The 114176-nt window shown below is 50.0% G+C and overlaps 3 protein-coding genes across 8 annotated transcripts; 1 reads left to right on the top strand and 2 right to left on the bottom strand.

Moving 5' to 3' along the window:
* The first annotated feature begins 1522 nt into the window (after nt 1–1522).
* On the top strand, nt 1523–6179 carry AIFM2 (AIF family member 2). The gene is made up of 8 exons (XM_084289711.1): nt 1523–1732; nt 2302–2417; nt 3115–3234; nt 3553–3645; nt 3937–4045; nt 4134–4286; nt 4960–5160; nt 5779–6179. Exons 1-8 carry the CDS (start codon nt 1558–1560, stop codon nt 5931–5933), a joined length of 1122 nt encoding a protein of 373 aa, XP_084145837.1. The 5' UTR covers nt 1523–1557; the 3' UTR covers nt 5934–6179.
* Nucleotides 6180–6751: 572 nt separating this feature from the next.
* Nucleotides 6752–31157, bottom strand: MACROH2A2 (macroH2A.2 histone). The gene is made up of 9 exons (XM_084290021.1): nt 31104–31157; nt 25698–25930; nt 17566–17672; nt 16036–16233; nt 14472–14582; nt 12722–12821; nt 11791–11880; nt 9622–9796; nt 6752–7318 (listed from the first exon to the last, which is right to left on the bottom strand). Exons 2-9 carry the CDS (start codon nt 25867–25869, stop codon nt 7153–7155), a joined length of 1119 nt encoding a protein of 372 aa, XP_084146147.1. The 5' UTR covers nt 25870–25930; nt 31104–31157; the 3' UTR covers nt 6752–7152.
* A 5687-nt stretch (nt 31158–36844) lies between these two features.
* COL13A1 (collagen type XIII alpha 1 chain) lies at nt 36845–101044 on the bottom strand. Of its 6 annotated transcripts, XM_084290528.1 has the most exons (41): nt 98789–101044; nt 96367–96402; nt 95913–95939; nt 93279–93329; nt 89482–89517; nt 88034–88060; nt 87527–87553; nt 86489–86515; nt 86360–86386; nt 86066–86092; nt 82360–82425; nt 79336–79452; nt 78846–78887; nt 77980–78006; nt 77213–77248; nt 75947–76009; nt 75364–75390; nt 71002–71046; nt 69367–69399; nt 68533–68559; nt 67943–68005; nt 66099–66152; nt 65480–65566; nt 65192–65236; nt 64840–64884; nt 64181–64249; nt 63673–63696; nt 62720–62773; nt 62169–62213; nt 61691–61843; nt 61049–61147; nt 60557–60610; nt 59706–59747; nt 59162–59188; nt 57804–57884; nt 53762–53815; nt 53421–53474; nt 52599–52634; nt 49059–49136; nt 46252–46290; nt 36845–42563 (listed from the first exon to the last, which is right to left on the bottom strand). In XM_084290528.1, exons 2-41 carry the CDS (start codon nt 96385–96387, stop codon nt 42531–42533), a joined length of 1989 nt encoding a protein of 662 aa, XP_084146654.1. In that variant the 5' UTR covers nt 96388–96402; nt 98789–101044; the 3' UTR covers nt 36845–42530. The 6 variants fall into 6 exon arrangements, with proteins under 6 accessions (XP_084146654.1, XP_084146656.1, XP_084146653.1 ...); XM_084290530.1 differs by lacking the exon at nt 95913–95939; XM_084290527.1 differs by lacking the exon at nt 98789–101044 and having other exon boundaries at nt 96367–96477.
* Between the last annotated feature and the right edge of the window lie 13132 nt (nt 101045–114176).

The raw sequence follows: 114176 nt of genomic DNA, 5'->3' as shown, positions 1-114176 counted from the left end.
GAGGCAGCCCCGGGGCACCTCCGAGGTGGGACGAGCACCCTGCAGAGCCCCTTCCCTATCAATATTCCCCCTACAAACCCTCTTTGAAGCCAGTCAGCTCTTTCTGCAGCCACCTGCCCGCAGACAGCCGGATAAACGCCATCCAACACCGCGTTTGCCAACGCCGGGCACACTCCTGCCTGCAGTGAGCTCCCCGTGCCCACGCTGCCTTGAGCATGGATTTTTTTATCCCCATTTGCCTGGGGCTCGAGGTGAGGCTTCCTGAGCTGGTCACAAAGGCCCCTTTTAGCTGGGCTGTTTGCTCTGGGCCCTGTCTGTGCCGCCGGCCTTGTCCTTCTTGTTGGTGCATCTCCGGCTCACCGGCTTGGAGGATTTTCCCCGTGTTTTTCAGCGGTGGCCCTGACCTTCTGGTGTGAAACCAGATTCTCCTGAGCACCCCCTCTGCCCGCCAGCAGAAACCTCACGGGGGTGTGGAGCTGCCCCTGCCACTGGCTTTGGCTCGACTTGAAGGCACTCAGAGGAAAAACAAACCCACCCGGGGCCATGCCCGCGGATGTTTTCCCTTTGTCTTGGAGGCAGGTTTAGGGGATTTGCGTTGTGGCCAGCAGATATAGGGCAGGAACAGCGCCCGCTTTGTGGCAGCCGCGGTGCAAATAGCCCTATTTAAGGATTTTTTGGCACCCTCCATGCTTGCAGGGCCTTTGTCAGCCTCCCTGCAACCAGGACACCCAGCACGTCCCCGTCCCACGCCGAGCTGCCTGCACCCTCTGGCGGCCACGCCGCCTCCCTCGCAGCATCCCACCAGGACGCCCTGAAAACGCTGCTCCCACCCCAAAGCCTGGGCACGATTTGGGGTTTTCTGCCTCCCGGCTACCTCCAGCCGACGGGCAGGACGAGCCCTTGGGGAGCGAGCTCAGCTCGGGGCCCACCTCCTTGTTTTTCCTCAAAAAATACAAATTCCTTCCTCCATCCCCTGCGGGTGAGGGCTGGGGGGAGTGCTCCAGCCCTCGATGCGGGGCTGGTGGGCGCTGCAGGAGGAACGAGGAGCAGAGGCGGCCTTCAAACCCTCCCGTGGAGCACAGGGCAGCGCTGCCAGCAGCGTGCCCGGGAGCTATAATTACCACGGGGCTGGCCGCCTATATTTATCCGCAGTGCCACAGGAGCCAGAAGACTTTGGGGCGGTGATTTCTGAGCTCTGGGCGCCCTTTTTGCTGCAAACTTCTTCATCCCCAAGGGGAGAAAACCATTTAAAACGTGCTCGCAGCCCAAGGAGCTCGAGGGCTGCAGGTGGAGGCTGGGAGCTTGCAAAAACGCTGCTGCAGATGGAGCTGCAGGGGCGCACGGCTCGGCACAGCTCGGCACGGCTCGGCACGGCTCGGCACAGCTCGGCACGGCTCAAAACAGCTCAGCATGGCTCACAAGAGCTCAGCATGGCTCAGCACGGCTCGGCACGCCCCGCAGGGTGCTGTGCTGAGTCAGGGGGCGGGTAAGAGGCGGGCCAGCTCCTGCAGCACTGCGCTGGAGCCTTCCTCGCCCCCCGAAGAGGAGCGTCGAGCCATGGGCTCCCGGCTGTCGCTGGACGACTCCGTGCGCGTCGTCATCGTCGGCGGTGGCTTCGGGGGCACGGCGGCCGCCAGCCAGCTGAAGGCCTGGGCCGTCCCGTTCGTGCTGGTGGATATGCGGGATGCTTTCCATCACAACGTGGCTGCCCTCCGGGCCTCCGTGGAGAGCGGTAAGGGGCGAGCAGAGCCAGTGCCGTGGGCCTGCTGCCTCGTGGCCAGCTCTCCTGCTGCACCCCGGGGCTCTGAGGGGAAAAGGGAGGAGCAGGGCAAAGGAGGGGCCTCCCCGGGCCCTGCCATGATGAAATGTTTGACATTTTCCACCTGGAAAACAAGCAGTTGGCTCAGGGAGGTCCCACGCACCGTCTGCGGTCGGCTAACCCCGTGGCTCGTGGGAAAAATGAAGCGTAGTTATCCGGATGCTCTTTTTTTTATTATTATTATTCTTCAAGAACTTAAAAAAAAGTTCACTGAAGTGAAACTCTCGGTGTCTGGAACAGGCAAAGGGATGATGTGTGAAACGCTGCCGCCCTCAGCAGCGAGGCCACACGGGACCAAGTTCAGTTTCGGCCTTGTCTGGGGCACCCAGCTCACCCCACCCCTCCAGGAGCTGGGGATTTAGGGGGGAAATTCAGCTTTCAGGGCTAGGAGCAAGCAGCAGAACGACACCAAAACCTTTGTGGGGCTTGTTAAACCTCCACCCGGAGGAAGATCTCTTCCTAACCATCTCCCCCTGCCCCAGGATTTGCCAGGAAGACCTTCATCTCCTACTCGGCCACCTTCGGCGACAGCTTCCGACAGGGCCGGGTTGTGGGCATCGACCCGGCGAGGCAGCAGGTCCTGCTCAGCGATGGCGAGGTGGGTGCGGAGAGAACTCATCCCCAGAAAGCTGGCAGCCTTTTGGGGTCACCCGCTGACACTGAACATTGGGCTGCAGCGGGGTGTGCTGTGAGGCTCTCCTCCCCGGGTTTTCTTCGGCCGGGTTTTGGCTGCCGTAAGGCGGTACCCCCAAATCCAGGCTTTGTCTGGTTGGAGAAGGGATTTGGGATGAAGGCTGCAGGCAGCTCTGTGTGTTTGGGGTCCTCTGGCAGGGGAGGGAGCGGGCTCACAGAGGGCAGCACGCTGATCTGATCGCCCCTCGGCCCGCTGAAATACCTGGCCCCAAAGATCTGTGCTGCAACAGGGGCGTGCGGCAAATCCTCCATCCCACCTGGTGCTCTGATAAGCTTTTGTTCTCAGGGCTGGATTTAGAGCTCAATTAGCCCTGGAGCTCAGATCCTTATCTGACCACAGGAATAAACACAGGGAAGGAGCTCCAGGAGCTCGTCAGCCCCAGTATCTCACCTCTGTTCAGAAGGGGGTGAAGGTGGGAGGTCAGCCTGTTATCTGTGTCCCTCCGGACTCTGATCTGAGAGCTCCAGCTGATCTCTGGAGCCCTCTGTGACGGCAGCTTCAGCGACTGACACAAACACCGGGTTACTGCCTGTAAGCCTGTGGTTGTTCAGACTCCCTCTGTAAAAGGTCTAACACCCCCTCCCACCCTCTGCCCTCCCAGGAGCTTCACTACTCCCACCTCATTCTTGCAACAGGCAGCGATGGGCCGTTCCCTGGGAAGTTCAACAAAGTCATCGACATGGAAAGCGCCATCCAGGCCTACGAAGACATGGTTAAGGAGGTGAGGAATCAACTTACCAGACACAGCTACCCGTGTCCGAGAAGGAGAGCACGATGCCCGGAGGGGTTGGACAGGGAGCACGAGCTAGCTCGTGTCCTGCACGCCCCGGGGGAAGCACGATCTGCACAAGGGGAGACCTGAAAAGCTCAAAAGTATCACAGTATAGACAGGCAGGGCGCGTGGGGTTCTCATTTTTGTCTCCTCTTAACAAACCAGGTGGTTTACTGGTGTCAGGCTGACGCCGTGCATCGGGAGGGGCTGCTCGCAGCGCGGCTGAAAGCCTTTCTCTCCTAACACCGGTTTCTTCTTTACTTCGAGATCGAGAAAGCTGAGCGCATCCTGGTAGTGGGAGGGGGAGCTGCCGGCGTCGAGATGGCTGCAGAGATCAAAACAGAGCACCCGGCCAAAGAGGTAGCAGCATGTTAGTTGCTTTTACTTGTCTTTGAGCCTGTTCTTTGATGGGCCTGCTGGAGGTATTGGAGATCACTGCGAATCAGGAGCTTCAGACGCAATGCCAACCTTCCTCCCCGCTGCCTCCTCTTCTGGGAGCACCCTTATAGCCTGCCACCAGCAATTTTTGGCATTTGGCATCTTTTTGGGCATTTTAATGGGATGGAAGGAAGCTGTCTATTGCTGCTGCTGCCACGTGCGTGGTGTGCTGGCCCGCTCCTGTATCCCCATCTGCTGTTTTGTCCCCAACAGGTCACCCTCATTCACTCCAAAATTGCACTAGCTGATGCCGAGCTGCTCCACAGCGTCCGTCAGGAGGTGAAGGAGATTCTCCTCCGGAAAGGAGTGCGCCTCCTGTTAGGTACGGGCTGAATGCCTCTGAGGATCTACAAGCTGCTCCTCCTTTCGCCTCGGAAAGGTTTGTGACCCAGGGCTCTCTGTCCCAACAGGTGAAAGGGTAAGCAACGTGGAAAACCTCACAACCAACCAGTTCCAGAAGGACATGGTAGTCAGGACAGAAAAAGGCACCGAGGTGGCTGCTGACATGGTGGTCCTGTGCACGGGGATTAAGATCAACTCTTCAGCATATGCCTCCGCGTTCGGTAAGTGAGAAACACCGCGCGTGGGAGAGCAGCACAGCTCCTCAGTGCCTTCTACTCGAGCACCGGGAGGTTAGAAATCAAACTTAGGTTGTTCCATGACACAGCAAATGCTCCAACACCGCATTGAACACTTAACTGTGAAACGTGACCTCCAGAAACGTACGGATCACGAGGCTCTCCACCTTCTCCGGCTCCTCCTAATACCTGCAGGAAACCTCAGCGTCCTGGGTCAGCGTCAGGCAGATCACACCTAGAAGCTGGTGACAACTCCTGTCATCAAGGCCAGGATTGCCTCCCAGACAACGCGCTTGCAGAGCTCCCAGCACAAAGAGGCTCAGCACATTCAGCATTTTTGCTGCACAATCAGTGCCACAGGGCATTGAGCAGATCAGTTTTTCAGTAGCACACCCTCAGTCTGAGTCCCTTACAGCCCCACGACAGCTATGGAGTGCTGTGACCATTACCCAGTCCCTTTCTCAGACCTTAATGATTCCACGTGCCCAGACATATCAAAGGACAATTTGTTGTATCAGAGCATAATTAACTCCAGCAAGGCAACGAACATCTCCTTCTTGGTGTAGAAAAGAGGATGAAAACCTAACTCCCCTCTTTGTGTCAATGACATGTTGGTGGCATCAGCCCCAACCTGAAAGCTTACTCTTTGGCCCAGCAGGAGAGCAGCTGGCGAGCAACGGAGCTTTGCGCGTTAACGAGCACCTCCAGCTGCAAGGACACGAGAACATCTACGCCGTCGGGGACTGCGCAGACCTGCGGGAGCCCAAGATGGCCTACCACGCCGGGCTCCACGCCAACGTGGTGGTGACAAACATCATCAACAGCCTGACACACAAGCCGCTGAAAACCTACCAGCCAGGTGAGGTCGTCTCTCGGCAGCTGGCGTTAGCTGTTGAGCTGCTTTTCTGCAGGGAACAGCCGATTTAACACGTCTGCATCAGAACTTGCATGGGATGCTAGTTAGAGTGGGGGGGGACCCACAATTGGGGTTGGCTGTGTAGGCTTCATCTTAGTTCTTGCCAAAGACCCTGCAGAAGTTCATTACCTGCGTCAGCCTAGGTAGGGAACGCATCCTTTCTTCACTAACATCTTCCTAATTAATCTACTGGTGGGTATCTGCCATTCATCAATCTTGGTTCCTTTGCTTTACGTTCCTTACTGTCCACTTAAATCCTAGAAATAAGGAGAGGAATTGACTGTCTCCTTCCTTCTCCCCTTAAATGATACAACAAACACAAACTGAAAAATCTAGTCCAAAAAAATCTAGCTAGGTGATGGGTCTCACGGATAACCAACTGATTTGCAAATACGTACTGTAATTATCTTGAAAGCTGTTGCATGTGGATGGGAGATATCTGGACAGCTGTTGGGTTTTTAAAGGTTGCAGAGGAGGCTGCTGGGGCCAGCACCTACGTGGAGTACGGTTTGATATTAAGCTTTGAAACTGCTTCATTTAAGCTCTGTCTCTTTTTTCCAGGCTCCCTAACCTTCCTGCTTTCAATGGGTAGGAACGATGGCGTAGGGCAGGTGAACGGCTACTACGTGGGACGCCTCCTGGTGACCATTGCTAAGAGCCGGGACCTGTTTGTCTCCAAGAGCTGGAAGACAATGGGACAGACAATGCCCTCTTAAAGGGGACTAGAAACAAACCCGCAAGGAATTCAACATCTAGAAGAAGGTGAGGGCACACTATTGTTGCTTGGACAGACCGATGCTGTCTCCCACACCACCTCCGAAAGCCACCTGTAAAGGGGAAGGAAGCACTTTCCAAATTAACGAGCAAAGATCTCACCATAAAAAACAAGGAAGGAACACTTCGTTTACTTCCCCGGTGAGATAGCTCTGAGCAAGAAACTTGGTTTACCTCCATTTGTAACAATAAACACTGTGGTTTGCAAAATGCGTGGCTTGTTTGTTATGTGGTTTTCCCCTGGCTTTCTCTGCTCTAGCTTCTAGGAAGGTATCTGCCTGTCACTCGGGTCCAGACCTGGCACCTGCTCTGCAGCATGCAGGAAGAATGGCTTGCAGCAGTGCCTGTGCAAAACCCACCTAGAGCCTTGAAAAGGCTGTGGTGATCCTGAAACTCCGCAGAATATAATGCAGCGTTGTGCCAGCATCTCCCCAGCAGCTTTAATTGTGTCACAGCACTCTCCTTCTACCCGAAGTACTTGCGTACTAAGGGTGATACAACAAGTACTTAGGGATGCTGCTTTCCTTTTTTTTTTGTTGTTGTTTTTTTTTTTTAAAGGTGAGAAATTTCCAGAGCAAAAGCAGGGTTTATAACAATAACCACACTTGACACATCTTTTTCTTTTTTTCTTATAAAACAAACAAAATCAACATGAAATATTCCCAGTAATTACAGAGATTATTGTGAATTAAAAGCAAAACAGAAGCTCCTCATGCGTCACTTCCAAAATCCTCCCCCCCACCCTCCCCCGGCGGGCTGGAGGCAGAAGTTTAACATATACCCTCAAGGGAGGGGAAAAGGGAGCAGAATATTTAAGAGCTTTCTCTAAAGTGTGTGTGTGAAAAATTCATCACTACAAATCTAAACTGAAGTTACTCTTTAAAAACTTCTAAACTAAAGTAACAAGGGACACTAAAACTCCTGGAAAAAGAGATGGTAACTCAATCGTTTAAGGTGATATAAATGGCTAGAGGATGCTGAGAGCACGAAGAAATCGGACTAAACCCCGCTCACCTCTAGTCACAGCTCTTCATCAAGTCACAACACATCACACTACTACCACTCCCCCTCCTCACCACATTGAAAAAATAAAACCCACCTCTAATGCTTTTAATGCTACTCAAGTTTGTTGAAAAATAAAGTTTCATTTGGCTGCCGTTGCTACTTAGTGTCTAGCTTGGCCATTTCTTGCACATAGATGCCAATACTTTCGCTGTCGAAGAGCAGAAAGTAAATGTTCTTCAAGGAGGAAGAGCTGGTGCCGTCAAAATGGGTGGAAATAGCTCTGAGAGTCACCTGGGCTGCCGTCTGTTTGGGGAAGCAGTTTCTATGTGACAGGGGAAGAAAACAGAACAAGAGTGTCAGCTACCTGTGCAAGCATTATGCACACGTGATGCCAAAAGGCACAAATCACAGCCATACCCACTACAGGTTGCTGTTAACACAGCACCAGTTACAGCTTTAACACGTGCACATCCCAGAAGCAAACCCCAAGGTTCTGATAACAATATCCATCTGCTGCTGTGTTAGCTCCCTTGCTGGCATAGCTACTGTTTTCGTTTGCTTCTACTGTTTATAACCACACAAAGTATTTTAAACACTCTACCTTAGAATCAAACTCGTCTGTGCCATGCCAGGCAGGCTAAAAAGCTCAAGGATTTGTTGTTATTGTTGAAAACAGAATTGCTTTAAAAAGATGACACCCGACTTCCTTTCCCTGTAATTGACAATACTTTGCTTGAGACATCAATGAAAATAATTGAAGTTACAACCTCAAATCAAGGTCCATTCCTTCCTTCATTTTTTTATGGTAATACTCTCCAGCCTACTAACTGCAAAGCTACCAAATGTTACAGCAAGCAGTGTTGAATTGTGACTCTTCTTGGAGCACCAGGCCCATGTCCTTGAGATTTCAGTTTTATTATATCTTAATCACTCATACTCCCTTTTCATCTCACAAAAGTTCAGCTGCAGCTCGGTTCCTTCACCCTCATTTCAGCACAGAGTAGTTACTGTGAAGGTCAGCAGCTTTTCATCTTTGTTTATATGAAATATGACTGCTATAAAAACAATTTCAAGTACTGTTCTACTTGAACTTGATGCATACCTCGTGAAACACCCTGCCTTACGCTGTGCCTGCACTTAGGAAGGTCTCCACATCGTTGTACTTTGTGCTTAAGAAGGTCTCCACATTGCTGTACTTGTCTAACACCAAAGAGGTTCCTCGACCTAGAAAGCATCCCTGTCCTGAAGTGACAGATGCGTCTCTCTGTCGCTGAGATCTGGAGGGAAAGACACACTTTTTTTTCATTCCCTGCTGGGGTTTCTCTGCTGCCTGACACTGGCTGTGATAGTTCTGCTGATTTTGCACAACCCTAAAGCACATGGATGTGGCTTCCTTGCTACATAAGCATGTAGAGAGCCGAGCAGCTCTCAGAGTCTGGGTGAGACTGTGCTGGGGCACGCTGAAGGCGAGTTAAGACCTGGCAGAGATTGCAGATAGGCATTGAGCGTAGCTGTTGTTTGCTCTCAAGTTTAATGCTCCCTATTTAGATTCTACTGTACGATAATGCTCCAAAGGAAGTCAGATGGATGCCAAAAACTTCAGCCAGAACAACCACGCCCTTACTCTGGGGCAGGATCACACACAACTCTTCTGCTTCTCAATTAAGTTTGTCTTAACTTATCCTCAAAGATCTCCAGTGACAGGGCCACACCATAACACAGATATGCCATTCCAGTGCCTAACAATGCTTACAGTTGAAAAAATCACAGTATTTTTAATAGCATCCAGAGCAGCTTTTAAATTGCTTCCTTTTTTCCCCCTTCTCTGATAACAACATGCTGTACATTTGTGTATTTCTCCTCCTAAGTGCAGTACGACTCACTTCTTACTCAATTTCACGTTAGCAATTTCAGACTTACCCCGTATCTATTAAACACTGCCCAAAAAAGAGCTTGGAAACTGATCATCAACAACTGTTATATGCATACTTGCTATCATCTAAACGATCACCGACAGACAGACTTTTACTAGCTCTGGTCCCATGACAGACCTCTGTAACAACCCAGCTAATGTATCTTTGTGGCAACAAGCTATCAACAAAGACTTTTTGAAAACATTTTCCAGCTAGTTTATATTCACAAAACAAAAACAAAAACCACACCACCTTTGGGTTTCTTAATCGAGTACGTTTTATTTGCTAGTTATTAAGGAAGAAATGCGAAGTTTTACAGTTGGTGTGATAGTTGCCTTTTTAGATCAGAACTGTGTTTAAGAAACGGTGATTTTCTTTTGAAATAAATCATTAGTGTGACTAGTGTATTTACTATATATTCTTGGGATGACTTAAGTAAATATTCTGCATTTACCTCGCTCGAGAAGCACCACTTACCTTCAGTATGGTGCCAGTGTAACCTTATTAATCCCAGTGGAGCTTTACTAAGGTTCACCACAATAAAATGAAAGGACATAAAAATGTTCTTTCATTCTACTCACAGTCAGCTCAGCTCTCCTCTCCTGGGAGGACACTCATGTCTCTAATCACAGGCTCCCTCTCACAGCAGCAGCTCTGATAGTCACACAATTGTTACACAATTTAGAAGCCTCTTATGCAGAAAAAGCCATACCTGCCACTGGGAAAAGGGGGGAAAGCCACAGACTTCAACTTCTTGTCTTCTGCAGCTGTTAAGCAATTTTTTATGGTCTCTTCAAGCTGCTCTTCGCACTTGTCTGAGCCCCACTGTGGGATGTGACAGTGGATGACAAACTTTGCTGCTAGGCCGCTAGACTGAGTAAGTGCAGCTATCAAAGGAAAATACAACAGGGTTTAGTTTTGAAAAGAAATCACCCTGCAATGACTTCTCAGTCTCAAGTGCTTCCTTAATTCCATTGCCTCTCCCAAAAGAAATATATGAGGAATGAAAGAAAGCCACAATGACTCACTTGCAATCATAATCTGACTGTGCTATCATTACTTGTGTGATCAATTGCTTCTTTATTCTCTAAAGAACCCAGCTCATTTGGTTAACAAACAGTTATTCAATAATAGTTCATAGCTTTCTCATTCTGCATGGCCTCTGCATGTTCTTTTTTATGCAAAGTATCAAAAGCTTGCACTGAATACAATGTCATTAATTCCCCAATAGACGTGTGTTGTCATGGCCTTATCTAAATGCTCTGCACAAATATTCTGCAACATCTGTACAGCTCCAGGGGGTTAGTAATACTTGGACCCCCTTCGTGGACAGGTGATTTCAGACAACAACCTGAGAAATCAAAGATGTTTACTGAAAAGTAGCCACCAGTAAGGCCCGATTAGAAATCTCAGATTCATTTTTCAGGACTTGCAACATCCACAGCATAGCACCAGTTTGCTTTTGCGGCAGTTGTGACTTTCAGCACTTTTAAAATCTAAGCCTTGGGACTCTCAGGTCAAACACCCAGAAACCAGCCATGCAATTATTGCCCAAGGATGGAAAAAGGTGGATTTATTCACTTGTCCACCATCACAGAATAATTCCATCTAATGCTTCACTCTGCTACTTCAATTTCAACCAGGAGAGAAGCAAATTGACTGAAAACAACACAGGTAACCTGTCAACAGCACTTAAATTCAAAGCCTAGGCTGGAGCTCAAGTGATTAAAAACCATTTGTTAGTGCTTGCCTGAAAACCAGTGGATGTGGCAACATCAAACGCAGCAGCACAACACAGTGCTTGACAGAGTACATTTTCCTTCCGTGAAACTAAGATTATCCTCTTTCTTGGGACCACTTTAAGAGCACAAAGTAAGTCTATTGTCTATCTATGTGATGTTGATAGAGAAGTAGTTTAGTTGGATGCTGTGGCACGTATTTCTGATGCAACGCAAAAGTGAAGTGAAATATACTGTACAAAAATCTCTCTGTGATTAGACTGCTCCTTTAGGAAATTTGAAAAACAAGACCATTTAAAGTACTGACATGCTTTTTTCAGTGCTTTTAGTACTGAGGTACTAAGCTGCATAAGGCACGAAGAGATGTATTGCAACTTCTCCCATCTTCACCCACATCCAGCTCCTAAAAATCAGCTAAATTTGTCTACAAAGGAAGACAATCTCAAGCCCTTAACTATTCACTGCTCCACATGCATTAAACATTTGAAGAGAGCTCTTTTGTAATTTGTATTTCTATATGGTAACTGTAATGCCTGGGAGAAGAGCAGCAATTGCTCTTTGAAAACCATGCCAGTTCTATAGATTGTATCACATCTACGTTTACTGGTGTTCAAACACAGTGAGGGAGTTGCTCTGCCTGCATTGTTCATCAAATATGCATAAATCAGGGTAATTTGTAAACTAGAATTGCTCACAGACTGAGAGCTAATCCTCTCTAAGAAACGTGGTACAAGTAGGAGAGGAAAGAGGCACTGAGGTAATAACCTATTTTCTATTTAACCTATTAGGTAATAACCTATTTTTTTCCATAACTTTTGGACTCCCACAGACAGGAACTGCCTAAGGTAAATTAATCATCCTGCTGTTACTTTTTTTAGGTGGCACTTAAAAGCCCAAAGGCAGGATGTGCACAGCACAGAGGTATCCTAACCCTCTTCCCTTTTTCCCCTCTCCTGCCCCCAAACAGGTTGCCTGTGTCAGCAATAATTTTGAAGAAGAAATAAACGTTTGCATTACAAAAGCAAAGGCACATATATAATCAAGAACAGCTTCGAATGCCAAGAAAAAAAGAACATTTCAGTATGTTCTTTTTTCTAATGTGTCAAGCCATTTCCACAAACAAAGCAGAATATCCTTGTTACCTTCAGCAACTTCCAAAGGTCCTTGAGATTTGCGAAGCTCCTTCACTGTTTCTAAAAACTCTTTTCCTCCTGCCTTTTCCAAAGCCTTGCCTGCAAGGAAACAGAGCAAAAGGCCTTGACTTTGAGCTACCAGCAAAAGAAAACAATTCTACGTGATTTAAAAGGACATTGTGCACACACTGGCATGTTTCCCTCTATCAGCAGCAGCTGATGTTTACGCTTGCCACTATCAGCCACAGATAAAGTTTGCTTTTTATTGTTTTCACAAAAAACTTCTCTGTTATTACCGCACATTAACATAACTATCTGTAAGAATGCTAACTTCCTTTGGCTTATGGTTAAAAACGGTGAAGAGTGGGATTTTCCAAACTCATATTTTCAGTCTCCTAAATCAACTCAGCGTACAAACACTACTACTTTCCTGAAACAATTTCTGAAATAAACACAGCTGGGATGCCAGTGAAGTCCTCAATGACTGACTGTATACAACAAGGATCCAAAAAGCCTACTAGTGGATTCAGTCCCTCTGGGCAACTGGCTGCCTATCTTTTTTACCTCCCTCATGGCAATTCCCCTGTTTTACACCACAGTAATAATATTTCCTTGTATCACATGAGCAGTACAAGGCTTTGTACATGGGTATTTCTGAAGCATACAAAATCCTGTAAGGAAAAGCATAACTGTAAGTGTTATTACTGTAGGTGATTTTCCCCATAGAATTTCCAAAAGCCAATGTAAAAAAGACAATAACCCAATAAAGACTGGAATAATGATTATCTACACCTTTACTGCTCATGTGCAGCAACAAATCATCTGTGTTTTCATTGCTGTTAGTCATCATTAAAAAAAAAAAGATAAATTACTGATTAGCATATTGTATCTACTCAGTTCCAGCCTGATTTTCAGAAGCCTGCAGGTAGCAGGGCCTCACCTATCTCCTCCTTGAGGTCTATTTCAGCAGTTGTAGGGTGAACGATGCCTTCTACTTTCATGGAGCCAATATGGCTGATGTCACTCTGTGTCAGAGAAAGCTGCAAGATACGGATGAGAGAGTAGAAAGAATCAAATTAGTAATCTGTGTGTGAAATTACTTTCATATCAAAAAAAAAAAAAAAGGCTGGATTCACAATTCACACAATTTTATTTTATTTGGTATGGTTGATTCTGATTTTTAACCTTTAATTAGTCTGTACACCGTTCAGATGTTTCACGATGTGCCCATAGCTTGGAAGCCTGTTCCTGAGGAAATTACGGCTACTAGATTCATTCATGTCCTAGCATCACACTTCGAAGAAAAAAAATGCTCACTTTGGAAACCCTCTTGTTTAAAGAGAAAAATACTAAAAATAAAAGGTTGTCTCCTACAGAAACACTTGTCCCCAGTAAACTGCTTGCAGGGAAATTAATACTGATGGGCTAGACCCTATCTTGATCCATACAGACTTCACCACCCACGTAATTAATTTCATTTCAGCTCCTGATGTAAATAAAACAAGGAATGTTTTACCCACCCATGCATCAGGACACAAGAACTGGCCAAAACTTGATGTCTTAAGGAGCCCAAAAAAGGCTGCTCCCCAAATCTCACAGCCTCATCACTTTGAGCAGCAACAGAGGACAGAAATCCTAGAAATTATTAAAAAGACTTTACAGTTGCTGAACATGTGCCTGATACACCTCATTTCTTACAAGTTAAGCTACAGAATTTATGTCCTAATAAGGAAAATAAACACTGCCCATTTTAGATAAGAAAGTGGAAAGCTGCACAGGTTCTGGAGGAACTTAGAACAGCACTGAACTCTTAACAAAGGAGATACGGGTTTCATCCACCTGGCAAGATTATTGCTTTTAGCAGTCTTCTGGATCTAGTATGCCTCTGGCATAAACTAGACCACTAGTTTATTATGAGATGGGATCAGACAGACTGAACTTTTAAGCACTGCTTCATATAAGGGTACATCAGTATGGGGGGCTTACAGAAGCAATTTCAGGAACAACACTTTTTCCAGATGATCCTACTACCTGAAAATCAACAATACAAAATCTTTACTCTATCTCTACAATAATAATTCAAAATATGTACTATACTTTATAAGGAAGGAAAGAATAAGACAGAGAGTTGGCTGGACATCACTGAGATGGGTATTTTGGTGGGACAGTTTTGAAGTTCTGGCCAGGCAAGGTGTCAGAGTCTGTGCTGAAGCAGGCTTGATCACTTTGAACAGAGCTGCACCCCATGGCCCATTTTCAGATGGAGTGCTCAGGCTTCTGGCACAAACCAGTATGTGGAACTTGATGAGTGATCCTTAGGCTTGGCGCAGAATTTTAGTTTATTTTTTAATAAGTAATAAATAGCCTAGAAGGTTAAACCTGGTTTGGCAGTATGCTAGACACTCAGACAAGTCCAAATGGAACAAAACTCTACTACAGATTTAGCCAAGAAATCAGTCTCTAGAGAAGAGAGGCTGCCTAGCATTATTCTTGGAAACCTTTTATCTGCAGACATAGTTTTGAGATCCTCTGCCCCACCTATGACTTGAGTGAGTTCTGGCCTTAAATTTGGGACCACTAAGGATGAAGGCAGAGAAGATTTTTTACTGGTGTTAGATTTAAAGTGTCCTTCTGTTTATGCTAGGCTCCACTGCTACGATCCCAATCTGTTAAATCATAAATTGGATTACCTTTTGTCCTGGCACGAGGCTCTTGGAGGACAAGATAGTAAAACCATCCCCGGGTCCATCTTCAGATGTTGAATTTGAAGCTCCTTCTTTTTCGTTGTCCTTTTGTTTATTCTAATTTGGGGAAGAGGGGGAGAGAAATAAAAACTCTTGAATGCAAATTAATGCCTAACGTTATTCAGTAGGAGATTTCATGAGTTAATACAAATTTCATCTTCTCAAAGAAATATGTTACTCGTAGCTTTTTACTCCCCAAAGATTGTGAATAACAGAGGTTTTGACTGTCCATAAAATGCTAAAACATCAGTGGTTCATCTGAGGCTTTACATCTGTTTGTAGACATTGAGTGTTGGGGCACACACCTCCACCTGTGGTTTTACTGATGATTAAGGTTGTATTTATGGATGGGTGTGTGCTAGTGTGTTTGGTTTTGCTGCTAGGAGAACAGAGCTCACACTGAATCAAACAGGAACCCCGACAAAAGAAAAAAACATCGGAAAGAAGCCGTAAACCTCAGGTAACGAATCGAATCATAAATCTCAATCCCTACTGACGGAAGGGAGCCATCACACCTCCATACAAACAGATGGAACAATTAATGAGCTAACTAATAGGTGAAGGTTGAATGCAAAACCCCCTTTGTGAGACACATTCCTTCGTGCAGCCCAGCTCCAGAAGCAGGAAGCCTGCTCCTACCTTGGCTGCTGGAGCACACCTTCAACTACACAGCTCTGCTTTCTTTTAAAAAGTTGTTTCTGCACTTTCTCAACTAGAGAGATGTATCAAAGCTTAGAGGTCTCCAGAAAGATGTGCTTAAAAAAAGAAGTGTAAAAGGTTTAGGTCAAAGTTTAAAATGATTTAATCCCGTCCTAATCAAAATTTAGCAATGTCTTAACGTGCAAGCTTTGGAATGACAAACCAAGTGAACTGATCTGTGTTACTGCTTTACCAAATCAAAGCATTTTGGATGGTGACAGAGGATGGGCAACTGTGAGGGAAGATGCAGTGGCCAAGTTCCAGTTCATTTATTATTCTCCTAACTCTCAAAGAAAAACAAAAAACGAAAAAAAACATTTGTAACAGTACACCTAAGAATATATGAAACAAAATGCTTGTCAAAAATGACACGTATGTACCATGTCATGGCAAGTTCTCCAGACAGTGAAAAATCTTTAAGAGCAATATGGTACCCATGAACGGCTGATGGTGTGACATGACTCAGAGAGAAAATGATTGTAAATGCAGCTCCCTGTATTTTAGTAAAAATTCTACAGTTATCAAGAAGGTACTGCAGAGGGTGACGTGGATATCTGAAAAGCTTCCCTTGAAGCTTTAAAGGTTTTTGTTACAGAAATCCATTATAAAATTGCTTTGATAAGCATCTTCCCTTTTATTTCCAAGTTTAGAGAAATAAGTTCCTGATGTGTCTACCATCAACTCCTACCTCCTGTTTCCAGTTGCAACAAACAATGCAGAGGCACCAGTTTGTTCCTCCTGATAATTTCAGTTGGTTTCAATCCAAACCTTCTCTCACATATCCAGGATCCCGTATCTGCCTCATGCTTACCTTTTTGGGTGTCCGGGTCTTGTTAGACTTCGCCTTCTTCCCACTCTTTTTGCTCACCATGGATTTCCTTCCCTTCTTCTCAGGAGTAGGGGAGAGGATAGTCTCAGACTTGCCTTTGGCACCGCGTTTCTTGGCTAGGAGCTCTGGCTGAATTCTGGGCAGGACACCCCCACTTGCAATAGTCACACCTTTTAGCAACTGCAAGGAGAAGCAGCATAAAGGAGCTCGTTATAAATTCTCAAAGTCTGCACTCCAGCAATTTTTGCTGACTTCATAGCACAAACACACCGAGCCCACACTTCCTAAAGCACCGTACCTTTTCTGTTTATCACAAGAAAACCCAATTAGAGGGAAAACCCGGTGAGTCCCAGAGAGGTCGGTCAGCATACCCCAGAGAACTCTGTTACTCTACAGGTCAGACTCTTTCCTGTCTTTCAGTGCTGGTCTGTCTGCATACCACAGTGACTTGCAGGCAGTGAGTGAGAGTAAGAGGATACAAGCACTTGCAGGCTACTTTTAAAAAAAAATAAATAAAAATTGCACCCCAGTGCTGCTGAAGGAAGGTTATAGACCGCCTTCCCAGGAAAGCAGATGCAGTGGAAGTAAGCGTAAGACCCAAGAACCTGCTTTGCAGGGGTAAACAACAGGAACGGGCAGCAGTATTTATTTACACAGAGGGCAAAACCTGGCCGATCCAACTGACAGCAGTAGGTCTGTTCCACAGGCCAGTGACCAGTTTTACGGTGCAGGGAACGGGCTGGTAGTGTTCCAATTCTTTTCCTTCTCTCATCACCTCTGTTTTGAGTTTTCAGTTTCCGTAACAGAAAACAGAGCTGGATGACTTCACGGGCACCACATTTTCATTATTTAGAGCAGACAAACTTGGTGCAGGAACCTTTCAAGGTGTGAGTGATGTCATCCATCTTTGCACAGGGCCATCCAAGAAGAGGTCCTCTGCTGCTGACTGATCCTTTCCAGCAGCCCTGAATGCTGCAATTCACAGCCCGTGCCATGACCTCTCTTCTCCCTCCACAAGTGATCCTCAGAGTCAAAACACACTGCGAAACCAGTCAGTGTGCTAACAAGACTCAGACATATGGAAGGAGAGGCAGTGCTGGACGCAGCTACAGCAGAGTCAGCCAGCTCCCCATCCAAGATGGGCCTCACAGACAGCGTAATAGAAAACACACACACTTCCACAGCTTTTGGAAAAGGCTGTCTGTCTTGTGTATTTTTGTTAAGTATCAGATATCACCGAGTTAAAAATTAGGCATCAAGTTCTCCCACTTCAACACAACCCACAGGCTGTGGAAGCAACGAAATTTATATCCAAGTGATTTCAGATCTAATATCGCAGAACCTTTTTTTTTTTTTTCCTTTGGCTCTTAATTTGGGTTGGCAACATCTTGCCATCTTCTGCTTTAATATTTGTGTTTCATTCATCAGTCAGGCTAGAATGTCTAACTTTCTTGGGAGCAGCTTCATTCATGCTACAGCAGATAACACTCGCACTGCAATGTAAAGAAGTACCTGATTCAGCTCCTCATCATTTGCTACTGCCAGGAGGATGTGCCTGGGGGCAATTCTTCCTTTCTTGTTGTCTCTTGCTGCATTTCCTGCTAGTTCTAGAATTTCAGCTGCAAAACACATTGAGATAAAAATGAGTGACAAAAATGTAACTTCTGTACACCCTGCGTACTCATTGTACATTCCCTTTTCCTATCTATTTACCTCTCCGGGGGTATTTTACAGATTTAAATGATCTTTGCTTTGGAAATGCAGAAAGCAAACAACACTCAATATAATAACATTACATAACCGAATTTGTTCTTTCTAATTTCCTAAAGGACAGCTAGCAGAAAATATGCTCAGCTTGGTTCACATAACTTCTTTTATGATTCCCAAGTCAGAGTTCTCTTTCAAAAAAGAACAAACACCCTATAAAAACGTACATCGGCAGTCCAGAATGTAGCAGTAACCCTGTAACAACAGAACAGCAAAGCATGCAACGAAACCCCAAACCTAGTTCAGAAAGTTGTGACAAAACAGCAAGGATTCTGAGGACCAGGTAAGACAAAGACTGAGGTGCATTTAAAGAAGTACTTTGAAAGCCAACAAACTAGCCAGGCGATGCTGCAATTCGGTATTAAAGGGCATTGAAAATCTGTGAGAGGCTTCATTTCAGAACAAGATACAAAAGGTTTGGCTTAGATGCAAGCAGAAACAACACGAGAGCTTCAATGCATGATCTGTTGGTAGAAAGTTCTCTAGGTCTCCTGGAACAGGCGGTCATTTCAAAAGTTCTTTCTACTTTTGCAGTAACTTTTAGACAGTGACTGAAGTGGCTGAGGGTTTTCTAATTGGTATAGAGGAAACACAGACACATCTTTCTTAGCAAACTGTAGCAGTCAGCATTATTAACTTACACAGTTTAGGCTGTATTTAGAACTTATTTCTCACATAAGAACTCCACTGAAGCACCAAGAAGAAAGGAGAAGGGAATGTTTTGCTCCAAATAACCATCAGAAGTCGTATTTGCACCTTATTGCATTTAAAAAGGTATTAAGTGCCCGCCTTGTTTTTGTTTTTACATTTGTCAGTAACAGGAGTAAGAAACTTACAGCCCACCTGCTTTCTGTTATGATATCTTACTCCCATTTCATCCATTATATAAAGAGCTGCAACTATTACAGAAAGAACTTCCATGGAAAGTCTAGTGGGAATCTGCAAAATGCTCTCTGGCTAAAATCCAAAGGATTTCAACAAGAGGTTTAGCTCTCAGTTCATGGGAAAAATACAAGCTTTCAATTTCGTTCTGTTAGAATAACAAAAGTGCATACTTGTCATCCAGCTTTCACTGCTAGAGCACACATATTTAACTGAATGTTGGAGATGTGAGAGCCATTGTTTCCACTTGTGTGCACGTTCACAGCGAATTGCTCAAGAAACAGCCAGTCTCTGTTGAAACTGTTCACAACTGTTCATGCAGAACTTGCGAGAAACATTATTAAAGTTGCAAAGAGGAGCATTTAAATTTTAGGAGCTATCAGGACCATGGCTGTCATAACCAGGCCTCCAGCCTGAGGGAAAAGCAGCGAGCAGACAGGCAAAAACAGGATCAGGACAACACCACGGTGGCTCTACAATAAAAGCTGGGCCAGCAACCTCAGCTCTGGCATTTCCCAGCTCTGAGGTGTCTGACCTAGACTTGAAAGGAGATGGAAAAGAGATCCTGCACTGTCCAGTGATGGTCACCCCCGTGGGGCTGCAGGGCTGGTGCTTGCAGATCCCTGACCTCTGTCGGTGGAGCGAAGGCAGCAGCAGACAGCAGGAACAGATTGCCATCCAGTGTGCAGACCAGCAGAGAGCAAGAAAGGAGACCCACACTTCTCCAGGGGGTTGTGCAGATTTATGCTGACAGCAGAGGAGAATTGCAGCAGGAATTACAAAAAAAAACAACATACTTACCTGGATGGGAACTGCAGTTCTTTCAGATGTGCCAACAACAAGCACATCCTGCTAACCGTGTGCTCACCCCACTCCCCCAGGCTCTGGGTCCTTTGGCCAGCAGCATCCTGATGGTGCACTCAAGTGTCCTCTGCCTAATGTTGAGAGCAAAAAACGCAGAACACTCAAACGCCAGGCACTTTGCATCTACCACAGGACACCAGGAAGAAGAGAATCCAAGACAGAGATGATGTAGGGCAGACCGCAGACGATGCACATAAGTAACTTACCAAAGGATGCCAATTATTTGCATAGGTACATAATTGCCTTACCTCCTTCTAACGATTCTCTATATGCATATTTTTCCAAAGCTGGAGACTTCGGAATGAAGGCAGGGACTCGGTCTTAAGAACATAAAATGACATTTGCAAAAAAGGAAAAAACAATCATATCTGGAGGCTGCAGTTACCACATCCTCTACTGATAAGAGCAGATCCCTAAAGAAACCAGTTTATGTTTCCAGCAGAAACATCTCAACAGCTGAGGTCATCTAAACTCTAAGGAGACTGCAGTCTGAGAATATAACTCCTATAATGAAGTTCTTCACTGCAGCAAGCTCTCTTGAAATCGGGCATCTGGATATTCTCAGACCTAAGTTGGTTTTATTTTATGTCCTCCTAACAGCAGACATTAAGAATTAAAGTGAATTCTGAAATAATTTGGCTCCCTCAAGATTCGAAATCCACACAAGAAGCCTCCACACTGGAAGCTTAACTTCAAATTCAGACATCTTCGGCACAGATGGCTAAAAGCAAACGAGCTCATTTGTGCCCATTGCATTTCACCGTGGCCTCATGAAGGAATTGAACAGAGGCAGCAGAACCACGTCCAAAACTGGCCTGACTCTGCCATTAAGTTCCTGTGTAGGTGATCACATTATCAGTATTTAAAAAATCAAAGACAAATCTCACCCTCTGCAACTACCTTTATACAAAAACGTGGAGTTTCTTGGACTTCGGGCTACAAGAGAGTAGAAGAAGACTGGGCACTGGTGTTTGGATCTTGCAAAAGTTAAGTGACCCCCAAAAGAAGTTTTTAAGTCTTTTCAGCAGACCCTCTTAATCCTGTTTGATAAGTACTCAGGAGCAGGGAAGAACCGAGCTGTCCTGCAACCAACACAAGCAGCAGCTAAGCCATGACCTGAACGGGATGCCATTGTCTCATCCTGTAACGTACAAGAGAAAGAGAGGTTTCCTTAGCTGATGGATCAACAGATTTGGAACGTGTGTGAACTAAAAGCATCACAGTCAGGCCGAAGTTATTTGGTCAGTTGAGCCCAGCCTGCTTTGTGAAGCGCTCAGTTGGCCCGAAAAGGAAGATAACTGAGAACTACTGACCACAGAAGCAGAAGGATTTCAGACAGGTTACTGGGTTTTCCACTTCCCAATTTAGGTAAGCTCTGACATTCCTGTTACGCTACGACACACAAATCTGCCCCGTAATACCTTTGCTCTGACAAGATGCATCAGATGGAGTTTTTGGTCCTCCACTGGCAAGTGGAAAAGGAACTGCTCAGTTTGTCTCCTGATGGCAGGTGAGCACGCCAGACAGAAGAGCACGCCAGTCGATGTCCTTTGAAGGAGGAAGCATTTGCTGGCGCTGTTCCTTCCCTAATTTAGAGAACGCGGCTTTCCGCTGCCACCTCGATCAGTTCCTCTCACCAGCACATCGTTCACATCTCGTCTGCTTCCTAAGCAAGATGCATCTGTATTCTTTGCCTACGTTTTGGAAGGTGCTTTAGGGCGCACATTCTGCCTCTGTTTGACTCAGACGATGGCTGCAGTCAGCCCTGCACCTGTTCCCAGCACAGTCTGGCACGCGCGTGTTGCAAAGTCCAGAAACCGAGAACTGAGGTTATTTTTTCATCAATTTTTTGACTCTGAAGCCACTGGAGCCCAACACTGTTCCAGGACACACAAGCTTCTGGATAGGAATTAAGTTGCAGTTTTGCAATATGACTTTCAAGCCTAAGATATGAAACAAGATAGAGAGATTATAAAAAATAAATAAAAACTTAAAAAGCTTTAGATCCTTGATAAGATCTTCCTCATCTTTGCTAATCGGTTAAGGTTTAAAAGTACCTCTTCTCAAGATACACTGCAGTGATTGTTGGCATTTTTACAATGGAGTTGATAAGCCAGAGCTCAGATTCAGTGTTGACAATGGCAGTGGGCTGCAGCCACAGTCTGTCTTGCAAACAAAGGGCAAAAAGGGGATCTAGCGGCCTGCAACACAGAGAACGCCTGCGAGAGCAAAAAGGCAGACTGAACCACACGGTGGCAGGGCATGAGGATGCCCCAGGTGCACATGCACCATCTGGCGATGCTAGTCAAGAGGCTCAGTGCTTCAGGGTAACACAAATTCAGGCCACTGACAAATCACATACACGGGAGAGTCCGTCCTACGTCCTGGACAGACGTCAGACAGCTCTGGTCCAATCTGACTCCTCCTGCCTCACCCACCCTGCCCATTCCCCAGCTCCACAGCCCATTCCCCTTTCCTAGGCACTGAGACTTCCACCTCATTTTCCTTCCCTGGGCATTTCTGCCTCCTGTCCGCTCTCCTCAGACTCGATCTTCCTTTCTGGATTCTTCACCAGCAGCACCTCCCTCCATTTGATCCATGCCCTATGCCCTGTTTTTGCAACTTTCTCTTCAGCTTTGGGTGTATCATTGTGGGCACCCTCTGATACTTCCCCTTTGGCCCTCAGTTTAACTTCCCCACCAGCCAGAGCCATCCTCAGCTGTCTCCAGCATCAGCACTCTTCTCCCATAACCACCAGCTCCCCAAAATGTTACTAACTGTTCCTCCTTCCCCGAACAATCTGGAACCTGTTCCCTGGACCCAGTCCCAGACCTCTTGCCACCCGCCTCTTTGCAGCTTTTGTCAGCTCTGTGCCGTGACCAGGGGCAGCCAGGGACAGCAGTGAGAGGGGAAATTCCTTCTGAGCACCTGTAGCCATGGGCTGAAGCATGCTCAGTCACTGTGTGGGGCAGCCCACGCGCGGTCCTGTCTCATGTCAGAGCTGGGAGAGGTTGAGGCATGCTCCGTCGCCCTGTGGGGATGATGCACCAGCAGTCTGGGCAGCACTAGAAGCTGAGAAGGTCCTCACTGAGCACGCTCCAGCTTAAGTCTTCGGAGATTTTAAGCTGTTAAAATCAAAGAAGTCGCTGCTGAGCGTGAGCAATCTGTGATTTTTTCAAAGTTACAGCTTGGCCAAACAGAGCAAATTTCTTTGGGATGGCAGACACCACCCTTCCCCTTTCCTAAAGCAAAAAAAAGCCTCTGCTTAAAAGCAGCAAATAAAATAGGGGAAAAGTTCTCATGAATGCTTTAACATGGCAAAAGAGAACTGTTCAACTCGCTTTGGTGAAAGGGTTGAAGAACCACACGGAGTTCTCCACCCTTTTACTCCCACTCCCCCAGATTTCGCCTGCAGCAGTTCCCCTGTGTGCAGGCTTTCAGCCCACGTAGTCACCACTTGATGACAAAAACATCATCAAACCAATTTAAAACAGGAAGCCTCAGATAATGCTAAGAAATGCTACCAGTTTGATATAAAATACCCTGTCTGACAACAACCCCAGAAAACCACGTTTCATTTCTAAAGGCATCCCCAAACCAAATATTATATGTTATTGCATACACATTGGGAATAGCTAGATCAGCAGGGTCAGACGCTGTAATGCTGCTTTTTAATCAAGCTATCCATCTTTGTAATCTTTTCAAACAAAACTCTGGACAGGGCACAGAAACTTTGGTCTGGAAGTCCACAAACAATAGTTGTTTGCTCAGAAATATTGCTCTGCTCTCACAGTATATACAGGGCTGGGCAAGGGTTCTCTCTGCTGAACCAAGCAGCTTAAAATAACATTCCCTTACAATTTATGTGGGCCCCCAGCCTACATATCTAGCAGTTCTCTTGCTTGGCTGACTATACATTCTGGTTTTTTTCCCTAAAACACAGTGTAGGCCTGCACATAATCTGTCCTTACCATATTAATCATTTAAATTTAACTGCATTTGCTAGCCAGAAGCAGAACCAGAACCGAGGTACGCTGTTCTAGTTCAGACAACAGGCAAACAGTGCTGTGCTGTGGGTTCTGAAAGGCTTACCATGACTGAGTCTGCGCTACGGAGGTGCTGCATGCAACAGACACTAACTTGGCAATTTATTCGTACACCTCGTAATAACTGTGGCAGCTCAGAGAACAAGCTTCTCCAGATGCTTATTCTAGGAAACTCCTCTGAAGGCTGTGGGCCTGTGGACTGGGAAAAGAAAAAAGGGTTTCTCCCAGGACTGAAGGTCAGCAGTCACTAAGGAATGTGTTATTCAATAACAAAAGTTAGGACAATTTCCAAAATTCATGTAATGCTGTGTTCCTCTTGTCACCCCCAGACAACCGATGGCTGCAGGTGACTTCTAAGCAATTCATGATCAATGGTTCCGAAAATCAAACACACCTTGCTAGAGAAATCCACATTTATGGCAATCCTAAAGGTCTCAACCCCTGCTAGAAAACATACAGGGGCCCAGCAATAAAAACAAGGTTGAAAAGCAGTGTGGGCAGAGCAGGAGAGCTGTAAGAGCTCCGAATCCTCTGCCTCCACATCTCCCCCAACCCTGAAGCATCTCTGCTGAGTAGCACTCCGTGTCGCAGGTAAGGAAGCTCCGCAAGCCACGGATTTCCCTGGAACATCACAACTGCACCAGCTACACTGAGAGAGAGATTTCGGCACTTAGAAGACTTCGTTCTTAACATCTGAAACTGGATCGTGCAAATATGGGCATACTTATGTTCTCAGTGAAGTGAAAGGGCTCCTCAAACTCACTTCCAGAACTGATCCTTCTCTGTGATGAAGTAAGACTGAAAAATACAAACGTGTTAGCTCTTACACAGCATTTAAAAAAAAAGTGGGGGATATGCTCACCATCTTGGATTTTGTTCTGCTTTTCAGTGGCGTTTTAGTTTAACACCAGCTCCATACTTAACTCTTGAAGGAGCTGGAGGTAAACATAAATGCAAGCTTAAAAGTTTTGTTCACGTTTTTTCCACGTAAGCAACGTTTTATTCTGGTCCTGCAATTAACCAGCACAAACGTGGAAGTTTCTGTAACGTTGCTATCAGGCATCATCAGAAACGTAACCTGAAGTTATCACTGCTTCAGATGTTCTCCACACCTTCAAAGGGAAACAGTGCCTTTAATGACTTTATGAGGTTTTGGTGTGTAAAAAGACAGCAGTGTTTACATAAAGACCGGAGTACTGTTATATGGACAACCAGGCTCCACGCATGCTTCTCCTGTGCCACTTTGGTAATAAACTACACTCCTGAAACATTAACCCACTCGACTAATTCCAGGCTGGTAACTCCTCACAGATTCTTTAATGCACCTCAGTCTTGACCTGTAACACTTCAGGAACTGGAATTAGAATCCTCTCTCTGCCAGGCGGTGAAACAATCCGGCAAGGTGCTGTTTTCCCACACTTAAATATAAATCCAGGCAGATACATTCATAGGATGGTCCAAAATACCATAGTATCTTACAACACACCACAGAATACTACAGTATATGGCATCCCGGTAACACCTGCCCCTTTCTCTGAAGTCACTTTCATAAAGCAAAGGAAAACCTCAGGTGTGGAGGAAAATTTAAATCCTGACACGGTTTCTTTATATATCCAAGAAGCCAAACAATTTTTTTAAATACAAATGCACCACCTCCATGTCTCATAGCACTTTGACACTGCTCCACGAGGAATAATGCAGCCAACAAAAGAGAGTTTGTTCACTTCAAACGCAGTACAGATGTGTGAAGTGAGGGTTTTTTCCCTCTCTACTATTATTCACATCCCACTCTATCAAACCTATCAGTTTTTTCTCAAACTACATATTGTAGAGCAGCAACAAAGAACAAGCAGCTCAACTAGTGATCAAGCACGGCGCCTCTAAAGGAGAAAATTTCCATCCTCAGCCTCTTTGAGAAGCAAATTAATCTCCTTGAGCACTTTAAGCGAATTTATACCTCTCCTGCCCTTTCAGAGCCAGACTTCCAGAGTGCTGAACACGTCCATACCTCACCCCACAGGTACCCCAGGCTGCCGTGCACGATCAGCACCCGAGGGGCTGATCAGCATCGGGTTCTTGGTTTACCTGCTAGATACTCTATGACAGCTGCCATGTAAACTGGTGCTCCGACACCTATCCGGTACTTGTACGTTCCTTTCTTCAAGTAGCGCATCATCCTCCCCACGGGGAAAATAACGCCTGCCCTGCTGGAGCGTGACAGTTTGGACATTTTCTTCTTCCCGCTGCGGCCCGACATCTTGCGGCTTTGTGCTTCTCAACGTGCTGGTGATTCTTATTCCCTCGCTCCACACCAAAAGCTGTAAGAGAGAAGAAATAGAATTGGTGTTCGGGATGCGAGAAAAATCTTTATACATCATTTCCTTGTTCTTCCAGAAGAAAAAAACAAACAAACAAACAAACAAAAAAACCCCACAACAAATCCAGCCTCAACAATTGATAAAATTGAGGCATTATTTATATTCAGACAACTGGAACAGGTGCTATAGCTTTGTTTTGTTTGCTTGCTTTTGACTACTGCACAGCCAGTATAGCAATACCACAGAAAGACTGCTTGGAGAATTAAAAATAATAATAAAAATCCAGCATACATTAAATGAATTTTTAAAAAGAAACACAACCCAGAAACAACTCTCAGGAAGGCAGACAGCCACAGCACGGCGAGTTTCAATGCTGATGTGAAAGTTCAGCAAGTTACAGACAGCTGAGAGCTGGGATGATGGATAGCATTAAGCAACCTGAAAAGCAGATGTTGATGCCACCTTCGCCTGAAACTAGAGGAAATTGTGCTGCTTGCACAGCAGAAGACAAAACCTGCCTACAAATACAGCTTCCTCAGGGGTCTTTTATAGAGAAAATCTAGCATGTCGAGCTGAAGAGAAGCAGGGAAGCAGCCGTGCTTCAGGCACCTCCCCTTGCACCGCTCGGCCGCAGGAACAGAGCCCCAGGGGGCAGCTCACAGACCTCATCGCTTTAATAATTCTCTCCGGATCACCTTCACAGCATCTACAGAGGGCTGCAGAAGCCTTCCTCCACGGATCTAAAGGATTAAAGACTTCCCTTTAATCTCTCATCTCAGAAGGACTGGCTACCATTTTCTCCTGTCCATCCGGCTTTCTCAGGATGGGCTTTTTCTGCACTGAGAGCCGATCTTGGTACACAAAGAGTAGCTCGAGATGCTCTCCTCTGAAGGCAGCAAGGAGCGTGACTGCCACAGATGGCATTTCTGGTACCGAAGGCACAGCTACTTAATTCCCGGCCTCCACCCACCTCGGTAGAACGAGGCAACAAAAGGCAGGAGATGATCTAAAAAGTATTGACAACTTTACGTGATGGCGTAACATTTTTATTTTTTTTTAAATCACAGTCTGCATTTTAAAATAGCCATCCGAAAAAGGCCTTGGGCAGCACTGCAGGCCCTTGGGAACATCAACATTTATTCGAGGAGGGCACAAAGCTGGGTTTCCTTTGTGATCCTCCAGCGAGGGTCACCTGGCCCCAGCACAGCCAGGCGTCCACAGAAAATGGCATCGACAACGCCCTGGTGTCTCCTCGTCCATCAGCCAGATCATTTCTCTTAGTGCCTGCGATACATTATGTGGGCAGAGTAGCCAAAGCTGGGAAAGATTACACCAGTAAACCTATCAGACATAGGGACATCGGACATCCAAATTTATGCTGTTCGTCATCCCGTCCTGAGCTCCACAAAAACCGCCAGGCCGGAGTCACGAGTGGTGGTAAAAAGCTCATAAACTGCTGCTTATCAGCAGAGATTAGACAGCTAGGGCCACTTCAAACACACCCAAGTGAATCAAAACTTCAATGTAATGGGAATAAAGTGCAGTTATGCAGGAGGAATTAGTTGTGTAGGACCAAACAACTGGTGTGGAAAGGCAAGCTTCGTGCCGCGGCCTCCGTGCTTCAGATACGGCACCAAAGGGGGGATCCTCGGAAGTGTGATGGGGTTGGCCAGAAGCCTGACAGAAAATCTGAATGGAAAGATGAAAGAAGACATAATAATGGTCTTTTGAGACACAAATGACTGCTTGAAAGGTGGAAAAAATAGGAAAAGCTCTGTGACAGCATCACTGGAAGGCGGCAGCAGCTCTCCCTCAGCACAGCTTCAGAGGGGCGAGAGATCTGCCACAAGTCAGCGAGGTACCAACAGGAGGCTGGACAAGGTCATCTCTCGACGTCCCTCCACTTGACAAAGTTTGCTACTTCTGACAAACCCTGCACAACCTTCCCAATTTATATTGGGCTACAGATTAACCTTCATAAAGCATCCTTTCCAGCTTGTGGTAACTGACACTGCAACTAACGAGCAAACATAGGCTGGGGTCTAGGTTTCTAGCCACGGGAAGAGCCAATTTGTGGATCAGCCTCCTGAGTAACACAAGCTACAGTATCACATTTTAATATGAAACTTAATAAATGTGTGCACGAGCCTACGATCTGGTTCCTGCTACACCAGGATAGTTTCATCACCCAGCAATTCAGTTCTGCGCTGAGATCCTGAGAGAGAGCCATACTGAAGGAGCACGCTACAAAGAATCACGCATCTAAATCATATTAAGCAAGCCTCTCATATATTTGCTGTAGTACCAAATCCCAGTTGCGTATAAATCAATGGGGAAAAAAAAAGCAAACATCATGAGGTTTGCATCCACAGAAAACACAGTGGTTGTACTTGATCTCTGTGATAGAAAATCAAAACATGTTTGCATAACTAAGCACACTGCTCCAGGGCACACCGTTACGTTATATACACTTGTGGGTATAATTAAACACTTCTGGCTCATTCCTTTGTTGCCTCATTGAACTTCCCACCTTTGTCTCTATGCCTTTATTCTCTCCTTATCTCCCTCAGCCTCCGCTGTTCTCAGCCATTTTTGCCCCCTGCTGCCAAAGCAGCCTTTGGATTCCCAAACATTTTTCCAAATGCACTGCAGGTATCAGTTCAGGTACGTTTGCAGGATTTTGCTTAAGCCTCAGAATAGGAGAAGTTTCAAAAGTCTGCTGTCACTCTTCCTCTCTTCTTTGCAATGTACATGGACCAGGGTACACATGAAACATCTTGAAGCTCTGTTTTTGTCTTGTATCCTACAGAAGATGATGTCTGGTAGAAAACACCAAGCTATGGCATAATCAAATCTGCTAGAATACAATTAATATGAACTTGAAAAAAGAAACAGGATACACCACAGCAGTCAGCTACCTATGCCAGATATCTTAGAGAGTGGATGCTAAGGCAACACTTCACAGGCTCAGATGAACATCAGTCCTCGCTATCTTCTACAGAAGAGCTACACCTTGTCCACAGTGAGGTCCCAGGGGCCAGGATCATTTCTCCCCCTGGCAGGGACCCGTTTGACCCAGGAGGATGCACATCAACTCATACCTGACACCACTTACACGATGCACCCACCTGGGCTGCTCCACAGCTGCCAACAGCAGAAGAGCTACAAGTTGAGCACTGCTGGTCCTCATTGTTATCTACAGGTGATGCTGCTAAACGTCAAGAGCTTATCAGCTGAAAAGCACTCAAGCCTACCCACATTAATTATTGCCAAGCGATGCAATGACTCTGGGTTTGTCCTAACAAACTAGAGTCCCCACTGAAAAAACACGGCCATGGCACGAACATGAAGTCCATCGTCACTGAGTTGGAAAAACTGCGTCTATATCTGGCTACCGTGACATCATGAGGCTTGGGCAATTTAAAGCAATTAGTGCTTCCAATCCCCTAATTGGTCACGGCACACTCCTACTCTTCACAGCTCCAGCATCCCTGTGTTGCTATGGGGGATTTAACAGCTACCAGATCTCCTGGAGCTCTCTACAATATGATGAAAATAAGGTAGACTGTTGCAAGCTGGGCCTTGCTCTGGGAATTGCATCTTCCCAAGAGCCCAAGGCAACCAACATCAATTTCGTTTTGCCTGCTGGAAGCAGGGCTCTCCCTGCTCCCAGGCGGATCTGCTTTGGCCACCTGGAGGTTCTGCCACTGCCCACCCCACCACGGTTACCTGCAGAGGGCAAGCACCAGACTGCCCCACGATTTGCATCCCACATATCGAGGCTTACCAAAACAACCTTAAAACCACTTTCCAGCCCTTCCTACACCAATTTGCAGAAGTACAAAACCACATAGTGACATTTAGGTGGTGAGACCTCCAACACTTTTAAAAAACACACGGACCCAAAACCAGCGAAAGCACCCTCCTGCTCCGTCAGGTTCCTTCTGGCATCAGTTCAGATGTCTAATTCTTTCTCTCAGAAAGAAAACTCACAGGAAACAAAGAAAAGAAAGCTTAGTCTGTGCAACACAGAACAAAACTGCTGCAACACGGGTGGAGAACAGCAAACTCCAGCTGTTCCTCTTCACATCCCCGACCAAACGCAAGGCAGAGGCAAGGCAGGATAACACCTGCACCAGGTATGAAGCACACGCTAGCGACTATCACTAAGCATTTGAGAAATAAACGGGTAAAATAAATAAATAAATCGGGTCGGATTAAACCAGGCGCTATATAAACCGCGCATATATAGCCAGCAGGCTATATACACCGTCGTCCTGCTGGGTTTTCGAGGTGGCAGAGACACCCCTGCAGCACAAGGTGCCCAGGGGCACTTGGGCAGGATTTGGGGCAGGATTTGGGGTGGGAAGCTTTGGCAGCTGGCACTAAGCAGGGAGCTGCCCCCGGGCTGCGGGACTGCCACCACAGCCCTGCGGCTTTGACACGGGACTGCTGAGCGACGTTTTGGGGCGTGTACGTGAGCCGTGCGCTTGTGCTGGGCACCCACGGGCTTTGCCTTCCACATATTGTAACTTTTATTCGGAAAATTAAAGGTGAAATGTGGGGGGGGGGGCGGGACGGGCCCCGCGGCCCCTCAGGGGAGGCGCCAGCGGGGCCGTGCGGCACGCGCAACGCCGCGCGGTTGCCATGGCGACGCCCGCCCCGCCCCTCCCTCCCCTCCCTCTCCCCGCGGGCGCCGAGGCGAGGCGGCTGCCGATTGGCTGCGAGCCGCCGGGCGGCGGGGGCGGGGCGGCGCGAGCCCGCGCTCTGCGCAGGCGCCCTGCGGCGGCGAGCAGCGAGCGGGGGGGGGGGGGCGAGCCGGGAGGGGGGGGGGCGGAGTGGCCGTTGGCTTTCCCGCGCAAACCCCCCCCCCCCCTCCCCCGCCCCTCCCCCCCTCCAGTCAGCGGCCGGAGCCTCCGTGAGGGGGCGGCGGCGGGGGGCGCGCACCCCCCTCCCGCCCCTTTAAACCCCTTAAACCCCCTCAGACCCCTTTAAACCCCCTCAGAGCCCTCCCTTCGACCCCCCTCACCCCCCTCAGACCCCCTCATCCCCCCCAAATCTCCTCACACCCCCCCTAAACCCCCCTCCCCCCCCCCCCCTCCTCCTCCATCCCCTCACGGCCGCTGAGGGGAGCGGCCCCCCCCACCCCCCCCCCCCACCGCCCGCTCCTCACCTGCCGGTGCTTCCTCACCGCCCTCCTCCTCCTCCTCCTCCGGGCCCCTTTCCCCTCTCTCTGCCCTCGCAGCCGCCTCTCGCCCTCGCCTCTTTTTTCCCCCCCCCACCCCAACCCAACCCAACCCAACCCAACCCCGACCCCGGGCCCGCTCGCCCCGCCTCAGCCGCCGGCTCCCGTCTGCTACGTGAGGAGGGCGATGGCGGCGGCGGCTGCTCCCGCTCCCGCTCCCGAGGGGGGCGGCAGGGCTTCCCTCCCGCTCCGCTACACCGCCTCTAGGAGGAGTCACCGGCCTGCTGCAAGCCCCCTGCGGCTGCCGCCCTCCTTGCCCGGGGGGGAAGGGGCCGGCGGCGGCGGGGAGCCCCCAGCCGAGCCTCCCCCCCCCCCCCCCCCCCCCATGAAGGTGAGCCCGGTGCCGGTGTGCCCGGCCCCACAAAGAAGGAGGGGGGGGGGGGGGGGCGGCTCTTTGTGTCTTGAGGCCTGCTCAGCCTCCTCCCCGGCCGCCCCTGGGCTTTGTAGCCCGGCCACGAGGGCTGCCAAGTTGCTTTCCGCCTCAGGCAGGGCTAAACATCGCCCCGAGTTTCTCTCACCTTGTTGTTTTTTTATCCCTCAAACGCCTCGCATCGCTGCGCTGCTTCCCCTGGCTCCGAGGCTGCTGCGAGGCTGTGCCTTAACCCATCCGGCTCCAGCTCGCACACGGCGTTGTGCTGGGAGGGCGGCTGGGAACAACAGAGCAGGATAAAGAGGCGTCCATGCTCTTTCAGCGTGCCCTTTGTTGCTGCGAAAACCACCAAGGTTCACCGGCTTCCCGGAGTTTGTGGCTGGCCCCGCCAAAAAGAAACTTTTGTGCCCACGTAGAATCGCATTCGGTAGGGGAAAAAAAAATGTTGAAGTGTTCCTTCAGATTATATTCATTGTGGACCACACCATCTCCCAGAGAAAGAGGGCGTGAGTGGCGGCAACCTAGGGTTTTCTCTGTGAGCACAGGCACTAACAACAGCTGTATTTTGACATGCTTTAAAAGGGAAATAAAGACACTCCTTGTCTTTTTCAGCAAGTTGCCCAACAAGATCCCCATATCCACAGTTTCATGCTTTGGAGCCTTCTCTTCCCCCTCCTTCGGCCCAGAATTTTTCCTATGTGTTATGAGGAGCGATTCCTCATCGCAGCCTTACCTCTACGGGCTTTCCTTTCTTCTTTGTGGCCATCTGCCTTTATAAAACTTCCAGGACAGAAGTATGTGAGGTGTAAACCCCTGGGCCAGATTTAGATGAAACTGGCCACAGATTTACTGGATTAGTGTACAGGGGATGCGCAGACCCGCAATGAGATAGCAGAACTTTGTTTTTGTAAATGAGGTCAAAATGCTTTGAAACCCCAGGAAAAACAAACAAACAAACACAACCTTGCATTTGAATTATTTTACCCAAAAGGGGAAGTCTTCATTGGATCTCACCTGTTTGTACTTTGAACATAGCAAAGGGAAAGACACCTATAGAGTTTTAAGTGTATTGAACCATTAATAGATTTCGGGGAGGGTAGGGGGAACAGAAGATTTTCAAGCACAAAGCATAAAACCAAAATAATGTAAAACCCATGAGGAGGAGGAGGAACATTTGTGTTTTTCTATTTCAAGATAGGAATAATTGCATCCAATAACACTCGCAACCATGCATGTGGCGCATAGCTTTGTTATTAAAAATAATTTGAGAGGAGACAAAATAAGCATCACATATTTTTGAAAACATTCCCAGTTTGTTGCAGATTAACAAATAGTTGCTGTGTGATAACAACACAAAAGCGTGGGAGGTCTACAAAGAAAAAAACATTTATGCCTTCTGCTTTAGGCAAACTTTCAACACTTGGAAAACTCATTCTATTTACAAAAAAAACAAAACACCACAACTTTTTCTGTTTGTACACAGCCTTCTCATTACCTGCAGGCATGTTGTCGGGTCCACCACATGGGTACGTGCCTTTCTGATGGCTCCTAGATGAGGCATAGCTCCTCTGGGTGCACAGGGCTGCGGCCTCCTCATGCAGCTTTTGTGTTCCCTAAAATAAAAATCTAATTTCTGTTTCCTCTTTATCACCCATGGCAGGTTGTTCCCGTTTTCTGCAGCAGCAGCCACGTGTCCCAGCAGCCGTCGTGTCCCCGCACAAGTTGCCGCGCCACCGGCAGCAGAGCAGGTACTCTCTGGAGTTGGGCTTCCCTGTTTTGCAGCGGTGTTGAACACTGAGGCTGCACGGGAACGGGGCGAGCAGGAGGTCCCTTACTCTGCTCGACAAGGCCTCTGTGGCAGAGGGCACCTTCGCCATCGTGGTAGGCAGGGGATGAGCCCAAGGTTTTTGGTCACAACAGCTTTACGTCCTGGTCTGTCAGATCAACTTGTTCAGGGAAAGATCACGAATAAGTCACATTCCTCAAACGGAAAACTTCCAGCGCTGGATTAAGCGGGAGCTTCCCCCCGCCATCAACAGGAGCGGAGCCTGCCCTCGCTAGGTTGTGCAGAGACCATCTGCCAGTTGCCTTCCCAGTGCAAATACAATCTGTTCCTTTGTCAAAATAAACAACATAGCTATTGACAGAGCAGTTATAGACTGCCGCCTGCCTAACTCACCAGCGAGTGGAATAACAGCCTGTTTATGGCACTCTCACTTTTGGGCAGAAGCTGTTAGATCTCAAACATTGCAATGAATATTTCATAGCGCCAGAACCAGGAGATACGGCTTCACTCTTGCTCAGGCTGGCAGGCATCCAGGGTTGGCCTGGCAGTACAGTAATGTCAAGCACTCCGAAAGCTCTGTCTCAGCGCCCTGCGTAATCCAGGAGTTTCATCAAAGCAGTACCAGTGTTGTCATGTTTTTAGGACAGCCTAACACAGTAAAAGTTGCTCTGTGTATGTTATGGCAGTAGACAACAGATGTAGTAACTGAGTTCTGCAAATAATCCGTATTTCTGTTACGACTTTTCCATGTTTTGAGCCATTTCTGAATCCCCCAAACCCACCCTCCATAGCGTTTACAGCTTTAGTATGCTACTATTTCATGCACAGCAAGCTCTTCTTAAAGGAAGTGGAAAAACAATCCTTTTTTTGAACTCTCTTACTGCAGTATTAGTGTAAAACCAGACTGTGGTGTATACTTCAGAATTAAACTGTTTTCTGTGCCCGTCAGGTTCTGGCATGGTGTTTAAGGCAGACTGGTGGTTAGGATATCTTCAAAAGGATATCTTAGGATATCTTAGGATATATTAGGTTAGGATATCTTCACTCTCTAAAGGTACCTCAAGGGAGGCTGTAGCGAGGTGGGGGTTGGTCTGTTCTCCCACGTGCCTGGTGACAGGACGAGGGGGAATGGGCTTAAGTTGCGCCAGGGGAGTTTTAGGTTGGATGTTAGGAAGAACTTCTTTACCGAAAGGGTTGTGAGGCATTGGAACAGGCTGCCCAGGGAAGTGGTGGAGTCACCATCCCTGGAAGTCTTTAAAAGAGGTTTAGATGTAGAGCTTAGGGATATGGTTTAGTGGGGACTGCTAGCGTTAGGTTAGAGGTTGGACTCGATGATCATGAGGTCTCTTCCAACCTAGAAATTCTGTGATTCTGTGAAAAAAAAGTTGCAAAGTATCTCATGCATAAGCAAAAAGAAGAGAGAAGCGTTTCTTGCCTAAGCACCCATTCTAAAAGCTAAATGCTGCTTATCAGAGGAAAATAAATTATTTTTCATCCTTGTTATTTATCATTAAACACATTAGATGCAGTCTGCAGAGATCATTGTCTTGACTCAATTAGTCATATAAGTCAAAATATTTAATAGGAATATTCAGATAGTTATGATTACCCCTGATAATTGTGTCTCTTTTGTCAAATTGAGATTTACAAAAATCTTTCAGAATTAGCGAAAAAAGAATAAGGGAACAAAAAGGGGAAAATAACGCTATGTTCTGTTCCAGAACACCCTGTCAGGTTTTACCCCCACAGCCCAGAAACAATAGCCAGGAAGGGGCGAGGTGTACGGAGAAGCGGCACGGTGATCACCCAGATGGAGTGGCTTCTCGGAATAATGAAACAGGTTGGGACTTCTAGCTAAGAACGCACACTATGACACTATGGACACGTTCTTTTGCTTTGTGTCCCTGTACCTCCAAAGGAAGGTACCTTTGCTGTTAATAAATAAAACCCCTCTTTCAGTTTCTGAGCTTAAGCAAAGCTGGACTGATAGAATGGTAAGTTTGTTAACTAGATTCTGTGTCTCCCTCCTCACAGATTTGCAGAGGGATTTTTGGTAGTTGTTTCTGATTCGTTGTTCTCGTGCTAGTAAAAATATTTGTCCCTTTGCACTAACCCCCTTTGGTATGTTTTGGAGCTGTGATAGATATTCCCTTTCTCCTCTGGTGACATTTACAAGCCTGGTGTCTTCCTGCACAGGACCAGTATACTCTGAACTTTTCTCAGAGAAACTTCAAAGGACAGGACAGCACTGCACATTTGTCTACTTTCATAACTGCAGCTGAATTTGATTTAAAATAGCCAGTTTAAATCATAAATCGACTTTTTATTTTTCCCTACGGAGCCTTCAGGTGAAAAAAAAAATCTCAACCTGATCTATAAATGGAAAAATATAGAAAGGCTTCATTTGGGTCACTTGTTTGTCAGGAGCAGTATGCAGCTAACCTCCAAAACACTTATTTATTGCACAAGTGCAAAATTTACTGCTCTCCCGAGGTATAGTGATTATACTTTTTTTTTTTTTTTTTTCCTGTGTAGCTTAGTGCATGAGTCCCTGTTAACCACCCAGATCCTTGAGGATTTTGCCTGGTGATCCAGGGCTCATTGTAGCTAAACCCAGAGGACGTCAGGAGCGAGGCACTTTGTTTTGCTGTCTAACAGCTCAAGAGCTAAAGGTTTTTCAGCAGATCACTTTCCTCTCAAGGAAACACTACTGTGTCCGTGGGCTCCTTCCCTCTGCGTTAATGCAGAGAGAAAGCCAGGAGGGGCAGAGGCAGATGTTCCTGGAGCTGCCCATTTCCCCCCTTTCACTGAGAAGGGAGCTGTGGGAACCCTGCTCCAAAGCAGGTGCCTGATTTTCACGTCTGGATTTAGAGGAGGTAAAAGTATCGGGGGCACGGTGCGATGATCATGATGGCTGTCACAGCGTTTGAGGCCAGTGCCACCTTCCCTCTTGTTACCATGCCAAAACCAAGCCGCCAGGCCAGGTGCTGCTAGCCCCAAACCATCAGCCAAAGGCTCAGTCATTTGGGTTTTTGGTTGGCTGTTTCCCCCCAGTTTGGGATTCATAGAAGTTGATCAGATGTTTCATTTTAGGCCAGATCCCTTAGACAACAGCTTTTGGGTTCTGAGCCTGTTATTTTGTGGTTTAAGAAAGAGCTCCCATAGGGCTGGCCAGGTAGCGGGGGGATTCGGGGTCTCTGGTGTCCAGTAACAGAGCTCAGCTGATATTGCTGCCTTTGCCCTAGCACAGGCACTAAGTCGGGCTGTGTCCTCTGTCCAGCTGTTTCCACCAGGCTGGTGAGAACATTTTTGAGACTTTTGTCCCCCTGCCGAATGGGTTGAGATGTGCCACCTAGTGCCACGGTTCCTGGGGTGACTGGCGAACAGCAGATGGCGTCCTCTCCTTAGGATCTTTATCTGAACGCCACCCCCAGGTGCGAAGAGGGGCCACCAATTTCTGGTGCGTGATTTGCATTAGCTGGCGTTGAAAAAGAGACGGAAACTTCGTGTAGGTAAACAGGAGTTTTTATAAAATGGAAAAGTATGTACATCAGGCGTAACAAATGCAGTTCGTACTGGAATATGATGGCACACAGATTAAAATAGAAACCTCATTAAAACATTGACACCACGGAGTAAAGCTTCAACGCAAGGCACAGGGAATTCACCAGACTCCTCTTGGAAAACGATGGGACGACACACCAAACAGGGCGGTCTGCCGACCACCGCAACAACCATCCAGCCCAAGACGCTTTCTGTTACCTCCTGCCTGGTTTTCCAGCAGTCCGTTCCCCAAATTAACTTTGTCCTGGAATCCCCCAGCTTTATCCTCATCCTGATGCGGTGAATAGGCAAAGGCATTTAAAACACCAACACACAGCTCTCGCATAGCGATTTTCCTCATCATATAAAACAGCACCTCAGAATAAGATAAGTATTATTTTCTTTATCTGATAACTTGGTACTTGGTGATTAAGTATATAAAATTTCCAGCTCTTGCAAGAAAGTAGAACTGCTTTAAAGGCACTATAATTAAGCTGTAGGTTACTTTTTTGTAACTCAACTTCATTTATTACTGAGCAATCAGTCAGCAAGTTACGTGCACGCCTACTCTTAAGAAACGGCATGGCTCCTCTGAAACCATTCAGTTAATGGACACGAAGTGGGGAACTGAGGCACAGTTCTGGTTCTGACAAAAATCATAGGCTAGTTGTCATTCACACTGATGGAAGTCATTTACGTGAATCCCTTTTCTCATATATGTTAAATGTTTCATCTGTTAATATCTTTTACGTTTTAAATCACACAAACATTTTGCTTATAAAATAGTGTAAAAATACAAAGAAAAACTAAATTAAGTTTTGTTATGATCAGTAACTCCTTATGCCATAGCTCAGAGTGTAACCCTACAAACAGTACCTCTACTTTTCTAAAATAATGTTAGAAACATTCAACATGGAATTCAGGATTTCCAGGTTTAAAAGACAAAACAAATCAAAGTTCTCCTATTACCAAGGAAGAAGTAGAAAAGAGAAAGCAAATGCTCGTTTTGGCTGAAGAAGCTCCTACAGAGGCTGGAAAGATTATGGGAAAGAACAGCCCTTTGTTCTCTTCATTCCAGCAATTATTTAGTGGGGAATTTTCTTACAGGCCAAAAAGTTTTGAGTAGCTGAACTACGTCAAAAGGAGTTGAAATAGTGTCTCAGAATCAGCACATTGACAATAACAATTGCTGGTAATACAAAAGAACATTACAGCACTTACATTCGTGAAAGCCAAACAACATTGGATATTTAATATTAATCAGAATTCAATATAACCAATGTAAAAAGTGTAATCAGGCTTAAATGCCTCAGTCAATCAGTGTTTATAGGAGACATGCAGAAACAATGCCCTGTTGATATTTACCCACAACTCAGCACTTTACTACAGCTACGTTAAATACTGTACATTCTATGCCACCAAAAAAAATAGAGTCTCTCTTGTAAAATTCAAGAAAAGCAGATAGGTTACAAATTGCTTCAGCAATCCTTCTCCTGCAGGGATTAGTGAATTAACGCCTGCCTGACGTTGGCCGACGAGCAGACCTTTGGCAGAAAGCATCCCCAGCATCAAAGAATTTGGTGTCCATATTAGAGGAAGATGAGCAACAGGCAGTGCCAATGATACAAGTGCTCCAGATGTGGGAAAATGACACCAGGGAGGTGTTTTGCTGGGCTCTGAGTACCAAGGGGAGATCCACTTGACACAACTTTCTTGGCAGAGCTTGTAAACAGGGATGGAGAAACCCGGTGAGGAAGCCCTCAGCCACATGTAGCGAGCTGGGGAGCAGAGAGCACATTTCACCATCAAAGGTGTGCTTCTAAAGCACATCCCCTGCCTGTGCTCACACGCTCTGCCTTGGCTCCCAGCACAGAGCCGTCACTGGATGTACAGAGCGGGCTCCTGGCAGATGAAGCTGAACACAGAGGTGATCTCCAGCAGCACGTCTCGTGCATCCGAATCACTAACAGCAGCCAGCCTGCGAGGCCAGGCAAAATTGAGGCCTCCACACTCAAAAATGGAACCTCCTGAGCCCAGGTGGTTCCTCGGCAGGACCTGGTTTCTCCTTCAGACCTGTTCTTCTCAGGCAGCGCTGACTGGCAATGTAGATGTGCCTTGTGAGTTCTACCACCAGCAAGCCCGTGGTATCTGCAGGCTCTCCTTGTAAATCAGCAGCTCCCCTCCCATCACTGCTGCTGAGCATCTGGAGTCAATTTTGCATCGTTAAGCCTGAGAATTCCGCAGAGTCAGGCCATTCCCCAGCATCAAAGGGATGCTCAAGCCTCCTTAACAGGGCAGGGGGATACAACAGCTACATTCTGCCCCAATTTACCCCACCTCTCAATGAAACGCTTCCAAGGAAGCGTGTCATCTCCTCAAAAACTCACCAAGGTGGTGAGGCTGCTCGGTCTGCAGCTCGAGCACAACGCCCGGGTAAAAGCAAATCCTTGCAGGAGAGCAGAAGGGAAGATTTACTGAAGCAACACTTTGAAACATTACTGGGAGAGAACAATGGAATTATCACAAAATGGAATTTCACACGCCCCACAAATCCCCGCCAGGGACAATGGATTGACAAACAGCCTGCAAGAGAAAGCAAGAACACCAGATCCTTTCCGTCAGTTTCACAACCGACCCTCTTGCACCTACCACCACCACGTCTAGCCTGCTACACTCAGCATGCGACAGCAGTTAAAGTCAGCTTTTGCAGCAAAGAAAAAAAAAAGTCTAGCAAGATTTTCTTAAACAAACAACCCCTCTAATATTTGTACTAATTCTGTTTGAAAAAAACAAAACACTTCTTTATTGGATAACTTCAGCAAGCAAATAACCATAAGAAAGCTACGAAGCTAAACTGGTCTTGCCACGTAGCATTTTAAACAGTAGAAGCTTTACAGTCAACTCCAAAAACTTCACAGATATCTATGGTCTTAATTCATGTTTTGCTGTGATTTTTTTTCCATTGGATCCAAGTGTTGGACAATGAAGGGCTACAGGAAAGGAGGAAGGAGTGCAGGAAGGATTGATAAATGAGTGGGAAAATGATCAAACTGTGACCAACAGGGATTTTCTGAAAATGCAGAAAAGAAAGTCCTTGTCCCTGACAAAACGGGTACATCTGGAAACAATAGGGACAAAAACAAGGGAAAAACAAAGATGTGTAAAAGAAACAGGCTCTCACCCAGCCCAGCATTTGCAGGCGTGTTCCATGTGGAGCAAAGGCCGAAGATGAGCTGAGTGTAAGTGCACTGCTGGGGCTAGAGGAGGGAAAACAGCAAGAGACGACGATACCGTGGCAGGTAACAACCAGGAGCTTGCTGTTTCAAGCAAGCAGCTTTTGAGCTGCTAGCTCCTAGCAAAGTCTGAGACTCCTAGCGAAGTCTGAGATTTCAGGCTGCAGAATGCTCCTGAAGAGGGCACAGCGACCCTTGCCAGACTCCCTTCCAAATGACAGAGACTGTCTTTAATCAGCCAGTCCCTCGCGCAGCCCTTTTGGATTCTGTAAGTGGAGTTTTGGAGAGACTGTTTTGTCTGGGAGAGGTCACTGGTACCTGGTCCCTAGGCACAGCCTGTGGGGATGCGTCTGTCCCCACTGAAAATTGGTTTGCCTATGGAGAGCACCATCTTACTCTTGGACTTTGGGAGAAAAAACAACACGCTAGGAATGTCCTTGGGACATCTCGAGTCAGAAACTGTTACAGACTTATTCCAACAGCTCATCAAAAATATATTTAAAAGGAAACACTAGAAAAGAGCAAACAAATTGCCCCCAAAATATTGTTAGTAAAAAGAAATGTAGAAGTAGCGTTATCAAACTATATACATAATTGTTTTTTTTTTAATTAAAAAAAGAAGAAAAAAAAGCACACCTACCGCCTGCAGTTCTGGTCAGGTTCTCCCCTTCTCCCCCCACCCCCCAAAGAAATAAAAAATAAGAACTACAAATAAAATAGATTAACCCTTTCACCAGCCTGGTTTCTAACTGAAACAATTTATTCCCCTACTACTGTGCTTACTGAATGCATTCGTTCAGAAAAAAATCACAACGGGTGTTCTTTAGATCAGACTCAAAGTAGAACTTTTCCCCTGCTCCTTTTAAGCCTTGAATTACGTTAGAAGTGTACTTCCTATGCAGTGGACGAAAAGGGCTGGCTGCGGGGTGCAGATGTCCTTCTCAGAAGGTCGGGACTATTCCAGCTGAGTGGACGAAGCTGTCTGAACCAAGGTTATTGCGTTCCTGGGGCTCGCTCAGATCTATTAAACATCGCTTTGAACTTGAAATCAGCTCCTTCTCTCTGAAGCAGCATGAATTGCTTGTCATTTAGTTCTGCCTAATGCTTTAGATATCATTCATCAACTCTAGTAATAATGGCCCCGATTCACCAGAGCACTTAAATATGCAAATAGTATCATTTAGGCCAATGGCAATCACACACTTGAAGTTAAATGTGTGTTTTAATGCTTGGACAAATGGGATTCCCGATGTACTCAACGAAAAAGAAGTGTTATGAGTCATGTTCACAAGATATGCACTTAGGCTTAATTTTAGCTTTTTTAGTGTATCGGAAGAGCTCTGGTGAAAGACCCTACAACGTTCATGTGAACGGGATTTAACCTTCAGCAGTGGGAACTGATGGCAGGTTTGTGTGGCAATTGGTATGAGGTGCCCACAGTTGCATGTCCTGACCTTCAGGTAGCTGGGAAATGTCCTCTGCGCCCCTCAGCACCTTGCCAAATCTTTTATCTCCTTTCAGTAAATGTATTGGAACACGTGACAGTGGGATTTGACTCTTGTGATCCTGATTTTCCATCTGGAAGTACATCTGTTGAAAGGTACCCACAAAAAGGGCCTTAATAGGACAGCAAAATAATACTGGAGGGCTCCAGACAAAAAAAACATCCAGTGTGCATGGTGGAGACCAAACAGAAGCACAGGAAGCAAAGGAACTGTTCAGTGAAACCAGGTTTTATCCATACTTCAAGTTTTCCTTCTCTGACAAGATATTTCACGCCTTCAGTACCTAGTACGCTTTCCCCTTTTCAGCAAAAGGCTTCATTGCTTTCTGATTTACCAGGAGATAAAAAGTTTGTGATGAAAAGGTTAAGGATGGAATCATCAAAGATACAGGTGGAAGTTTGTCATCTGGGAACCAGATAGGGTAGGAAAAGGTTGTCTCGTGTCCTCGGAGCAGCACTCTGAACTGAGCACGCGCAGCTTGACTGGCTTTCCTAAAGAAAACATTCCAGAAGGATTTCTGTCTTGGATCAAAGGATCCCCCCACTGAAATTGTTTATGTCTTGCGCTCATTTATACAGCAGCTGCTGGAAATCGAGCCCAGTTCTTCGTCTGAAGAGCCTGACCACAATAATAGACCAAAGTGAAAATGACCAAAGAAAAGAGAACACAAACGGTGTCATTTCCAAACTCTGCCACTGGCCTCTGGGAGAAGGCCGAAAGCAAAGCAAGAAGCGCCAGCACGCTGAGCTCCCGCGGCCACACCAGGCCTTATCTGGGCACAGGCTCCCGGCACACGGTTGAAGAACTCTTCCCAAGCTCCAGGGAGGGAACTTGCAAAGCATCTCCAGCACATCTTCAGGAAGGTCCTTCTTCTCCTTTCGTTTTGCTGTCGTTTCCCAAACTTCACCCTCGTTCCTCTCACTTTTTGGCTATCAGCCAAGGAGTTTGACCCTTGAAGGGGCAGACAAACGATTTCACGTGAAACGAGCCAGCTGGAAAAACAGCACTCAGCAGTGACAATGACCTGGTCCCTGGCTTCAGCAGGGAGAGGCCCTGAAACCAAACCGCTGGATTTGGAGCGGCACAAGCCCAGCCTCTGCTAGGCGGGTTTTTCTTGAAATGCAAGGCAGGTAGGGTTGGGAAGAGCAGCCGATCGGTGCAATTCCCCTCTGACTCACAGCCTCGGGTTGACCCAAAGTGGCTGGGGAGATCTCTACCCACAGCCTACAGCGGTTTCAGATTTTATGACTACAAGGGGCTGTCTACTTCAGGTAAGAAACAAAAATGAGTTTTTGCCAAGGTATAAAAGGGGCTACTGGTTTTCAAACTGAAGTAGAAATTAAATGAATTTTCAAGCGATTAGATTCTCATCTGAAACATCAGTCTCAAAAAAAACTTTAAAATGTTTTTTGCTGAATTAATTCCAGCTTTTAAGGGAGCCCAAAAGGAAGCCTTGGGAAGTCATAAATTGTGCTGCCCACAATAAACACCTCAGAGCCCAGCAGTGCACATGAAGACAAACCGAGGCTATGAACGGGACCACCTGAGTCAGAGAAGAGGAAGGTAATAAGGACAAGCAGGTGAGCTGCTGCCACGTACATGTGCACCTAGGAATTACGCTGGGGCAAAGCTGGAGGTAGGGAACATCAAATCAAGCCCTTTTGGTCAGACTCCTCCCTTGCATTTTGCTGATACAAGTCAGGTACTTGTAAAAGTTGTGGCAATTGCATTTCAGGGTCCCCTCTGCCTCAGGCAAAAGCTTTCTCTCTCGCAAATATATCACCTAAAAACCAGCCCAAGAAACCAAAACAGGCAGAGGATCAGCTTGAGACTCCTAGAGGAGCCTTCAGCAGCTGTGTTAAGACAACACAACGCACACGTGCTTCTTTTACTTTCAGATGAGGCAAACCCAAGCAAAGTCCCATGCAGCACAGTCACAAGGGCTACAAAACAAAAACGCACCACAGACAGCAAAGGGAACAAGAAGTATTGGCAGGTTCTTCCATGGACCTATCAGTTTCTGAGAGTTAACTACAGCCAGCGTTTTGAGAAAGGACTGAAGCATTCAAACCACCTACCACGTGGGCCACGTGCTACAAGAGCAGAGAAGAAACTCCCTGCTGCCACCACCATCACCTTTCAAAACCAGCACTGTAGCTGGGGGGGCTTTTATTGCTTTGTGTTCAACAGGTGTGTAACTAAAACACCAGAGCTGTGTGGCATCCTTGCTTAAATGAGTCCTGTTCTTGGCTGAGCTTCACAGCTGCAGAGCTTTGTACCAAAATGCTGGGTCTTAAATCAGTGAGAGACCTCACTGAGAACACAAACGAGAATCCCTCAGTGCTCTGCAGTCCGTTTTCTTTCGCTGCCATGTCAGCTCCAGTACCCCTAGCATCTCATGAAAACATCACGCATGGAAAAGTTTCACCCACAGCACAATGTTGGCATAAGAAGAAACGTTTGTGAAGATCACAAATTAGTCTAGGTTGAAAGTTACAGGAAGCTTCCTGACTGCGAGAGCTATCTGAGCGGGGAGCAGCCTGTAGGCACGGGATGCGGGGGGTAGAAACCTCACTGCTTTTTCGCTGAAGCTTGATACATTTCTGGCAGGGCGAGGTGACAAACGGCTTTCAATCGGACAGGGGCTGGGCTCTGCTCCTGGGGGCCTTTTCTTCTGCACACCAGAGGGGCACGAACCCTGCGGTCGTGGTGCTCTGTGGGGCTAACAGGCTTCGTGCAGGCAGCTGGCACACAACCAGCTCGCAGCTTGAAGCCAGCTGAGGAGTGAGCGCAGGAGGTGCTCATCATCACTTCAGCTGGCACAGCCCGTGGCACTGCTGGAACCGTGGGGGTAAAAACCAAACGGCTGCAGCACAAGGGTACTACTGATAGGGAGGATTTTTAAGTACTGAAAGCAGCTCTGTGTCCCCCTGGAAGCCCCAGGGTGCAACCTGCCCTTCACCCTTTGGGAACGACCAAGGAAAGCGGACGTGTTTTAGGGAACAGATTTAGGCTTCCACGCTTTTGCTGATTTTGTAAGAAAAGCACTCTGTGATGTTCCTTAGTCTGATGATGTGGTTTTTTCTTGTTGGGTAACAGGCTTGAGACACAAACAGTGGCAGGACAGGAAGGGTAATTAGGGGGTACCACACAGGTTAGGACACACTGCAAATTTGCATGCGGCTTTGGTTAGCATTAAAGGAGCCATGGGGCTCAGTTTATCTCATAACCATTCATCAGGATATCATCGAGGTGTCTGCCATCTGCTTAATTTTAAACGAAGCTTTAATCAGGCTAGTTGCAGGCCGACAACTCAGAAAGATGTCTGAATTCCTGAACCGTGGTGTGAGGGGTAATCCAGAGGCAGGAGACCAAGAGGCTCTTCGTACGCACAGGGCCTGCAGCTCGTGGGGACGCTTCCCTTTCTGCGCAGCCTCAGGGGCTGGCACAGGCTGTGCTTGGCTACCTGAGTGGTGCTGACATGTGGCCTCCTCCAGAATTACTCACCAGGGAAGCTCGAAGCTCCCAAGGTATGGGGGCTGTCGTGAGTCTTGGCAGCAACACCCTTATTTAACCCCCCAAACCCTGTGCGTGTGCCTCTTTAAGAAAAATACGCAATACTTAGAGATACTCTTGAATGATTCCAGCTTGAAAAATGAAAACGGCCTTTGAATCTATACAGGGCAGCTCCCATGGGCGCTTTTAATGCAATAATTTATTAAGTTCCTATATTCATCATGTGTGCACAAGTATCATGTAAATATTACAGCTGTACTCCATGACAAAACAAGCGTAAAGCAGACACAGAATTATACAGAGAACCGACAAACGGGGAAGAAGGGAGCTGTAGTATTTTCTGTACAAAAAAAATATGCAGCTTCTTGATAATTTGTAAAAATGCATTAACTTTTGGCATTTCGGAGAAGAACACTGTATAAAAATAAATATTCTATGTCAAATAACACACACAGGCCAGTCCAGGGTTAGAATCATCACTGCAAAAGAAAACAAACGGGCGTTAGTGGCAGTTCTCCAACAACAGACACCAGGACAGAGGGACAGCAGGACAGAGGGACAGCAGGAAGGAAGCTGGCTCCAGCATCTGCTCCAGGAAGAAGCGGGTGCTGGATCTCAGCAGGCACCCTTCGCGCTCTCCTGGAAGCGAGGCCAGGAGCTGCGGTCCAGGCTGCTCTGTATCTGCACGGCTCGTGTGCTTTGAGTTACTGCACGCAGCGGGTCACGGAGCGGGGCCAGACCCCGGGGAGCAGCAGAGGCATTTAGGGGAGCCTCCAAAGGGAGCTCCTGAGGTGGGCAAGCCAGCAGAAACACGGCGAGAGCGGAGTTTTTTTTACATTTACACACTGCTGCTAGCGGCAGCGCCTGCCCCAACAGCAGGGCTATCGCTGCGGAGATGCTGAAGCACTTCAAGGCCAGCCAGTTCACAGGCCGCAGCCCCAACACTCTCCTTTTTAGCCCATAAAACTGACCAGCATACAAACAAGGGAGTTTGCTGCTTTTCAGAGGTTTGGTGCTGGAAATCCCACGTGTGCCTCCACACCTATTTTGCTCATAGAAAAATCAGCGGGACCCGCAGCGCGGCCAGCTCAGCACAGCCACAACAGCTCCAGGGTTATTTTACCTTGTTCCAGCAGCCTTGAACCGGGAGGCCGTCTTCTCCCTGCAAAAGGGATGGGTGAAAGAGCAGGTTAGGACGTGGCAAGTCGTGCAGAGAACGCGGGAAGAAGGAATGGGTGAACTGCTACAGCTGCAACAAACAGCCCGAAGCGGGGCTGGAGGAATAGTCTGACAGATATTCCTCCCCCCTCTGCAGCGACCCGGCCCTGGGGCCGAGCCCAGCTGGAAGCAAGGAGGCAGGTGGCAGGTCCGTGCCCCCGGCTTGGCTCTGTGGCACCAAGGTGAAACACCACGCCTGGCACGCCGAGGGCAAGCAAACCCCAGAGGCAGCACTAACCTCGGGTCCAGAAAAAAAAATCCATCTCCTTTCTGCCCTGCTTGTTAGAGGGTTGGCTTCATCGCCTGAGAGGCTGCCCAGCTGTCCCCTCTTGCCTCTGAGAAGCTCCAGGGAAACCAGGAGGGCAAGCAGCTGGCAGCCCGTGCTGGCTGAGCATCTCGCTGACTCCTGGAGTGTTTGTGTTTTCTCTTTCCCCCCCATAACATCGGTGAGATTTCTGTGAAAATAGCCTTGCAGTTCTGCAGCCCTGAAGCCTCGGGCTATCCCATCCCAAGGTGGGCAGGCGACTCATTTATTTTTTATCATTGAGGGTTGGATGCTTTAAGGACTTTGCTACCAAAAGGCAGTTGGGAAATGCTTTTGTGAATTACTGCCATTAATTACATCTCAGCGCAGCTTTACTTAACGTGAGAAAAGAGGAAACAAACGTCAACAGCACTGTGCTCTTGAGCAGGAGATACACAGCTGAAAAGTCCGGCACAAGGAGCTGCATCTGTGACACCAGAAGTCAAATACTTCTGTGTCTGTCAGGTTCTCGGGCTGGTGCTACTCCCAGTGAGAACTGGAGGCAGCAAAATTGTGCCAAGTGTGATGCGGGCACATTTCTGCAGTCAAATGACTCAGTTCTCACTGCTTCCAGTACCAGAAACCACTGTTGTGCGTTTCATCCCATTTGAGAAAGGGAGAAAAAAAAAAGCAAATGCACAGTAGCATATTCTGACAAAAACTATTTAACAGAGATAGACTTTCAAGGGATTCATGAACTGAGCGCTGTCATGATGCTGTACGCTGTTTCTTGCTTATGTACTGAAATGCAAATTGCTTTCTGAGCGCATTTTCTGGACTGCAGTCTCCTCGTGGTTCTTTCTCCCCACTTCCCCCCTCTCCTCCCACTAAGTGGAAATCCCGAATCATGGATTCCTTAACCACCACTTTAACTGGGGCCTTCCCACTGGCACGCCGGTGGTGGCGGGAGCAACCGGAGTGGTGCGTCACAGGAGGAGATGGCAGGTGAGGTGCACGGAGGAACGGGAAGGCAGAGTTACAGCGTGAGGATCGGAGGAAGACCAGGGGCACGAGGCAGTGTTTGTTGCAGAGAAGGGAAACGGGACATGCTTGTTAGCACCGAGTGTCCCCATCCACGTATCGGGTGTGTGAAGCTGTAGTTGGCAGCCTCCAGGAGTTATGCACGTGGATGTGCCAGCAGGATGCTAAGCTTTTAACCCAGTTGGATCAAAAACCGTGCTTATTCAAGTTCCCAGGCTAGCTCGCATGCCAGTACGCTACATCTACATATCAGTAAAAATAATGGCATCTGCATTCCACCAGCTTCTCTGGCAAGTTTCCCTTAACAAAAATAGGTACGAAGAGGTGTGCATTCTCACATGGCCATGCAGGGTACATTCTAACAGAGCAGAGACAAAAAAAGAAAGGCAGACTGTCGGGGCACAGGCAGAAGCCTTGGCACCTGCAAAGTCAGGTGCTTTATTCAGCCAGACTTACTCCATAGAAACCTGGCTGTTATTAGTGGGAGGTGAAACACGTGGCTCTGATCTCACAACTCAGGAACTGATCTCACATCCCTTGTAAATGGCATCAGGCAGCTTTAAGAGAGCCTAGGGGATGGAGTAACGGCCCTGAAGCAGGCCCAGGCATGGTGAACAGGGGCTGGAAGAGCAGGGGAATACTATGGGGTGGCTGGGACAGCTGTAGGGATAAACCCCTCACCTGGATGCTGCACAGCCACAGAGCAGCTCTGAGTAAACCCACAGACCGGTGATGTTTAATGGGATACTTAGAAATCAGGTGAGGTTAAATGCTCCCAACTGCTTTTGTGCTACAGTCGTAGGGTTAGATGCAGCACTGGTACAATAAGCATTCTGTAAGAGATGAATGATTATCAGGAAATGGGCAATTCCACGTTTCTTGGGTGCTGTGGGTACCATTCTGAGTTTGGGGAGAGCCACAAATAGGAATGGAGGGAGATAAGTGCCTAAATGACACGTTTCACATGGGCTTGCTAACAGCTAGCTGTATTGTTACAGTCAATGGACGGTGACTGAGGCAATGCAGAGCAGTGGCAGACTGCTAACCACACCGAAACGCTTAAACGTGGAGTTACGGAGGGAGAAAAGCATCGCAGCTCCTTGGCTACAGAGCCAAACGAGTGCAGCTGCAGTCTCCATACACGAGTCTAATAAACGTTCTCAAAGTGAAGGCAAAGCAAGAACCGAAGCAGTTTTACAATTCTCATTCCTGCTGCATTCTCCTCATGCTGGCAGCAGCTGCGAATCAGCGCACCAAAGGGAAAGGACTGATCCTGGCAACAGCAGCGTGAGGAAGGCAGGGCAGGAGAGGTGAGGAAGGAGCTGCCACGTGCGTCTCTAGGGCATGCAGCTACTTGGAGGTATCGGGAAAGAACAACCAAGGCAAAAAAGCAAACCACCATGCAGGAAAGGGAAGGTACGCCATACCAATGGGCACGGGGCATCCAGCCCGTCCAGCCCAGGTAACCCCGGCTCACCCTTCTCGCCTTTAAAACCTCGGAGACCCTGTTCACGAGATCAACCACTGTCGTTATTTCAGATAATGCCAGGCACCTCCGTGGCACAGGAGGAGAGGCTCAGACCCGCGCTGGGACTGTCGCAGGGCACTCTGCTGCCTGCCCAGAGCACAGAGGGCACACCTCCCCGGTGGTACTTTACCCGTGTGATCAGCAGGAGCAGGTGCCTGCTCCACAAGTCAGGGCACACGTCTCCAGCTGAGCTCAGCCTGAGCATGGCAGTGATGTTTATCTGCTTTGAAGTCCTCCATTTTTCCAATTTCCCAGCAGATGAGTTTCTAGATGCACGATGCACGAGTATTGCTGGGATTTATGGCAATACTACTGATTCCTGGCAGCGTGTTTGCTGCGGTGTATGAGCTGAGATGAAATGTGCAGCCATTCATACATTGATTCACCCAGACTGACAGACGGCACATTCTGCCAGAAACGTGTCCCACTCAGAACCACCGAGATGTGCTTCCCTCCGGGCAGTGCAGCTCGAGTGCCCCGTGTCACTCCCAGGCACTCACAGCGGCCGGCCCTTATTGCAGGCCAACAAACAGCTCTGCTGTCACGCAGACACGATGACACCGAACGTTTCCAGAGAGCAGTGAAGGAGGCTCAGGGCTCTGCCCGCACAGGAGAAAGCCCTGGGCTCCCAGCACGAACCCCAAGGCTGCGTGAGCTCCGGAGGAGGAAGGAACGTAACCGTGGCCACTCAACAGATCGGCTGCTCCCTGCTGAAGGCTGCAGTGGGAGCCAGACCGGCCTCATCGCAGCGTTATGCTTTTGCAAGGCCATTATTTCTGCTACGATTTCCTTCGTCCTTCCCCACCGCAAATCTTAGAACAGTACATTTGATAAAACAGAACATACCAACGGACAGGGTGCATCTAATCCAGGCGCTCCTTGGTCTCCCTTATCCCCTTTAGACCCTCTAGAGCCTTTCTTGCCCCTCTCCCCCTGTAAATAACAGTTTGGTCCAAAAGAAAAAAAAAAAAAAAAAAAAAAAAAAGAATACACAAAAGCTTTAGGATCATCCATTTCAAACAAATGTCAGCAACAGTTTAAAAAATGATAAACATTGAGGAAACATTTTAAAAGAAGTGAAACCTCCCTTTGGGATGTTAAGTGAGCCACAGGAGGGACCAAGGGAAGGCACAGGTGCCCTGGGACAATATCCTACGAGAGCAGGGCAGCCAAGGCCGGGTGTAACAATGGGATTTGCCAGAGGAAATTCTCAAAAGCTGCTGAGCATAAAACAGGGAAAGGGGCAGCTGCACAGGGAAATGAATTTAGGGTCCTCGTGGGAAGGGTTAAAGGAATTAAGGGATAACATCAGACAGCGCAGGCTGCTGGTTCTTCTTCAAAATGTGTTAAACCCAAAGCTGGCAAGAGAAATGGATGGGAGAGGAGAAGCAACGAGGCAAAATCACCCAGAACCAAGCACTGGAACAGAGAGGATAATCCAGGAAAATGCAGCGTGGGTTGCTCTGGAGGGAGCAGGAAGGAACCAGGAAGAAAGGCGGAAGAGGAGGAAGGGATAAAGGGGACAAAGGTGGACCTGTAGGAGCGAGGAAGACACACGTACACACATGAGAAAAAATACAGGCATTAGAACAACAGCAAAGATATCATCTTGGCAGCAAAAGATCAGGGTTTGCACTTTTTCAGCTGGGCGTCCCAAAAGGCTGTGCCTGTTCCCATCGGGACCTACTGGCACCCCAGGCACAGCTGTGCTGCGCCCCACGCTGGGCGGCAGGAGGGCTCCTGACACTGCAAAACCACTGCTCTGCCTAAAGGAACTGGGAGGGCTCGCTGAGGAGCTTGGCAAACTGCTTGGAAGCTTAACAAAATTGATGCACTCCTTTAAGTAGTGGTGACCTAATCCCCATTTCTGGAGTGGAGCAGGAGTGAGGAGAAGCCCTGGTACAAATATATGGTGGGAAAAGAGGTTTTTTCTAGGATCTCCCCTGAAAAGGCATTGCAGTTGCCCATTTACAGGCTCGGCTTCCTCACGTTTTCATTTCAAAATGTTGGTTGCAGTGAGGCAAAGCACGCTTCAAGGGGCCAGCGAGTCTTCCCCCTCGTGCTGCTTTCCAACCCATCCTACAAGGAGGTGTTTCCAGTTTTCATTTGCTTTTCTGAGAGCTTAGGGAAGTCCTATTGGCACACTGCAGCCAGTGGAAGACCCTTCTTTTAAGTAACACACCCAGTTTAAAAGCCAACTGAAGAAGTCTAGGAATTGTCATTTTCTGTTTAGAAAGCCACAAACAAAACACAACACATCTCACCAAGGAGGAAGTTAAGAAGCAAAGCCAGAAATGGAATGATTAAAAAAGGGGAGGACTTTGGAGCTCCCAGGAAATTTGGACCTTTCTGCTCTAGTTTAAGATGCCAGTTGGCTACTGCACTCCAAAACTGCTCGTTCTGTGCAGAGCAAGGTCAGAAATACATTGCAGATAAAACCAGAGAACACTCATTATGTATAAAAAGCAAAATCATATAATGGAATCACTGCACGGGCACATGCACTGTAAATCTTTACATTTTCGGATAAATTTAGGTGATACCAGAGTCTTATCAAGAGAATGTATGTGTGAGCACATGCGTAAGACATACATGTTTACTTTGTTAAGCTGTTTGACATATTTACACAACTGTAGTCTTAAAACCATAACCCAGAAGTCATTTATAATTCTAACTATAAATTATATTCAACTGTTGGTCTTTTAACTGTTTTTAATCAACAAGATTCAGAGACTTAACAAGCAAGAAGTTCCTTATGTTGTTAAAAATCCAATGATTGGAATGCCAGTGAAAGGCAAGGAGTGTTCAGTGCACACTTTTTAGTAATATTTATCTTTTTATTTTTTTTTATTTAACGTAGGTGGTGAGACAGAGGAGCAGCCACCATTCACATTACGTGTTTTGATCCAGCTCTTTATCACATCCAGTCAGGGCAAAGCCTGAGGAGGCTTCATGTCTGACTCTTTAAAGTATGCAAATTTAATTTATCTTCTCCAAATTTCCATCTCCCAGATTCTCTGGAGAACCCTTAGCTAGAGGTCAACTTTTTTCATGCTTCAGGGGGAATGTGAAAGTAACGTGATAAGATCTCAGTTAACTCTCCTGGAAATCCCTGGACGCACTACCAAGCAGATAAGCAGGATTTCCTAAAGCAAGCCTTGTTGGCCTAACTCCACCACACGTGAAGCCGTACTTCAGTGAGAACAGAGCTATGACAACAAAGAACACGTTAGAAAATCCCTCCTGTATCTTTCAGAGGGACATGCTGTGATGTTCTAGATGATGACACAAACTACGGGTATCACCTTCAAAAATACAGGTTTGTGAATCATTCACACAAGGGGGTAGCAAACAGAATCTCATGCCAGCTGTCTCTAAGTGGCTCAGGCAGCAACCAGTCCCCCACTGTGCAAAGACCAAGACTTGCTTGGTAACTTACCCGGATTCCTTTGTCACCAGGCAGACCTTGTAAACCCTGAAACACATCAATGCAAAAATAGAAATATTTCACACACAGACAGGTCCCACTGGATACCTCCTCAAACGGAACACGTGCCCAAGAGTTTGTTTCCATCACTATCCGTTACTGTGTGGTAAAAATTAACATTTCCTGTAGACAACCTTCTCCTCACCTCCAGGAGACCATCCAGGCTAACACAGCACTGCTTCTACTCTAAGAATTTTTCACATAGAAACCAGACTTGCTGAAAGAGGAAAGTTTCTGAAGAGGAAAACAAAAGTACACAACCACAACCTTCTTTTGTTCTTTTTTTTTTTTTTTTTTTTTTTCTTCTTTCTCTTTTAATAAACAACGAAGCAGTTCCCTGATGACCTAAAACCAAAGTTCTAGCACTGGCTGCATTTTGCAAAAGTAACCCCAAACAATGGAACTAACCTCAACTTTTGTCACTGTGATGAAAACGCAGATACCCAACGTGGAAAGGTACACCATGCTCAAAAGCAGTATTTTGGAGTAAGATGCAACTCCTGCGAGTCCCACACAGCTTCTTTTGGTACTTTGAGGGCAACAGAGAATTTAGAGTTCCCTCCAGCTTCATTTATCTCATTCTGAATAACTGCTCTGAAACTACCCAGCTCTGCCTGTTGCTCCCATGGGGTATTTGAGCTCATAATTTTGGTTCTTTAACACCTAACCTAGCTGAAATTGGAAATATTACATTACAGCAGCACCTTAAAATATCAGCCACAACAAGGAAGTAGGGGCTTGTAGATAACACATTCCTACTGCTCTCACACTTACGGGAAGTCCTGCTGGTCCCATTGGTCCTACAACACCAGGATCTCCTTTACTGCCCTGAAATAGAGACAAAAGAGTAGAAATTGATAGCGCTCCTATTTGGTATGACCAGGCAGCACAACAATGACTACAGAAACACTATAGAAGAAATAGAAAGGTTACAATTTAAAGTACCTAAAACCCCAAGAATAAAATGCTTAGAAATCAGAGACCAAGTTGAGGGCCCTATATGCACAAAGACAGAAGTTTCAGCTGCTAGAAAGACCTAGAGCTTCTCCACTTTAAGGAACTGTTGTGTCTGCAGAGGAGCTACAGAGCATTGGTCAGTTTTGAACCAAACTCACCCTTTCTCCTTTTGGTCCTGCTGGTCCCGAAACCCCCATTGGTCCTGGAGTACCCTGTAGTTGGAGGAAGGGAAACACATCAGATCTGGCCTCTTTCATTCCAGGGCTCCGTTAAAGCCAGGAGCCACTGCTGCTCCTTTAGGAAGAAGCACAGCTGGGAAGGGCAGTCCAGTGGCTGAAGGCATCGAGCGCCACTACAGCTTTCAGCGGTGGTGGTGGTGGGTTTGAAGGTGTTACATGCAGCCTGACAAACAGGGGAACCGCTGCACTCAATCACACCCGCACCATCTTACAGAGCCTTGTCTCCTGATTTTGAAGCTATGCCTAGACAATCTGTACAGGGGGCGTTTCTACTAGCACCACAAGGGAATATTTTTCTCTCCAGTTTGTCACAGACAATGCTGAAAGCTGTAGCAGAATAAAGGCCATTTATTTCGACGTACAGTAAGCAACTTGTGTGTGTGTGTGTGTGGTTTCCTTCCCCCCAACCTCCCAGTGTCAGCTGAGGTGGACAAAAGTGAAAGCTTGCATTCCTTGGTGGTAGGCAGCCAGTCATGCAAGCTGGAAGACACCATGCTGCAAAGAGGAACGCAGATGCATACCAGGAGGGGTGGTGGTATCGTGCATTCCCAAGCCCTCTGCTCCTTTTTTTGCCATTTCTGCTACTCCATCGGGCTCTTGATCACACTGACAGGAAAACCCATTTTTTCGCTCCACTTTTGGCACAGGGGCCCTCTCCCACTAGCACACCAAACCTACGTGCAGGCAGTGCTGAGGCTCGTTCAGGCTTTGGGCAATGAACCCAGCCCAAGCTGGTCTTTAACAGGTGCAACAGAGCAGGCAGCCAACAGTCCTAACAAAACACTCCCGTTGAGGCAATGCTGGATCCGGGCACCTTCAGCCCTGTCCAGCCTCCTGGGCTTTGGAGCATTCCCTGCTGAAGGGCCTGCTGCAGCTCTCCCAGGCCAGCCAAAGCACAGCCTTCGCCCCTGCAGTGAGCACTGCCCCCAGCCACACTGCACAGTCAGGCATTTATTTACCCAGCCCTACTGCCTACGCTTCTAAGACTGGCAAGAATCAGAATGCAGAGTCACAAAAGTAACCCCTCCAAGCTGAGTCCAACTCCTGGATCAGAAGAGGATCTACATCACAAAGATCTTAATTGCCTGCATGTTTGCATCATTTTAAGGTAATTTAGTGCCATGAAATATACTGAGAACTGACCTGCACCTGTACAAAAATCAAGCTACAGTTTTCCAGAACGAGTGAGCAGATAAGCTGTAACTCAGAAACTGTCCTGAAGCTCCAGAGCAGGGGATTATCCCCAGTTACACTGAGGAGAAATCACTTTGTAAATAGCCAATTGGAGTGTACGTGGGTGATGCATTTCCCAAGAGGGATAAAAAATGTATTTGGCCCATATTTAACAGTTTTTACCCAGGAATGGCAGAGTGCTTTATGAGAACCAGGTTAGTGGTACTCATCTTGTTCCAAGTTTGGCAGGCTGAGAAGCTGAGCCAGAAGGAGTTTATTTCCTTCACATCCTTCACATTTCCTTCCCTGAGCACCCAGTGTGAAAACAAGGCACGGCCGAAAGCTTTTGCTCACAAGATAAAGCAGACAGGCGTTATCATGGCAAAGGCACAACTGAAAAGTTGCTGTAGTGAAAAGGCTGCAAGCAAGGCTGCCATGGAGAACAACAGGGCGGAGGATGGAGACCCCTCTCAAGAAAGCAGAGGAGAACTGAGCACCGTGGAGCCATGCAGAGGTTTCATTCATCCGGTTACTGAGATGAAGTGGAAGAGGTAGGCTGTGATCCCAGACAGACTCGTGGTATCAAGAAACAAGCACGTGTCTTAATCACCTCCCAGGCTTGAACACCCCCCTGCGCCCCCAGAACCTGCTTTGGAGAAAACGAGGTTACTCCTGCCATAAACAAGACTGGTGGGGAAGACGAGACAAGTCACGATACGGGGGGAGGAACGTAGGGCAAAGGAGAAATGGAACTCACCGGTGGCCCAGGCCTGCCGTCCAAACCTGAAGCACCCTGAACAGGCGGGGAGGGTTCACAAAAACAAGGCAGGAGGAGAGGGGAGGAGGGTGAGGGGGGAAAGGAGAGGGGAGAGGTGAGTGAAGCCGTGACTTGAGACAAACATATGCTTGCAATCAACAACAACTAAAGGTCTCAAGGACAGGTGATGGTACTTACAAGCAAACCAACAAAAACAAACACTGAGTACATGTAATATTGACCTATATATCCTATATCCCCCTAAGAACATACATTCATTTCCCTCTTGCCATGCCACCAAGGAAACCCCTGAGGAAGGAGCTGCTCTATGACAGGTGAGGACGATGTGACAGTGGAGCTGAAGCTTGCACAGGCTTTGCACGACACAAACAGAGCTGAGGCCTTGCAGTGGCTCTGCCCAAGGCCCATCTCGCCCAGTGTGGTATCTCTGGCAAAGGCCAGGTGAGCAAGCTGAGGTAGAACTAGCACAAGCGGTGAGTTTCCTGCACTTGCACGTGACAAAGTCCTCAGCCTGTCAGCCACTGCTGCAGACAAACCAACTGAAATTCTGGCACAACGGCAAGCACAAAGTCTCACATGAAAAGCCAACACAGCCAACCGGGGGATTTTTTTGGCATCTTGGTAGTAAGCAGCATCAAACAGGTCCTGAAATATTTCCACTGCATTTAGTTTGACAGACTGAAAACACTCTGGATCATGTGAGGAAAAAGCTTATGGAGAGAGGTGGTTCTGAAGAGGTCTGCAATATCTGTGCAGAGGTCAAAAGACCAGATGCAGGAATAAGCCACAGGGCCCTGGTTTCTGGTGGGGCTCTGCAGGGTAATTCCCAGGGCATCTTCTCCTCAGACTGTCACAAGGACCTCCTTTCCCTGCCCTGTTTCCCTCAGAGCTGAGGGAACACCTGTTTGTACACAGAACGCTTATTTCTCAGGGCAGAATGGGGACTGGGTTTTTATTTCTCATGGCTTTACTGTCCTTTGGATATGAGCCTTCTGAAAGCATCCCCTTCTTGCCACTGGCTCTGCGAGGAGCCCGTGGCAAATACACTCACAACGAGCTCATGTGAGTGCCTAGAGTTAGAAGAAGTGCATCCAGGTGCTGGAAGGCAATGGCTATAAGCACAACTGAAAAAGCACAACATTTTACAAACAAAGACACGCACATCTCAGCCAAAGTCAGGGGCAAGAGCTCTGGGTGATCAAACAAAGGCAGGCAAAGCCACACAGCACACAGGATGCGCTCCTGGTAGTGCAGGACTTTCAGCATGGGGAGATGGTGTGCTCGGCCATCAGTGCTTTTCCTGAGAGGATCTGGGGGCTGGCAGAGCAGCTGAGGAAGACTGAACCCTTGGTAACTCATTCTCAGCACTCAGGCGAGTCTCAGGCACCGGGTGAGGAGGCTTTTTAGCAGATATGATGCGAGCTTTTCTTTGCAAAGTCCTCAGGTTTGTATCTAAAGCTCTTCTAACTTCATAATCCTACCAAAATTCCTCCCTGCAAGCTAAGCAGTGCACTAGTGCTAGCCTGGTGTTACTGAGGTCACAAGGCAGGAAACAGCAGGCTTCTGGGGTGACAAGGAGGTACTGGATGGCAAAGGCTGGATGCACACAGAACCACCGCCCGTCTGCACAAAGCCTGGCGCAGGTGCCAGGCTGCTGGCAGGATGTTTCCTTCTTTACTTCTGCACATCTCTGTGCTTCAGGGAGATGGGGGCGAGACCAGCCACAGCCCTTTCAAACAACCCATGGGAAAGTTACTGTTTTGCCCAAACCTGCCACAAGCAGGAAGAGCTAAAAGGATCAGTGATGCATTTAACGGGCCTTAGGAGATTAAGATTGTGTACAGAAACTGAAGCTTTGTAAGTTTAAGCAGCAAAGGCACAGTTATTTATAGATCATCTTTCTCTGACTTTACATATCAAATCCCTGCGTACATCTCCCATTGAGGGATCTTCTTACGGCTGAAACAAGTTTGGCTTGCTGCAAGTGCTGCTTGCTTCCTGGATACTTACGGGTAATCCCAGTGGCCCTCTGTCTCCTTTTTCACCCTGGGCACCCTTCTCTCCTTTCATTCCATCAATCCCTGCTTCCCCCTAAAGGAAGAAGGATGGAGCAGAAAATAAACCCACCGCGACACCACTTATATAACAAACATTCCTGTTCTGAAGGAGCAGAGGATGCGAGAGGCAAAGAACAAGGCTTTAGCCTGATTCTTGGCCCAACCTGAAGAAATCCAGTATCAGTCGAGTGACTTGCACGAGTACCTGTCCTACACCAGTGCCAGTAAGAGGGGAATCAGGCCCAGAGGATAACTGAAGATGGTCAAAGGGGGCCTGAACTTGCCTCTGTGTAATTCCCCCTGCTCTTGCAGGGGTTGTCAAGTGATTGTTTTAAATGGCTTCATGTTTAAACGTGTGAATTACTAATTACAGGGATGGAACAAAAACTTCCCCTCTCAGGACATCTCACTGCACTTGTTAGTTTAGCCTACACAGATCCTCTGTTTGGGGAGGAAATCGGTGCAGCAGTTTGTAATCCAGCCTGTGCTGTGCAAGACTGCCACCTGCAATTATTTGGCAGCCAGCCCCCGAGGAGGGGCATGTGCCAAGTCTTAGGGAAGTTTCCCCAGACACTTGATAGCAGTAGCTAGCGAGTTACGGACCAGGAAGGCAGATTAATTGTATTTGTAATCAACATCCAGAGAAGAAATGAATCAGGATAAATGTATCCTCCTCTCTAATGACCAAACGGCACAGTGAGCCAAATGCTAAGCCTAACCAGAATTAAGATGTTTTGCACATCTTCAAACCTTTCCTGAGAGCGCCAGGAAAAATGCAGATCTCACGGAGTATTTCCACTCAATTATATATATTTTTCACCTAGGTGCATTTGTTTAATGTGGGTAAACGGGTGGTGCAGACTGAACATGAACACATTTAGGTGGAGATTAGAAAGCTTCAAATCACCCGGAGGAGTGAAGTTCTTGAATGGGTTTACAGCAGAAGTCACAGCGTATAAAACCTGGCTAATTTTAAGCTAGAGGTCAGCTACTTAGGATTGTGTGACAGGCTGCCCGTCCTGGTGTATGGACCTTTTACCCTTCAGACAGAGATTTCAGCTATGCTCTCATGGGAAGATTTCCAAGGGCCAGTGGCTGCCTTCTTCCCTAGAACAGGAGAGCACGACTGGTTTTCTGGATCCTAAAACGAATGCTGCTAATCCATTTTCTTCAAGAAAGCATACAGGAGGTTTTATTCTCTTACCAAGTTGGAAGAAAAATAGCTTTGAAAGCTAAGGGGTTGTTGAAGGGAATTCTTGCACCCCAGACAACCCTAGCCAAATTTCAGGATTTGAAGTTTCACAGCCTTACCTTCGGTCCCGGGAGGCCCTGAGCACCCTGTATTTGGGACGAGAAACAAGGGATGAGCAATGCTTAAGGGTGTGCCTTAAAAGCCAGGTATTGCAGTTCACTGAGCAGCACAGAGCTTTCATTTTCTGACATGCTGAGGGCACAAATGCTTAGCCCAAAGGCCTCTTTATTTGTGTAGAGGGCACTTCATGTACTGTTCTCATCTGGTAATGAGGAGGCTCTCGCCAAGAACAACCTGGCTGCAGGCCAGGCTTGCTATTAAGACCATTTTTGCAGTTGATCCCTTTAATCCTGTCCATCCCGTCTCACTACTGTCTTCCCTTTCATCTCAGACTAATGTAACCTTCTCCCTTTACTTCCCCAGCCCCTTCCCCAGCTCTGACCTGCCCTGGGGGTGGTTTGGAAACGATGCTAAGCATGTTCCTGCCTCAGTGCTGCAGCGTTTCTGGCAGTTATCTCCACCCAAAAGCCTCCCCAGCCACTTCCCACTCTATCCCCACTCCTGATGAATCAGGACTCCTCAGGTGAATCACTCAAAACCTACCGGAGGTCCTGGTGGTCCTTGAGGTCCAGGGGGGCCAGACATCTAGAAAGTAACACAAGAGAAGTCCCTGTCAACCCAGCAGCAGGTGAAGGGGAACTGCTCAGTGGGGAGGGCAGGGCACAGGCTGCAGCTGAGCTCTGCCAGGCTTGGAAACCTGGGCTGCCCCCGAGGGCTGTGTTAGGAAGTGGCAGCAATCCAGGACAGAGCAGCCAAGAAGCAGCAGCAGGATGCTGGGGAGGGTTATTGTGGCAGCTGCAGAGACTTAGGTGGAAGGAAAGCAGTGATTTTCATTTTTATTTTTATTCTTTTTCAGAAAAAGGTCCACTTCCACTACGGTCCCACTGTTACTGCAAGGATTCACAAGATTTACAGCTAAAATATCAAAATATCTGGAGGGAGGTTGCTGGCCCTATACGCACAAGAGTACTGATAGCCTGTGGGGCTCCTCACTGCAGGGTGCTACAGAAGTTAAGAGTGAGCTTTGAGGGGAGAAGTGACAAATTTGTGAACCCAAGATCTATTGAAAATATCTAGATCCAGGCAGGTATTTTTCAGAAAATCCCTTTGCCACAAATGCCAAGGAAAATAATTGTTATGCTTCTCGTAGGCTCCTGTTCTTCCCTAAGCATTCATTATTGATTGCTTGCCGTGAGCTAGGTTGTTCTTGTGCAAAGGAGAAGTAGGGCAGCAGGAGCTAAAGAGGGCTGGCAGTTCAGCCCCACACGAGGAAGCTGACTGTCCCTCCGTGAAGGATGTGTCGTAAGAGGAGGGGATGTGCTGGTTTCCAGCAGCCAAAAATCATCCCTCCCCCACTGGCAGAGACTGCAGAGAAAATAAGAGAGGTGACCTACCGATTCTCCTGGGTTTCCTTTGTCTCCACGCTCCCCAGGCTCGCCCTTCTCTCCCTGCACACAACAGACCCTGTCACAAGAGCTGCACGCTGGTGCCTCGCTCCAGCAGGAGCCACCCGCGAGCCACCACATGCCAAGCAGCTCCCAAAGAGGGCTGGGAACGGAGTGGGGATGTGACACACAGTTCTGGTGTCCCTCCAGCAACCCTGCTCCCAGAGGTGACAGCCTACAGAAAGCGAGGCCCCTGGGAGTAGCGGGACACTGCCTGCCTCTCCCCAGCAGCCTCACACCTCTGCAGCACTACGGCACCCGAGGGAGGAGACACCCAGCTGGCTCCCCGCCTGCTGCTGGAGCCCCAGCAGATGTTTGCTGCCACCTGAACACCTCACTCCAAGGGACGGGGGCTCCTGAGACACTCTGCACTTTGAGGAATGTCCCTCTCTACGCTGTTTTCACCAAGCAGGAAAGCTCAGCCTGTCTGTTCACTCTTACTGTCAATCCTGGAAGTCCAATGGGACCCGGCAGTCCTGATGGTCCTGGCATCCCTTGGTCACCTCGTTCGCCTTTCTCTCCAGTGGGGCCGTCAAGACCCTATGGATCAAGAAAGATTTGCAGTTTTCTGAAGAACTAAGGCAGCCGTAAGAGACATTACTAGAGACGGGACAAGCTCCGGTTGCTCCAAGAGCACACTGCAAAACCTAGACAGCCTTCAGACACCTGAGGAAAGGGAAGGCTGCACCAGCATGGAAAACAGACAGCGAGGTGCCTGAACCCCCTCCTGTCATTGGGGATGTGCCATTCCCCAGCGCAGGGATGGGGAGCTGCTTTCCTGCCTCCAGGTTCTGCTCACAGTTAAGCAGTTTGCGGCAGCCCATGCTAGAAACACTCCAAAAGCCAGCTGCTGTGAGAGCAAGAGGTTTTGTTTGTTTTTTTTCCCAGTAATCCTGCAGAGACGCAAGATGTCACTGCATAAAACCCTCTTGGCTAGGGCTGGGGATGCAGAAGTTGTGACAGGCTCAAGCCAGGATACTGGGCACTGCCCCAGTTCCTTAGGGGCTCTGAGACATCCAAGAAACCCCATAACCTGGAGGGCCACAAGGACAGAGCAGCGCTGAGAGGCTCCAATTTACTTACCGGTGAGCCGGCTTGTCCTGGCTCTCCTTTATCCCCCTTCTGCCCTGCAGCCCCAGCGTGGCCGGGCTCTCCCTTTATCCCGGGAGGTCCGTCCTTTCCTGGCAGCCCATGAGGGCCAGGGGGACCCATTTCTCCTGGCTTGCCCCGTGGTCCCTAAAAGAAACCCACACAACAACGAGTGAGCGTAGATAAAAGTTAGACTCCCGAGCCCAGAGCCTCTCTCATTGCTCATTCACTCAACACTAATGCAACTTGAAGGGGAAGGAAAAATAAATAGATTTGCCTCGCCATCCCAACTCTTCCTTAGAAGTCAGTACTTTGATAAGCCACTAACACACACTTCTGTGGAGCCAGATCGTTTCCCCCTACCACCTCCCAGGGGAAAAGTAACTGTGCATCAGCAGCAGCAAGATGGAGCAAACTAGCCCAGTTTAAGGCCACTGAAGGGAAGAGCAATCACAGAGGCAGCTTGTCTTACCTTTTCTCCATCGTGGCCTGGAGGACCCGGCAAGCCAATTTCACCCTGAAACACAAGATTGTTACTCTGGCAGTTTGGAAGCAAGGACTCTGACAACTTGTGTGGCATTGGGATGATGAAGGATGGGCATTACAGAGGCAGTCAGCAGGGACTCTGACTTTGAAAACTAATAGTTACAGAAAAAGCATGGAAAACCCTGGTGAAACAGTACATCATGTGAGTTCTAAGAATTTCCCCAGCCTTGTTTACCCAGAATGACAGTTCACGGCCCCAGCACTGTAAGTCTCCAGCCAACACGATCCCTGCAGAGAGCAGTTCCCATAAGCTGCTTCTTAAAGGGGAGCAGAGTAGAAAGGATCCCTCATCTTTGAGATAATGCCTTGGTGGGAGAAAAGGGATTCAGGATTTCATGCATGAGGTGTGGTAGAGCCTGACCAGATGCATCCTGATAGTGCCGACAGGAAGAAGAGGAGCACAGGGGAGGGATGTGTGTGAATTCTGCCCAGCCCACTCCCGTGTTTCCCTCAGCTCCACAAGGGCTGAGCAAATACCTTCTGTCCTGGTGGCCCTGGAGGTCCAGCCACACCCGGAAGCCCTGGTGGTCCCTAGACAAAGAAAAAACAGTTTCCAAAATATCATCAGGGTTTTTGTTTTTGTGTTTTGTACCCTGCTCCTCTGAGTTTACAGGGGAATTTTCCTGGGGACTCCTAGAATTGTATTTGCTTGGGAAGCTAAGCAATGGCAGGCCCTGAGTTAGCAACAGGCTGAATCCAAAGCAAGTTGTAGATAAGTATTAGTTGCTCTACTTTCACATGGAAGAAAAGTTACAACAGCTATTCCCTCTTAAAACTGAGAAGAACCTAGCAAGGTTTTCCCTTCCTATCTACAAAAATGTATTTTTAGACTAGAGATTATAGGAGACATGACACTTCTTAGATCCTAATATTTATGAGCAGATTTTATGACCAGCTTTGGCAATTACAACTTTAAGGCAAGCAGCTTAGCCACTAGGCAGCAGCTTAGCCTAGCAAGTTGTGAAGCTTCCACCCATTTTGCTCTGCCCTGTTGTTGTTCTGTATTTTAAAAATCCAGCTCCCCCCACCCCTGCTTTAAACAATTAGATCTGGATGGGACTCGTGTCAAATCACACTTACCAGTGGTGAAATGATGTCCTCCCCACCCACCACAAAGTGCCCACCATGGACTGCCAGTGATCTTTATTGCAAATCGCCCAAGGTCTCTTTTTTTCCACTTGGGTCAGCCTCCCCTTGCTCTTCCCTGCCCCTCTTGCATCACATTATCTCTTAAATCAGAGAAATCAAGGGCCTGATTGTAATTCAAGTGCTAAGATCAGAAGGCAAGGTGAGCTCTTCCCTCAGCTGTCAACACTGCCCCAACAGCAAAGGCCAAAAAACCTTCAGTTGCACAAAACCCATCAGGCTATCTGCTTAGGATGAACATATGGCCACATGCTTAAAACCACACAGTGAAGCCAGGAACTCACCATCAAGGCCAAAGTTCGTATTTCCTAGGAAAAAAAAGTGAAGAAACAGTAACAGTCATGTGAAAACAGAGATTCTTCCCAGGCTGGGTTTGTTCTCTATTAATGTAACACCAGCCCAAATGAGTAAGGACCTTATAGAATGAAGCCAAAACTCATCTCTGAGTCCCATAGAGCTGTTATTCAGCAATTCCTCCCCCATCTCTTTCTTCCAAGCAGAACCCAGGCCAACCAGCAGCGCACAGCTCTGGGAGGCTTTGCAGAGCTTTCACCAGTGTACTCCAAGTCACAGGCCCCTCCTGAGGGGCTTCACATGGCCTTTGTGCCCACCCGTGCTAATGCACCCCCTAAACAAGGTGCAAAAATATTTACTGAAACACAGCACGCAGTGAGCTCAAAGGGAGCTACAGAATAACCAAGTAATTCCTTTGCTGCTCTGGGTTTTCTGCATCCCCTGGGAAACAGTAAGGCAGCCAACAGCTACCTCGTGGGCAGCCGGGCAGTTGCTCACCTGGAGAGCTTCACTGATGTTGCCATCGTAGTCCATCATTTCATCCTTCCCGGGCTCTCCTTTGGGGCCCTGCAAAATACCAGACCTTTAGTCAGGGTTTAGGGATCGTCCTTCCCACGGTGCAGCCTGAGAGCTGCGGCTCACCCTAAAACAAGGAGGTGGCAGAGAGGGGGCAGTTTCACAAGGTTCTGGTTTTCCGTTTGTTGAACTGAGCTCAAAAGCATGTTTTAGAGAGGAAACACTACAGAACTGTAGCCAGGTGTCCCTCAGACTATCAGGCAACAGTCAGGGTCTGGCAAACGGTGAAGTTGAGGCCAGAATCCAGGAATTGTCTCTATTGCCAGACTTGGCATGTCAGCAAATGGCAGCAGCAGGGTGTCCGAGTGCCAGAATTCAGCCGGGGGTGCCCAGACACACCTCTTGCAGATGAGCTGAGCATGAGGTGGCTCAGAAGTCTATTATTTTCCCCCCTGAAGTAGCAGCACCTTCTGACAAGGGTATGGAGAAGTGGCCTGCGTCAAACTTAACCCTTGACCACCTGTAAGCACTTCAACAGGTGGTGAGAACATCAAGAAAGCGGAGGCCCAACCTAGACCATCAGTGCTTAGAGCCCTGTGAAGGGCCAAAACCCTTTGGAGGTGTTAGTGAAGGACACCTACCCGTGGGCCCATGGGTCCCTGCTCTCCCGGTGCGCCAGGCTCCCCCTGTAACAAGAACGTGCTGTCAGCAGTGCCCGTCACCTCGGCTGCTTCAGCTCCAGGAACCTCTTATCTCCGCTGGTCCTCTCTGACAGCCTAGGTTGGGCTAGAAGACCCTGCACATGCCTGCAACACCTCAGTGACCTCAAAGCTTGTAGGTTTTCTTCGTAGGAAGCGCTCCCCCAGACCAGCCTGATGGGCTCTCTGGCACCATGAGGTTCAGCGTGCTCCAGCACAGGCTGCTGCTGGAAGAGCTGCCTCTGGGGGACCAGGCCGGGTCCCAAGAGCTGGGTTGCACGCGAGCCCTCCGTACCTTTTCCCCCTGCGGTCCTGCGGCGCCAATGTCACCAGCTTCTCCCTGAGAGGGAAAGAAAGGAAAGGGATCGTTCTGCATGGGGCGGGTGGTGCAGCTCCTGCATTTCCAGGAGGAAGGCCCACACCAGCCACTAACCGTAGCTTGAACAACTAAAACACTCTGCAGTAGCTGATACCCCTTCAGTGTGTAAGCAGAAATGGGGACGGATGAGCGCAAACTTCCCCCACGCCTCGTGCTGGGCACAACCCCTCACAACAAACTCCCCACGCGAGGAAAAGCACTCACCTTTGGTCCAGGGGGCCCAGGCAGACCTGGGGGGCCAGGTTCCCCTTTCCCTCCTGCCAAGGCATTCTCGCTATTCCCCTTCTCGCCCTGTGTGCAAGGAAAAACAGACCACGTCTCGCTCCAGCTCTGCAATTTCACCTGGCAAGCCGCTGGCTTAGAGACTCAGGGCCCAGGATGAATTTTCTCACTGTCCCCCCGCCCTCAGCTGGCCTCCTGCTAGCCCAGGGACACCCCTGGGTGGCCACGAACCAGGCCAATATTGCTCCAGCTCCGAGCCCTGCCAGGGCTTCACCCAGCACCCACCCCTTCGGCTCATTCCTCACCCCCGCGCCTCCAGCTTGACCCCACTGTGGGTTGTTTTTTCCCCACTGTTGAAACCGAGCTGATAAAACCACTTGATGCTGGCTTTTTTTTGGGTACATCTCCCTCTGGAGCTGCAGTTCTCAGGCAGACAGCCTTACAGAGCAGGTACAAGAGCAGTAAGAGGAGTTGTTGTTAAATCCTCATCCTCTCCTGCAGTGGCCACTGCCATTCAGTGCGTGGTCCCCTTTCCCAAAGGGCAAGTGCCTAGGGCCTGGCCTGGGAGGTGTGATGGCCCCAAATCACAGACAATACAAACCTTCAGGCCGGGGAGTCCGGGAAGCCCAGGGTCACCGGCTCGTCCCTTCTCCCCCTGTTGAGGAAACACAGCCAGGGGCTGACTGCAGCCTGTGCAGGAGGAGCAGCCAAAGGAGAAGCTGCTCCTGCTCTCAAACCGCTCCCCTTCCCCTCTGGGATCTCATTTTAGGCACAGACCAGGCACCTGCCAGCCCTGCCTGCTCGGGCAGGGAATTGTTTTCTCCTGCCCTTTGCCCACCTCTGCACATCACTGCCATCTCTCTCCCAAGGAAGGGGAGTGGGCAGGGGATCCAGACCCTCCCACCCTTAATGCTCTGGTCTGCTAAACCCTTCCTCCTGTCAGCCCTCCAGCACGGGCTCTCCCCACTCCTTATAATTAGAGAAGCTGCTGCCTGGGGTGCTTTATCCTATTTGGGGTGCAGGAGCTCAGCTCTTCCCACAGGAGCTGCCCACTAATTTCCCAGTTTTCACCCCACCACGAACCACACTGCCCTGGCAGGGATCCCAGCCAGCGATCCTACACCTCTCCCGGGGTGGCTCCTGCCCCCACCTCCACACCCCAGCCTCATCACGCCGAAATAACAGCAGCGCAGCAGCTCGGTTAGCAGCCAAGCTCTGCGACACACGGTGGTGGTGGAAAGCAGCGAAAACAGGAGTTTGGGAAAGGGCAGGAGTGGGTTGAGGCCCCCGAGGGGATGCCCGAGAGCACGGCCCGCTCAAGGCACCCTGCAGGATGGGGGATGGCGCAGGGCAGTGAGTAGAGAGGGCAGCCAGAACCCAGCCTTCGCTTGGTGAAGTGACTTTGCTTAGTTCACCACAGCATCGGGATCATCTGTGGATGCCTGGGGTTCAGCCAGTGGTCTTGACGTTGAAATTAGGTTCTGTTAATCCTATCCCACCCAACCCATGGTTTCCAGCTACTGCGTGCTGCCTGGGGCTCTGCCTTTTGTCAGGGCAGAGTGATATTGGAGGGGTTTTGATGCCACAGAGACATTTCAAGTGCATCACCAGAACAAGGTGTGTCCTTACCTGCAATCCTCACGTCTCCAAGACTAACAATTTGTGCAGATTACAGAGAACAATTCAAACCCCCTTTGCTAGCAGGTGCCTCGCTCTCTCCAGAGCAGCACCGCGTTCCCTGGTGCTGCACACCAGTCTCATGGAGCTCAAGGGCACACATCTGGCATGCAGGGGGCTTGCATCAATGCTCCAAGAACAGACATGCACTGGCAGCTCCGTGGAAAATAATTAACAAGCAGTAATCATTTTTAGGCAATTCAGGAGTGCAGTGACCCCTTTCTCTAAGGTATTTCTGCCTGCCACCACCTGGAAGGCCCCCACCAGCATTTCTCCCACAGCAGAGCATGCATCCATGAATAATTCTCTCCCTGGAAAGAATTAAAACCTCTTTTGGGCAGGACTTCATGCCCAAAGAAAAAAGTTTGGGCTTGAGAGTTTTGGTAAGGATATCAGAATTTAATCATCCCAAATCCTGTCCCTGTAAGGGCTACAAGGGCCCTACCGAAAGCTTGGTGCCACCTGAACACCGGTGCGAGGAGGCAGCTTTCCTGAGGAGGGAGGTCAGCTTACTGAAGCCCGGCGTTATTTCTGGAGCCAAGAGATGCAGAACTGTCCTCAGCTGTTCCCGGGACAAACCCAAGCCCCGGGCCCCTCACGCTGCCCTGCCTGCTGCCAGCGAGAACACGCAAACGCACTTCACCAGCGGGGCAAGAGCCAGAGGAGGACACACGATGCCCCACAAGCACAACGCAAGGCCAAGCAGGCTCCTGCCAGTCCCGCTCTCAGGGAACACAGCACACCAAGGCCAAACACGCGGTGTCCTACCCGCTGCCCCCTTTTCCCTGGCAAACCTGGGGGGCCCATCCTCCCTGGGACTCCGGGCTGTCCCTTCGTGGGGAAGAAAAGAGACAGAGAAGGGCTGTTAGGTGGCTGTAACACAACCCCGCCATTGGTGATGGAGAGGGACGGGGTATTTTTGTACCCTGCCCGCCACAGGAACCCAAAGCAGGTCGCACCACGCTGAGACAGGGAGGCTGGGCACGAACAGAGGCACCGCAGGGCAGAGCCAAATGCCTCTGTGGGCACAGAGGGGGTCTGGGGAGAAGGAGCTCGCTGAGACAAGTGTGGTGTGTGTTTTTTGTGGCGTAGAGCCAGCAGGCAGCAGGAGGGTGCTCCCCAAGCCACAGGCACCAGCAGGAGGGAGGGAATCTGTTTGCAGTAGTCTCTCTCTCACTTGGCATCGCTGCATGTTACTGCCATTCGCTCTTGCCCTTGCTCATGGGGGCAGGTGTCATTGCGACCTGGGTTTGGGCACTGGGAAGTGCAGGGCTGTTCCTCAGCTCCCTCAGGGGAAGTGGAAAAAAACACCACAGGACAAAAATCACAAACAAAACAGAGCGATGCCTACAGAGTACCTTTTCTCCTGGAGTCCCAGGCTCACCCTGGTGGGGAAAAGACGGAAAATAAAGTGAGAAAAAAAATAATAAAACAAGAAGACAGCACAAAACCTCCTAGAGCTCTCAGGGTGGAGGAAGGAACATTCCCCTACGGATGTCTTGCAAATAAAGGCATGAGGATGCATTAAATGCCTATTAAAACAAGCTCCAGGCAGAAGTACTATCTTCATTAGTCAGCTTCTGGAAAAAAACATCAAGCTTCAAACAAGAGGCTTTTGGGAAACTGAGTAACCACCTTGCAGGATTTCAGGAAGAGACTTCCAGATGCAAGGGAGCATGGTGAGACTCCTCTGCTGGCTTTGAGGAACTCGCCTGCTCCTGGCTCTGTTTGCAGACTGCGAGGCTGCAGGCCCAGCTGGGACGTGGGGGTGTGTGTTAATATGGGAACCATGTGGGATCAGGGAGAAAAACCCTCCCCACCAGCTCTGGGGACAACTTCCTTATCTGTCTGCTTTCCTGCAGCAGCTGGGGGCGATCAGGACAACAATCACTGCACATCTCAGATCCCTCAGGGGAACTTTCCGCCCCCTAATAGGCGCCCAGCTCATCCCTTGCTGTGCTGCCATCCCAGCCCTGCTGTGGAGCGCCGTGAGCTCACCAGGCTCTGCTCAGAGAGGTGCAGAGCAGCAGGGGCACTGCTGAAGGGGGACGTCGCCTCTCTGCCAACAGCAGTTCTGCGGTTCCCCTGCAGTGGGAGCTGTCTGACCATTTTCCCGTGCTCTCCTCGCACAGCTCCAGCCCTTCCCTTGGACGTGCCCTACTTGAGGGACTGCAGCGCCGCGCAAAACTGACCTTCATCCCGGCGGCGGCCAACCCAGGGGCTCCCTGTCAGAAAGAGAAGAGACAGAAACCTTGTTTAAATGAACTGGACGCGAGTTTTTTTGTCGTTAAGAAATAAAACAGTACCAGCCAAGTGAAACTATAAGGCAAAATCCACATCTTTTCCTTTCCAACACTCCGCAGTAATGCCGTAACGCCACAGAGCGCACGTCCTCCTTCCCCGCACGGGGCGTTCACCTAGGGCAGTGGCTTTGCTTTCCAGAAAGCTCCTCTAAAGGCAGAGATCGTGGGCACAGCCAGGTCACAAAACCAATTTCCACCCCTACCCTGCTGGTGAAGCAGGGGCCAACAAGCAGAACGGCATCAAATAACTGCGGAAAGCAAAGAGACCGAGGACCGGGCGCCCAGTCCAGCTCTTGATCCCAGATACAGAGCCCAGATGCTGCTTTTGCCAGAGAAGACGAGCCCTGCAGCAAGATGTTTTCAGGAGAGCTGCGCAGCCAGCCACCTTAGGGGAAAAAACGACTCCCAAGCACTGCAATTTGGGTGTCATTCCGCACCGCAGAGCAAGTCACCATAAAACCATGGGACTCAGCCTGCCCTGCAACCGGAGACGGGTGCTCAGGAGCCCCGGCAGACAGGTGCACCCGTGGACAGGCACATTTTCCTCAACAGCACGGATGCAAAAAGCAGGTCGTCGGCATCAACCCTTTGCTCTACAGTCTCTGTGTGCCCTGGGTTAGTATCAGTTAGGGGCGGGTGAAAATGTCCAGTTACAAAAGCAAAGATGAGGGGTAACGGGGGGTCTAAGGAGGGGGGAGGAGGTGAAGTAGTGTTAGGAAGTGGGAAATGACAGGGCTCGGGATGTAGCACATGAGGTAGAGAGGAGGACTGGGAGCCAAGTTCAAAGTAAAGAGAGCTTGGAAAAGTTCAAACAAGGAGGAGTGGGGAGCCAGAGAGCAGCGGGATCATACCTCTCAGCTTTCTGAAACAGAAATCGGGGACAAAGCTAAAAAACACAAGGACAGAAGATGGAGATCAGGGATTCTATGCAATAAAAGGGGGAAAAAAGCATTCCAGAATGTCTCAGGGGTCAGTAGGTTTTAGTGAATATGGGCTGGAGTTATGAAAGGGATTATGTGCAGAAAGTGGCTGGGGTTAGGCTTTCACGGTACATTTGGGATGCCTGCCCCTCGCTCTTTGGCCTTCAAATGGCAGCGAACGCAGATGTTATTTTCTAGTACTGATCCCAAAACGCAGCAAGGCACACGCATGCAGGCTTGCTCGCACACACCGACCCTGACCCATCGCTGCACCAGTCTGGGTCCGTGCCTGCACAACCCCGCGGGCCAACACGCAGCAGGGGCAGGTTCGTGGAGCAGCCCCCAGCTCACAGAGCACAAATTCTGGGTGTTGCCAGCCAGCATCAGACCGGGCATGCCGTTTGCTTGGTGAAACCCTTCTCCCCCTCGCAGTCAGCACCAGGAATCGGGCCCTACACTTGGCAATTTAGAAGCAGGAAGAACTCAGCTGAGGGCAGCCGACAGACACACGCACACCAATCCAGGTGATGCTCGCGCATCAGGGCCAGCAGAGCGGTGTGGGGAGGTCAGGCAGACAAACAGCACCGTGCTTTTTACAAGGTACCTTCATGCCGTGTCTTCCCGGCAGCCCTGGCATGCCTCTCTCCCCCTGGAAGCAGAGCAAGAAACACAGGAAAAGAGCAACAGACACAAGGTGGTGGGACTTCTTGGGGGGACTTGCACTTTCCTGCTGGCATGGCAGCATCCCCCTCAGTGGGAGCCCACTGCCAACCCCCCAAAAAACATCCCTCAGATCAGAGAGGGGAGTTCCCAAGGGCACGAGCCTTCCTTTCAACTGCACCACCAAAGGTGAGGGCTCTCTGGCCACCCAGCAGCGCGAGCCCAGTGAGGAACTGAGCAAAGGGATGAGAACTGCAACAAAGCAGGGACAAAACCAAAACAAAAAAAAACCTTCCCCATCCTCCTTGCACTTCTGCTGTAGTTGTGGCTTAAGACTCATCACTTCTTGCTCAGCCAGCCCGTGGCACGCACCCTGTTCTGCTCTAGGAAGATCCCAAAGCAAAAAGAAGTATCGGATCCTGGGAAGGTAAATCCAAGGAACCTGGTGGGCCACCAGCTCTGCCAAACCAGGGTGCACTGAGGACACGGACCTAACTGCAAGAGACATCTTCCTTGGGCTGTGCTGGTTCACTCACGCAAGCAGAAGCGTGGGTTTTTACACAGATGCTGAGCTAGGTGTCAGGGTCACACCAACAATTTACAAGGCAGAAGAGAAATACCCTTCTTCCTCACAAGCTCGTTGTTTAATAATAAGACGTAACCATTGCACGGTGCATTTTATCCGCTGAGCTCAGAAGATTTTTTTGAAAGGAAAAGTTCCAGTGCAGGACAAGGCTGACAGAGATGAGAAATCACACATTAGAGCAGCAACAGCTCTGGGAACAAAGGCAGCCTCTGTGTCCTGCTGCAGGATTTCAGCCCGCAGCCACTACAGGATGAACAAACCTGTGCGGGGAAACATCAACCCCAGGGTTTGCTTTGTGTAGCCAGCCTGGATTTTAGCTGATACAAATGAAAACGAAATATCTCAGAGAGGCTGCTTACTGATGTTTTTTTTTTTTTTTTCCTGAATGAGACAAGACCAAAGGTTTCTGCTGGGAGCACCTGTACCACGGAGCACGGCCCCACAGAGCAGCCCTGCACGGGGAAGTAATGCCCCAACCCAGAGAGTTTCTGGAAGAAACTACCTGCCTGAAGAGCTGATTAATTATTTAGCCCTGTGAAAGCAAAGCCGCCCTAGTGAGAAAGAGCGAGGTAACCCCTAACAGGGGGCAAGTTACAGAGCAACCACACAGCCCTGACATTTTCTGATGATGGCCTCAGACCGTTTGCACAGCCCCCATCAACACCTGCAGGATCACACAGGCCCTGGAGCTAATTAGAGAGCAGAAACAAGCAGGACGCTGCACCATTAAAGAGCAGAAAGAAACCTCCGAGCCACAGCTGGAGGATAAGCAGGAAAAGCAAGGCTCCAGAACGTCTTTAAGCCCCTAAGTGCTTGAAAGCCCTTGTAAGGCAGTAAGTACCCACCGTGCTGATGGCTTAATGCTCTTCCCATGTCCTTCATGCCAAGGAAGGGCTGCACAGCGTACCAGAGCCACCACCAAAATGAGGGACCCAAGCTAGAAGCCAGGAAGGATTACCAAAGGCAGATGTGGGAGGTGAAACACCCAGCTCAGGACCCCAGGAAGGCAGCCAGCAGCATCTCCTGGCTCTCCCAAGCTTTGTGCTGTCTTAGGAAATACATCCAAGCTCCTTGACCCCCCTGAAAGAGAGATGCTACCCCTCTTGTGCAGCAAAGGGGAAGCCCCTGCTCTTGGTGAGCAGCTTTATAGCTGTTCAGTGCCAGCCGTGACAGAGCACGCCCTGTGCTAATCAGCTCGTTAGCAGCACTGGCTATGGGCTGCTAATTACACCGGAGACCCTTCCTTCTCTACCCCTTGCTGCGACAGGCAGAAGACGTGGAGTTATTGAGCAACTCTGTGGCCAATTTCTTCTTGCTCTTTCCTCAGAGAATGGGAAAAAGCCTCATCCTAAGGAGCTTTCATAAAAAGAGAGAAAACGTCAGCTAAGCTGAATGCAATTGCCAAGCTGGGAGGCAGCAAGTGAAATGCTTACTGAAATGACCCAGCTGGTCATACTTACAGCTTGCCTAGTGGCCTTCAGGAGACACAGATGTAGGCCTTGAGGTTATCAAATGGACAAGGGGGTTGAATTCAGTCTGTAAGCCCCTGCAGCAAGGCAGGGCCTTGAGATGTTCTCCCCGAGCACAAGAAGCAGTGATACGCTGCACAAAACTGATCGCTCCAGCTCAACCATGAATCAGCTGCGGTATCTGAGCTGGGCTCCCCAAACAAAGCGGAGGTAGATCCCGGCCAGGGTAATTGAATCCAAAGGTGGAAACATGAAAAGCTTCCCCGAGTCCCAAATGGCCCTCCTGGAAGGGAGGCAGACAGGAAGAAGAAATTTCCGGGGGCAACAAATTCATGCACCATGTGGATGCTCAGGAGCTGCTACTGGGTGATGTCTGGCTGCTGATTTAGGGCTATCTCTTCACTTTTGTTTCAATTCCTCTGAGCAAGGAAGAAAGGAAGTAGAAAGAAAAGCGATACTGACAGTAACAAATGAAAGTCTGTGTGCGAAAGAACAGGCTGTTTGGGGACCAGGGAGGTGGCCCTACAGAGCTCCAATTTATGAGCACAAAAAGCGTGGCAGGTTTTGCTTCCACTCTTTATGAAGCGAGATGAGTAAGGGCCCAAGTAGCTAGAGCACGTCTCCAGGCTCATGCTGAGTCTCTAACACAGCTCAGAGAAGGTTTTCAGCTGCGGATGACCCTGAGGCATCACTGAAGACTTGGAGATTTCCCTTTTGCCAGAGCCCAAACGCAAAGAGCAGGCAGAATGGCTGCAGAGCACAAAAGCTGTGGGGGGAAAGGACTGCCTCCCTCTCTGCTTGGTGCAGGCCGCTCTGCCAATGACAGATGCCAGCTCCTTCCCCCATCTCTGCCCCTGGTCCCCTCCCAGATACCCAAGAAAGGGGGAAGAGGAGAGCGTGAGGAGCCCCTGGACCTCCATGAAACAGCGATGCCAAAAAGTAAACTAGAATCAACTCAAGGGCTTGGGAGGCCTTCGCAGATCCATTATCTCCTGCGAAGGCTTTGTTTTCATCCCATCTGGGATGAAGAGGTTTCAGTTTGGGCTCCAGAAGATAAATCAAGGGCTGATTAGTCCTTGTACGTGGGTGCGAGCAGAGCAGGTGTCTGCTAACTGGGAGATGTGGGAGCAGGGCCGGAACACGGCCTCTCCTTCCAGACTTCTCTCCCACCTAGGCCGTGCTCCAACTTCAGTCCTGCAGTTCAGCTTAATTGGAGAGCACCTGGCTGTCGAGACAGCAGCGAATTTGTAGCTCCCAGAGCACCCAGCCCTGGGTGCAATTCTGCTTTCATTTGCAGGAGCACAAAGCAGAAGCAATTCTTTTGTGCTCGGTGGAATCGCACTAACGCGAAGATGGACACCGGGGAACCTTTGGACTCTGCATGCTCCGTGTTATTTCTGAGCAGGCATTGTTTTCTTGCAGGAAGACAATGCTGCTGTGATACTCGACTGTTAAACCAGAGCCTGCATTCCCAAAGAGCACTTCCTGAAATTTGATGTGCTACATCCAGCCACGTTTAGTTCTGAAGGTGCCTTTTCTTCTGTTTTTCAAACAGGGACGCGCCCAGATGGAAAAAATACAGCAAATGTGTATGCTGCACCATAAACGAGATGCATGCTACACACGGAATACTTCAAATGGCTGTGTCACTGTTAATGCCTTTCAAAATACTGCAGAACCAATCCTTTCTCGTGATGTTTAAAATGTATGGCATGACACGGGACGCTCCGACTGTCATGAGCACTTGCCAACGTTGTAATGTTTTAAGCACAGTCTACATTGAGTAATATACGTTAAATATATGGGTACAGTAAATTTTAGGCAAATAGATAACATCTGGGCACAGACCATATGAGGCTGTAAAAAGTGTACAGAAACAGACAGAAAAGGCTGGTGCCAAACCTCAGCCTGAGTTGCAGAGTTTGAGTGGATTTGATGCGTCAGCTAACCAGATTTTATGAGGAAACCCCAACCCGTCCCATCGCATGGAGAGATGCAACAAATCATTAGCAAGCTTCAGAGTCAGAGAAATGCCTTTGCGAAGAATCAAATTCCACCGAATGGATAAAGGCTGCCTTTATTGCCTGAGCGTGGAGAGTCTGTTTGCTGTTAATGGCAGCACAGATGTGTACTCCATTAAATACCCCACAGAGCTGCCTCAGACCCAACTTCCTCTTACAACCCAGCAGCCCAAGGAGCAGCATCTCCCAGATGATCTACTGTGGTACAAAACCATATTGCTCATGCCTACCTTTATGCCGGCGTCCCCTTTTTCACCCTGCCCGGCGAAGAACAAAGGGAGAAGAAGCAGAGAAGGACAGTGAACATCAGGAGAAATCGAGCGAGCAGAACAATCTTAACAGCAAAGGGCCAAAGAGAAAGTTGCTGAAGGAGGGAGTGGGTGATAAAAGCAAGCCCAGATGTCTGGAGAAACCACGCTGCCTGTTTAAATGTGGGCTGTAACCCGTCCCTCGTGGGAATGCAAGGTGGCTCACCTTGCTGTAGTGGATGCTGGAGGTAGCCCACACTAATCCCTCCTGCATGTTTTGGGTGCAGACTACTCAACCATTAAACTGTTCCGGGGAGCAGAGTGTCATCATTCTCCCAGCCTTAACGCAAAAGCCTCTGAAAGGCAGGTCAGTTCTGTTCTGGTACAGGGACCTGTTTGGGGCTAATCCTGGTCCTGCTTCAGGACCAAGTCTTTCTGTGTGCATGCCTTACACCAGGCAGGGAATCTGCTGCCAGCCCCTGACCCTGTGTTTTCCGTTAGCATCTCTGGGCTTGTGTGGCACTTGTCTGCCCCTGCAGCCTCACCGGCTGCACCCAGCAGTTACCTTGGGGCCCGAAGCTCCAGGGAGGCCGTGCGCACCAGGCAGGCCTGCCGTGCCCGCCTCCCCCTGGGGAAGAGAAGAGATGAAACAGAGAAAAAGAAGCAAACAGAGTGAGCAAGCACAAAAGGGAGCGTGCAGGATGGGGCAGCAAAAGTGGGAGGGGTCCTGCACACAGGTGCCTGCCCGCCAGGCGTCACTAGGAGAGAAGCACCTCTCTGCATCAGGAAGGATGCTCAGGGTGCAAAAATTACGGGTTGAAGGGAACGGGCCCACAATCCTGTATCCTAGCAGAGCTAACACCTTTGCGCAGCTCTTTGCCCCGTTATCCCTTTCCTTGACCCACTCACCGGGGAGGATTTTCTCCCCTCCTTTCACCCGTTCCTTCCACCTTTCCCAGGGAAAGGTCGCAGCCTTGGGCTCATTCCTCCAGCCAGAGCACGGGCTCTTAGCTCAGCAAGTAAATTAGCCAGACAAGTTGTTTCACGTAAGAGGGGCTCGTAGCAGAGGCCCTCACCGCGAGGTCATTGCAGGGACCCCTCACTGCCCGCCTGGCGCCCTCAAAACAGGATGGGCCCTTAATGGAAAAACCGACGGTTCACGGGGACAGGAGGCAATAAATTGCGTCTGTCTGCAGGAGTGGGCTGTGGTCCGCGGGGGCTATAATTTCCACTTCCTGACAGAACAAAAACTTCTCGGTTTATACAGGACTAATTAAAAAGCTCTAAGGTCTTGCCATTTTGCTCACAGAGCACCCGTAAAGCAGCGCAGGGAGAACATGGGACACGGGACTCCTGCCCGCTGGGAGCGTTCACCTTCCCCGTCTCCTGATGACATCTCTTCAGCAGCGTCCCTTCATTCCCTTTCCCTCCTTTGATCTCCCTCTGCGCCTTTCCCCTGTCTCTCTTTCTGTCTCCATTACACCCTCCGGACTTGACTCAACCCTGCTGTTAATTAGCAGATGCTAATTTAACCAGGGAAAGGATCAGCTTTTCCCTGCTTTATTGCAGGGAGCTATACTTAGCCAGGATTTGGCCCTTCCAGGTAGCGCAAGAGCCAGATCTCAGGCTGGAAGTGGCTGTAGAGAGGCACACGGACAGGGAGAAATCCATACCACTACTGCTGGAGGGTTCAAGGTGACAGTATGGGATTTGTGGGCCTGTCACAGCCCCTGGTCCAGCAGGAGCAGAGCTGGGCAGAGAGCTCCAGAGGAGCCCACAAAGCATCGGTGAGGCTGAATTCACTCAGCAGTACTGGAAGTGCCCCTCTTACCTTTCTGCCGGGGTATCCCTGAATCCCAGGGTCTCCCTGCAAGAGGAAAAAGACAAAACGAAGTGATGCTTGAGCTGAGAAGGACAGGTCCCTGCCCCTTCCCCTGAGGAGATGCTGGCATGAAAGGCCACTGCATGAGGAAAATTCACTTTTTTGCTCAGAGGGACCCCCCCAGCTTGCTGAACCTCCATCCTCAGGGGTCCCTGCTACCTGCAGTGACTGACACCAGCAGGAAAGATACAAAACCCACTGGCAGCTGGGGAGCTCATGCCAGCTCTGTGCTTCCTATCTCCTCACCCTGGCTAAATATCTCAAACAAAAACAAATGGGGGTGGGCAGTTGCAGCTGAAAAACAACAACAACCACCCCCCCATTCGCACTTTGGCAAGTGAATAAATGGGAAACTGTGGTGGAGTTCACAATAGCATTGCAAAATCAGTTCCTGAAGCGCTGGTAAATGCTTTGAGAGTGGAAGAAGCCAATAAAGCTGTGTGTGGCAAAGAATTTTGCAAGAGGGGCTGATGAGGCGTGCCTTGCTCTGCTGAGATGCAACTCAGACACTTTGCCAGGGTAAAACCCATGAGTCAGCAAGCAAGCTGGGCCCCGAAGGCAATACAGAGCTGGGGCAGAAATCTTTCTCAGATATTCGATGTAACCTCCTTTCCCCCTCCTCCAGCCTTCGAAATGTACACAAAATGTCCCCATACCAGCAGAGTCCACCTCTCAGTTTATCACCCTGCTCCTCTGAGCGAGGCCAAATGTCTCACCTTTGGTCCAGGAGGCCCAGGTAAGCCCTGTGGGTAAAATCAAAGCAGACACTGCAGTTGGCAAATGTAGACAACATTATACAGACTTTGGGGTGATGCTGACTGATTTGGCTTGAAATACACCTTTACAGAAATGACTTACTTAGGTGAGCTACATCCCTGACCTATTTTTCATGTAAATAACATTTTAACCCATACTCCCAAATATTTCATGCCCGTGCTGCTCCGTTCCCCCAGGCCTGATCTCACAGAATCCAAAGACCAGAAGCTGCTTTGCCTCGTGCACTGTGCTCCAGAATCTTTCCTGCTTCTCTGGCTTTGCTTGGGAAACTCCTTCCCAGCCCACTGTGCAGCTCTGGAGTAAATCAGGCATTGGCAGCTTTCTCCGACTAGCTAAATAGAGGGAATATATTAACAAACAAACCACTTGTGTTTTGAAATGAGAAATAACCAAACAATTTACCTGCTCTGAACCACGAAGCACACCGGATATGCGTGCATGTAAATATAAATAAACAAAATATCCATACGGGAGCTGCCTTCCTGATGTGAGCAGACAGGAGGAGAAAACTATCCCAGACATGCTTTGATACCTATATCACCCTTGATTTTGCCTGCTTATGGCAATCCAAATGTTTAGTCACCATATCCTTGGCTCCTCAGAGCTCAAAGAGAGAGGAGGATGCTTGCAGGACACCCGACACTCCATCACGTGGAGAGAGGCACTTTGGCCTCAGGGGACAAGACTTGCTTGTCCTTCTGGAAGGCCTTGAAAAGTCCTGCAGATGGCAGCTCCTTTCACAGGGGCCAGCACGTCACGCTTCTCCCCAGAGCACCCAGGAGGGGAGCTGGGTTTTGGTACCCACCTTTCCATCTCTGCCAGGCTTCCCCGGTTCTCCCACTCGGCCCTGTTGCAAAAGAGAGGCACGTTAGCACGATTTTCTGCTCTGTCCCCTGACACTTAGCAAGGGGCTGTATTTTACAAGGTGCTGTAGTTTTCGCCCTCCTGGGCTGCTTGCTGCCAGCCTGAGAGCAGGACAGGAGCAGGACTTCAAAGGGACGGCAGGGATTTTTATCAGCCAGGTTTCTGCTGCGAGGGGGATAATTACAGCCTGCGTGTTACTTCCGTCTGCAGAGGAGGAGGAAACGGGGCTGGTGTCACCCCTTCGCACGTGTGTGTCCAGATAGCGACAGCACAGGGTGCCCGCTCGCCCTCCCTCCTTCCTGGGAACTTCTTCCTCCCCACACACCCGCATCCCCTGCAATTCCCCCGCCCGTGGCTCCAGCAGAGGCCAGAGGAAATTGCCTGCGCTCTAGGAAGAGGAAGCTGAAAGGCTTTTTCTTAATCAGACTTACGGGCGGCCCAACTGGCCCGGGCTGTCCTGGGGTTCCCTCGGGTCCAGCCGGTCCAGAGGGCCCTGGCGGGCCAGGGGGCCCCGGGGGACCTTGGATTCCTGCTTGTCCTTGTTCGCCCTGAGGTTTGTTAAAACAAGGGGTTATTGGCAGGCAGAGCAAACCCGTCACCCCAACACCCCGCCACCCACGGCAGGTCAGCCCGGCCGAAGCAGAAGAGGCAGAAGCAGGCCCCAGGTTAGTGCAGGAGAGGTTTCCAAGAGGCAGAGCCCTTCTGAGGACAGCTCCCCACGGTCACAAGGGCAGCCGAGGCCACCTTCTCAGAGCCCAAAGGGACCTACAGATGACCAAGCAGTCCAAACAGATCTTTTCCTTTTTCTTCGCAAGTCGGTGAAGTACGATTTACGCGTTAGACATCTCCTGGGCTTCTCAGGAGGCTTTCCAAAGCACTTGACAGTCACATGTGAAGCGAAGCCTCCCGTGGCCGCGCTGGCATTCCCGGCAGAGCCGCAGCGTCCTACCTCAGCCTGTTTTTCCCCCCGCGCTCCGTGTGTTGGACAAGGCTCCCTCTGTTTTTCCAAGGACCGAAAGCAGAAATGCCACAAAAGCGAACGAAAATAACACGATCATCATGGCATTTCTGGAGCTCGCCCAAAGCAGGCCTACGTACGCCAGGCAGAGCCAGTTTCTGGAGGATTTCACAAGGCAGTGCGTGCGGGGCCACCTGCCCTTTCCAGCTCCCCGAACGAGGCCGTCCCAGCCGGTTCCTCCCCTCGGTAGCCCTCCGGCGGCTGCGGCTCATGCCTCAGCAATGTCATCTGGCCCCGAGGACCAGGACTCGGGACCAAGCGGCGCTGCGGAGACAGTGGGTTGGAAGCGCCCCGCTCGAATACCAGACTGCTGATCTGTAAGCGATGGATCCAGCTCCATCACAACTCCTCCGGCCCCGCTGCTGCCCCACGGGCTCCCCTCCTCGTGGCCACATCGTGACACCCCGCTGCCGGTGACCCACCTTAAATCTGACCGGCTCTTTTTCCACGGGAAGCTAGGGATCAAGCGTGGTGGTTCCCCCGTTGTAAAGCGTTGGGTGCCTGCTGCTGGGTAAAACCGAGCCCGCTGTCACGCAGCGTATGCAGAGGACAATGCACGAAATCTGTCCCCTGGCCGCGTGCCTCACCAGGGTGATGTTTATCCTGGCTGCCTGCGGTGCAAACACGGAGATACGGGGACATCTGCTTTGTTTAGAATGAGAAATGAAAGAAAGGAGCTGCAAATTTCAGCCCGACCGCCGTGAGCTCTGTTCAGAGGAAAAATTTCCGAGGCGTGGGCCAGGCGGACGGGAGGCTGGGGAACTGGGAGCGGGGGCCGGCTCCCTGGCAGGGGATGTGGAGATGGATGGGGAGAGCGGGAGCCCTGCCCCAGCACGGTGAGCGGCCGCAGGGGGCTCACCCAAAGCCCTCCTCGTGTTGGCTTCGTGTGTAAGGCACAGCGAGTGCCCATCCATGCAGATCCCTCAGCACGCGAAACGTTACTGCCACATGGCCGCGGTCTTATTAATGCATTCAGCACGAAAAGACCCCCACAGATCTGACTGGCCCGTAAGCGGATACCGTAAGGCGGAGATCGGGTGTCACGCTGCTCAGATGTCGCTCTGTATTTTTAGCTGTTGACTGGGGTGAATTTTTCGGCTCTTTCGAACGCCATTTGGTCACCCTCATTGTGCCTCGGCGATGCACAGGTCTTGCCGATGTGCTGCGAGGCAGCGGCAGGATTGTCCTCTCTCCAACACCGGTGCGAGTATTTACTCTGCAGCCTCACGTTTTTTTTTTTCTTGGTGTTCAAACGCCGGGCTCCTGGAATTGCTCGGTGCTGGCGGATCTGTAGGCGTGGATTACGCTTCCTCGCGCTCAGGGAACGAACGTGGCAGCAGCAAAAGAGATCAGGGCAAAATCCTCCGGTGAAGCTGGCCTCTGGGAACGGGGGGAATTTGCAGCCCTGGCTGACGACAGGACGCAGGGCAGCTATTCAAGTTTCCCACTTCATCCTGGATAGGAACTTCAGCTTTCAAAGCCTTCCCAAGAGGTCAGCCCTTGGCCTGGCTCTTCGGATTGTCGTGTTGAAGGGCAACCAGCGCCAGCCACGGGGCTTTCCGTGCTGTGAACGCCGAGCTGATAGGAACAGGACCGAGAGCACGGGCCTGAGGGTTAAGGTCAGGGTTTTATGCAGCGCTGGGCAAGGGGCAGGCACCTCGTGGTGCTGCAGACTGCAGCTCCCTGCTAGCATCTGACTGTCTAGACATGCAGCGGGGTGACAAAACCCAGCCGCTTGGTAGAGGGTGCCCAGCACACTTCAGTGGGGTAATTACCGCGGTTTGTCTGCGCAGGAAAGCTAATCCCGACGGATGGAGCGAGGGAGCTTAGAGTGGGCTCATTAAAAGCCACATGAACTCTGACTACGGACACTCTTATTCACCATTCATATGTCCGTAATTCCTTTTATGAATTCATTCCCAAAATAAACTAAACTAAACATGAGTTATGGCCCTGGAAACCAAAATAAATGTGTTTACACAAAGATTTAATGCAATTTAATGAAACCATTATAAGAGCTTATTTAAACACATTCTCCCAAGTGTCTCAGGCCAGACTAGCCCTCAGAAGCAGCGTTTGCCTATTCATTCATCTCAGTTAAATTTCACAGACATTAGCTACATTTCAGCAAGAGGCTTCCAGCCTCTTCTGGAGATTGAATACGCAGGAACTGACTCTTTAAGGTAGGAGACTGCTTGTCGACAGTCCTGAGAGCAGTTGCATGGCCCATTTCTTTTCGTTTAAAGAACTGGCTTCGCTGCGTTTCTTTTTAGCCATATTATCACATCAAAGATTGCCTCCACTTCAAAGCAAGTCCCTCAGCTCTGCCCGAGCCTTTTGGAAGCCCCTCCGCGGGGGAAGACAGACAGGTAGCAAGCTGATTAATTGCAAGCATCGGAGTAGGCTTAGAAACAGGCAACGAGGAGGAGAAGTCTACCTGGAAAGTGCGTCTCTTTATGACCGGAGGTGGAGCCAGCCGCACTGAATTGAGGAGAGGCAACAGCTGAAGATCAAACCAGAAGGTCGCAGGGCAAAGGAGGCCGTTAGGGCACCGAGAGTCAGAGAGCAGCCAGGGGAGAGAACAGAGAAGAGGGGAACAGAGAGATTGCCATCAAAGTCGACCGCCGCGCGGGGCATGGGGACCTGCCGGCAGACCTCCGAGCTCCTCCGCGCCGCGCGGTGCTCACAGGGGGACGTGCTGCTCGCCGGCCTCCCGCTGCACAGCTTTCACTGCTCGGAGATAAAACTCACCCAGGGGATTTCTGACTCCGCTCTCCTCAGGCAGAATTTATTGCAAGACACCCCCCACACACACAGACTGGCTTTGCTAAGCTCTCCACTGACAGGACGGTTTCCCTTCATCTCTCATCACCAGATTTGGGGCGGCTATCAAAAGGCTGATTTTCTCCAAGTGTCCCAAGTGTGATTTCCTATTTCTTTCCCCCTTCCCTTTCAAGAGACTGCCTGTATCTGTGGGCAGTCCCTGGGGTATGGATGGGAGTGCAGAGAGCTAGCTGGGGTCAGCAGCAGGCGTTGGGGCACCAGCATGGTCCATTCAGCCACATGGACACCACCAAGGGAAAAGACAAGACCTTGGTGAGCCCCAAGCAGGGTATTTATTGCCCTGGGAGCCTGCGCTTTGCTTTTCCTTGTTTAACAGTAACATCAGCCTCCAACTGCTTATAGCCAGGAATGCTGCCCTAGTGCACAAAGCTGACCCGGACACGCAGAAATCAAATGCACGAAAGCTCGGGAGCATTTGTTCATCCTCGCGCTGTATCCAGTTTCCACTTGCATCCATGTCAGCCTGGCACCCACCGTGCCGGCTCCAGGCCCAGGAATGCTCCTCTGCCCTGATCCGCTTTCCTGTTCCTATCAGCTTTCCATTGAGGCCGATCTTGGTTTTTACACAGGGAGAAGAGAAAGAGGCTTTCTGTGCTCAGGCACAAAAGCCTGGCCCTGCTGTGCAGCCTTTCCCCATGTGAGCTGTGCCCTCGGAGGTGTGCCCGCAGGTCTCCCGTGGCACCAGGCGTGCCCTGGTCCCTACAAACGCCGCTCCTCGCGCCCACGGTGCAGGCCAGGACCCGGTCCCGTTGCAAAGGGAAGCAGGCACCCAATATCGCAGCACTGCCCCGTGCTCAGGAGGCTGTGCTCCAATATGCTGATCCTGAGGCAATAAAAGCACTGCTGGAAAATCAGCCGGGCTGATCTATCTGGAGAAAGCCCTGCTCTTTATAGGAGACAAGTGCAGGAGGCCCCTTAGCTCAGGAGAGCATTTGGGGCTGAGCTGACCTTTCCGGGGGGATGTTGCTGTAAATCAGCACTAAAACTGTGCCTGTATGAGTGACCCGGAGCCATCTGAGCTGGCTTTGTCTGTCTCCTCGAGTGCTGCAGTGTATCTGAAATATTACGCAGCTCACAGGGAAGCAGAGGGAGGATGCTGGAAAAGGGAAGGAAGCAAGTGGAGGGAAGCAGTAAGAGCTTTCCCAAAACCAGAGGAGAGACAACGTCCAGCAATGGATTCAGGTTTGTTTAGAGAAGGAACCCGAGGCCTCCTGCAGGCAGCTCCTGCCCTGCCCCTCTGCGTCCCAGCGTGCAATATTGGGTGCACATCCTTGTGCCTTTGCGTCGGAACCAGGTCCCGCCAAGCCGTCACCCACAAACCTTCAGCGTAAGGATCTGGTTAGAGCGCAGGGCTGCGAGGGTGGTGCTTAGGTATTCCTAGGGGACAGTGAAGACGTGACAAAGGGGGTCAGTGAGACACACGGCGTTTTGGAGAGCAGAGGGAGCACGGCTGCTCCCCCTCTTCCCGGCGCTGGGCTCCCGACCCCAGGACATTGCTCTGGGGACAGCCAGCCCACACTGAAGGTGCAGCCCCACGCCTGGGATCGTCCCTCGCAGAGCCGCAGGGCAGACAGACTCGTAGAGAAGAAAAAAATAGGAAACTGCAGCATGAGCCAAGGCATACATCCTAACCTACATTTCCTTCCTAAGAAAACAAAGGCCAAACAAAACTGAAACGACATCTCTGGCTTTCCAGGATGTTGCTTTTGCCCTCCTTGCCCAGAGCATCTGACAAAGGTCCTTGTCCATGAGGAAAGCAAGAACAAATTGCAGTTCAGTCAAACGGATGGCACTTTTACTGCAAGGCTCATCCTCCTTTTCATTCTGGGAGGAGGAAAGGGAACTGCACCTCTGCTGGCTGCTCGCACCCTGAGCCTGTGAGCAGACCCTCTGGGACAGCCCCCCACGGGCTGACCTGACAGCAGTCGCTCTTCCCACGAGCACATCCTGGAATGCCTCGGGATGACCCGTGGGCTTTTTAAAATGCTGAGCTTGCTGCTTCGGTGAGTCCAGAGCTAACCCCTGAGGCTTTGCTGGGACGTGAGGCTTTGCTCCAGCCTTTTCCCTGCTGTCCCCACCCTGCTGCAGTCACCCCAGGAGCGAGCGCAGGTTTCCCCGTGTTGCCGCAGGTCCCGTCCCCACTTTTCACCTTGAGCTCTGAGGACAGCCAGGAGCCAAGGGCTGTAACCAGAATCCAGGACACTGCTGGGGTGAACATTGCTGCTCGCTTCTTTTTAGCATAACAATCTAGTGAGCCTGCTCGCCTAAAGAAACACAGCTGACCTGCTATTATTGTACCCGGGCTGGCACATGCCCACCGTCCCCATCTCCCTCAGTGCCAGCTGAGATCTCGCCCCTGGCTCTGCCACACAGAGCATCCAGGGCCCTGCTCCCCCCGGGGACAGGGCACGGAGCCCAGCTAATTGTCCAGAGGCTCGTCAAAAATAAACAGAAAGCCCTTAAGCCTGTCTCCCTGTACACCCAGATTGCAAATTCCAGCCGCTTCATATGATGTCGTTCCAATGCATTTCCAGTGGATTTCCAGTGCTCGGGCTGTTTTTAGAGCTGGTTAAATTTTGCCCCTGTAATCCCCTCAAACCCCACGATGTTCTCTCTCCTCTCTTGGCTGTGGTACATGCTGACCAGGCCAGGCCAGAGAGGCAAGTGGGGCAATATCCTGGCTTTCATTAAGCGGCTGCTGGCATCGGTCCTCCCTCTGTGCCTCTTCTCCACCCTGGGGACCAGCTCTTGGGGGACCAGTCAGCGCCGTGGCCACCCCTGCTCATCTTCAGGCAGGGAGCACAACCCTTCCCCTTGGCTCTGTGTGGGGTTGGGGACAGCAGGAGGAAGAAAAAAAGAGGGAAGGCAATACAGTGTCCTGGGATCTGCAGCCCCTGCACTGCTCCTGGCCGTACTACATGTGGGAGAGGGACAGAGCTGGAGCACCTCTGTTCCTCCAGAAACCCCAGGTTTCACTGGGTTTTGGGGTAAGGACACAAGCCTGGTCTCCACCACGTATCTGCGTCTAACCCCACGGGGGCACAGAGGCTTTCCAGGAAGAAGCAACGAGAGCATTTAACCGGGGGTCAGCCCCGGTGGGCAGGAACAGACCAACAGCCCTCCTGGAAAACCTTATCTGCAGCTTTTCTGTGAAACACATCAATCAGCCAGGCGCTGCTGCCTGGATGAGGCACCTCGTTACTGAAGAGATCCGTATTTCCAACGAGAAGCCACTCAAACGAAGGGGGATTAACATGCAGGAAGGCACAGGACAGACGATAACGACGCTAATGACTTACCCTGTGGGGGTACTCCGCACACTGACCCTGCGAAAGAAGGGGATTAAAAGGAAAGGGTTTAAACCACCAACAGAGAGGACCAAAATAGATGCAGGGTCAGAGCCACAAGGTGTAAATCACTGCGGCCCTGCTGAACTCAGTGAGGCCATGGCAATTTACACCTGATAAGCAGCCTGCCTTCCACCCCCTGCCCCCAGAGCCCTCTGTTTCTCCTGTATCTCTCGGCCACTCAGAGTCTTTAGTTTTAGTTTTTAATTTACTTTTCATTTTCAACATGTCTCACGTTAAAATTACCTTTTCTCCTTTTTGTCCCGGGGGTCCCTATAAGAGAAAAGTGATTTTTAAAAAAGCTCTCAGTAGAGAGGTCGGTGCATGCGAGGGGAAAGGGATCGGGGAGGTAGAGCTGCGAGCTGGGGTACTTACTGGTTGTCCCCTGGGACCTGCAGCACCCTTTAAAGAAACACATTGTGATGAACGTGAGGGGAATTCCCATTTACACTGACAAGACAACAAAATTCTCAGCACAGGGTGGAAGCTCAGATTTTAAACACATTTGTGGAGAAAAGTTCCCAAGAGAGCTCTGGGCCCTTCGTGAAAGGGGAGTGAAAACACACGCATGTTCTGGCTGTGCCGTGGTGGGGGAATTATTAGGAGAGGGGGAAAATCATCAGGGAAACACACCCTCATTGTTCCCGGGCCCTCAGCCGACGCGCTGGGATGGAACCAGCAGCAGCCAGGACTGAAGCCTGGTTGCGCAAGTGAGGGATGTCAGAGCGGGGAAGGGGATCTGCAACATGTGCTCGCCAGAGGCTACACCGACACCCGGGCTCCAAAAACAGGACGCGCAGAAGAGAGCACACAGAAATTCAGTGAGCGAAGGTGACTACAGAGCTGCTAGCTGAGCACGTTGGTGTTCGGGGATGTCACCATCAGAGATGTCAAGAGGAACAAGACCGCACTTGGGTTGCCATCAAGCACGGCCCGAGTTTATCATTCGCGACTGAAAGCATTTCGGTACAGCGCGCAAGTGAAACTGAGCTTCAAGAGGGGGAAGGAAGATATTTAATATGAAAAATATGCTTGTTTTTGGTTAGATAAGTTGAAAGCCACCAGATGGGTTTTCAGAAAACTTTCCATCAACTTTTACTTCTGCTATGAGGCCAACCACGAAAAATGTCAGCTCCCAGAGTATATTTAAAGAACATAATTGCTAACTGCAAGGAAAACATATCCCATGCGTAACTAGAAAGTTGCTGTTGTGACATGATGAATCGATAGCCGTAATGTAAAAATGACAGACGTGCACCCCAGCATGCTGCAACGAAGTTACAGAATTAGGGAGGGCACTGGCTGAAGCTAGGAGCTCTAGCCTCGCTACGAGCTCATTTCCAGCTGAGTAATGTCCTTCCAAACTAACCCAGCAGCCACAAACAGACAGATTTTATTTATTTATTTCTTTACCATCTCCCCCTTCTGTCCAGGATGGCCCTGCAAAAGAAAGACAACGTGCCTCAGCTTCAGTCATCGTAACCTCTAGAAGATGTTGGCTTTACCTGCTTACCCCTTGCCTCGGGAGGTACTTTGTCGAGGGCGTTTCAACGCCAAGCACATGCAGCTTCGCTCGCTCACCTGAGAGGACACCACTCCCCCTACCCAAAGCACTCCGAACAAAGTGTTTTCCCTGCAGCAGGCAGGCTGATGCTCTTGCAAAGTGCTGTTTTATAGATCTGCCTAGAAAGAAAGCAGCCACGTTCTCTCTCCCTTCATCTCTTGACTCCTGCATCTCCCCCCCAGGCATTTGTGGTCTCCTCCCGCCTGCCAAGCTTCTAATTTTCTTTTAATCCACGCGTGTGCATGACATTGCAAAATTACCCTCTCTAAAGCGTGCTTTGCAGCAGGCAGGTAGACAGGCCAGTGGGACATAGCAGGAGGGAGGGCACAAAGCCCTGAGAGAAGCTGTTTGCTTACCGGTTTGCCGTCCAAGCCAATAGGGCCCTGAAATCAAAACAAAAAAAAAAAAAAGAGAGAGAAATGAGGAGAAATGCTGTTGCTGGGGTGTCTGTCTACCTGTCCCAGCAAGCTCTATGTGCTGCAAGACTGCACAGCTGGCTACCGCCCCAGCATCCTCACTGCTCCTGCTGGGACCTGCTCTCTGTCAGCCCACTGCAGCAGCAAAGCTGGACACACGAGGAGGCAGGAGGGATTCATGGGCAATTTGCACAAACCCGCAGCATTTCTTGCTGCTCCGTCCTGTAAAGTAGTTGGAAATCAGCACAGTTTTCTCAAGACTTTGATTTTAAAAGGCACCCACCGTTGGGGGAAGAGGAATTTTTGCAAACGATAGAATAAGAAGAGTCCCGGGGAAGAGGTGACACAGCTCAGCAGCATTTTGAAGGTACTGCCTGATGAGAAACAGGCTCTGCAGAGCACTGCCCCACCCGCCGCTTCTTGAGCCGTGCCGATTTGCTCTCTGCTGCTCCAAAAGCCAAAGACCACAAGGGCTGGGGGGAGATCTGCTTCTCCTCAGCCCGGGGGCAGCTCAGGGCCCCCCTTTCCACAAAGGGCAGAGCCGCAGATCCCAGTCAGACAGCTTGCAGCCTGCCAATTCCTCCTGTTTTCCAGGCGTGAGTCTCCCCCCCAGACCTGCTTTGGCACACGGAGCAGCAGCTGAGCTGCCTGGCGGGAGCAGGGGCGCCAGGGGTGTTGGTGCTCGCCTTAGGCTCCCTGGTTGTCCAGGAGAAGTGCACAAGAATAAATAGCAACCCTGTGAGTCCTCCAGCAGCCTCAATGCTCCGGAGAGCATTGCCAGCAACCGTAGGGCTGAAATGATATTTGTTTTGTCCTCTCCTGGGCTTGTTTCCCGTTCCCTTGCCCATCTGTAACTTAGCATTGGAGAAAAATCTCCCCCTTCCTGCGCTTTTTGTCCTTTCTCTTTGGCATGACCAGAGCGTTCAGCTCACAGTCCCCAGCTGAACTGCATCGTGTGGGACCTGTTTGGATCACAGATGCCTGCTGCACTGCAGAATCACCTGAAAGCTCAGCGAGGGCTGGAATTTCGCCTAGCTGGGGGGTTATTTTCTTTGTTTGGGTGGTATTTTCATAGGATGGTTTTCTTTTACTGAACAGATCTGGCTTCAACTATGTTATTTTAACACTTGTGGTGTGTTTTTTTTTTTTTTTTTTAATTAATTTCCTTTCGGAGTTTTCTTTTTTTTTTTTCCCCTCCATAAGTATCTTTTAAAGGAAAAAAAAAAAAAAAAAGAAAGAAAGAAAAACAAGTGAAGAAAAAGCTACTTTTTCCAGTGATCAGATCAGGTCCCTGGTCTCAGACAGAAATGATAAGCTCCAGCGAGCACTAATGACACTTCCTAGGAATACTGCACACACGTACCCCATAAATTAGCAGTTACACTTACCGGGAATCCAGGAAAACCTCTAGTTCCAGGCTGTCCCTGGAAAGGGCGAAACAGAGAGAGCAGTTTAGAGGAACCGAAGAGGAATTTGATGAACCCCATGTCCTCTCTACGGAACCTTTCCTTCAGCCTCTGCCCAGTTATCCTGCAGCTCTCTGAAGAGTTACCCAAGGTCTGATTTGATTTCCCTCCAAGGGGAAGGCGACTTGGGAAGGAGTGGAAATCTGACATCCCTGCTTCAATTTGTACAGGGCCAGCAAAATGCTGGAGCAGGTCCAGCTTGGACTGCGAGCCGTTTCCTTGAAGTTTGTACATTAATTAAACGGGTGTCCCTAGCCCATACGCTAGCCTTTTGGAGTACGTTCCAGAGGCTGAGCTCATTTTATGGCAATTCTTGCTGCCATAAACCAGAGGCGTTTAATGCAGGGTGCTGCTCTGTGCAAGACAAACCTCGCAGGTCACTGGTGTCTAAACACAGCCATTCCTCTTTTCCTCCCCTAATGTGCATGTCCCAGTGCATTCATTTTCCTCACAAATAATTCTGGAGAAGAGATGATTTTTTTTTTCTGCTTTTTTTTTTTTCCCTCTAAGAGCTATGAGAAAAAGGAGAGTTAGGCAGTGTGATGAGGAACATGAGCACCAAGTTCTTTTCCCCTGCGTTTTTCTGGCTAGCCAGGGCTGGCTACCATTTTGGGATCAGGTACAGCAAACAAACTAGCTCGCTACATATCTGGCAGCTTCCTTACTCACTTAAAAACATGAGGGGAAAAAAAAAAAAAAAAAAGAAGACAAAAATTGTAATTGTCCTAGCTGCTGATTTTGCATAATTGTACAGTTTCTGGGGCTTGTGACATGTCAGGTCACAAATACCCTAGGCCTTTGCTCATCCAGTAAAGATACCACTTTACTTGAGGACTTCAATCTTCACAAAAAAATGAGTGAGCCAAGCCAGGAAGGAAGGTGGACCAGATTTCAGCGTATCTGGAAGCGAAGCCACGTAGATGAAAATAGCAGGATGAGGTAAATCCTGTACCATGCTCATCGAGCGACCGCTGCGGCAGCTTGCCTTCCCTAAAAGCTGTGCTGCGATGACAAAAAGCCCAGCTTTCTTGTGCCTTCTCAGCTTCATTTTGGGGAAGAAAATGCCTTCCTTAGGCACTTGGAGATACTGTGACTGGACTGTTTGAGCCTTGCAAGGGTCTCCTAGGAAAGAGCTGGGTACGAGCAAGGGTTTGCTTCTTCACCTTAACATCCTGCGTGGTGACGTGGGAAGGGGAAGAAGGGCACAGGTTTGCCAGACTGCAAGGAGCTGATGAGATTTGCTATAGCAAATAATTTCTGTCCCCATGGGAGACTGCTTGGAGAGGGAAAACCTTCAGGTTCCATCTCCTCCATCCTCCCTGTGCAGAGATATTCAGCGGGGATTTGACCCCGCAGAGAATGAAGGCAAGGAACCTCTTTGCACAGTCTGAGGGCTGCTCCTACCACAGCGCCTGGACTCGCACCAAACAGTTGTGTTTCTCTACACAGTGCTAGCAGGACCGAATCACATTTGCACTGTTTTCTTAGTTTTGCTAAGTTGAACTTGGTCAGCTTTGCTTTGCATTGCAAGATACACATAAAACCACCTGGTCTTGTTGGCCAGTGACCAGGAGGGAAGATAGGCTATAAATTAAAGGATTTGTCCACCGCTGCTTTCTGAAAAGGCAAAAAGCAAGAAGAGCCTAGCCACAATTCATTAATTTTGGTTCCCTGTTGGAAGCCTCCCTGGACAAGAAGTGCTAAAAAAAGAATTAAGGAGAAAATCTGGAAATGGTGCAATTTGGCTTCCTCTCTAGACTGCAGACTGCTGCTTCCCTCTCCTTGGAGGCCGGCAGAGTGATTTGCACGGTATCAGGCCAAAACAACAGTTCAGCAGCGAGCAATTCCAAGAGACTGTTTTTGTTGGGTAGCTGTTTTTCCTTGTCTTCTTTTTAAGATGTTGATCCTATGAAGTATGTAATCCTGGGAGCTGCCAAATCGTGGAGATCATCTGTTTCTGCCACTATCGGCACACTGTCCCTCTCCGGCCAGAAGTTTAGCAGCTCTGAGCTCAAGTGAAAACTTCAACCTCCAAATGGAAATCTGGAAACTATTTCTCATCCCACGTCTTCCCAAGTGGCCCCTTGGCCGGGCTTCCCGTGTTTGTCTTCGGTGCTCAGCCATCCTTTTGACCTATCACCAGCTCCACTGGAAACTGGATCATCTTCACAACAGGCTTTGGGGTGGAAGCGGGGAGCTGCCCCGTTCCTTGCACCTCAGGGCTTTGACCAGGTTAGGCCAAAACCCATTTTAAGTACCATTCCCCATTTTCTGCCGTTTTCAGGGTGCAACGTGTTCTGTGCTTTCCCAAACAGCAGCAAAGGCAAGGAGGCAAATCAGCAGCACTGAAACAGACACTAGAATTTGTCCTGCAGACCAGGCGCATGTCCTGCAGGAAAAGGGCAGTGTCCATCCCCGTCTGCAGGACCTACAGTGCCAGGGACCACCAGCTTTCCTCTCCCACTGCTATTCCACGCTGTGCAGGAGGCTGAGCACTACAGCTTGAGGAAAACAGAAAAAAAAGGTGCAGCATTTACCCTCTGTATCTGCTCACGGGGCCGGGTGGCCTTTCTCAGAGGCTGGAGGGACTGTCTGCTGGGTAGCAAATGCTCGGGGCACCCATTCACATCCTGGGCTTCGGTTTTGTCACTTCTCAAACTCCAGCGTGCCGGGCAGGTGTGCCTGGGACCCCGCAAAGCTGTTTCTTGTTAGAAACACTTATCACGGGGCTTTTGGAAAGCTAATTGGAAAGCCAGATGTAGCCAAGCGTTCGTGCTGCCTAGGTCTCTCTCACTTGACCTCTGCTGGGAAACAAAAGTCGCCGGCGGCCCATCCTCTTCGCAGGTCAAGGACGGTGCTCTTCACAGGTTAATCAAAATCGGAAGTGCCCAGCGGGAGGGAGAGAATTGAGGCTCTGGGTCTTTTCTCATGGAAATCTCCGGTGGAGGCTGCACGGGGATGCAGTGAGGAGGACTGGCTGCATCTGCACAAAAGCAGAGGCTTGACGGCTGAACCGCAGAGCAAGAAGCATCCAGTGTTTAGGGCACGCCAAGGCTCCAGCCCTTCATGTCCTGTCGGCCTGTTTTTATTACCCCACGCTTGCAAAAAGCTTTGTCTGGCTGACTCCTTGTGCGGATGCTTTTGCTGGAGTGGGGTGCAAAATCCTGCCTGGCCTTTCCTCTGCTCCCCAGCCAGACTTTCAAGGACTGAAAAAGGACTTTCAAGATTGTGGTAACTGCACTGACAAAGAGTTTCCAAGATTTTGGGTACTGATAAGGACCTCTGAACAACTCGGATCTACCCATCTGTATAAGTTCCCAGTCACCAGCTTAGCCCTGATCCTGCCCTTCTGCAAAATCAGGGCTTTTGGCCTTCGCTAATGAAACCAAAGGCTGAGATCAGCCAGAAAAAAGGGATAGACTCCTCAAAAGTGGTAGTGGCCCTGCTTCAAGAAGGAAAAATGCTTCTGCCTTTCAAACACAGGACTACGGTCTCCTTGCGAGGCAAGGCTTCTTCATTTGTTCTGGAGCATGAGCTGTAATTTCATTATATATAGTATATAATAGTGGTATAAAACCAAGCATGGCTCAGCACGAGAACCACATTATACAGGGTTTTTGCTCTCTCCCACCGATGCCGTCTCGCTGCCCCTCCTAAGTCTTTCCCTGTAACTTGCCCACATCCTGGATAAGTCAAAAATAGAGAAAAAAGCCACTTACGGGTGGACCACGGGGCCCAATGATGGACATGCCTGCTTCTCCTGGAGCACCCTGCAGAGAGGCAGAAGAGAGGGAAAGGGCTGAACGAAGGAAGAAATGAAAATACTTAATAAAAAAAAATAAAAAAATAAAAAAATAAAAAAAAAGAAAACGACATTCCCACCAAAACTGAGGTTAAATGAGGGTGCTCAAGGTGTGAGAACATCAGGGCTCACGAGGCAGCTGCTGTTCTGGCCTCCCCCAGCTCTTACCCTGCACTCTGGGAGAAGAGCTGTCATTTGGAGCTAAAATGGAAGCTGCACAGCAAGGCAAACTGTAAACAAGTCAAACACTTGCAGGCTCTGTCCCTTGCAAGTGTGAAAGATTGCTTGAAACCCTTGCTGTTGTTAGAATACATCATGGTGTCAGGCCAAGCTTCAGCTCAAGAGATGACTGTTTTTCTTTGGCATTTACCCCTTGAAAATATCTGCTGCTGATGCTCAGCCTCAGTCCCTGGTCCCGTCCACAGTGCAGGACTTTCTAGGCACCTTTCACATCCCTCCCCAGATGCAGCTCCATTTTAGTGACTGCTTTCTGCCCATCGTCTGTACTCTTTGTAAAGCACCCTGTCTGCTTCAGACAGGCAAAATATTTGGGGAAAAATAAGCTAAAAAAAAAAAACAAACACACAGCTTCTGAATATTCTCCAGTGGGCGTTTATAAGAACATCTTTTGTAGGCAATACTGCTGGCTGGATAGCACCATACTGAAGAGCATATTCTCTATTACAGGGTAAGGAAAGGGCAGAAAGGGATTGTGCAAGCTGCCATGTCTTTGGACTGCAAAGCTAGCGATTCTATGAATAGGTCAAATGAGACTTAATGACCGGACAGGAATGTAAAAGTTTAGGTCTAAATTAAATAACCCCACGTGGAAGCAGCTTGGCATACCGTGCAGTATAAAGGGCTGGGGGGGAACATCCAGAAAATAAAGGGCTTGCTCATATGTGGTTTCTGGAAGAGACTGGCTCTGCCGTGGAGGCAAGGAGTATGATTAACGATGGATCACGTTGAGCCAGTTTGGGTCCGATCCTAAAAGGACAACAATCCTGCCACCATTTTGGTACCTGAAAATTGTTGCAGCCCCGCTGCACCAACACACAAAAAAGTACTTGAGGTCTAGCCCCTCCTGCACCAAGAACCTGCCAGCCCCACTGTGGGAAGGGCTGGATGGAGCCTTTGGGGCTGGTTTCCAGCCCAGCTGGGACTCGATATGGGAGATCCCAGCAGGAATAACCTCTGGCCACTCATACCCCAGTGCAGCACGAACTGCCTTCATCCTCAAGGCAGAACCAGCCAAGATCAGCCAGGTCTGAAGTCTCCTTTGGGTTGACTGAAAGTCTTAAAGCTGCAACGTTGGCTGGGGAGAGTGCAGCATGATTTGCCCAAGGCTTCTTCTCTATTGAAGCGTGGACTGTACTAAGCGGGCACAGAAACAAGCCCAGAAGTCAGCAACGGGCAGCTGGTAAGAGAGACGGGGCAATTAACAGCTGCCAGCACAGCAGCTGAGCTCTCTCCTCCCCACAGCTCAAGACCTGGGTGTCCAGGAAGACACTGACGTGTCCTGCACAAGAGACAGAAGAAGGGTGGCCTCGAGGGGAATGGGAGCTGTGGGCAACTTGCTGGGGAAGAGCTTTTCTGGTGTGTCAGCTCAGATGGGACGTGGATGAGAACAGCAAAGTCCTTGCTGGAAAAGCAAACAGCCAGCTCGTAGCCACCCACGATGCGCGATGGGCAGGCCACGTTCGTGCCTTTGGAAAGCACGCTGCATCCCTGGGAGGCAGCTCCAGAAGTGCCCGGGGCACAGCAGCCTTTGGACGGAGCAGCCCATAAAGCAAACAGCCCGCGGCAAGCAGGGCTCTCTGCAAAACAAAGCTGGGGTGGCCAAGGAGCTAGGGCCTCACGGAGGGCTTTGGGGAAGCGTGGGCAATTCAGAGTGAAAGCTCGGTCTGTCAGATAATGTTTGCAGGCTCCAATGAACAAGCAGGAGCTGGAGAGCAAGGAGAGGGTCTGTCCTACCTCACCCTTCCTCGCTGAGCTTTTCTATTTCCTAGCAAGAGCAGCAAATGGCCCTGGCATGGTGAACGTCCATCCCTTTCCTGGTTCCTACACCTTGCTGCTGCTGGCTGCAGTTTCCCAGTTATTCACACACCCCAAACGCATCCATCCCATTGTTCTCGCGGGTGCCAAGTCCCACCACGTCAGAAACGGGAGCGTGCCATCCTGTTTGTCCCTGCAACAGCTCGCACCAGGGACTGGGCTGCCCTGGGAGGCAGAGGGGAGCTGCAGGGGTGGTTAGGGCAAGCGGCGCTGCCAGCGGGGAAGAAACTCAATGGTTAACACCCAGGAAGCCTTGAGGGGAGCCCTACATGTGCCCGCCAGCTCTTACACTGTTAGTAAATTGTCATAAACAAGAAATGCAGTGTTTTGGGAGGCTGAGTGGCCTGGAAAGAATTTGGGAGATAAACTCGCACTGCTGGGGGAAAGGGGGCAGCATGGGGAGCGGAAGCCCAAAGCCAGGGCTGTGGCAAGGGGTTTGGGCTGGCCCTACAGGAGAGCAGCTGGGGACAGTGTGGGCTGCAAGGAGACGACTCACCTTCTCTCCGGGTTGCCCTTTTAGTCCCTGCGTCAGTGGCACCCATCACAGCCACATGCAAGAGGGTGCAGGGGGGAGAGAGAGAGAGAGAGAGAGAGAGAAAGAGACACAAACACAGGCGTCAGCGGCAAGAGCGCGCTCCCCTGCCCCCAAACCCAGGCTGTGGGGTCTGGGTGAGCAGGGTGGCCTCAGCTCCCACCCCAGCCCTCCTCCCCATCCTCACCCCAGGTTGCCCGAGCAGTGAGCAGCCCCAAAACGCAGTGCTCAGCCAGACAGGGCTTGCTCAGGGCAGGGTTATTTGGATAGGGCAGCTGCGGGCAGTGGTGTGAGTTAGCAAGCCCACGGTTAGCGGCTTTGCTCACGCTGACACCCGCCGAGGGCCAGCCTGAAAGACCCCCGAAATCTCAGGGGTTGGAAGAGGAGGGGGAGGACAAGGCACAAGGTTTTGACTTACCGGCCGTCCAGGAATCCCCATGGCGCCTTTGTCTCCCTGGCAATTAAGGCAAAACCAGAGGCAATTGGAAAGTGGCCAAAAGCAAGGTTATAAAACTGCACAAATGAGCTGTGCCACAGACGCGGCTGAGCAGCACGGTGCAAGTGTCCGGGGATTTTGAGAGAGGGAGAGAGCAAGTTAGAGAAAAAGTGCGTCTGTGTGTGCCCCAACCCGTCAAGGCAGCTGTGTAAGCCACTGGTTTCTTTGTGATATGACAAACCAGATAGAAATGACATAAGATGACTTTAGGCAGGGAAAAAAAAATGCAAGAGTTTTCAGCCTAACAAAATCTAATCCCAATTTCCAACACTTCATAAAATCCGAGTCCAGGGAACCAGCTTCGTGCAGTAGTCAACTGTCACATTTTTCTCTTTCTTCACCAAAGTCATCTCTGGTGTTAGCTATTTATTTATGGAGTTATCACTTTTAAACAGGATCCTCTTAGACTTGAGAATACAGTCCTGTCCAGAAGCATGAAAAAAATAATGTGGGAAAACAAGCTGACACAGGAAAAAGCATGTCTGGAAGAAGACATACGAGCAGCTGTGTTCAGTGTCCTCTACCCCTTTGAGATACTTCCCAGCGCATTGTCAGGGTGTGAACAATCCTAACAGTGGTTTGGGAATGACTTTGGGTCAGGCAACGCTGAACAGAGCCGTGTAAACACACTGACAACACCGGTGGCAATTTCCTTCAGCCACTTACCTACAGGGCAGATTTCTGCCTCTTGCAGTTCAGTTTGACTTCGTAATTAAAAATAAAATAAAATATATATTGCTTTTTAAAATTAACCCATTCTGCACTAATGGTCACCAAAACCAAAGGCTGTGCAGATCCGCTAGCCAGTCAGAAAGATCCTTTCAGCAATCAGCTGCTGTGGCTTCAGCGGTCACATCACTTTTGCTCTCTGTTTTGCAAAAATGACAAGATAACGATCTCTCAGTTCTGTTCCCAGTAACATTTGGGATTTTCTGATGTTTTCCTGCCCACGGCTGCCTGCATCCCTAGACACAAACCTAGCTTCCTGGTTTCTGCAGCTGGAGACACTGCTTCATCGATGCCACTTCTTTGTGCCTTCCCCAGGGCCAGTCCCAATGTCTGTGAACATGGTCTGAAATCTCTAGAAGGGGAACACACTTTTTTTCTGGCTGTACACACAGGTTCCTTTGGTCGTGCATCCCAAATCCATATGTTATTGCCAGGATCCAGCCACGACCTGGTGAGAGTTCAGCCATTTCCCTCTGCAGAGCAGGGAGGCCGTTCAGTTTTGGGTACATTTCTTTCCACACAGCTCACGTTTGGACAAACTGAAAAGCCGTAGCTGCTTTGCAAGCACATCCCTCGCAGATGGACAAAACACTAAGCAGCTGCTTGATATAATTTTCGTAGATGATGGGAAACTGCTTTCATCTAGGGTTTTACGCGGGCTCCCAGTCCAGCTAATATTTGCCTATCTCTGCATGTCAGCAGCGAGCAAAACTCCTGGTGTCAGCATCCTGCCCTGGGATTACTCAGCGGCTGCTGGAGAGCAGAGCGGCGAGTTTCCCTAGGCTTTTAGCCCTTTAAAAGCTGCTTTCCTCCTGAGCTGTGCTCTGAGGTAAAAGCTGAGTTTATTTCTGCTGGCTCTGCCGTGGCCGGTGCCCGAGCAGGAAGAGCCCGAGGTCAGGGCTGAGCTGTGTCTGGTCTCCAGCGAGTACCTGGTGCCGGAGCGGTACGTGACTGCGCCGTGTCTGTGCAGCGTTACAGCCCCCCGAGCAACCTCAGTGAAAGGGGGAGCTCCCGGTAGGACAGCAAATAAATGCCAGATGTTTCTGAGGAAAGGTTGGCTGTGACGGGGAGCCAGGAAAGAGCGCTTCTGGGTGGACGATACCATGGAGGTCAGTTACAAATCCCCTGTTGTTTCTGTTACGAAGCCTCTGTCCTGAGCCAGGGGGCACAGTTGGCATTGCATTCGTTGGGAAACTGCCCCTTGCAGCTGCTGCCGTCACCAGGTGAGCTGCTGTGACCCCAAACCCTGTGCTCCTTCCCTGGTCATGACCATCACAGATGCAGGTATTATGGACTTTCATATTTGTACCACAGTGACTTAGCTCTTGCAAATCCCGCCGCAATTACCAGCCCCATCAGCAAGAATACAGCACGCTGCACCTCTTCAGCTGGGCCTTCACACTGAAAAAGGCATCTTCAGAAGCAGGTTCCCAAACGTGGGAAGGCTCATAAGGACTACACTACCCTTAAGTCCGGCCCTACAAAGCTCTTACAGTCCCGGACCTGTTACAAGCCACGTGTGAGACCTCTACCTTCTCCCTGCTTACAAACCCTGGAGATGGAATTACTGCCAGACAGAAAGAGGCAACAAAAAATGAAAGAAGGGAGTATTTACCGGAAGCCCTGGTCTTCCTGTAGGACCCTGAAACAAAATGCACAGAAAAAGTGAAAGTTAGCTTGAAAATCTGAATGGAGGTCTTCATAAAGAGAAGAAATCACCAGTGTTTAGGAAACAGGATGGTTAAAAATCTCTCCACAGCTTGTTGACCATCAGCTCTGACTGCCTGGGTTTCCTAATCTCCTGTTTGTAAAGTTTTCTCTCCTTTCGGCGTGGCTCTACCCACAGCTCTCCGTACGGGCTCCAAGGTATCTGCAAGTCCGTGGAGAACAAGCTAATTACAGGGCTCTGACTTTGCTCCTTAGTTTCCATCTGCTAAATATTAATTTTTCATATATGGAATTGCTGTAGTTGCCACAGAAATGTTGCATGTTCAGAAACGGGAGGGAAAATGTCCATGAGAGGATCTTTTCCTTCGGATGTGGTCCAGACAGCCAAAGAGTCCGGGAACCTCAGGCCTATTGCATGATTTCATCATTTCCTTCCTTCCTTCGCCCCTTTTTAGTCCCGATCTCACCAAATTTCTTGCATGACTGCGGGTTGCCCTTGCCTTCACCAAAGCCTTGATTGACTTGGTGGGAGCGTCTGTTGGGCAAGAGGAGAGCGTGGAGGCTCCTTTTGCTCCCGGGAGCGTTGCTCATCCTTTTCCTTGGCTCTTCCCCCAGCTGGCCGAGACTTCAGGCTGGGCTCGGCGCGTTTCTGAGGTGCCAACACTGGCACCAGGGGCTGAGCCCTACCACCTGGCATCTTGTCTCCTGCGAGCTGGGAAAGAAACCCGGGAGAGGGACGAGAGGTCCTCAGCGCTTTGGGGTCTAGCCCAAGACACATCCCACTTTGGCTAAAGACGCTCGGTCTGCCTGACTTCCTCTTGTTATTTCCATTGGCGGGAGCTCTCCTCGCGGCCTGTCCTCAAAGTCTGCGTGCACAGACAGGTTCAGGGGTCGCAACGAGGCAGGATACGGTAGCGCATATTGTCAGCACTTCTCCGGTGGTCCCATGTGTGGCCAGACTTCAATCTTTCATTATGATATTAAGTTTCTAACCCTTATTGCTGCAAAGAAAGCCTGGAGTGTGTGTCTTCCTCGCCCTGCAAAGGCACGGACTGCTCCCCAGGAGACGTCTGCACTGACCTACTGCTTCCTCCCCAATTTCCCTCAGCAGCAATATAATCATCTAGTGCCAACTCCCCTACCAACGCTGTGCCACATCCTTTTAGCATCGACATGTGCCTGCCTGGGGCTCCGCTTGCAGCCCCCTCCGGAGATGCGATATCCCCTCAGAAACCACAGGCTAACGCTGAAATACGTTCACTTCAGTGGCCAGTGCTGAAAGCCCCTGGGATCAATGATTGCTGAAGGTTTGCACGGAGCAGGGCTTCCAGCTGTAAAACGCTTTCAGACCTTCTGGCCTGGAAGGTGCAACTTTTTGGAAGATTGTTGCCATTAAATCGGGCTGCGCTCATATATCTGTGGGAGTTCAGTCTACAGCATTTTGACTTGATGAAAGGGGAAAATAGGTTGTGCAGCAACTACTTCTCCTCAGAACGTCATCTGCAAACTGTTTAAGACATTTTTGCATGAACAGACAAAAGATGACTACCGTATGTTTAACTTCTCATGTTCCTTCACAGAAACCGAGTATAGTTACTCTATTGTACAGGAATATAACCCATTTCCTCTGGAAGGACCGTGCTACAGACAATATAGCATTTCTTTATAATCCTGAGAGATATTGATACATGGCCTCATTCCTTACATTGCTTCTTCTGATTCACTGTGGGTCTCTTAATAGCTGTAAGAAAACTTCTGCAATAACCTAGCTATTTTCCTGAAGCCTAAATCGTCTGCGCTGAGGTTTTGCATTAGCTAACATTTGAAAAGGAAGCTGTCAACACAATTTTTCCTCTGAAATTGATAGTTATGCAGCTATACTTGAAGGCCCAACAGTTCCGCAAGCCCGGGTGAGTAGCATGGAGCAAGTCCCCGCCGCTCAGCTCGCGCCATGTGTTTGCGATCCATCTTCCCTTTTTTTCACAAACATGTCTCGTTCAGCGTGTGGCATCCAGTGCATGCGAAGCACATGCAGCCGATCCCCCTGGGGTATGCGGGGCCAACTGCTAACACGCGGATATCTGAGCCCCTCGCGTTTGCTTTGTCCCCGTCCCTGCAATCCCCCTGTCTCGCCCTCGGAAGTTGCGACACGGCCGAGAGGGATCCCACCCCAACGCGGGTGCTGAGCACCCGCAGTACTTGCTGTTTGTGACATCCTGGGGCACCCGGACTGCAAAGGACACCACAGACGGGAGACTTTGCCAGTTTATGCCCCGCAAAATCTGTCAACAGCTTGTAAAACCACAGAGGTTCGGTACTTACAGGTGGACCTGAAACAGAGAAGAAGAAGAAGAAAAAAAAACAATTAACTTTATTAATACAGTAAATCCTAAGGAGAATGGCTGGACAAACACATCGTTATCATTCGGGGGGAACTGGTTCTGATGCTGCTTCCATTTCCTGACACGCTTTTACCACCTCTCTGCTCTTTAATTAAGGCATCCCCACAATCAGCAGCATTACTTGCCAGTCGCCATGAGTGCAGGGCAGCCCCCGAACACCCCGTGTTGGGACGGCTGTGCCAGTCAGGCTCCCGGCACTGTCACCTTCACTGGTGGTCCCCCGGCACACCGAGGGCCCTCCCTGAGCGTGACACTGCTGAGCACGGGGTCCTCGTTACCTGTGTGACTCCCCCTCGCATCCCACCCTCCACTCAGGGTCAAGAAAGCTAAATGCGGGGAGGTGGGAGCCCCTGCGCTGCAAAGATGCATCTGCCATCCGTGGTCCTGCAAAGGCATGGAAAGGTTCATGAGGAAACTGCAGCAATTAAACACGTTGGGTGCTTCTCTCCTTCAGTACATCCTCGTTTTCCTTCTTGCTTCTGCCTCTGTTCCCGTAGAAGCCAACCTGCCCTCTTGGAAGAGATCCCCTAAACACCTCGCCTCACCGAAGCACCGCATCTCCCCTGTACAGAACCATTGCACGATCCATACCCGGGCTCGAACAGCACACTTCTTTCATTGGATCCCAGAAATTTCCTCAAAATCCTGACAGACAGTGTGTGTGGAAAGAAACCCCTGAACTCACCATTTTGTGGTTTTCCTCTCTGTGAGAGAAGCGAGACACACAATACAACTGTCAGGGGTTTCTACATTTTCCATACTTTCTAGACACTCTCTTCCCTTTTTTTTTTTCTCTCGTAAAGTGCCAAGAAGTAAGGCTAAGCAGTCTAACAGGCGAGCTGACAGATACCAGGCAGCAACCTCTCCTCTGCACGGGGGGCGGATGTCACGGCAAGCACCTGCAGAGTACGTCGTCATCCTGAAAACGCCCCTGGCTGAACGTCCACGACAGAAACAGGAGACTTCAGATGAACAAATGTTCTCTGTGCTGGAAACATCCCACTTAGTGTGTCGCCGGCAAACGGTTTGGCTATCAAGCTCTGGTGACCTAAAACTGCACTGTCAAATGCTGTTCTTAGCCTTGTGCTCAGCTTTCTTCCTGGCTGGTTGAAAAAAGTTGTCTTTTGGTTAAAACAGAACAAAAAGCTTAGCGCCTTGCTGGTAACCAACAGAGCTGAGCCAGAAGGCTCGAGAACCCCAAAACAAACAACTCTACCCAAATTTAGAATTGGTGCTCGGTGGGGCTGCCACCAGCACCAGCACTGCCCTAGCAGTGGGCCAAGTCTAAACAACAAAAGGATTTCTGATCAGAGAGATCGTTTCGGAGGGCAAGGTCAGCCTCAGATTCAGGAATCCCAACTTATGCCAGACTGGGAGGAAAAAAACAACAGAGTTTTCTGACTCTGGCTTGGCTGACAGTGAAGTTCTGTGAGAGAAGTCTTTTGGAGGGATTCTGTTTCGGAGCGAGCGCCCTGTCACAAGGTCGCTGCTTGCAGCCTGCCAACACGCGGACTTTATTTCCATTAGCAACACGACAGACCCTTAATAACCCGCCTACCTGTCTGCGAGGCTCTGGGGCACTCGTGGGCTGCACGAACCGAACTGCTTGGCTCAGGCCGCAAGAAAAATTTAACGGCAAGCAAATCCTCAGCTCTCCCTGCCCTTCCACACCGAACGCGGCCAGCCAGCAGCACAGCCAGCAGCGGTATTGCAGCACCGCGGGGAGAAAACACAGCAGCTCGTGTTTGCTCCAGAAGCTGTGTCCGCAGAGCTGAGTAAATCAGCGGTGCCGGCAGCCCCGGGCCCGTCAGGCTGAGCACCCCACGCAGATCAAAGGCTGGAGGCGTACTGGAGGCCCATCTTTGTTACGTGCCCTCTATAAAATTAATGGTGGCGCGAAGGGGGGCTGCACAGCCTTGTGTAAACACGCACCAGTGGGCGGCAGGGACACGCTCTTGGCTGCAGGAACTCCAGGGGTAGAGACCGTCCAGGGACTGGGCTTCAAGTGTCAGGAGCATCAGTGGGACCCAGGAGAAAGCAAAGCCCTGGGGCACAGCCACTCCTGGAGGCACCGTCGCCTCGCGAGGGCCCGGGGAGGAGGAGGGCAGATGTCCCTGGGACAGCAGGGAGGGAGGAGGTGCCGCTGGACAAGCTGTTGCAAAGCACCGGGGATTTTACCAAGTGAAATAATGCTTCGGCAAAGGGGATTTGTCATGTTCCGTCATGGTGATTAACGAGAAGGCCGAGCAGAGCTTCGAGAGAGGCTCAGCCTTTAATACAACAACGAGTAATTTAACGCACATTAGAGGGAAGAGCGGGCAAGGGAGGGAGAGGACCCCCATGCCTCTGCTCCTGCCACCAGCAGCCGGGCTGAGCCAGCCTCTCCCGGGCAGCACTGGGCTGGCCCCTGGTCAGGGCTCAGGCAGAGCCGCCCTGTTCTGCGCCAGGGACAGTGGCGACCTCATAAATTGAGCAAGCAGACCTGCGAGTTGAAGCAGGAGCCTTCTAACAGCTGGGCAAAGCCCGGCAGAGCTCCCCAGGCTGGCTGTGCCACGCACCCCCAGGTCCTGCAGTCCCCGCCAGTTTGGAGGAGCAGCACATAACGAGGCCTGAGTGCCCCCGAACAGGACAGGGCTCAGCGGTGGTGGACAACCAAGGACTCCCCAGAACCAACAGCCTGGACAGCCACGAGTGCAGATCACAGCTGCGGGGGCTCCTCCTCTGCCCTGCTTCTAGCAGGCTCTTTGGGGGTGAGCCTGAAGCAGCGCCGTGCAGGAGATCAGCTCCATCCCCTGTGCATAAACAGCTGGCAGAGAAGGGCAGAAAGCTGGCGGCCTCCTGCCCACGACGGGCGGCTCAGGAAGCGCCTCTCGGTGCCGGCACTCTCGCTGAAAGGCACCGCAGGGCTGCGAGCGCTGGCGATCGCTGTTTATCCAGCTGCGGCGCTCGGCGAGCAGCGGGGGACGGAGGGGTGTGGAGAGTGGACGAGTGGGAGGAAGCAGCAGCCTCCTGCAAAGAGGAGACCTCCAGAGCACCTTTGAAAAGGAGCGTTAAGAAAACAAAGGATCCTTGTGGGGGTACCCGGGGTCCCTCCAAACATGTGGCCTCTGGAAATGAGCACCATCTGCACTGTCCCTCCTCTGCGGCGCTGCTTTTTGTGCAGGCAGAAACTCTCTTTAAAGAAGCTCTGCTTTCCTGGAGACTGCGAGGGTAAAAGGAGCAGCCGTGGTCTGCAGAGAGGACGATCCCACCTCACTGCACCTCCTGAGGGGGCACACCTGCAAAGAACGGGATGGCCGTGCCACAGAGCCCTCTGCTCCCTCGCCCTCCCCTGTGGCCAGCTCAAACAGCGGCTATCAAAACCAGAACTGCAGTGACCCCTTTTCCCTCAGCCACACAAAGAGCTAAAAAGCCACCCTCGGAGCTGTGGCCTCTTCGGGCCCAGAAGAGGGGATGCTTAGTTTTGTAAGAGGCTCATATTTATCCTAATCTGGAAAGTCCCACGTCCCGGCATATCGCAGCTTAAAAACCGGACAGTACGAGAGCGGGTCAGCGTGGTGTGAGACCTTCTGCTGATGGCAGAGATATCCCCCGGCAACGATCTCGGAACTGATAGGATCATTAAAACTGTCCCAGCCATTTAAGGGCATTTCCCAACATCTGGGAAAGTGGCTGTTTAAAACACTCTTAAATGCTGCTGCTTCATTTTTTTCCCCCCCTGACTTCTTGGAGCCAGGCACACCAGCGTCCACAGCGTGGGTGCCTGCTCCAAAAACCCACATCCAAACCATTTTTTGCTCCCACTCCAAGGCACAAACGACACCGGGAGGGTAGGGAGGGGACATGAAGACATTGCCATCGCTTCCTCGGATCTCATCTCCCTCCACACGGCAGCAGGAGGGGAGATGTAAACATGTAATCCATCCCTGTGAGGAAATCCAGCCACTTCCCAGAGCCAGAAGGCAGCCTTAGCGCGTTAGAGGGATCCAGTTACTTCCTGACATTCGGGACTGTTAATTGATAACGAGATAGCTGTGGGCCAGGCAATTAGTTATGAAAGGCTGATTGAAATGTCAGCAGCCCGTGCACAACCTCGCCCCGGGGCGGCAGAGGGAGCCCCTCGTTTGCAGCGTGGTGCTCCCCCGTTTCAGGGCAGGCAGACCCCAACGGGGCACAAATGAGGAGGCAAAAATGCCACGCACCTGCCAGGTAACAATGGGAAACACTTGCCAAAATTCAACAGTCTTAGTTCTAAGTTAAAGACAACTGAAACCTTCAAAATAATAAGGAAAAAATAATTGACAGCGGTGATTTCCCACAGCACAGCCTCCAGAAGTGATGCTTCGGGCGGTGTTAGCCACCTGGGAGTACAGCTCCCTCCAGAGAGCACCAGCCCCTCCCAAAGCCAGGCGCCCTGTCCCCAAACCAGCCCCCTCCCCGCTACGGCCACGCGGCACGGCAGGAGGTTCTTCAAAGGCTCGCAGCAATGCCGGGCAGCAAAGAGGCTCGCGGGATTTCACGGCCAAAAAATGCCACCAACGCTAAGCCGCGGCACCAGGTTATGCCAGTCACTCGAGCTGGCCTCCGAAATCAAGCCCATGACATCACCGAGCCTCGGCAGTCGATATCAGCAGCTGCTGGGGACAGAAGTCACTGCTCAGGCACTCTGAGCAGCCCCGTGCACCACCAGCACCACCCGAGGAGGAGCCGTCAAGCACAGACCTAGAGAGAAGCCCATGGGAAGCCGTGTCCAAAGCGAGCAACAGGAAAAGTTGTTAATTTTTCCTGGAGAAATTGAAGTGGTTAAACAGCAGTCTCAAAACCAGAAGGTTGGGTCCGATAGTGGAGTTAAGTCAAGGACTCAAGCTGCACCTCTGAGCATCCACTTGTCTCAAGAAGCGCCTAAAAGTGCAACGGGAGCCTCCAGAGCCTGTAGAGGAAAATCCGGGCTGCTGGCATGACCTCAGCGAGCCCATCGGGCAGTCTGAAGTGCTCACAAGCGAGGGATCAGCAGCAGCCAAACAAATATTCTGGCAGACACGTGGGAGCCCCTCGTGAAAACAAAGGGTGGGAAAGGGCCAAGAGCAGGCGGCCCACACGACGCTGGCTGACCCGAGACGATCGCGGCACCTCAGGCACCACTGGGGGAGATGTTGGGATGGAAAGGGCAGAACAATGCTCGTTTCGGGCAGGCAGCCACGGGGCAAAAAGCTCTTTCCAAGCAGTGAACAATCGCATTTGTCCCTGCCATGCTGAAGCACTTAGCAATGCAGAAAGTGGAAAAATTAGGGCTGGGAAGGGCCCCCGGGGTCAGCTCGCCCAGTGGGGTTTCTCGCTCGGGATCTGGAGGCCCCCTTGGGGTTTTCCAGTAGTGGTGCGGACCCCTGGATTGAAAATGTTGAAAGCAGATGGCAGCAGGCTCGCTGTGCCACCGCCTTCTGCCAGAGCCTGCGTGCCCCTGGGCTCCTGCGAACCGCCAGCTGCAAACCGCAGCTCTCGGCTGTCCCCTTTCTCTTCCCCTCCTTCCTCCCCTGAGCAAACCAAGCAGAGATGAAAGGATTCCCGGGGTGGGAGAGGGACGCGAAACCAAGGAGGGAACATCTTCAAAGCAACCCAAGGAAAAAGGCCTCTACCTAACCCACGTGGGCAAATATTGCTCTAACCTGCTGCTGTCCTCTGCGGCTGGAGACTCCACACTCTTACCTCGTGATCCAGTCCAGGGAACATTCCTGCCCTGGTTCATAAGGCCCTATTTATTATCTTTCTTAGAGGCTACCCCAAATTTCCAGTGTTGCTGTTTAAGCCAACTGATGACCTCCCTGATGTATAGCAGACGTGAAGAACAGCCTTTTTCTATTTCTCTCCCCTTTGTGGTCACCTTTTACATGTTCAAAGCCTGCTCTTCTAATCCCCATCCCAGTCTTCTCTTGCCTTTAGACTAAACAAAACCTAATTTTTCCAGTCTCTCTGCAGCAGCCTTGTTTTCTGGGTCGCTGGTGGTTCCATCAGCTTGCTGCCTACGTCAGTGGCAGATGACTTGATAAAGGCAGAAGACTTGGTGTCCACGTACCTTATCCACAGGGTCTCGATCACACAGGGAAACTGAGTCCCCCGTCACCACGTCTGCCTTGCCTTTTTCTTCCCAAACATCACTTCTCCACGAGCCCTCAGGGGTTTGGAGGTTTCTTGCAGTGTTTCTGTAAGAAGCTCAGGTGCTTGGTGTCCAGTGGGACCCACTCTCCTGCTCCCCTGAGGAAAGTTTCCTTTTCACCCACAACTTCTTCAGCATTGTCTCGGTGTCCTTGACCATCCTACCTCACGTTCTTCTGTCTTGAAACCAGCTCGTTGAGGAGTTTGTGATTTTCTTTAGTTGATCCCTTCCTCTACACTTCATACTGGGATGGTTTGAGCTCACAGCTTTAGCAGCAGTTCCCTGCCAGACTGCAGAGTCTCTTCAGCTCCTTCCCCAGGGGTCCTACACATTAATTCTCTTGCTCCTACTGCACTTTTGAAGTCCACCTCAAAGACCTGGACATGAGTACCTCATAGTCTGAAGACACCCATGCAAGTGCCAAAGGCTACCACTCCAATAAAATCCTACCCTTGGCAGAGTAGATGTTTGATCGTCTTTCTGTCCACTTCACATCCTCCATCACATCCTGTTTTGCACCAGAAATATGGTAGATGGTGTCTGAAAGCTCTGGAGACCCAAACCTGGATTGAAAACTGCAACTGGTTATTCAGCAGTCTTCTGAAATTTCTCCACTGAGGAGCTGACTGCTTCTTTAGTGCCTGGTCAGGCCCTGTACAAGTCCTGCTCCCCAGAGAGCTGCAGAATTAGAAAAGAACCACAGGGAAAAACTGGCCAAAGTAAATCATGGCTGGGTAAAGAGAAAAACAAAATCCTCTGCACTTTTACTTCCTGCTGAAAATTACAATCTCTCTCATAATGTGGTTGTCTGGGAACAGTAGAAATTTGGAGCTTACTGCAGCTAATAATTATTTAAATCCATTCTCTGATCATGTACTTAAAATGCAAATGATACCTTTTACTGGTCAGATTGCGTAGATTCATTTTCTTCCTACGCCATTTTTGCAATTAGCCGTTCATTTTAATATACGGTGCACTAACTGTTACTTTTTTCCCTAATTCTTGTTCTTCTTCCCTCTCTTCCATCTGCTTTTTTCTTCTTCCTTCCCCCTTCCAAGATATTTTGCAACTTTTGTACCAGCAAATTCTGTCACCTAGTCGGGGAGGAACAAAAGACCATTGTGTTCGGTTCATCTTTTAATAGACTCCTTCCTCAAATACCTCGTGGACTGCCAGTGCTGTCTTCCAGACCTTGTCTCACACCCTTTTGAGTTATGAAAATGTTTGGGAGGGTCTTTCCTTTAACCGAGACGTTTTTCCACCCGAGATGATTGATCGCTCCCAGTTACCACTAATTACCCTATCAGCAGTTGGACACAAGCCTAGCCACAGCGTTCTTCCTCCAGAGGCCGGCAATGCATCCCTGTCGCTCGTTATCCTCTTCTTCAAGGATGGAACAAACTGGCTAATTAGAGACACCATAAATTCTTCCTCCAGGCTCTTTCCTGATGTGCTGCCTTGTTTCCAAACAGAGCATGTGGAGGAGAGTGGGGCTGATGCTAGTCCTTTTAAAAGGAAAAATGCGATGGGGTTTCTGAGCCCAAGCGGGTTTGCACAGCATGTTTTATTGCACAGGAAGAGGAGGGTACTCCTTCATTCATCTAAATCTAGCTGATGCTTTCTTAGCACGTCTCAAACACCGAGAGGCTTGCTTAGCTTGGCTCCTACCCCTGCGCAGGGCTCTGCCTGGAAGGAGCCAGGCCAGGGCTACACGCACAGATGGAGACAACCCGTGCTGGCTAACAGCAGTAAGAGGATTCAGGACTTTCCTTACCTAGGATGAACTGACAGGCAGATCCCTTCGCCGACGCCTCCGGTGCCCAAACCAGATGCTCTGCACTGTGCACACTATAAGGAGAGCAATAGGACTGGAAAAGCACAAAATAATCCCAAGCAACTGCTGCCGCCCTGCTGAGCACGGTCTGGAAAGCACCTGTATTCTCTCGTCTTCTCACGGTTGTGGGTCTGGCTCGATGAGTACGTTTGCACAGGTTTTATTGCTGCATATACTTGTCAGAAACTCCATTTTGTTTGAGGCCAAAAGATTTTTTCTTATTTACCCATATAGGACACTACTCTTTAAGGTAGTGAGAGATCTCCTGATAATCTCAAGAAGAAAAGAGGGAGCAATGAAGATGGAAGAGTTTTTTTCCCCTAGGACAGAGGAAAAATTACTTGGAGGAAAACCGACTCAGTTTAGAAACCAGTCACTAAAAAGCTCTTCCTCTCAGCGTCAAGGAAGTGCCCTGAGGGCACAAGGAAGGACAAAGGGTGTTATATTTAGAGAGAAACCTCTCCAAAGTACCAGGGGTTGGTGGTATGCACACACCGAAGGGGTGCACATCTGGCAAAAAGAAAAAATCAGGGGGGCTGCTCAGATGGTGCCAAAGAGCTCGGAGTCCTCCCAAAACAGCAAGCCCTCACTGCTCCAGAAAGAAAAAGCTTAAAGAGGAGGAGCAAGGACCGAGGTCTGCAGCAGTTTGCTGCTGGGGAAGGCATGTGGAGAACCCCCCAACCCCCAGAGAATAAGGCAATGGCTGAAAGTGCATCAAGCCACAGTTGCCCCACACACATCCAGAAGCCAGGCTATATATAGCTCCCCTTCCTAAAGGACCTGAGAGTTACTTCCCAACACCTTCCCAAGCAACTCCAGGACCCCTTCCCATTAAAAGCCAGGTTAATGCAACGGCAAAGCACGGGAGGCAAGCCAGGATGCCTTTGAAATTCAGGGCAAGAGGAAGTCACGAGCCACAGCCAACAATCCCTGTCTCCTCCTGTTTCCCCAGAAAAAAAATACTTGCTACAGGCACACTCCTTGAGCAAGAGATCACCACGCACATGAACTGGCAGTAAGCAGAAATACAAGGCTAGGGATGAACGCAGGACATTGCATCACTTCTATCCACTTTTCCTTCTGGTTTTAACCCCACAGTAAATTGTAGTGCACCAGGGATGCCGAACAGGGCCTCGCAATGCCACAGCTCTCCCCAGCTTTGGGACAGGTCAGGGCCAGGCTCTTCAGCAAGCAGAGGGCTGAGCCTTGCCTCCTGCTCTGTGCCCAGGGCTGTGTCAGACACGTGAGCTTTGGGGAGCACTTTGGGATTCAATCCTTCTTTCACCTGGGATACAGTAGTGTTTAAAGGGTAGTTAATCTGTGCGCTGCCTTTTGGGGTCATATAACCATTCCCACTTTGCTGCCAAAATATTTCTAAAAGGAGTCGATAGTTAAGAAAATAAATTATGGAAACAAAACAAAAAAAATCCCGGCCCATTGTGTGCTTCAGCTCTGTTAGGGACGGGGCCAACACACAACTCCCAGCAGCTGCCGCTGCCTCCAGCAACATCTCCTCCCTCGGACAGCAGCGGCTGATGATAGGGGAGGAGGACAAGCAAAGAGCAGCCACTGGGATCCGGCAGCATCCCAGAACCAGGTCTGGCCTCGGAAAAAAACCTTTTCCAAAGCTCAGCACCGCCTGCATCCCCTCTACCTGCCACTGGGCCGGCCGCACAGCGGAGTTGGTGTGGATGGGATCGCTGGGTGGTCCCAGCATAGCTGCCCGGAGCGATACCGAACCATAATAAACAAGTCCCTCGCACAAAGCCCTGTCAGCTCAGATTCCACTTGGGCTGATATAATCTTCATCTTCCCTTTGAAAGAAAGGATAAAAAAAAAAAAAAAGAAGAAGAAGAAGAAGAAAAAAAAAGACAAACCCAGACATCATAAGGGAGAGGAGTGAGGCAAGCGATGGATTGATACTGCCCGTGTGTGTCTCAGCCCCCCAGCGTGGGGAAAATGTGCTGTTAATCAGCCGCCCCCCCGGGGAATACACTGATTTAATTACCACCCGCCTGCGCGGTCCAGCCACGATGCTGCTCGCCCAAGACATCGCATGAGGAAGGAGCAGACAGGGAGCCTCGGCAGCCGGGCTGGAACAGGACGAGAGAGCAGAGCAGGAATTTCCCCGGCCACGTTTGGGAGAGCTGGGGGGTGAATCAGTCCGGGGAGGCCGTGCGAGGGGGCTGCCTCCCAAACCCACAGATGCAAGAGGGGGACAGCATCAAAGGGCGCATCACTGCCCTGCCAGGGCTGCGGGCATCGCAGAGGGGATGGAGGCATCGGGGGGTCGCCTCTCCCCTATCTGAAAGGGGAGCTAGCTTGGGGGAAGCGCAAAGAAACACAACAAGGGGGGTTCCAGATGGGAAAGGGAAGAAACAGCCAGATGAAATGAAGTTTGGAGGCCCAGTTAGCAGGACCTGATAACCAGGGGGTCAGCAGGGCACCCTGCAGCCCCCGTGGGGCAGGCAGCTGCAGATCACGTTGTGCCACAGCCCCTGCCCCAAACCAGCAGCAGGGCACACACCCCGCACGTGAGCGCACCTCCCCAGCCCTCCAACTGTCATGCTGCTGGCATTTCGTGACGTTAATCTGGGGTGCATTGGAGCAGTGCTCCAGTGCAGGCAAATGTTTTCCAGCGCTTATGTTTCACAATGCTTACGAATGTCAGAGAGGAAGCACAGAGCAGAGCAGAGACACGTGCCAGGAAAAGCAGGGTGCGAGCTATGGTGAGCCCGGCAGCGAGGAGGGGAGCAAGAGGGACCTGCAGTCCCCTCAGCTGGGGTTATACACGGGCTGGGACGGGGAAAACCGAGTGAGGGCAAAGCGCTACGGAGCTGTGCCGCCTGTGGCCATCCCCAGCAACCAGCTGCAGCACGAGCTGGGACCAAGCATCACGCTTTCAGTCCTGCTCACCTACTCCCTACACTCATTCTCCAGGAGCTGAGAGGAGAAACCTCCACCTCGGGGCTGAAAAGCTTCCTTGGCTCACCTCGACAGCCTTAGTGGGGTCCTGGGTTGTTCGCGGCCGTTTGCCCAACGTGGGACCTTCGTCAAGAAGCTCGGTCCAGCTCCAGGAGAGGAGGAGCTGCGTCAGGAGCATCCCCGCAAAGCAACGCACCCGATGGTCGCTTTGAAGTGGCTTCAGCACCTGACACAGCTTCGTCTCCCCCACCTGGGGGACAGCGGGGATGTTTAATAATTAATGGCCGTACGCTCGCCTCCGAAGGCCGGCGCGAAAAGCGTGGCTGTGTCTTTAACGGCTGCCAGCGATGGGAAACTCATTGGAGTGTGTGTTCGGAGGGGAAGAAGGTTAAGATGATTAACTGGTGCTAACAAGTTTAGGATGTGGAAGAAGTATTTTCTTGGACGTCCATCAAAGAGAGGATTGAATGTTCCCCGGCGGGGGGGGGAGGCGGGCGGTATGTGTTTAGCAGATGAGGTTTCTGCCTCCACCAGCTCTGCCTCCCGAAGCTGCCCGCCCCGCATGATGCAACCTCTCCTTTTTAAACCGCCACCTCTCCCCCTGCCCCATCGGCCCTACCTGCGGCCCCCAGGCTGGCACGGGGGCTGAAAGTTGATCCGGGGGGAGGAAAGCCGCCCCTCCGCTCTTCCTGTTGATCCTCGCCCCGGGACAGCCTTCGGGCACCAGCGGATCAGCCTGGCCCTCGCTCCCCGCGGCCGGCGAAGATGCAGGCGGATGCCCGGAAGAGCAGAGAGGGAATCGGGTATCGCTGCGCCGAAAGCTGACACCTCGAAGAAAGTTCCTCCTGGGCATTTGCAGCCCTGCTGCAAAACCCCACTCCCTGCCCAGTCACGGGGAGGCTGAGCACAGCCATCCCCACCACCAGCAGCCCGCTTTGTACCTCCGCATGGCCCTCAGGCACGCGGCGGCAGCTAACGTGAGTGCCAAAATCCCCTCGCGGATGGTTTTGGAGCGAGCCGCTTGCTGCCTGCAGCATCTCCCTGAGTATCCTCAGCGCTCCTCACAGGCTGCCCACGCTTTGTGTTGTCGAGCCTGGCGGCCGGCGTGCTTCGCCTTCATTCCTCCAGCCGCCACAAAGCTGGCGGGATGGGCAGCACACGCGAGACCCGCCTCGTGGGGCCCGGACGTGCGTCAGCGGCTGACGCAAAGCAGCCCGGCCATGTGCACGCAGCCCAGGCCTGGGAAAAATCCCTCCAGCCTGGTAGAGCGCTCGCCCTGAATCAAAGCCCTCGGCGTACAGTAGCAGCGCAACGTGCTCTTGGGGTTTCCCCAGCCAGCTGGGATGTCTTTGCCTTGCTTTGTCACGGCGCTGATTTATGCCCATATGTACCATAGACATTGTAAGCGCAGGCACGCAATGGTGTAAACACTTCCACCAGACATCTGTACACAAACCCATCAAATACGCAGAAGCTCGCTGCTGCAGCCCTCCGCCGGCATCGCGGGTGCCCTGCAGGCAACCTGTCGGGCCCCGGGCTGCGTGCAGGGGGCCATTCCCCTCCAGACCCATTAATTGGATGTGCTCTGGTCGGGACAGCAAAGGTCACGGTGGGACCATCACCTGTCATGAATCAGCCTGGCCACAAATGCTCTCCTTCCGTGTCAGGCTGGAGCCCACCATGGGGGTACTTGCTCCTCAGCAGCGCTGCGCGCCCTTTCCGCCCTCCAAAATCTCAGTGCTTCCTGCACAATTCATCCTCAACATCTTTCTCTGCGCCATGTCCTTGTCTGGGGAAGAGTTTATTGCCTTTTTCAGACAAAGGACAAAGCAGAACCGAACAGCCAAGGCTTTTCTGGGGCTGGGCTATAGTATCTGGGCTGTAACATATAAGCACCGCTGAAGTTAATGTTTGTGCCACCAGGACTTGTGCACGCTGAGATGAGAATATTCGCCTGTCTGAACCCTTAGGGACAGCTCGGCCTCCAGAAGAAAAGACCTGCTGCAGGCCCAAGGAAATGCCC

The sequence above is a fragment of the Netta rufina genome (assembly GCF_964035555.1).
Source record: "Netta rufina genome assembly, chromosome: 7".
Lineage (NCBI taxonomy): Eukaryota > Metazoa > Chordata > Aves > Anseriformes > Anatidae > Netta > Netta rufina.
Note: the sequence above shows the minus strand (reverse complement) of the source record. Positions and strands in the feature narration are given on the sequence as shown.

Bases quoted from the DNA above. Each gene is read 5' to 3' on its own strand.
- AIFM2 (XM_084289711.1), top strand. From the start codon at position 1,558: ATGGGCTCCCGGCTGTCGCTGGACGACTCCGTGCGCGTCGTCATCGTC. The intron at 3,646-3,936 runs GTAGCAGCATGT...TGTCCCCAACAG, and splicing joins CAGAGCACCCGGCCAAAGAG to GTCACCCTCATTCACTCCAA. The intron at 5,161-5,778 runs GTGAGGTCGTCT...TCTTTTTTCCAG, and splicing joins GCTGAAAACCTACCAGCCAG to GCTCCCTAACCTTCCTGCTT.
- MACROH2A2 (XM_084290021.1), bottom strand. From the start codon at position 25,869: ATGTCGGGCCGCAGCGGGAAGAAGAAAATGTCCAAACTGTCACGCTCC. The intron at 17,673-25,697 runs GTAAACCAAGAA...TGTGTTTTGCAG, and splicing joins TGTCATAGAGTATCTAGCAG to CTGAAATTCTAGAACTAGCA. The intron at 16,234-17,565 runs GTACTTCTTTAC...TTCTCCTTGCAG, and splicing joins ATGATGAGGAGCTGAATCAG to TTGCTAAAAGGTGTGACTAT.
- COL13A1 (XM_084290528.1), bottom strand. From the start codon at position 96,387: ATGGGGATTCCTGGACGGCCG. The intron at 88,061-89,481 runs GTAAGTGTAACT...TTTTGATTTCAG, and splicing joins GAGGTTTTCCTGGATTCCCG to GGCCCTATTGGCTTGGACGG. The intron at 65,237-65,479 runs GTGAGTGCTTTT...TTTCCCTCTCAG, and splicing joins CTGGGCCCCCTGGACCAAAG to GGAGAAGCTGGTGACATTGG.